Consider the following 141,756-nt stretch of genomic DNA (forward strand, 5'->3'; position numbering starts at 1 on the left):
TAAGTTATGTTATTTCGCAAATACATATGTACTAGTCATCCCAATATTTATATAGATAGTTTCATTATAAAGGTATAAAGAACATTCTAATATATTCGTAAGTACTAGAGTACTTCCATCTATACTACTTCAGACATAATTGACGTGTTGTCGAAAGTATTTCTAATTTTGTAAGGGCCAAAGTAATACAATCCAAATACACTTTTTAAGTTATAAGCATATGCAAATACATATGTACAAACTATCCTAATAGTTATGTACATATTTTCATTCTAAAGTTATAGGAAACATCCCAATAAATTTGTAAGTCAATTTTGAAGCCCAAAGTAATAGAATCCAAATACACCTTTTAAGTTATGTTATTTTGCAAATATATATGTACTCCCGATATTTATATAAGTAGTTTCATTCTAAAGTTATATTACCATTGCATACATTATAAATTGTGAACCACATAAAACAAAACGTACTACACCATACTTCCCGATAAGGAAGTTCACTTACTTTTTTCTACGGCTCCTAAGCGGTGGAATTTGGAAGTCATCATCCCTAAAGTTATAGAGGGTTAAAGTTGTTGAATATGAGTCACCCATTTTTCCACTTGGTATGATTTCGTATTTATTTTACAAGTTGATATAACTTAGGGTTATAACTTGTTGTATATCATAGATTATCCCATTGTATTTGATTTTTATATGTATTGTGGATTGCTTTCAATGTATTCCAATCATAGCTCACTCTTGAAATATAGACGTTAGGAAGCATGATCCATTGAGTACGGTTTATATTATTCATGCAAAGACCAATGAGACTATAGGGTATACATATACTTATTTCTTACGAGTAACTTGTTTACTCCCCCTAATTGTTTAGGATATTTTTCTGGTAAGGAGACCTTGTTTTGTGATGCACAACATTCCTAGGTTGGTTTGGTTGTATTAGCGTCCTTTTATGTAATCGGCGATCGATCGCCGAATTCGAGACTCTGAATCTTCTTATGCAAATACATTTGTACATGCCAAACAATTTCGTACATTTGTTTAGGTTAGCTTGGTTGTATTGACATCCCTGTTCTCACAGTTTTGTTAATTTTTTTGTAAAACTTCGAGATTTCATATCTTCTTCATCTAGATTCCGAATCAAGTGATTCTTGAGTCTAACTTTGTTAATTTTTCGTTGTCTTTCCAATGGTGTGCACAGTAGTACCCACTTCTATTTTGAAAAGACCATTTTACCCCTAGGGTTGTACTTACCCATTTTCAAAACTTAGCTACTTTTGTGTATAAGTTATATATATCATCATAATATATTCATACTGAAGAGAATGTATGAATTCACTACTTCTGATTTAATTAAAGTCCTATTTATAGTGTTTTCAATTTTTTAGAGGCAAAAGAATATATTTCACATATAACTTTTAACTCATAAACTTATGTAAATACATTTGTACAAACCATCACTACTTTTATTTAATTACTTTCATGTCTAAGTTATATATAACATTACAATATATTCATATTGAAGAGCGTGTTTGATTCTAATTTAATTAAAGTATTATCTATAGTGTTTCTAATTTTTAAGGGGTAAAATTATGTATTTCAAATATAACTTTTAACTCGTAGGTTTATGCAAATACATTTATACAAATCATTATGACCTTTATTTAATTATTTTCGGGCCTAAGTTATATATAACATCACAATATATTTGTATTGAAGAGAGTGTCTAAATCCACACTACTTCTAATTTAATTAAAATTTTGTTACCAATTATTTTGGAGCAAAAGAATATATTTCAAATATAATTTTTAACTCATAAGCTTATGCAAATACATTTGTATAAATCATCATGACCTTTATTAAATTACTTTCATGTATAAGTTATATATAACATCACAATATATTCGTATTGAAGAGAGTGTGTACTTCTAATTTAATTAAAGTATTATCTATATTGTTTCTAATTTTGAGGGGTAAAATTATATATTTCATAAATAACTTTTAACTCATAGATTTTTGCTTATACATTTATACAAAATAATCACGACATTTATTTAAGTACTTTCGGGCCTAAGTTATATATAACATCATAATATATTTGTATTGAAGAGAGTGTCTGAATCCTCGCTACTTCTAATTTAATTAAATTCTTATCTATAGTGTTTCCAATTTTTGAGAGGCATTTAGGAAAAAAAAAAAATGTTGAGGGGCAGAATAATATATTTCAAACATAACTTTTAACTCATAAACTTATGCAAATACATTTGTACAAATTATCACGACCTTTATTTAATTACTTTCGTGCCTAAATTATATATAACCTTCCAATAAATGTAATTTGTGTCAATTAATGGTCATACAATAAATTCCATGAATAATTGTAACTAAATCACTATTTATTTTTCCTTCAAAAAATCATCTTTGATTTTTTAATTTGAACACATTTAATTATTCATCATGAAAAATATGTATTCCATAATATATATATATATATATATATATATATATATATATATAATATGTGTCAAATTATAGTTAATATAATCCCAATGATAACCTAAAATGAATCATCTTTTATTTCACATCAACACAAGAATATCATGGAGATATATACATCCCAAATTAAATGTAATATGTGACAATCAAATATTATACAATAAATCCCAACAAAATTGTAGAAAGAATCACCCCTTATTTCACTTGAACACGGTTTACAGTCTTCATAGATAAAACACACATCCCAAATAAAAATCACATTTGATTACATTTTAAGAAGACAAATTAAATCAATCTTAATAGAAAACATACATCCCAAATTAAAACTGAAGTGTGTGAAATTGTAATTATTCATTAAATTCCCAACATAAACCAAGAATGAATGATCTTCACTAGAACACATTAATATGGATAGAATACATCCCAAGTTAAATGTAACGTGTTTCAAAATTATTTGTTCTCTATATCATAACATAATTGTATAATAAAAATTTCAATTATACGTAAAATAATAATAATAATAATAAATAAATAAATATACATGGCATTTATGCGAACTTGTACATGAATAATTTCCTATTGTAACTCAACTCCATTTGTACGCAAGAATGCCAACCATCTAGTGTCATAGACAATCCAATCTACCTGTAATCACAACAATTTAATTTGCAGTTTAAATTTAGAAATTATAAATTTTTAGAACTCTTAATATAAGCTTAAATTCTTAGTTACCGTACCACCCGTTATAAACATTGCATCATGATTCCTAGACTCAAAACAATGTTGGAGGTACATATGCCTGTCTCCGATTAAATTTTTTAGCCACTCAAGTCCAAGTATTTGCTCTATTGCACCGTAACATTCCCATATCGTCGTCCATTTAAATTCTAAAATGGTTAGCTATCAAGACTAATATCCATGAATATGACACACACACACACACACGAGACTGAGCATATAAAGATCCTTTTGTTGGTAACTAACAACAAATGATACGCCTGAAACTAACGTGGTCTATGTTAATAGAAAGTTTTAAAAGGGATAGACATTGATCATAAAAATACCTAATATTTAACATTATTTGCACAAAAAAATACAAGATAAAAGAATATTGATTGGAGACAATTGAACATAGTATAGCAAAAAAATCATGATTATAAACTGTACATAAGATAAAGGAAAGAGTAGTACCGGTCAGCTAAAACTCAATATTTTCAATTTATAGTACTGGAAATTCAAATACCAAAGTTTTTAATACATCGAGATATAAATAAAATATGGTATGAGAGACATGTAACAAAAATCATCATAGATGGAATCAAACACTAACATAAATAAATAAAAAACATGATATGTAAACCTAAGAAATCAAACCTATGCAAAAGAAATCAAAATATGAAATACAAATTCATGCACACAATAGAAATTAGAGGCCGCATGAAAGGAACATAAAGTTAATATTACGTTCACCAATTAACTAATTTTGTTGTTTCATAAGAATGCGTACAAGAATGAACACATTAATTTTAGAAAAAAAAAAAAAAGTGAAAAAATAAAATAAATGGTAACTAATATAGAGTTAATATTACATTAAGCAATTAACTAATAAAAATTTGCATAAAAATGCAAACAAGAATGAACACTTAATTTTAAATGGTAACTAATACAGAGAATGCGTACAAGAATGAACACATTAATTTTAGAAAAAAAAAAAAAAAGTGAAAAAAGAAAATATGTGGTAACTAATACAGAGTTAATATTACATTAAGCAATTAACTAATAAAAATTTGCATAAAAATGCAAACAAGAATGAACACTTAATTTTAAAATTGAAAAAAAAAAAAAAAAAAAAGGAAAACTATTTCTTTGGTCTTTTTTTTTTACTGACTTAGATTTTTGCAAAAGAACTATCTTAAAAATATATATATATATATTAAATAAGGAAACTTGTTTACCTGTGTGGATAACATATATATACTCTCCAATTCTATATACATGAAGCCACTGATATAACATTTACCAAATAAATTAAAATAATGATAGTAATAGTAATAATAAAAATAATAATGCCACCATCAATCTTATTATAAATCAAATAATAAAACTTTAAACAAATAAAGTAACAAATTTGTTATCCAGAGTAAAGTAAAAAATTTTGGTGCATAAATTAGTCTTGCTCTAAACGCTTAAAAAAGAAATGATTGAAGAATTGAAACAATATATATATACATTTGATACTAGCAGTGCCTGTAGGATATAGGCCCTAAAATTAAATTCTATGTGAATTAGCTCTCAAACTTAAAATCAACTCATTGAACAAAACTAATGCAATGTAACCAGTATACAAAAAATTAAATAATAAAAATAGAAGGAAGTTGGAAATATAAATACAATCATAATTGGATTACAACATATAGTCAAACAAGTTATTCAATACATATTTTTCTAATGAAATTAATTCCATGAGTAATTGAATGATAACACTTTTATCCTTCCTTGATAGTTGAGAAAGCTTACCCAAAGAAATCAAACAACAGTACTAGCTTACTGATTTATTTTTCCTTTCGCTGGAAAACCAAAGAATTAGGAATTGAACGAATTTAGATTTCTTTTTTGTAATCTTTCTATTGGTTTCTCAGTAACCAAATGAAATTCCTAACTAAATATAAGATTGAAAAAGAAAGATAAAAATATAATGTGAAAAAAAAACAGAAGTTTAGCCTTTAAATTGCCACTAAAGGGTGACAAGGCCGCTTGTATACGCCAAAATAATGTAGTGAATGTGCGGTTCAAGAAAAGGCTTTTAGGTCAAGTTTAAATTTACAAAAACCACTACTACTAACGTAGCAAGAGTGAGTAGGGATCGTTTCCAAGGGATTATACGTGTTGGAATATAACTTCGACTCTAATGGATCACGAGATTGCAAAGGAGAGATTGGTTGATTAAACTAAGATGCAAAGAAATTAAAACGCAATTAAAATAAACTAAGCTGAGATAGGCATTTAAGAGATGAGAAGTGAGGTCTTGGGGTGTATTGGAATCGCCACCAAGCTCGTTCACCAAACCACACACTTTCAACTAATTTGGGAAAAACCTTTTCGTAAACAAAATGCGACTACCAATTGCAATATTAAGCATGGACCATCAAATTTATGTATAAATCGTCTACCTAACCGACAAATAAACTAAGTGTAGCACAACCCATCAATTTTTAAGCATGACCTATCAAATTAGTCACAATTGTAGCACACATCAATTTAGAGAATCATGGAATTTGCAATAATAAGCCATGGAATATTAAATCAAGTAAAGATTGCCTACCTGCCTACAAGCATGAATTAAATTGTAAAACAACCATCAAGCATAAGTATAATCCATCAAATTAATTGACAAACCCATCTAATAAAAACCATGTCTAGCCGTCACTAGATCCTTAATTAATCACGCATAGACATGCAACCAACATAGAAAAATTAGTGTAGAGACTAATTCCCAAATAATCACACATAAGACAACATGTAATCATAAAGAGAATCAATAGGATGAATTAAACCATATGAATCATGTAAGACATAATTCCCAATTTAATCACACATAGACATGTAAATAAACTAGAGAATTAATAGAAAAAATTAAACCATAGAAATATACTAAGATTTATTACATTCACAAGGCTAGAACACTAATCACAAGATATTAATCCCCAAAAAGTATGAAAAAGATAGAGGTTTAGATTACAAACTTGGGGCTCATCCAAGCCCCAAGGAGAAGTCTAGCCAATCATGGAGGAGGTGGATGTGGTCATGAAACCCTCAAGGGCAATCTCCAAACATGGCTCCATCTTCTTCTTCTTCTTTGCAGCTCTAGAGAGAGTGTGTGTATGGATCTAAAGATGGGTTCTTAAGATGTGCCTCCACTTCCCTTTTTTCTTCTAACCCTAATATCTAACTTTCTAGAGAGAGAAAGCTACAACAATATCGAAATTACAATGTAAAAATATAGATCTCCCTGCAAAAATGGTTCAATCCCTCTTCTATACAAGGCTTTGAGAGCCCAAAAATGTGAGAACTTGGCCCTAGGATCTCCCCTTTCAAGCACAACACAAGTTGGTTTGAAATGAGCTTTAGATCTGCTTTTTAATAACTTTTGTGAATAGTTCGATCGATCCAACTTTTCTTCGATCGATCCAACTTTTCTTCGATCGATCAGAGTTGGTTCGATCGATTAGACTTGGCAAATTTTTAGCATCAGCCTCATTTTGCTCTAGATCAGCCTCCTTTTGCTCCGGATTCTCACCAAGACTTAGTTTGACTCCAAAAAGGCCGTAAGAAACCATTTTTAGCCCGTTTTAACATTATTAACCTAAAATCGACAAAAATATGAAATTAGACTAAAACAAAAAAATAAGATAGAATAAGGTCCTAGAATACTCAAGTTTAAGGGGTTTAAATGCGCACTTTTCAACGCTCGTCGCACCCCTAAACTTAAATATTGCTAGTCCCCTAGTAATTAACTACAAAGTAAATGAATGAAATGAACAACTAAATAACTATGAACTAGAAAGCAATAAATGGATAACGCCACTTTCATAGGGAACACAATTGCATTTAGCACATGCAACAAGCCTTTTAAACCCTTAGGTTACCCCTAGTGGATGAGTGAAGTCTCGTGAGGGTTTGCAAAAATAATAGCCACAAACATTAAGCTCATTCTCACAAAAGAGGCACCAATATTGCAAACAAGCATTGGGAGAAAACTACCTCAAGTATGCAATTTTTCAACCATTTCCAAGCAATCTCCCAAAATCTCAACATCAAGCAAGCAAGCAAGTATGGTCCTCCACACATCAAGAAAATGATCATGCAAATCAAAACAACTCTAGAATCCTTTTTAAGTGAACTGGCATCAAATATGTTGATATCTAAGCCAATTAAAGAAATGATCACATCCTTACCCTCAAACTAGCACACAAATCTAGTATCGATCATTAAGACAAAGAGTGAACCTTTTATTAAAACTTATTCAACTAGGTATGCTTATTCTTTTCACTTGATTTTTTTTTTTTTTTTCCCTTCTAATCCTAAGGATCAAAGATGGAAGTATAGTGCAATGTGTTGATCTATTAAGCTTTCTAGCGATCCATGAGGTCGAGCGTTAGGTCAATGACTACCAAACCAGACGGCTTTAGGGCATTAGGTGTTTAAACACCCCTAATGACTTACAAGCTCAAATCAACTAGGTTACAAATCAAAACAACCTCCATATAATCATTTCCCACTTCTCACCTTTTGGGAAAAGTCCTCACTTTTTTATTACTTTTGTAACTTTATTTCTTTTCTTTTCTTTTTTTTCTTTTTTTTAATCAAGTTATTAACCTAGAGTTTGGACCCTCCACCTTTCGACGCGAGAAAGTCAGTGCTTGATGAGGCTAGAATCCCAACTACTCAATGAAAATGGTTTGTTATCCACCTTTATTAAGAATGAAAGCTTTTAATGCACTACTAGCTCAATTGAGATATAACCAAATCAATAATCAACAAAAGTATGTACCCCACAAATGAATGTTAGTGTGCGTCTGTGTTAGTGTAAAATCCTAGAGTGAATCTCAAAACAATCACAAAATCAGGATGATGTAGACCACAAATGCAAGCAATATATCAATCTTTCGAAAAATTTACTCCTAAATGGCATCCACAAGGCATACAAGGAGTATTGGACTCTCAAGTAGAGTAATTTTTAAATTTTAAGCAATATAATGCTCAAAAGATCAAAACTATAGCTAACATTGATTTCAAATCTCAATCATGCATTTAAAACTCAACTTTTAGTAGAATGCAACAAAGACACCTTACCCCCAAACTTAAACCATACATTGTCCTCAATGTACAATGAGAACAATGAAAAAAATGGAAAAAGTATACCGTGGTAGCAAAAACATGAAGCCCGGCAATGATCTAATATGAAAAGGGTCTCCCCCAAATTTGGAATCAACAACCTATTTGAATAACCACACTAGCAAACTCACATCAAATATCAAATAGGATAAGAATAATCAAATCATGCATTCTAAGGTAATATAACACAAGATGGAAGAGAGATATGGGATCAAGCTCTAGCTAAACACATGAAAGTAGCATGACAACACAAAAGGGCATAATGGTGATTTTTTTTTTTTTTTTTTTTTTCAAAGTATGTACAATGAAACAAAATGCAAGAAAAATAAAGAAATAAAAATGAAAATGAATATGTATGATACAAGAGATAAAAGACACATTGTATCATGTGGGTGCTAAGTTTAATGTCTCTAGCAAGGTGGAATACTACTTTGAAAGATTTTATTATTATTATTTTTTAGAGAAACACAAATATGTACACAAGCAAAGTTAAAAAGGCAAGTAAATAAAAATGCAAGAAGTAAAAATGCAATGAAATCAAGAATGCAAAGAAATAATATATATATATATATATATATATATATATATATATATATATATATATATATATATTTTCACAAGAGAAAAGTAAGTAAATAAAATAAAAGAAAATAACAAAAGTAAAAGAAAATGAAAAATAAAATAAAATAAAAATAGAAAGAAGAAAAAGTCAAAGGGGCAAAACTGTGATTGATCTAAGGATGATCGATCAAAACAAGATTCATCCAAGATGTGAAAACCTACAGACAACTTCAAACGATACACAGAGATCTGAAATATACAGAGATTCAAAAATTTTCTAAGTATAGAACTGAGATCGATCGAAGAAATAACTGGATCGATCGAGAAATAATTGGATCGATATGGAATAAAGTTCGCACGATACACAGAGAGCTGATTTCTGCAGAGAATTGATTGTAGAGATTTCGATCAATCGAAGGGACACTTGTGATCGATCGAACTGGCACCAAATGCCTCATTTTGAGATGAAAGTGCAGAAAATCATATGCTAGGCCCCAATAATGGTAACAAAAATAGAGATTGAAAAATGGATAGAAGAATGTACACAAAAACGAAAAATAAAAAGAAATGAGGGAGGAATAGAGTTTTGAAACTCTACGAATACTAGTGTTTAACGTTTCTAGTAAGATGTTAGTTCGACTCACTAGTCGAACGTATCAAAAATCGGATATGAAACATCCTCGTTGATCCTCTTGTCAATTTTCCCAAGTGGATCCTCTCTCATAGCAATGTAAATACCTCCTAAAAGAATGACTTGAAAAGAAATTATGAAAGATGCAATTTGTTTCCTTTCATCCACGGTCTTGAAAATGAAATCAATGATGGGCGGCCTTGCACTTGGCAAGTCAAAGTCTTTCAAAGACTTAATTAGAATATCAAGAAACACCTTCTCTTCATCCTTTTTCTCTTCCTCAAAAATCACCATCTCCTCACCTTTCAAGTTAGCTAAGGAGTCCATTAGAGAGTTTATTTCATTTTTGGAGCTTTCAAGGTCAAAACCATAATTTTTATACATTTCAAAAAGACATGTCTCAAGAAGGTCATTGGAGATAATAGAATGAAGGCTCCCTTTAACAAGTTCCACCTCCTCCTCTCTTACCTCTATAATGGTCAACATCCCCTCACTCTCTAAAGTATCAACGGCCAAGATAAAATCATGATCAAAACAAGGAAAGTCCTCATTAATCATGTTGTGCTCTATTGGATTAGCCATTGGTGGACTCATTAATTCCTCAAATTACTCACTTGCTACTTCTTCCTCTTCACTCTCATCATCCTCATCTATATAAATTGAAGTTTTTGCCATTTTTTTTATTTGCCTCTTCCTTATCGTCTTGACGAGAAAGAGTACTTACAATTTGCTCAACTTGAGCTTCAAGCTTGGCTAAGATTTGAGAATGAGAATTAATATCTTAAGTTTGTAAATTAAGCCCATTAAGTAAAGCTAACACTTTTTCTTAAAACTCGGGTGAATAAGGTGATGGAGGTGGTTCTTCATAAAATGGTGGGAGAGGGCAATAGTCATAAGGAGGATTAAAAGAGTGATGCATATTGAGCATTGGACTCAATCTCATAAAGATTAAAATATGATGGAAGGGTATAAGGTGAAGGGAAGAAATTCTCCCCCAAACATGGATCAAACAATTTCTCTATTCACAATTAAAAGTCCAATGCAAGAAAAAATTTTGGCCTCCACACGAGCCGATGCTTGGACAAAAAAAATTAAGCAAAGAAATTAGCTAGCGAGGGTGAGCAGGGATCGTCCCAAGGGATTGTGGGTGCACTAGCAATGGAAACAATATATAGGTTAGTAGGTCGGGCGATCAAAAATGGATTGTTTGGTTGATTAGACTTTAAACTAAACTAAACAAGTTCAATGTAAAATAAGCAATTTAAATGAAATTTAGAGAAAACAAGAAAGTGAGGTCTTGGGGTCTAGAGGTCACCACTAAACATCACCATTCTAGACATTCAATATACAATTAATAAGGGGAAACATATGTTGCAATTTGAAAATGTGTGATTGATTATTTTAACAAGCATGGATGACCAATTAAGCATATATTGCCTAAGCAACCTAGTGAATAGCACAATACATCAAACTAAGCTATTAATCATTTCCTTTAAGCTTATAATCCAAACACATCACATGGTTAGAGAATAATACTACTTGCATTTATAAGCATGGAACATCAAATAACAAGCATGGATTGTCCTCCTATCCAACAACTAAAGTAACTACACTACAACTAAGATAAGGGCATGAAAATTAAACTAAATAAACTAAAAGTGAGGCACAATCCATCAAGACATGAGTATGAACCATCAAATAAACCACAATATTACTCTATTAAACACTATGCCTTGACAATCTCTAGATCCATAGCATCAACACACATAGACATGCATCAATAACACAAAAACTAAAGATAAATACATGAACATCTATTCTAGTATACATAGATATATGGATAAAATGAAATGATCAATTGAAAGTATTAAACCACAAAAATCATTGAATAAACAAGATTCATATATAAAATAAGTGTCAAGACAATATTACAACACAAATCCCCTCAAAATACAAAGCATTAGAGTCTAGAAGGTATGCTTAGGGCTAACTCTAGCCCCAAGAAGATGTTTAGCCACTCATTGAAGTAGCCATCCAACCCTCAAGGGCTACCTCCATGGTAGGAATGACCTCCTTCTTGATGGAAACCCTAGAAGAATGGAAGAACTCCCATGAATGTATCTCTAGCCTCTTCTCCTCTCTTTTCTTCCTCTCCAAGAATGTTTCTAAGTATATCTCTTTTTATATATGTAAAAAGTAGCTCAAATCTTTATATAGGTAGCTCAAGTGTCACACCCAATAGTCTGGACTCGTGCATAAGGGCTCTTCCAATGATTGCACCATGAGACAACTTTTAATGAGCTGGCACTTATTTTTTTCCGGACTTGAGGAGGTTTGATCGATCGAACTGTGGTAAGATCGATCGAACTTAGGTAAGATCGATCGAAATTAGGTGAGATCCATCGAATGGTGCAGAGATCGATCATACTTGGCAGCGCCTTTTTGAATAAAGACAAATCTCTAAGATATTTTGAGATATTTTAGGAAAGAGACAAAAGTGGTAGGTGGGGTGGTAGGTGTGGATAAGATCGAATATTTTCGATCGATCGAATAATGGTTGGATTGATTGAACATGGTGGAATCTTTTGGATAAGGACAAAGGCTTGGATCTATCTTGAAGTGTCCATATCGATCTTTCTCTAATCGATCGAATGAATGTTGAGATCGATCAAACTTGCTGATTTTCACACTTTGCTTCATTTTGCTTCCACTTTGCTCAGTTCTTCCATCCAGCTTGAGTTAGCTTCTTTAATGCTCTTATTTGGCTAAATTAGCTTATTTTTGGGATAAGTACCTAAAAGGGCAATAACATGAAATTAGTCTAAGACGGGAAAGTAAGATAAATAAAGGTGCTAGAATATCTAAGCATAAGGGGTTTAAATGCGCACTTTTCAGCACTCATCACACCCCCAAACTTAAATATTGCTAGTCCCTAACAATGAACTACGAAGTAAAGGAATGAAATGAATAACTATACAACTATGAATCTAGAAAACAATAAATAGATAACGCCACTTTCGTAGGGAACACGATTGTATTTAGCGCATACAACAAGTCTTTTAAACCCCTAGGTTACCCCTAGTGGACGAGTGAAGTCTCGTGAGGATTTCCATAAATGATACCCACAAACATTAAGCTCATTCTCACAAAAGAGGCACCAATATTGCAAACAAGTATTGGGAGAAAACTACCTCAAGTATGCAATTTTTCAACCATTTCTAAGCAATCTCCCAAAATCTCAACACCAAGCAAGCAATTATGGTCCTCCACACGTCAAGAAAATAATCATGTAAATCAAAGCAACTCTAGAATCCTTTTTGAGTAGACCGGCATCAAATATGTTGCTATCTAAGCCAACTAAAGAAATGATAATATCCTTATCCTCAAACTAGCACACAAATCTAGTACCGATGAATAAGATAAAGAGTGGACCTTTTATTAAAGCTTTATTGATCTAGGTGCGTCTTTTTTTTTCTTTTTTTTTTTTCTAATCCTAAGGATCAAAGATGGAAGCATAGTGCAATTTGTTAATCTATTAAACTTTCTAGCGATCCATGAAGTCGAGCATTAGGTCAATGACTCCCAAACCAGACAGCTTTAAGGCACTAGGTGTTCAAACACCCTTAAGGACTTACAAGCTCAAATCAATTAGGCAACAAATCAAAACAACCTCCATCTAATCATTTCCCACTTCTCACCTTTTTGGAGAAGTCCTCACTTTTTTATTGTTTTTACAACTTTCCTTTATTTATATTTTTTTTTTTTTGAATTATTAACCTAGAGTTTGGGCCTTCCACCTTTTGGCGCGAGAAATTCAGTGTTTGATGAGGCTAGAATCCCAGCTACTTAATGAAAAGGGTTTATTATTGACCTTTATCAAAATGAAAGCTTTCAATGCACTACTAGCCCAATTGGGATATAACCAATTCAATAATGAACAAAGCATGTACCTCACAAATGAATGCTAGTGTGCGCCTGTGCTAGTGTAGAATCCTAGAGTGAATCTCAAAGTAATCACAAAATCAGGATGATGTGGACCACAAGTACAAGCAAGATATCAATCTTTCGAAAAATTTACTCAAAATGGCATTCACAAGGCATACTAGGAGTATTAGACTCTCAAGTCAAGCAATTTTTTAAATTCTAAGCAATATAGTCCTCAAGAGATCAAAATCATAGCTAGTTATGGACCAATCATAGAAAATCCCTCAAATACACAAGTCATGCTTAAAATTTAGAGTTGAAAGTAAACACTGCAATTAACACCATTACCCCCAAACTTAAACGACATAATGTCCTCAATGTGCAAAGAGAGCAAAGGAAATAGTATACCAGTGTAACTATGGCAAAGAATGGCTGGGACACAAGTATCCAAAGTGGGTGGTATAACCCCCTCAAACTCGGGTTTAACTGTGATCCTGAAAAGATGGCACTTGGATAAAACTCATCAGATAACAAAAGGAATAATAATAGTGCATAGTGGACATGCAAGTGTAAATGGGATAATAAATAAACTAAGGAGAGAGGAAACTGGGATGCACCTAATAAATGGAGTCAATCACAGACAGATATATCAATATAAAGATATAACATCCAAAAGATAACATGTAGAGAAAGAAAAATAATGTACATCACAGTGACTGGGCCAACAGACTGGCCGCAAAAATATCATAATAGTATAAATAGAACAGTCAAATATCACAGATATATAAAAATGATGAGAGTAAAGAGATAGAGAGATTAGGCAGAGGAGGTCGGGCAAACGGGGCATGATTCCCGGATATCTCTAGATATATCTCACAGCCCAGCCATGACATCTGAGCGGAGAGATGCCACATCAGTACTGAGGGAGGCCACATTGGACCGAAGAGAGACAACGACGTCCTCTAAGGTCTGTATACGTTCTCCTAGGTTGGGCATCGGAACTGGAGCATCAGGTACGACTGGATCAAAAGAATGACGCTCATCCTGACTAGGCTCCGGGACATGTAATGGCGACCCTGCCTAAGAGTGATGTGGTGACTCCTGTATTGGCTCTCGCTCTAGATCAATATCTATATGCATGTTTGTAGCCACCGGTGGGTCTGCTAGATCATGCTCTGCTAGCACTACTGCTGCTGCTGCCTTTATCTCTGCAAGCTCTGCCTCCTCAGCTGCCAATACAGCATCCTGCTCTAGGCTATTAATAAGAGCATTGTAGTTCTTGTTCCAGTCCTTCTTGAGAAAGCTGCAGGCCCTTATCTCAGGATACTCCTATGGATGAAAAGGGTAACGCTGGTCTCGTAGGATCTGAGTAATAAGATGAGCAAATAGAAGGTACTTAGCCCATTTGGGCTTCGCTTTCCTAATGTAATCTGTGTAAAGCTTCATCATGACACTCCAGTAGAGTGCCTGGATAGATACCCAGTGCCTGGTGTAGAAAGCATAGAGAGTGGCTAGAAAATTAGAACGCCTCTGGATCTCATGCCCCGCCATAAACACATTTCGGTACAAGACTGAATCGAAAAACCATAGGTCGTCGGCTAGATAAGTCCAAGTGGTGAATGTCTCACCAGCTGCGTAGAGGCCTGTCAGTGCAATGGCCATGTCTGCGCCAGAAGGCCTCTGCAAAATAGGATAATGAAGTTCAGGAGGGGTAGACATGCAGGCACCGAGAAAATATGGCTAATGTATCAACTGTAATCCGGTTGGGGTAGCCATCGATAGTGGTCTGCAGCTCTGATAGATTACCCGGGGTCGGCCGGAGGTTCTGGAAGAACATCCGAACTAGCCGCGGGAAGACAGGATAAGTAACGGGTGCCAGAATGGCTGAAATACCACATCGTTCGATGTTGTCAAAAGCTGCCCGAGTTAAGACTGACTGGGAGAAGAAATCAATATCAAAAACTAACTTATACGCCACTGAAAGGCGTGAGTATCTCGGGAGAGGCTGGTCTCTAATCTGGCCTGGCTGTGCCGGTGGTAGAGACGGAGAAGGTGTATGCTCAGCCTCATCAGAATGAGACGAGAAAGAGGTAGAGGCAGAAGAGACAGAGCGGTCAGACTGAGCCAGAGCTGGCTCCTCATACTGCTCTAAATGCTCGGGCTACTCAGCTTGCTCAACATGCTCTGGAGATGGATCTGGAGCATGTGAAGGTCCTACCTCCTCATCTAAACGGGGTCTCACCCTCTGCTCATACTGTCGACGGGTAACTGTCTTAACCCGTGCCATAGCCTGTAAAAGAACGAAACACTTGTAAAGTTAGCAAAAGATAATAGAGATTTGAAGCACACATATAGAAACATGTATATCAAATAAGATAGACAATTCATAGTAATAATCATGAATCTACGCAAGTGATCATGCAGCCAAGTAAACAGTGACTAAGTGAAGCATGCTCAATAATGTAAGTATAGAATTCATCTAATGTGGAAAACACAGGCATTGGGCATCAATAAACTAGCATGAACACTATAGATGGTGTGTGAAGTGTACATATGCAAATCTGTGAAGTTCGATCGATCAGGATAATATGAGATCGATCTCTCTCAGATCGATCAGGACAAAGTTAGATCGATCTTTCTTAGATCGATCTGAGAAATATTCGATCGATCGAACTACTGTGAGAAATTTGAAAAGTCACAGATCTGTGACGTGAATGACACGAAGGGTACCCAAGTAAGCTTGTGGGTCCCCCTTCACTTCAACAACACAAGAATGGTCACTTATTTTGGCACATGACCTCCAAAATCAAATCAAAATAAAAAATATGCAAAAATATATATACACATGCTTCAAAGATCAAAAATGGCAACAAATCTATTATAGAAGCTTAGATCAAGCATGGAAAGCACGAAAACATAAAGATTGAAACTCAAAAATAGAGTTAAATCTTAGAACTCACCAAATTGGGAGAGAAGTGGAAACGAAGGAGATAAGATGAGATCTAGAGGTGGAGATGAGATTTCGAAGCTCGGGAAACTCGCCGGAGGCTTCGTTGGAGGTTAGGAAGGTGGGTTGCAGCAGTGGGAGGTGACAAGGGTTGAGATCGATGGCCAAATCAATCAAATGACCCTAGGGTTTCTATTTTAAAAACGATCTCCGCCCTATTCGATTGATCTAGAAAGATCTTCGATCGATCGAATATAGATTGATCTGTAAAGGACTCAGATTGATCTAACCTTGAAAACCATATTTTATTATTATTATTATTTATATTTTTTTTAGATTTTTGGAAAAATGAAAATAAAAGTAAAGATTAAAATAAAAATCTTTTTGAGGTTTTTTTTTTTTTTTGAAAATAAAATAAAATAAAATCAAAATCAAAATCAAAATACAGTCAAAGTCAACAAAGGAACACAAATCGATCAATCCAAGATCAATCTGGAAGATGCTTTGATCGATCGAATAGGTAAAAACCTGCAAACAAGTTCGAACGATCAAACAGAGAGTTGTTTTATGCAGGGTTCAAAAATTTTCTAAGTGTTGGAACTGAAGATCGATCCAAGAAGAATTTGGATCAATCTTGGAATTTCAGATCGATCACAAAACATTTCGCACGATGGGACAAAGAGGTGAAATATGCAAGTTTGATGCAGGAATGAAGTTCGATCGATCAAACCTCTTTTGAGATCGATCGAACTGGCACAAGATGCCTATTTTAGAACTGAAAGTGCAAGTATTTTCAACCAAAATCCCCAACAACGTGTATAAACCCAGAATATATCTAGACATCACAAGAAAAGAAAGATAGAAATGAGGAAGGAATAGGGTTGTAAACCCTACGAAGCATTGCTAGTCTTTAACGTCTCTAGTAAGACATTGGGCTCTTTTAGCCCGAATTAAATATCTTGTTATGCATCCCCTCCTTGGCGAGGTGAAAAACACTTTGAATCCCATCCAACAAATGGTTCTTTAAGGAACTTGTTGGATTTGGATCAAAACGAATTGACGGTCTTTCATTAAGGCATTTCTTAGGCTTCCATACCCTTTCAACACAAGGTTTTGAAACAATTTTCTTTGAATTCAAGTTTGAAGATAGACTATTGGAAATTCCACTTCTAAGCAAGGACTCAACTTTATCACATTCATTGTCAATGCATTTTTTAACAACACATACTTCTTCATGCTTGTCTATGGAATTCAGGGTTGAATTAAAGATGTTAAACTTCACTTTCATATGCCCAAATGAGATTTTCATTATCCCCGTCCTACAATTTATGTTGGCATTTGCGGTTGCCAAGAAAGGACGACTAAGGATAACAGGAATTTGGCTATTGGGGCTCGGAACCGGTTCCGTGTCTATGACAACGAAATCAACAAGGAAGAAGAACTTATCAATCTTAATCAAAACATCCTCTATGATACCCTGGGGCTTTTTGATGGATCGGTTAGCAGGTTGTAAAACCACCGACGTCGGTTTCAAGTCTCCTAAGCCCAATTTGAATCTACCGAGTAGGGAAGAAGTTTGACGCTTACTCCTAGGTTTAGAAGAGCCCGATTAATGACATGGTCACCAATGATGCAAGAAATGGTAGGTGAACTGAGGTCCTTAAACTTTGGGAGAGTGTTATGTTGTAAAATGGAGCTCACTTGCTCAGTCAAGACCGCTTTCCTTGGTGCTTGGTTTTTATTCTTCCTCTTTTGGGTGAAAAGATCTTTTAAGAACTTGGCGTAAGCCGGAATTTGCTTAATTGCATCCAAAAGTGGAAGATTGATCTTCACTTGCCTAAACACATCAATGATTTCATTAGCCTTGGTATTTTGTTTTTCAAGAGAAATGGACCCTTTCAAGGCATCCGGAAATGGAGCTTTAGGCTCAAAAGCTTTTTCAAAATCTTTCTTTGAAGAATCTTCAACACAAGAGTTTTTCAAACTGTCACAAGAATTTTTCAAATCATCTTTTAAATCTTTGTTTAAATTATTTTCCATTACTTTTTCAACAAAGGGGTCATGCATATGTAATGAAGGAGGAATGGGATGTGAAACGAAACGGGTGTCAACTTTTAGTTGCACTGGTTCACTCTCTTCATTGGACATACTCACTTGGTTGTCCACAATTCTCCCACTTCTCAAGGTTGTCACTGCATTGACATGTTCGATTGTGTGACCTTCCGATGAGGAATGAGTCTCCATAACACATTATTGCTTTAGTGGTGCATTCAACGACATCTTCCCTTTCTCTCTAGCATTTAAGGTACTATCTATTTGCCTGACTTGGGTTTCTAGCTTAGCAATGGATTGAGAATGAGAATGAAGCAATTGAATATTCGCCTCTAGAGTACCTAGAGCAGTCAACACTTTCTCCTCAAAAGCGAGACTCCTAGAATTTCCTTGAGAATATGATGATTGGTTAGGAAAATGAAAATTAGAAAATTAATTGCCATGTGATTGAAATGATGATGATCTAAAACCTTAGAAATCTTGGCCTTGTATTGGAGGTGGAACATACTTGTTTTGAAAACCACCTTGGGGAGGGTTTGAGCCTTCCCCTTGGCTTTTCCAAGAGAAGTTTGGATGGTTCCTCCAACTTAAATTGTAATGAGTGCCATAGGGATTATTCCCTTGGTTGACAAATGTAGCATTGACTTGCTCATGGTTTTCACTAGACACATGTCCAGGGGGACAATTGGAAGTAGAATGTAAAACACTTGAACAAGTCATGTAAGATTCATTAGATGCACGATAATGAACATGATTAGGGGAGGAAGACATTTGATTCGCCGAAGTTTGGTTGATCAAGAATTAATCAAATCTTTGAGATAAGGATTTCATTTCGGCCGCTACATCATTGGAATTGTCAACTTGATATAAGCCGACATTCTTCCTTCCACCCAAGTTTCTACCATTTTAAGAAGATAAGGATCTATGCATTGAATTCTCACTCATACTTTCATACAATTACCACACATCATTTTCAATGCATCAACCATACCCTTGTGATTATCCGGTAAACTTTCAAAGAAATATTGAACTGGTTGCCACTTAGGTATGTCATGATGTGGGCATTTCCTAAGCAAATTATTAAACCTTTCCCATGCCTCATGAAACATTTCCCCATCCCCTTGAGAAAATTCACGAATGAAAGTCCTCATGGCATTGGTCTTAGAAACCGGGTAGTACTTCTTCAAGAACTCTTGTTGTATTTCTGCCCAAGAAGTTATCGAAAAAGGCCTAAGATTGTTGAACCAATATTTTACCTTGTCTTTAAGGGTGAAAGGAAAAAGTTTAAGTCTTAAAACCTCTTCCGGCATGTCCGTGTATTTTACGGTGGAACACACTTCAAGAAACTCATCCAAATGCTTGTAAGGTTCTTCACTTGGAAGTCCATGATAGTTAGGAGCATTTGAATGGTTTGCAGTTTAATCTCATAGTGATGTGTTCTAAATGGGGGCAATTGAATGCAAGTGGGTTCATTGTATTCATTAGGCACATAATGGTCTCTTAAAGCAATGAGAGGATTCACAATTGGTGGTGCTAAACGAATACCTTGATTAGCTTGAACCATGGGAGGTTGTGGAGCAAAAATTGGCCGAGGCATTCCCAATGGAACTTAGCCTTGTTGTTGTGGTGGCATGAATGGTCTAGGCATGCCTAATGGTATTTGAATGTTTTCATGATGCACATTAAGGTGGAAGATGCCTTGTTGGTCTATATGACCAAGGTCCTCCACATGGTCGTCATTTAGTTCCTCCATTGGTGAAATGGAGTGATGAGAACTACCTCTTCCCCTAAGATTACGAACAACCGATTCAAGATGCAAATTAGGAGGGACAAGAGTAGGATTTAATGACCTACGGCCATGCATACACTAGCTAAACAAACAACAAGCAAATAACAATCACTTCGCCCCCATAACAAATCAATCAACAAACATTCTCCACATACATTGATCCCATACTCCCATGCTTAAACAATTTGCAAAGAAAATTAAATTACCCCCACGCTGGCTCACGATTTATCTAAGAATTGAAAAACTTGCCACCACGTTGGCCGATGATTTAACTAAAGATTGAGTTAGAAATACCTCACAGAGGGTCTTTAAGCAACTTCAGTTCATTTTCAAATTTCAAGCCTTGCTATGTTTTGCAATTTTTTTAGATTTTAGCCCTTTTCGCTTTTGTTTAGCTTCACTTGGCTTCCTTGCTTTTAATTCTCCTTTACTCAATTCACCTAGCCAAATAAGAACAAACACAATAAATAACTAAAAATGAAGTAAAGAAAAGACACGATCAAAAGAGTACTAATTCCTAATTGTTTTCAAAACACGGCGTTGCCAATTCAATCCCCGGCAACGGCGCCAAAAACTTGGTGTGCGTTGTCGATGTACAACCAAATTTGTGCAAAATAGTGTGGCTAAGTTTTAAATTTATAAATGCCACTACTACCTCTAACTAAAAATATAGTTAGGGTGAGTAGAGATCATCCCAAGGGATTGTGGGTGCACTAGCAATGGAAACAATATATAGGTTAGTAGGTCGAGTGATCAAAAGTGGATTGTTTGGTTGATTAGACTTTAAACTAAACTAAACAAGTTCAATGTAAAATAAGAAATTTAAATAAAATTTAGAGAAAACAAGAGAGTGAGGCCTTGGGGTCTAGAAGTCACCACTAAACATCACCATTCTAGACATTCAATGTATAATTAATGAGGGAAAACATGTGTTGCAATTTGAGAGTGTGTGATTGATTGTTTCAACAAGTATGGATGACCAATTAAGCATATATTGTCTAAGCAACCTAGTGAATAGCACAATACATCAAACTAAGCCATTAATCCTTCCTTTAAGCTCACAATCCAAACACATCACATGGTTAGAGAATAATACTACTTGCATTTATAAGTATAGAACATCAAACAACAAGCATGGATTGTCCTCCTATCCAACAACTAAAGTAACTACACTACAACTAAGCTAAGGGCATGAAAATCAAACTAAATAAACTAAGGGAGAGACACAATCCATCAAGACATGAGTATGAACCATCAAATAAACCACAATATTACTCTATTAAGCACTATGCCTTGACAATCTCTAGATCCATAGCATCAATACACATAAGCATGCATCAATAACACAAAAACTAGAGATAAACACATGAACATCTATTCTATCATACATAGACATATGGATAGAATGAAATAATCAATTGGAAGTATTAAACCACAAAAATCATTAAATAAACAAGATTCATATATAAAATAAGTGTCAAGACAAGATTACAACACAAATCCCCTCAAAATACAAAGCATTAGAGTCTAGAAGGCATGCTTAGAGCTAACTCTAGCCCCAAGAAGATGTTTAGCCACTCATTGAGTAGCCATCCAACCCTCAAGGGCTATCTCCATGGTAGGAATGACCTCATTCTTGATGGAAACCCTAGAAGAATGGAAGAACTTCCAAGAATGTATCTCTAACCTCTCCTCCTCTCTTTTCTTCCTCTCCAAGAATGTTTCTAAGTATATCTCTTTGTATATATGTAAAAAGTAGCTCAAATCTTTATATAGTAGCTCAAGTGTCACACCCAATGGTCTAGACTCGTATACAAGGGCTCTTCCAATGATTGCACCATGAGACAACTTTTAATGAGCTGGAACTTATTTTTTTTCGGACTTGAGAAGGTTTGATCGATTGAACTGTGGTGAGATCGATCGAACTTAGGTGAGATCCATCGAATACTGCAGAGATCGATCATCCTTGGCAGCGCCTTTTTGAATAAAGACAAATTTCTGAGATATTTTGGGATATTTTGGGAAAGAGACAAAAGTGGTAGGTGGGGTGGTAGGTGTGGATAAGATCGAATATTTTCGATTGATCGAATAATGGTTGGATCGATCAAACATGGTGGAATCTTTTGAATAAAGACAAAGGCTTGGATCCATCTTGAAGTGTCCAGATCGATCTTTCTCTGATCGATCGAATAAATGTTGAGATCGATCGAACTTGCTGATTTTCACACTTTACTTCATTTTGCTTCCACTTTGCTCCTTTCTTCCATTCAGCTTGAGTTAGTTTCTTTAATGCTCTTATTTGGCTGAATTAGCTTATTTTTGGTATAAGTACCTTAAAAGGGCAATAACATGAAATTAGTCTAAGACGGGAAAGTAAGATAGATAAAGGTCCTAGAATACCTAAACTTAAGCGGTTTAAATGCGCACTTTTCAGCGCTCATCAAGCTCCAATGATTGCTTCAAGTTCCAAAGTTTGCCTTTCTTATAGTCAAGTACCTAATTGACAAATAATAATGAAAACAAGAGAAAAGAATATACAATGGAAAATAAAATAAAAATAGAAGCAATCAAATGAACACTATTATCTAATTTAATTCCAACGAAACAGTTAATCCCCGGCAACGTCGCCAAAATTTAACGAGGCCGCTTGTATACGCCAAAATAATGTAGTGAATGTGCGGTTCAAGAAAATCCTTTTAGGTCAAGTTTAAATTTATAAAAACCACTACTACTACTACTATTAACATAGCAAGAGTGAGTAAGAATCGTCCCAAGGGATTATATGTGTTGGAATTTAACTTTGACTCTAGTGGATCACGAGATTGCAAAGGAGAGATTAGTTGATTAAACTAAGATGCAAAGAAATTAAAATGCAATTAAAATAAACTAAGTTAAGATAGGGATTTAAGAGATGAGAAGTGAGGTCTTAGGGTGCATTGGAATCGCCACCAAGCTCGTTCACCAAACCACACACTTTCAACTAATTTGGGGAAAACCTTCTTGTAAACAAAATGCGACTACCAATTGCAATATTAAGCATGGACCATAAAATATATGTATGAATCGTCTACCTAACCAACAAATAAACTAAGTGTAGCACAACCCATCAATTCTAAGCATGACCCATCAAACTAGTCACAATTATAGCACACATCAATCTAGAGAATCATGGAATTTGCAATAATAAGCCATGGAATATCAAATCAAGTAAAGATTGTTTACCTACCTACAAGCGTGAATTAAATTGTAGAACAACCAATCAAGCATAAGTATAATCCATCAAATTAATTGACAAACCCATCTAATAAAAACCATGTCTAGCCATCACTAGATCCTTAATTAATCACGCATAGACATGCAACCAGCATAGAAAAACTAGTGTAGAGATCAATTCCCAAATAATCACACATAAGACAACATGTAATCACAAAGAGAATCAATAGGAAGAATTAAACCATATGAATCATGTAAAACATAATTCCCAATTTAATCACACATAGACATGTAAATAAACTAGAGAATTAATAGGAATAATTAAACCATAGAAATAATATAAATATACCAAGATTCATTAGATTCACAAGGCTAGAACACTAATCACAAGAAATTATTTCCCAAAAAGTATGAAAAAGATAAAGGTTTAGATTACAAACTTGGGACTCATCCACGCCCCAAGGAGAAGTCTAGCCAATCATGGAGGAGGAGGATGTGGTCATGAAACCCTCAAGCGCAAGCTCCAAACATGGCTCCATCTTCTTCTTCTTCTTTGAAGCTCTAGAGAGAGAGTATGTATAGATCTAGAGATGGGTTCTTGAGATGTGCCTCTACTTCCCTCTTTTCTTCTAACCCTAATCTCTAAATTTCTAGAGAGAGAAAGGTACGACAATATAGAAATTACAATGTAAAAATATGGATCTCCCTACAAAAATGGTTCAATCCCTTTTATCTACAAGGCTTTAAGAGCCCAAAAATGTGAGAACTCGACCTTAGGATCTCCATTTCAAGCACAACCCGAGTTGGTTTGAAATGAGCCTTAGATCTGCTTTTTAATAACTTTTGCGAACAGTTCGATCGATCCAACTTTTCTTCGATCGATCAGAGTTGATTCGATCGATCAGACTTTTCTTCGATCGATTAGACTTGGCAGATTTTCAGCATTAGCCTCCTTTTGCTCCAGATCAGCCTCCTTTTGCTCCGGATTCTCAGCAAGACTTAGTTTGACTCCAAAAAGGCCGTAAGAAACCATTTTTAGCCCGATTTAACATTATTGACCTGAAATAGACAAAAACATGAAATTAGACTAAAACGAAAAAATAAGATAGAATAAGGTCATAGAATACTCAAGCTTAAGGGGTTTAAATGCGCACTTTTCAGCACTCATCAAAGGGCTGAGTTGCTGTCGTCATATCTTACTGCAAACCACTGAACCAAATGATCAAATAATGATATGATTGCAAATGTTGAATGTTATAATATTGAATTTTTAATTATTAAATTAAGGAACAAGACTTAGTGAGAAACTACAACTGAAATAAGGCTAAACATGGATAATTTAAACCCCACAATGAAAATTAAGGTTCTCTTCAAAAAAAGGCTATATATACCAACCATGTGCCATGATTTCCAAGCACCTAAAAATCTCTTCGAACATTCAACCTTACCATAAGTGAAAATCATGAGTCTCTAATCGACTTGCTAAAATTATTATTAGAATAGTATTCTTAAGGCACTTTCTATCATTATGAACATTAGACTAGTTTTTCCATTTAAGCAATATAAACAACAAACCAACACTACTAACCTATGATTTCAATTTATGTGATAGAACTAAAGAAAGTCGAAGAGTGATCGTTTTTCTACCTTGGAGCTAGATTTATTTCCATTGTGACTTGAAACTGATGTTTTTGCTCGTTTCTTCGTTGCCCCTGTCATAATTTCAAAAATTGTTGGAAGATCGTTTTATAATATTGAAGAGACGTTTCCTGCATCAAAAACAGCAAAATGTCAATGGAGGGATGAAACCATAGAATACCACAACCTATGGGAAAAAAGCAAGAAACAATTTGGCCATAGTTGGCAAAACTTCAGAAACCCAAATGCAAGACTTTTGTGCTTATTTTTTTGATGCCTCAATTTTAGTTGAAGATCAACCAACATTTTCTTTTTTTTTTTTTTTCGGCCTTTTACCCCAATGAAAGGCAATTGTTATTGTTCATTTGTACAACACAATCCGAATTTAAGTAAAAAATGTGGGGAGCTTATTAATGTTTCCTTGGATCATTCAATATTTCTTTTTAAATTTTTTTTTTTTTAGTCCCATTTACCCAATATAAATCAAGAATTTACCTGGTGACACACACAACAACATAATTTGGGGTTTTAAACTCCATCTAACACATTTCCCATAGTTTAGCTCTTTCTAGCTTCATATTCGAGTTAACTTAAATAAAAAATTTAAAACTTGTGATACATACCCTTCACAAAGAAATTATGCTGAGAATCCGTGGAAGTCATCGAAGGAAACTGAGTTTCGTGTCTATTGAACCATCTACTGCGACTTTAAACCCGAACTCAGCATCTTCGTCGAAAACAGAATCATCAAATTCACATCCTTCTCACACAAGCCACCAAAATCACATTAACCCTACTTTTCGTTAATACCAAACGATGCAAAGCAATTGAATTTCTAGCCTAGGCCTTCAATTCTCCATAGAAACTATCAACCAGGGTGGAGCTCAAAATCACAAAATTCCAGACCGAAGAATGACAGACATGGGAGAAAAATCGTCTCCTATGTAGGTGCTGGTTGCCTTTGATGGCTGGCCACCATCTGAAGATAAGAGAGAGAATTAGCTTAGTTGTTTAAAATTAACTAAGCTATTAATTGGGTTGATATTTAATATTGCATATTGCATAATTATTTTACACATTGTAATAACTTAGCTGTTTAAAATTTACATATAAATTATACTGTCACGGTTTTAATATTTCCAAATCATATCATATCATATCAATAAAAATAGGGATTAATAGTAAACCATCAATTTCATTTCATTTCATAACATAATATGTTTGAAGTAAAAAATGCAGTTGCTCAATATGAACCTAAATGTGAATGTGAATATGAATGTGAATGTATACTTACTTAAACATAAGGTAGACTCCTCCTGCACGACGCAGAACTTTAGCATTGCTATTTCATAATGTCGTAGTGTTTGCCTCAGGATCATCCCCTACACCTAACTCAGGATCATAATCGCCATCACCTGGACCAACATCATAATCGTCGTCACCTAACTCACTATCAAAATCCTCTACAACTGACTGAGGAACATAATCCTCATCAGATGACTTACTATCAAAATCCTCTACATTTTTTCTTTTACCCTTCACCTGCTTCTTCAAAGATTGGAAAGTTAGCGAAGGAGGAGGATCACCGATATTCTTCTTACTTCGGAGAGGTAAAACAATTTTTTCCCCTTTCCTTTATTCTTTCGAGCTATCATTTTTTTAGCCATTTAAAACCCTAAAACACCACAACATCACAACAAACTTCTGCGATTTACACCAAATTTAACCAAAAAAGTAGAGTCAAGGTTACCAAACAAACAAGGCTTTCAATCGAGAGAAGAAGATTGTTGTGTATTTAAAAGGACACAAAATTCGAGTGCTTCAATATGTACCGACCACCTCTACAGCAATAAACCAACAATAATTTATATGAACACCCAAAAGGATCACCAAATTATCTGGAAATAAACTACCAGAATTGAAAGCATAGAACATAAGATTAAAAATTGAAACAATTTATACGACCAAACCTCTAATATGCACCAACAACCTCTGCATCAATTATTAACAAAATTTTAAGTATAAACACCAAAAACGAATACAAAATTTAACTGGAAATAAACTACAATACCTTTGCACCAACCACCTCCGCAACAATCAAATAAATCAAATTAACTACAACAATTGAAAGGATATAAAAGAAGAACAAAAACAGAAACAAATAATACGACCAGTCCTCTAATATGCACCAACAACCTCTGCATCAATTATCAATAAAATTTGAAGTATAAACACAAAAAACGAACAAAAAATTAACTGGAAATAAACTACAACAAGCGAAATAATATCAGATAAGAAGAAGAAGGAGACCAATTTTATCTGATTTTGGGGAGTGACGATCTGACCAGATGAACACCCAAATAAAGACGAAGTTGATTTGATCAACCTAAAATTTTCAGTATAAACACCAAATCAAACGAATGAAGACCAAGTTCACAACAAATCATCCAACTACAATAGGCAACTACCAAAGATTCAGTTCTTTTCTCTTCTGATTCTCCTGCCTTCCCACTTCCATGTCCAGATTTTTCACCTGCCTTCCCCACTTCCACTTCCACTTCCACTTTCACGACCTAAAAAATTTGGGAAGGAAAATGATAAGGGCATTTTAGACTTTTTGAAAAATAAAATAAGGATATTTTGGTAAAATTCTTTATTCAGATAATTATGAAGTATTTCAGAAAATACATTAAATATATACACACACTATTATCTCATACGCGGTTAAACTTTTGCTACTTTGTAAAATAGTGTTTTTTTTTAATTAACGTGGCTCAATCTGGGCAACACATCCGAACTGGGGGAACAGGCACTGGAGACGATATATTTATACCCAATCACTTTTTCATTAACATCCGATGCAGAACGAATGACCTTGTTTCACTTAATGCACCGGGTAATCATTGACTTTGACCATTGGCTTTTCTTTGCTATGTATTCAAAGTGATCCTATTCACCTCATCATCTTCTGTACTTAGTTGAGTTCTCTTTTTATAAAACAACCGCATTCAAGAGGGAAATCCAAAATAATAATAATAAACATAAATTGTAAAAGAAAAGATCAAGAGTCAGATTCTTGAAACGAAAGTGCCAAAAATTTTATTTACATTAGAAGCAAAGCTAATTTAAGTCGTAGCCTAGGGTACTTCTTTGCATTTAAAAGTAAAAGATTGGCGGTTTAAGTCTCCAGGGCAAAGAAAGTTTGTGTATTTTTTTTTTTGACAAGGTTAAAATAATAAACCTTTCAAAAAAAAAAAAAAAAAAGGTTAAAATAATAATAATATTTAAAAAATGAAATGAAATAAAATTAGCTTTCTATTTCTCAGATGTATACAAGCATAAATACATGGCTATTGAGTATCTTCTTATCAGTTCACATTTTGTAATTTGCTTAACTAGATACGGCAATATTCTTGATTATATAGTCAGAATCCATTACATTGGTTACACATTTTCCATTGCATTGTTCTTAATTGTTGATTTGATTATCATTCTACCACATTTTTAACCAATTCAACTCAAAATTTTGCATCTCCATGGATTACAGATTTATGGGAACGTCCTCTGTTTTCTTTTCACCACTTTCTACTACTATGTTCTTTTTCTTTTTAGACTTGTATCTACAATAAAAAAAAATGAACCCCCTTTTCATAGCTTTGTTGTTTATTGTGTCGCCTTGCTAAGGGTCCGTTTGACATGTGCTTTATTTTAGGCGTTTTATTTTTTTCTAAAACAGAAACAGTATTTTTGTTGTAGGAGTGTTTTGGAAAAAAATCAGAAACACGTTTGGAAACGATGTTTTAGAAAAAATTCGGAAGTCCATGTTGCGCTATTGTTATGATTTTGAGTAATGAACAGTTATCAAAATAAGAAAAACAACTTTTAGATTGTGCTATAAAGTGATTCCGCTAATTCTTTAAATATCCCTTATTTCTGTGTTATGTTGGCGTATGAGCACATCCTAGAATAGGAATTAAAGAAAATTTAATTCAAATTTTGAATTAAATTATTTCAAATTCTAATCTTAAGATGTTGATTCGATGCTACCAAATATGATTTTAGTATAAAGTTCTGGCTCTTGTTTGTAATTTAACGTTCTTCACTCAACTCTTTTTTACTTCTGTTAAAGATTCAACAATTGGTGAAGCGTTAGTTCTTTGAAAAGCAATTTATACAGGTTCAGGGATTTTGATAAAGTCATTTTAGAGGGGGATGCTGAAGTTGTGGTCAAAGCTGTAAACCCGCAAGTTGTTCCTCCAATATTATTACTTGCTCCTCCAATATTAATAGGATCTATTATTACAGATATTCAGGAATTTTTAGATGGGAATTAAGGTTTTTTAATTTTCTCAATGTCTGTGAAGCTAATGGTGCTACTGACCATTTAGTTAGGTGGGCTTTAAGGAGTAAACTAGAAAAGTTTTATGCTTTGAAGATTCCTGTGTATGCAAAGCTGTATTGTTTTTTTTGTTTTTTTATTTTATACGAAGCTGTATTGACTCGTCTATAAGATGTTAACGTTCTTCTTCTCTTTCCTGTTTTATCATTGAAATTCTTGCCTTTTTGTAAAAAAATAAATAAATAAAAAAAGAAAAATAATTTTGGAGTGGAAGCCAGAAGGCCCCATGGGTCCCACTGCATTAAATAAGACCACTGTCGGCAACCAAATTTCATGCAGTTGAAACTCCTCTGCTTGTATCCACTGAATGTATATGTTCGAACTTCTAGCTTTCCTGTAAAAGCCAAGCCTTTCTAAAAAAATTTTTGTTTTTCACCAAAAGCTTGTTCCTCAATTGGATTTTGAGGTGCAAATTCACATAGTTCCAACTTCAAATAGCATAAAACGCGATAAATGACATTTATGTCCTCCTTATGTATGTCTATAGATATATATATTGTATATTATTTTAAGGTAATACATGAAAGTTTATAATATTTTGGAGTACCATGCTTTAGAGATTTTGTAACACCATACTTTAGAGATTCTCAATCTTTAAATGTGTTGTGGGACTTACCTAGAAAATGATTCAACAATTAAAAAAAAACATGAGTACCAGATATTGTAGACTTTTTTCGATAATACATCACAAACTTACAATTAATACTTTTTTAAAAAATAATAAGAAAAATATTTCAAAATTACCATCTGTATTATATAAGATATGATAGCGATTAGTTCATTCCTTGACTTTTTCTTATCTTCTGTCAATTTGTTTGTGGGGGAGTAAACGTGAAACAGCTAGATGGGCCCCACAAAAATTTGCTTGTGGGCGGCACATGAAACACGAGATTGGCCCCACTGCAATTGTGGTGTTGTGGGACCCACACAAATTTGTGTCATGTTCCGGAATCCGACTTAAAAAGGAAAAAAAAAATTATCCTAATTTTTATTTTATTGAGTAATTTGACTTGACCCATATTTCTTGGTCGGTGAAATTATTGTCATAATTATCTACTTTAAGAAATGAGTCTTAATTTATTGAGTAATTTAATTTGACTTATTGATCTGTACGTTTTGGTAGGTTGAATTGAGGGTAGATTCAAATTATATTTTGACATATGTTGTATATATAGTGGACATAGAGAGACGAAGAGAGATGTATTTTTGTCCATGAAAATAAGACTTCTGTGTTTTTTTTACTTGTAGTTAATGAATATTTTGATCATTGCAACTAAATTTTCCTGTAACGACCCAGCTCCTCATGGATCCGGATCATTAAACGGGTCCTAACTCGACCTAAAAACATTCAAGGGTGAAACGGTAATTTCACGTTAAATTAAAATGTTAAATTCCAAAAAGGGCAAGATGGTAATTTGCCATATTTCAATAAATTAAGACCTAAAGGACGTCATAGTCATTTACGTGTATCACACAATAATTCAAATGAGGTCTAGGGTAAAATAGTCCTTTTGGGGCAAAAATATAATTATAGCATTTAATTAGGTCATAAAAATAATTAATTTCAATTTCAAATGATGCCAAAGTGTAATTTTAAGAACTTAAATTGGTAATTACATAAAAAGACAGAACCGGTCGACGTATACTCCTTATACGTCGATTGGTTTGGGATATGAACAGTGGGAAAATCCACTGCCATGATACCGGTCGACTGGTTTGGGATACCAGTCGACTGGTTCTGAACATAAGTTACGGATACCGGTCGACTGGTCGACCGGTTTGGGTTATACGTCGATCGGTTCTAGAAAATCTTTACTCACACTTTCCATTGTCTTGTGTAACCCCTATACACCAACTTTTGATCATTCAACCACTCACGTCACAACACTTAGGTGCAAAATTAATACATTTCAATAATAAATTCGAGTACAACAACCACGTTATTAACGTAATTTACCACACGTCACTAAAATACACTAGAGGATTTAGTGTAATTAAAAGTTAATTACATTTTAACATCAAATAAAACTACAATAACCATCAACAACATGAATCAGCACATGTTACTTAAATACACAAAAGGCTTATGTTTGAATAAAACTTAATTACATTATCCAATGGCCAACATTTGCAAACTTATTTACATTCTCCAAAAACTATGATTATACATGAAATGACCGAATACAAAATAACAAAAATCATCTTCTAACAACTTTCAATTTTGAGGTGGATTGGCATCCACCGGTTCTTTTCTAAGACCTGAAAAAAATAATATATAGTAGGGTGAGCTATATGCTCAGTAGGTGACACTTAAGACACATATCTTGTGTCCTTGTGAATCCAATCAAAGCATAGGCCAATGGGAAATGGGGATCATGCAATGTAGGTATAAAGTTTTTGACTTTATCTATATATATATATTTAGGTTAAAAGAAATTTTTTATTTAGCTGTGGGACCCACTTTATTTTATGTTATCATGTGCCAAATGGGATTAGAGACCCATTGTTTCTGTTCCTCTTCTCTCTCCCCGCTGCCTTTCTTCCTCTCTGTATTTCTTTTTTTCTTTTTCTTTTGCAACTTCCACTCTTGATTTCTTCCTTAATCCTTGGTAGATTTGAGAGCCGTTTAAGGCAAAACGAAGCCCACAACGAGCTCTACGCGCTAGTGTAAGCAATTTCAGATTTGGTCTTCCTAGGGACTTCGAATTTAGAGACTCATTTTAAGGGTTTTGGCTCGCTTTTGAGGTAGGGACACCTTAATCCACTACTTTCTTGTTCCATTGTGAGTTATACTCATTTGTTGTGCCAAGCATGCTTAATTAGAAGTTAATTGTATCAATGATTATTTTAAATGAATGTTGTCTAGAGAAATTAATTTGTATGAATGTGAGTTGTTTTATGTGTAAAGCATGCTTAAATGTATTTTGTTGTATCTTAATGTGTTAATAATTACTTGGGAGATGTTGAACATGTTCAATGTTTAATTTTATGGTGTAGAATTTTAAATGCCATGGCATTGCATGTATGAAACATATATACATGCACATACCATTGGGTTTGCATGAAATGGGAGAAATTGTTCTTGAAATAAATATGGGGAATTTCAAGGAAGTATTTTTGATGAAATGGTTTTATGTGAAACCCGGTCGCTGCGGGGTTACCAACGGGCCGGAGGTTAATATAGCCTCGAGGGGACTAGGGAGTCGCCCTAGCGTGGTTGAGCTAGCTGGGCCCCATAATGACGCCGCGGGGTTACCAAGGGTCAGGGACACTAGCCAATCTTCCTCTCATGTCGCGGCGGGGCTACCAAAGGGCGGGCTGTATTAACAGTTTGGAAACGATGTTTTGGATTATGAAAATGGGGAGCGACACTAGCATGCATTGCATCTCATACCATTGCATTGGATATACTTGAGATTGAATCGTTATGCTGTATTATTTCCCGACATTGTATGATCCCCATTTCCCATTGGCCTATGCTTTATTTGGATTCACAAGGACACAAGATGTGTGTCTTAAGTGTCATCTGCTGAGCTTTATGCTCACCCTACTATTTATATTATTTTTTTCAGGTCTTGGAAATGAACTGGTGGACGACAATCCACCTCAAGCTTGAAAGTTGTTAGAAGGTTGTTTGTTATTTTGTATTTTGGCCGTTTTATGTATATTCGTAGTTGTGGAAATGTAATTAAGTTAGTATTTATGGCCTTGTAACTTAAGAACGAACTTATCTTTTGCTTGATGTAAATGAAACTAATGGAATTATGGTATATGTTTCCATGCAATTGTATCATGTAACGTTGTAAGACAGAGACTTTAAATCTTAACCATGTATTTTGGGACTGTAATTATGATAATTTAGATTAATTGGTGTGTGGATGTTCCACCATGAGAGGAACTATGTTGAGGTATAATGAACGGATGAATGGGATGCTGGATGATATTATGTGTTTTGTGTATTGGGACAGGTTGTTGAAGGCCCATTTTTAGGGGAGGTTATGCCGAATTTTTTTTAAAATTTTGACATCAGCTAGGGTCGTTACAAATTTGGTATCAAAGCAATGGTTCGAATACCATTAGGACGACGGGTAGAAGCTTACCTAGGGTTGTCTGGGAAGTCATTTGCATTGTTATTTCCTTGTTTGGAAAAGTGTTTTGCTATGTGAAAAAGCATGCTTAACTGCTTACTTGCTTACGTGCTTATGTGCTTATATGCCTATATTAATGTGTTCATTGCATAGTATTACATGCTAAATGTTTGTACAGTATCTTTTTGCGTTGGGTTATTCACGGTTGGACCTTAGTGTTATCGTTATTGAATTGTTTCCTTTGTTTTATAGAACGATGTCACAGCGTGAGGAAATCAGGGAAGTTGGCCCTAGACCGACTAGGGGTAATGTTGGCGAGAGCTCTAGCTCCAATCCGGAGGAGCTAAATGATGAGGACACACTTCTTAGGGACTTGATTCCCCCGAGAGTTGTCCCCACAAGGAGGGATAATGTTGAAGCACCCGTCGAAGTGGGTGAAGGTTCTGTGGCACTGGAGTTGAATCGTTTGTTGCAAAATGTCGTGAGGGCAACGAATGCTGCTCAGTCGCAGTTGGCACCACAACCCACAGTTCAAGTTGAGGAGATGCCAACTCAGAAGCGTCTCAAGATTATTAAGGGGTTTTCTCAGCTGATACCGGTTATGTTTGAGGGCGGTGCAGATCCAGTGATAGCAGATGACTACATGGAGCAAGTTGAAACTCAATTGACTTCTATGGATGTGACGGAGGGTCATTTGAAGATCATCCTAGCTACTTATAAGTTTGCTAAGGATGCCAAATTATAGTGGAAGTCGGTTACGAGCCGGTACAAGGTAGAAAAGATGAGTTGGGACAAGTTTAAGGAATTATTTTATGAAAAGTACTTTCCGCTTTCCAAAAGATGGGAGTTACAAGACCAGTTTCATAACCTTATCCAAGGGAGCATGTCAGTGGCGGAATATGAAAACAAGTTCACTTTACTTTCTCGTTTTGCTCTAGAAATGGTGAGAGATGAAGTTAACAAGACTCGGAAGTTTGTTTCTGGTCTTAATGATCGGATGAGGCCGTTGATCACGGCACAGTTCATCAAGGTATATTCTGAAGCAGTGGAAAGGGCTTTGATGTTGAAGGCTGATAATAAAGAGAAGGATGTAAGAAGAGAGCAGTTGAAGCAAAAGAGGGGTGCAGGGCCATCTTTAGAAGGATCTTCTTGGAAAAGGAACAGGGGCGGTCCATCTCAGTTTCAAGGACAGCAGTTTGCACGATCTGCTCCTACCACTCCGTTGCCAGCTGGGTCTGATAGGAATGCAGTTGTTTGCTTTCAGTGTCAACAGCCTGGGCATTACAAGTCCAGTTGTCCTATGAGATCATCTTCAGTTTCTTCAGCTCCGAAGGCTTGTTATGGGTGTGGTCAGTAGGGCCATTTGATTCGGGACTGTCCGAGTCTGGGAGCAGGCACCACTAGTGGCAGAGGGTCACGGTAGAGGCCGTTACAGTCGGCTATGGTTCAATCAGGTTTCAGACCACCGCTGCCACCACCACAGCCTGCCTTGTCTTCTCAGGGTTCATGACCAGCTAGGAGGGATACTCCTACTGTGTCAGCACAATAGTCTGGTGTTCAGATTAGTAGTTCACAGGCACAGGCACCGCAGGGGCGTGTCTTTGCCCTTGCACCGACTGATGCATCTCCTGGATCTTCAGTTCTCCGAGGTATATTTCCAGTGTTTGGTTCTTGGGCCCGTGTTTTGTTTGACTCTGGTGCATCTCATTCTTTCATTTCATCATCATTTGCACTTGTATCGGGGTTAAAGGTCAGTTTTATGGATCGGGCGTTGTGTGTTGATACGCTAGTTGGAGTTTCAGTGTTTTTGAGCCGAGTCGTGAGGGACTGTTCCATTGTAATAGCCGGGCGGACTTTTGTGTTTGACCTTATCCTTCTAGAGATGACTAGCTTTGATGTCATTATCGGGATCGATTGGTTAGTTTCCTTTCATGCCACGATCGACTGTTACAGAGGAAGGGTTACAGTTTGTATTCCCGAGGGAGACTGTTTCTTTTTTGTGGGAGATCAGAGTGATTCCCACATTTCATCGTTTTATGGAATTTATAAACAGAGTCGTGGTGATTACTTTTTGGCTAGCCTTATAGCCGAAGAGGATGATGTTGTGGAAGAATATTATCCTGCAGTTGTTCGTGATTTTCTGGATGTGTTTCCAGAGGATTTGACAGAGTTGCCTCCACACCGAGAAGTGGAGTTTACTATTGACTTGATGCCCGGTACCACGCCGATTTCTATGGCACCGTATCGTATGGCACCAGTTGAATTGGAGGAATTAAAAATACAGCTTGATGATTTGAGGATGAAAAGTTTCATTCGACCGAGTGTGTCACCATGGGGCGCACCGGTCTTGTTTGCTAAGAAGAAAGATGGTTCTTTGAGGTTGTGCATCAATTATCGGAAGTTGAATCGTGCCACCATCAAGAACAAGTATCATTTGCCAATGATAGATGATTTATTTGATCAGTTGAGGGGAGCCAGTTGTTTCTCCAAGATTGACTTGAGGTCTGGCTATTATCAGTTGCGGGTTAGGGATGAGGATATCCCGAAGACAGCATTCCGTACACGGTATGGACACTATGAGTTCCTTGTTATGCCTTTTCGCTTGACTAATGCTCCAGCGGCATTCATGGACTTAATGAACCACGTCTTTCACGATTACTTGGACCAGTTTGTGGTAGTTTTCGTGGATGACATTCTTGTGTATTCACGATCTCGGGAGCAGCACGAGATCCATTTAAGTATTGTTTTACAGATTTTGCGGGAGCACCGGTTGTATGCCAAATATGAGAAATGTGAGTTTTGGCTACAAGATGTGAAGTTTTTGGGACATGTTCTTTCAGAAGGCGGAGTGTCAGTTGATCCATTAAAGATTGAAGCTGTTTTGAATTGGGAGCAACCCAAGAATGTGTTTGAGATCCGTAGTTTTCTTGGTCTAGCGGGTTACTACCGGAGATTTGTGAAAGATTTCTCCCGTTTAGCAACGTCTATGACCCGTTTAACCCAGAAAGGGATTAAGTTTGCATGGAATGAAGCCTATGAGTCATCTTTCCAGGAATTGAAGACAAGATTGACTACGGCTCCAGTGTTGGTGATACCTGAGCGTGGCTTGGGTTATGTGATCTATTGTGATGCTTCACGTGATGGTTTATGGTGTGTATTGATGCAGGATGGGAGAGTAGTAGCTTATGGGTCTCGGCAGTTAAAGACTCACGAGTATAACTACCCTACTCATGATCTGAAGTTGGCGGTAGTTGTGTTTGCTTTGAAGTGTTGGAGACACTACTTGTATGGTGAAAGATTCAAGGTGTACTCGGATCATAAAAGTCTCAAGTACCTTTTCTCCCAAAAAGACTTGAACAATAGACAGAGAAGATGGGTTGAATTCTTGGAAGATTATAATTTTGACTTGCAGTATCATCCGGGCAAGGCAAATGTGGTAGCAGATGCCTTAAGCCGAAAATCTCGTGGAACTTTGGTCTGTCTGGCTATTCGGAAGTGGAAGATGCTTAAGGATTTGGCAGAGATGGGATTGTATTGTATTGATGACGATGTTGACAGTGAGCCAGCATTCTTGTTTAGTCTTGTGGCTCAGCCTACTCTTGTTGTACGAGTCATTGAGTCACAGAGACAGGACCCGAATTTAGATGTCATTCACACTTTGATCTCCAGTTGTGAGACAGTGAAAGATTGGGCCTTGTATGCAGATGGGGGTCTACGGTTCAGGGGTTTGTTGGTGGTTCCTACGGTTTGTCTTGAGGACATCCTACGGGATTTTCACACTTCCCGCTTTGCAGTTCATCCAGGTGGTACCAAGATGTATCACAATTTGAGATGTCAGTATTAGTGGAACGGGATGAAGAAAGATGTTGCACCGCTTGTGGCTAGATGCCTTACCTGTCAGTAGGTGAAGGCCGACCATCAGAGACCAGCTGGTTTGTTGCAACCATTACCTGTAGCGCAATGAAAATGGGAGCATATTGCTATGGATTTTGTGACAGGTCTTCCAAGGTCACGAAGGGGCAATGAGTCCGTATGGGTCATCATTGACAGATTGACATTAAGGCAACAGATGCTGCAGAGAAGCTTGGTGTTCTTTATGTGAAGGAGATTGTAAGGTTGCATGGAGTTCCAGTAACCATTGTTTCAGATAGGCATGCCAAGTTCACTTCGAAGTTCTGGGAAGGACTTCAAGCAGCGTTTGGCTTAGCGTTGCATCTGAGTACGACATTCCATCCACAGACTGACGGTCAGTCAGAGCGTACTATCCAGATTTTGGAGGATATGCTTCGAGCATGTGTGCTTGACTTGGGTGGTAGTTGGGAGGATCACCTTCCACTTATTGAATTTGCCTACAACAACAGTTATCAGGCGAGCATTCAGATGGCTCCATTTGAGGTGTTGTATGGTAGACCTTGTAGGTCTTCTGTTTGTTGGACTGAGGTAGGCGAGACAGCCGCCTTAAGACCTGACATTGTACTCGAAACTACTGAGAAGATTAAGTTGATAAGATAGAGGTTACTTACAGCTCAGAGCCGACAGAAGAGTTATGCGGATAAGCGGAGACGGTCGTTATCCTTTGAGGTAGGAGACCATGTTTTTCTGTTTCTCCACGGAAAGGATTGATGAGATTCGGGAAAAGTGGCAAGTTGTCGCCACGATTCATCGGACCGTTTGAGATTTTGGACGGTGTAGGAGAGGTTGCCTACAGACTTGCTTTGCCACCACAATTGGATAGGGTCCACAATGTTTTCCATGTATCGATGTTACGGAAGTACGAGCCAGATCCATCTCACATTTTAAGTTGGGTTGATATAGACAATGATGAGGATGTTTCCTACGAGGAAGGACCAGTTCAGATTCTTGACACACAACAGAAGGTGTTGAGGAATAAGATGATACTAATGGTGAAAGTCCTTTGGAGATACCATGGAGTCGAGGAGGCTACTTGAGAGCTCGAACAGGAGGTTCGCTCCAAGTATCACAAAAAGTGAGCCGTCTTGGTCAATCTATCAATGATGACCCATACGGCCTCATTGCCTCTCCGTGACTTTGGAAGACCTGTCACAAAATCCATCGCAATCTGTTCCTATTTCCATTGTGCTACAGGCAATGGTTACAACAACTCTGCCGGTCTCTGATGTTCGGCCTTCACCTGTTGACAGGTAAGGCACTTAGCCACAAACTGCGCAACGTCCTTCTTCATCCCATTCCACCAATACTGACGTCTCAAATTGTGATACATTTTTGTACCACCTGGATGAACTGCAAAGCAGGAAGTGTGAAACTCCCGAAGAACATCTTCACGACAAACCGTGGAGACAACTAACAAATCTTTAAACCGTAGACCCCCATCTACATGTAAGGTCCAATCCCTCACTGTCTCACCACTGGAGATCAAAGCATGAATGGCATCCAAATTTGGATCCCGTCTCTGTGACTCAATCACTCGTCCGATAAGAGTAGGCTGAGCCACAAGACTAAACAAGAATGCCGACCCATTGCAATATCCTCATCTAAACAACACAATCCCATCTCCGCCAAACTTTCAAGCATATTCCACTTCCGAATAGCCAAACCGGCCAAAGTGCCTCGAGATTTTTGGCTTAAGGCATCAGCTACAACATTTGGCTTGCCCGGATGATATTGCAAATCAAAGTTGTAATCTTCCAAGTATTCGACCCATCGTCTCTGTCTATTGTTCAAGTCCTTTTGGGAGAAAAGGTACTTGAGGCTCTTGTGATCCGAGAACACCTTGAATCGTTCACCATACAAGTAGTGTCTCCAACACTTCAAAGCAAACACCACTGCCGCCAACTCTAAATCATGAGTAGGGTAGTTGTACTCATGAGTCTTTAACTGCTGAGACCCATAAGCCACTATTCTACCATCTTGCATCAACACACATCCCAAGCCATCGCGTGAAGCATCACAATAAATCACATAACCCAAGCCACGCTCAGGTATCACCAACACTGGAGCTGTAGTCAATCTTATCTTCAACTCCTGAAAAGATGACTCACAAGCTTCATTCCACGTAAAGTTGACCCCTTTCCGGGTCGAACGGGTCATAGACGCTGCCAAACGGGAGAAATCTTTCACAAATCTCCGGTAGTAACCCGCTAGACCAAGAAAACTGCGGATCTCAAACACATTCTTGGGTTGCTCCCAAGTCAAAACTGCTTCAATCTTCGATGGATCAACGGACACTCCGCCTTCTGAAACAACGTGCCCCAAGAACTTCACCTCTTGTAGCCAAAACTCATACTTCTCATATTTGGTATACAATCGGTGCTCCCGCAAAATCTGCAAAACAATACTCAAATGGACCTTGTGCTCTTCCCGAGTTCGTGAATACACAAGAATGTCATCCACGAAGACTACCACAAACTGGTCCAAGTAATCGTGAAAAACGCGGTTCATCAAGTCCATGAATGTCGCTGGCGCATTAGTCAAGCCAAGTGGCATAACAAGGAACTCATAGTGTCCATACCGTATACGGAACGCTGTCTTTGGGATATCTTCATCCCTAACCCTCAACTGATAGTAGCCAGATCTTAAATCAATCTTCGAGAAACAACTGGCTCCTTTCAACTGATCAAACAAATCGTCTATCCTTGGCAAAGGATACTTGTTCTTGATGGTAGCATGATTCAACTTCCGGTAATCAATGCACAACCTCAAAGAACCATTTGTCTTCTTAGCAAACAAGACCGGTGCGCCCTAGGTGACACACTAGGTCGGATGAAACCTTTCATCTTCAAATCATCAAGCTGCCTCTTCAATTCTTCTAATTCGACTGGGACCATACGATACGGTGCCATAGAAATCGGCGCGGTACCTGGCATCAAATCAATAGTGAACTCCACTTCCCGGTGTGGAGGCAACTCTATCAAATCCTCCGGAAACACATCCAAAAAATCAAGAACAACTACAGGATAATCTTTTTCCACAACATCCTCCTCTTCGGCTAGAAAACTAGCCAAGAAGTAATCACCACGACTCCGTCCACGAATTCCATACAATGATGAAGGCTGGGAATCACTCCGATCTCCCATGAAAAAGAAACAATCTCCCTCAGGAGTGCAAACCGTGACTCTTCCTCTGAAACAATCGATCGTGGCATGAAAGGAAGCTAACCAATCCATCCCGAGAATGGCGTCAAAGCTAGTCATCTCCAGGAGGATAAGGTCAAACACGAAAGTTTGCCCAACTATCACAATAGGACAATCCCGCACAACTCGACTCAAAGACACGGAAACCCCAACCGGCGTATCAACACCCAACGCCCGATCCAAGAAACTAACCTCTGACCCCGATGCAAGTGCAAATAATGATGAAATGTAAGAGTGAGATGCACCAGAGTCAAACAAAATACGGGCCCAAGAACCAAACACTGGAAATATACCTCGGAGAACTGACGGTCCAGGAGATGGATCAGTCGGTGCAAGTGCAAAGACACGTCCCTGCTGTGCCTGTACTTGAAAACCACCAATCTGAACACCAGACTGTTGTGCCGACACAGTAGGAGTATCCCTCCTAGCTGGATGAGAACCCTGAGAAGACATGGCAGGCTGAGGTGGTGGCGGTGGTCTGAAACCTGACTGAACTGTAGCTGACTGTGACGGCCTCTGTCGTGACCCTCTGCCACTACCAGTACCTTCTCCCTGACTAGGACAGTCCCGAATCAAATAACCTTGCTGGCCACACCCATAACAAGTCCTTGGAACTGAAGAAACTGAAGATGATCTCACGGGACAACTAGACTTGTAGTGCCCAGGTTGCTGACATTGATAACAAACAACTCCACTCCTGTCAGATCCAGCTGGCATAGGATTGGTAGGAGCATATCGTGCAGACTGTTGCCCCTGAAACTGAAATGAACCACTCTTGCTCCTTTTCCAAGGAGATCCCTCCGATGATGGCCCTACACCTTTCTTTTGCTTCAACTGCTCTCTTCTTGCATCATTCTCTTTATTATCGGCCTCCAACATTAATGCCCTTTCTACTGCTTCCGAGTAAACCTTAATGAACTACGTCGTGATCAACGGCCTCATCCGACCATTAAGACCAGAAACAAACTTCCGAGTCTTGCAAGCTTCATCTCTCACCATTTTTGGAGCAAAACGGGAGAGTGAAGTAAACTTGTTCTCATATTCTGCCACTGACATGCTCCCTTGAATAAGGTTATGAAATTGGTCTTGTAACTCCCATCTTTTGGAAAGCGGAAAATACTTTTCATAGAACAGTTCCTTGAACCTGTCCCAACTCATCTCCTCCACCTTATACTGGTTGGTGACTGACTTCCACCAAACCTTGGCATCTTTAGCAAACTTGTAAGTAGCTAAGATGATCTTCAAATGATCCTCTGTCACATCCATTGAGGTCAACTGAGTCTCAACCTGATCCAGGTAGTCATCTGCTACCATTGGATCCACACCGCCCTCGAACATAACTAGCATCAACTGAGAAAAACCTTTAATGATCTTGAGACGCTTCTAAGCTGGCGTCTCCTCAACTTGAACTGCAGGTTGTGGTGCCAATTACGACTAAGCAGCAATCGTTGCCCTCACGACATTTTGCAACAAACGATTCAACTCATGTGCCACAGAACCTTCATCCACTTCGACGGGTGCTTCAACATTATCCCTCCTTGTGGGGACAACTCTTTGGGGAATCAAGTCCCTAAGAAGCGTGTCCTCATCATTTAGCTCCGCCGGATTGGAGCTAGAGCTCTCGCCAACGTCACCCCTTGTTGGCCTAGAGCCAACTTCCCTTAACTCTTCACGTCATGACATCGTGCTATAAAACGAGAGAACGGTTCAAAAACATGATGCTAAAGTCCACCGTGGACGACTCAACATAAAATGATGATGTACCAACACTTAGCATGCACAACTACATAAGAAACACTTTAACGTAACATTTAGGCACATAAGCACATAGACAATTAAACATACTTGTTCAAATAAATAAACACGTAGCAAGGAATCACGTAAACAATGTAAACAACACCCCACGCAACTCTATGTAGGCCTCTACCTGTCATCCCAAAGGTTTTCGAAGCCTTGCTCTGATACCATTCTGTAACGACCCCGCTCCTCAAGGATCCGGAGAATTAAATGGGTCCTAACTCGACCTAAAAACAACCAAGGGTGAAACAGTAATTTCACGTTAAATTAAAATGTTGAGTTCCAAAAAGGGCAAGATGGTAATTTGCCATATTTTAATAAATTAAGACCCAAAGGACGTCATAGTCATTTACGTGCATCACACAATAATTCAAATGAGGTCCGGGGTAAAATAGTCCTTTTGGGGCAAAAATATAATTATGGCATTTAATTGGGTCATAAAAATAATTAATTTCAACTTCAAATGATGCCAAAGTGTAATTTTAAGAACTTAAATTGGCAATTACATAAAAAGACAGAACCGGACGACGTATACTCCTTATACGTCGACTGGTTTGGGATATGAACAGTGGGAAAACCCACTGCCATGATACCAGTCAACTGGTTTGAGATACCAGTCGACTAGTTCTGAACATAAGTTACAATGGATACCGGTCGACTGGTTTGGGATACCGGTCGACTGGTTTGGGACGTGAAATGCTCAAACATACTGTGAAGATACCGCTCGACCGGTTTGGGTTATACGTCGACCGATTCTAAAAAATCTTCACTCCCACTTTCCACTGTCCTGTGTAACCCCTATACACCAACTTTTGATTGTTCAACCACCCACGTCACAACACTTACGTGCAAAATTAATATATTTCAACAATAAATTCGAGTACAACAACCACGTTATTAACGTAATTTACCACACGTCACTAAAATACACTAGAGGATTTAGTGTAATTAAAAGTTAATTACATTTTAACATCAAATAAAACTACAACAACCATCAACAACATGAATCACCACACGTTACTTAACTACACAAAAGGCTTATGTTTGAATAAAACTTAATTACATTATCCAATGGCCAACATTTGCAAACTTATTTACATTTTCCAAAAACTATGATTATACATGAAATGGCCAAATACAAAATAGCAAAAATCATCTTCTAACAACTTTCAATTTTGAGGTGGATTGGCATCCGCCGATTCTTTTCTAAGACCTGAAAAAAATAATATATAGTAGGGTGAGCTATATGCTCAGTAGGTGACACTTAAGACACACATCTTGTGTCCTTGTGAATCCAATCAAAGCATAGGCCAATGGGAAATGGGGATCATGCAATGTAGGGTTAAAACAACTTCAATGTCAATTCCAAGTGTAAACAATGCAATGCATGATATGTCACTCCCCATTTTCATTTCTCAAAACCATACTTTCCAACTGTTAATACAGCCCGCCCTTTGGTAACCCCGCCGAGACACGAGAGAAGGATTGGCTAGTGTCCCTGACCCTTGGTAACCCCGCGGCGTCATTATGGGGCCCAGCTAGCTCAACCACGCTAGGGCAACTCCTTAGTCCCCTCTAGGCTATATTAACCTCCGGCCCGTTGGTAACCCCACAGCGACCGGGTTTATCAAAATCATTTCACAAAAACTCTTCTCCCAAAATTTCCGTTTTCATTTCAAAAACTGATTTCTCCCATTTCATGCAACCCAATGGCATGTACATGTATATGTGTCTCAAGCCTACAATATTATGGCATGTAGAAGTTTTACATTTCATAATTACTTCACAACTAAGTATATATCATATTCAACATCATCAATTGAGTCATCAACACATTAAATACAACAAAACTATCACCACAACATGTTTTTCACATTGAACAAATCGTAATCAAAATCATGAATTTCTCTAGACATCAATTACACAACATTGAAACAATTAACTCTCAAATTAAGCATGTTTATCACACAAAGGAGATATAACTCACAATGGAACAAGAAGGAAGTGGATTAAGGGCCCCTACCTCGAAAATGGACAAAACCCTTGAAATGGGTCCTCAAATTCGAACTCCAAGGAAGGCACCAAATCTGGAATTTCAGGTATGGATGCGTAGAGCTCGATGTGCTCGACGTTTTGCCTCAAACGGCTCTCAATTTCACTAAGAAGTGAAGAAGTTATGAAGATTCAAAGATTTGAAGCCAAAAATGAAAAGAAAAGCTAGGAGCAAGAAGGAGGGAGAGAACTTACGGGAGAATGAAAAATGAGAGAGCAAAAATATGGTCTCAAGACCACATTTGAGGTAGTGGTGGGTCCCGCCTTAATTTTCTTTTCTTTTCTCTTTTACTTTTACTTCAATTCATACACCACACACACAAGTGCACCACATGCAAATACTACTTAATCCACATAATTTAAAATGTACATAATGCAAATGGACCCAACCACAATCCCGAACACATGTGAAAAGACAGAAATACCCCTGTCTCCACGAATTATTGGAAAAATGAAAATGCTGAAAAAACAGAAACATCACAATCTCCCCAACTTAAAAGGATTTCGTCCCCGAAATCAAGCCGTACTTGGGGAAGAGAACAACTCTGGATACTTGGAGCGAACCTGTTGTTCAAGCTCCCAAGTAGCCTCCTCGACTCCGTGGTGCCTCCAAAGAACTTTCACTAACTGCATCGTTTTACCCCTTAACACCTTCTGCCGTGTGTCAAGAATCTGCACTAGTCCCTCTTGATAGGAGATATCTTCATCAATGTCCACATCGACCCAATCCAAAATGTGAGATGGATCCGGTTCATACTTCTGTAGCATCGACACATGAAAAACATTATGAACCTTGTCCATCTACGGTGGTAAAGCGAGTCTGTAAGCAACCTCTCCTACACGGTCCAAGATCTCAAATGGTCCAATGAATCGTGGCGACAACTTGCCACTTTTCCTAAACCTCATCAAACCCTTCCATGGAGTAACCCTCAGAAAAAAATGGTCTCCCACTTCAAAAGCTAGCGGTCGTCTCCGCTTGTCTGCATAGTTCTTCTGTCGACTCTGAGCTGTGAGCAACCTCTGTCTGATCAATTTGATCTTCTCGGTAGTCTCGAGTATAATGTCGGGTCCTAAGGCAGCTGTCTCACCTACCTCAGTCCAACAAACTGGAGACCTACAAGGTTTGCCATACAACGCCTCAAATAGAGCCATCTCTATGCTCGCCTGATAACTGTTGTTGTAGGCAAACTCAATGAGCGGTAGATGATCTTCCCAACTGCCACCCAAGTCAAGCACACATGCCCGGAGCATATCCTCCAAGATCTGGATAGTACACTCCGACTGGCCGTCTGTCTGTGGATGGAATGCCATGCTAAGATTTAACGCTGAACCAAACGCTGTTTGAAGTCCTTCCCAGAACTTCGAAGTAAACTTAGCATCCCTATCCGAAACAATGGTTATTGAAACTCCATGTAACCTTACACTTTCCTGCACGTAAAGAACGCCAAGTGTCTCTGCATCATCTGTTGCCTTAATAGGCAAAAAGTAAGCCATCTTGGTCAATCTATCAATGATGACCCATACGGCCTCGTTGCCTCTCTGTGACCTTGGAAGACCTGTCACAAAATCCATCGCAATCTGTTCCCATTTCCATTGTGCAACAGGCAATGGTTACAACAACCCTGCCGGTCTCTGATGCTCGGCCTTCACCTGTTGACAGGTAAGGCACTTAGCCACAAACTGCACAACGTCCTTCTTCATCCCATTCCACCAATACTGACGTCTCAAATTGTGATACATTTTTGTACCACCTGGATGAACTACAAAGCGGGAAGTGTGAAACTCCCGAAGAACATCTTCACGACAAACCGTGGGAACAACCAACAAATCTTTAAACCGTAGACCCCCATCTGCATGTAAGGTCCAATCCTTCACTGTCTCACCACTGGAGATCAAAGCGTGAATGGCATCCAAATTTAGATCCCGTCTCTGTGACTCAATCACTCGTCCGATAAGAGTAGGCTGAGCCACAAGACTAAACAAGAATGCCGTCTATCTCCCAGGATACAACGGTCTACATCCACCAGTAGCAGCACTACAAACTCGTGGATACGGCGAACCTTCTCTGTGTAATACTCTCTCTAACTCAAAAATGCATCTATACTATATAAATGCTAAATTGGATGCAATCCGAACCACATGGTTCGGACCAATCTTAATATGGCTCGATGAAATTGGATTAGAGTCTAAGTGGTTCGGACCACTTTACCTATGGTTTGAACCCACTTGGGTTGGGTTCAAGTCTAGAGAGAGGGAGATAGAAGAAAATGAAAAATGAATCACTTGCAAATGATCCAAAGGGGGGTATTTATAGAAACAGAAATGCCTTTTCGGATTGGGTGTATCTCTTCATTATTGGAATAGGTTGCAATGGTTCACATGGTGTCTATTCACCACTAGACACATCTATTCCAATAGGTTGCAATGGTTCACATGGTGTCTGTTCACCACTAGACACATCTATTCCAATAGGTTGCAATGGTTCACATGGTGTCTATTCACCAATAGACACATCCATTCCAATAGGTTGCAATGTGCTTTTTCGAATGGGTGCAACCATAGGTTATGATGGTTCAAAAAAAGGTGTAACCCTTTAAAAAAAAACTAAAAAGTGGTTTTTTAATTTAAAAGGTCCCTTTAGAAAAACTAAAATATGGTTTTTTAATTTAAAAGGTGTAACCTTTTAGAAAAACTAAAAAGTAGTTTTTTAATTCAAAAAACCAACCACCCAAAAAAACCCCACACATTTGTGAAACCCATTTAAATAAGCCCAGCCCAAAATTAGGCCCAATCCAAAATTCCAAAAAAGAATAATCTGGACTTTACAATTAGGCCCAAGCCCAAGCCCAAATCCTAAACTCAGCTTATTTAAATTTTAATTTTTTTCAACATTTTTTCCATATGGGACAAACACTTCCCACATTTTGCATACCCATTTAGGCTTATCAAAACACTATACTTTAGAGCTAATTTCTCATTCACCCGGAAACGGATTTAAGAAAGTAAATATATCACGTTCATCTCCTTGCGGAGAGAAACACGCTCGTCTAGAGATCCGCAAAAAATTCTTAGCGGAATCTATTCCAAATCTCATCCAAAGTTTATATTTTTAATGCCCCCGTTTCTAACAATCCCCCACATGAATGGAAATTTGCGTTAAATGCAACAGATGATCATGCAGACACTAGAGAGAGTATAGTCAAAAATTTACTGCATTAGGATAGGTAGTTTTTGGCTTTGAACCTTCCCTAGTGTATTGCTATCGGATTTACTAGCTAACCAGTGAACGCGATGTCTTGAACTGTTCAGCCGTTTGTGTAAACCAAGACAATAACAAACACACAGTACCTTTCCTCACAAAGTTGGTTCTCATTGTTGTGTTCATTTTGGCCCTGAACAAGTCCTGGTATTCAATGAGTGCTCCAGAAAACTTAGCCTTTATAGTTCTCATAGAAGCGGCCCCACTTCACACTCATATAGGTGACTTCTTATTAAGAGTATCATACCATACGCCACTTGAATTTTCAAGGTATAAGAGTCATTAAAAGCGTAACTTATCCTAATCCTCGCTGTAGGTAGCACTGTCTCATCATAGAAATGGGCAGAAGATTTATATCTTCCCAGTGCTTCTGGTGAGTCACTCAGAATTTTTGTTGTCCCTTTGAACTTAGATCACTAGGTTGGGTTTCCATTAAGGTGACTCGTTAGCTTTCGGCTTTTAATCCCATTCCCCTCGATGATCTGTACAATTTCTCTCTAGTACAACCTTCAATTTTATATGTGGCCACAAGGTTGTGTTTAAAAATATTACACTCTGTAGAGATTTCTCCAAGTGAGAGCAACTATATACTTTGTGCCCTAAAATTGCTTATTGTTAGCAATATCATTTTCTTTAGTGGCATAGGTGTAGAGTTACTTTGAATTGTCCTCTAGGTGAAGTCTATTGACTTCCCTATTTGATTTATTCAAAGTTTCTAACTTTGAGTTATATTAAGAACATAGAACTACACCTTTAATATAAGAGACATATCCACTATTGGATTTGAAGTCTTTAATATCCCATATCCAGATTGCATCACTGTTACACCTCCAATTTAGTTAGATACATTGATCTATGCAATATTGGATTTAGGGTGTATCTCAACTACCCAATTTGTTGTTTTTCAGTGATCCGATCCTGGATTGAAAATGTGCAATTAAACACAGTTATTAAGATGCCTTGCAATCTCAACCAATAATATACTTTGGCTAGTATTTATATTTGAGATTTACATCTACAAAAGTTAGCTAGGCTTTTGTTATCATAACTAGTATTATCTCAATCTCACTCTATTGAGAATATACTATGTTATTAGATGTTAAATCTTTCATATCAAATATACTAATTAGTATATCATTAATTTTTTGAAGGCATACAATGACTTATACATCACATTTATGTCATTGTCTTGGTACTAGCTTTAATCCACTCAAGAACTTATAAGCTTTCACATTTTACTCTTCAACTAGAACAAATAACTCAGCTCTTCCGCTGGAAAAAGAACTTTTCTAGTTGTTTCATAATATTTTCCTCATAGGAAACAACGTGCACTATTGTTATAATATTATAAATAATTTTTGGTTCTATCCAAAATTTCTTAGGATTAAGAACCCTACATTTATAAGTATTTCTTATTTGGTGAGGTAACTCATAGCAAATTTTATCTATGGACAATATCCCCCACAACTTTGGAATAATCCTGAAATTTTATATATGATATATTTCTTATGATTTTCCAACTCTTGAAATACCATATATTAAATATTTCATCTCATCTACCTTTTCAAGGTTCTATATTCATTTTTCAACAAGCATGTCTAACTTATTTTTATAATATGTCACTGACGTTACTATGAATTAATGCTAGAGATATGGGCTTTAATTAATATTTGCTTCTATATCTCTTATATTTATGAATTGAGTTATTCATGTTAAGTTAGTCATATTAACATGTCATAACCTTTCATATGTCACACATCACATAACTCAATCATTTAAACAAATAATTATCTTATTATTTAAGTTTTGGATACAATCACCACAGAGTAAGCACTCACTTCTCAACTATCATTACTAGTTAAGAGTGAGTTTTTAAGCTCTCATTACTAGCTTAGATTAAGCACACTCTTCTCATTAATTACTACTAGTTTATAATGAGCACCCATTTCTCTGCTATTACCACTAGCTTGAAGTTAAGTTTACTCAGTTATTAATTCTAGTAGCTCTTAACTTTAGTACACACTTAACTAAGTAGTTTACCTTGGTAGTAAAGTAATTTGTTTTGAAAAATATTCTTCAAAAACTATTACTTTACAAGTAGTATTATTCATTCCTACATGAGCAAATATGATGTATAGCTCAAATAGATTATGGCTAAAATGGCTACTCATCACCCTCGTGTTTTTTACTACCAAGTAGAGAGCAAGAACCAACTAATAGATTTTCATCTTCCTCTTAGGTTCTGTGCACCTCATTAATCATTTTAACTTATGGCTAAGCTAACTAGTTTGCAACTCAGTAACATTTTAGCTTTTAGCTAAATTGTGCATTATAACTAACTAGCTTGATTTAGCTTGTCTCGGTGTACTTGCTTACTGTATCCATAACATTTTTTATTAAACACTTTAAAGTTATCGGAAAATCTTATCTTATTCAACCTATTCACAGCTATACGTGTCTTTAAACACTAGTATAGATCTTTTTCCGTTGACTATCGGGAGAATTGACATAGCTAGACTAGTCAATTTTTGTCTATTGTATTAAATACACAAACCAGTCACTCATACAAAATTAAAAACATCACATTAAATCAACTATATTGTAAAATTAAATTACTATGCACATTAAGTAATATTATAATCTCAATTAAAAGTAAGCACTTATATAAATAATATTGAACTCCCATAAATAGTATTATACCACATGATTAATTATATCACATAACTAATCTAAGAAATAATAATATTCAGGAGAAGACTTTGCTTTCTCAAAACTTTGTGCCTCATTCTCCAATAAACATGCTAGAAAATCAGGACCAAAAGATGTAGACGTTCTAGCCCACAAGAAAATGATATGCACTGATGTTATGAGCATAACCTATAAAAGGTTTTATGTAACGATCCACTCCACCACATAGTATGATATTGTCTGCTTTGGGATCGAGCCCGTACGATTTTGTTATTGGGTTTTATCTCAAAAGACCTCATACCAATTGGAGATAACACCACTACATAAAATCACATACCATGTTCTGAATAAATATCAACAAATGATAATTCATATTCTCGAACTCTATCATTTCTTAACACCTTGTCAAGTTGATTTTCAACCTCATTTTTGTAATGTTTAAACATTTCTAAGGCTTTATCTTTGCTTCGTAACAGATATAGATAACATCATCTTGTGCAATCATTGATAAAAAAAATGAAATACCTTTTCCTAACTCTAGTGGGCACAAATTTAAAATAATATAATATACTACATAATATTATATTACAAAATTAAAATAATTCAATCAATACTGAATTATATAAATAATTCAATAATTTACTAATATAACATGCTTCAATTTCACATAATATTGAACACATCAATATTTAGCATATTATCATATAATAATATACATAACATTATTTTATTATATCTCATTTATTGTATAATATCTACTTGTTTATATCTTAAATAAAAGCATATAATAAAACATACGCAATGAGTGAGTCTGTCTTAAGATTGTTGGTAAATATATGTTTCATGTGACATTTAAGATATAACAACCCTTATACTAATATGCTATGAGATAATTAACAATATGCTAAGAAATGATTAATTAAATATAAATATGTAAAATAAAATAATAAAATAATAAATAATAAATAAAGAACTTGGACCGAGGCTAGTATTGGATACTATATCCTTAAGACAGATTCGCCCCGCTATGGTACTAACGGACTCAGTGGCGTCTATCTCCCAGGATACAACGGTCTACATCCACCAGTAGCAGCATTACAAACTCGTGGATACGGCGAACCTTCTCTGTGTAATACTCTCTCTGACTCAAAAATGCATCTATACTATATAAATGCTAAATTGGATGCAATCCAAACCAAATGGTTCGGACCAATCTTAATATGGCTCGATGAAATTGGATTAGAGTCTAAGTGGTTCAAACCACTTAACCTATGGTTTGAACCCACTTGGGTTGGGTTCAAGTCTAGAGAGGGAAATAAAAGAAAATGAAAAATGAATCACTTGCAAATAATCCAAAGGGGGGTATTTATAGAAACAGAAATGCCTTTTTGGATTGGGTGTATCTCTTTATTATTGGAATAGGTTGCAATGGTTCACATGGTGTCTGTTCACCACTAGACACATCTATTCCAATAGGTTGCAATGGTTCACATGGTGTCTATTCACCAATAGACACATTCATTCCAATAGGTTGCAATGTGCTTTAACGAGTGGGTGCAACCATGAGTTATGACGGTTCGAAAAAAGGTGTAACCCTTTAAAAAAAAAAACTAAAAAGTGATTTTTTAATTTAAAAGATATAACCCTTTAGAAAAACTAAAATATGTCTTTTTTAATTTAAAAGGTGTAACCTTTTAGAAAAATTAAAAAGTAGTTTTTTAATTCAAAAAACCCCACTCATTTGTGAAACGCATTTAAATAAGCCCAGCCCAAAATTAGGCCCAATCCAAAATTTCAAAAAAGAATAATCTGGACTTTACAATTAAGCCCAAGCCCAAGCCCAAATCCTAAACTCAGCTTATTTAAATTTTAATTTGTTTCAACATTTTTTCTATGTGGGACAAACACTTCTCACATTTTGCATACCCATTTAGGCTTATCAAAACACCATACTTTGGAGCTAATTTCTCATTCACCCGGAAATGGATTTAAGAAAGTAAATATACCACGTTCATCTCCTTGCGGAGAGAAACACGCTCGTCTAGAGATCCGCAAAAAATTCTTAGCGGAATCTATTCCAAATCTCATCCAAAGTTTATGTTTTTAATGCCCCCGTTTCCAACAAGTGTGTCATCTCCAATTGGTGTGAGACATTTTGAGGTAAAACCCAAGAGCAAAACCATGCGGGCTCAGGCCCAAAGCGGACAATATCATACCATGTGGTGGAGTGGGTCGTTACAAATAATATCATAGCCTAACCCAGCCGGAAGTGGGCCGACGGGGACATCGGGCCTCCAAATGAGGTGGATTGTGATGACCCTGTGGACGGGTGCGTCATGGGCGGGTGAGAGAGATACTGTCAGGCTACTACACTGGCGAGTTACGGGTGTACAATCTCACATCGCCTAGGAAAGGGAAAGGTGAAGTGTTTATATGTAAGTGTATCATCTTCAATTGGTACGAGGCCTTTTAAGGTGAAACCCAAAAGCAAAACCGTACGGGCTCAGGCCTAAAACGAACAATATCATATCATGTGGTGGAGTGGGTCGTTACAGAAATAATCAAGTTTATAAATAAAAAAAATAATAATAATAAAAATGAAAACAATACTCTCAAACTAACAGACCAAAAAAAAAAAAAAGGGACTAATCATAATTTATCAAGGGAAAGAGAAAAGAAGAATCCACGAATACAGAGGGAAAAAGCACACAGAAAGGAAGACCGAGAGGAAAAATACGACGTATTAATTTGAGTTCACACACCTGTAAAGGCGACATTGAAAGCAACTCTTTAAGATCAGATTAGAAGGAAAGGGAATTTTTGGACCAATTTTATATGCAGTGTGATAAAAAATAAAAATAAAAATAAAAATAAAATCTTATTTAAACCTTCAAATAGTATGAGAGTGAGCTCTGTGAGAGGCAAATGCTAACAAAGACTTGTAGGTCCTACCATGTCTCGAACAACCCTTCTGGTTTTTTTTTTTGGGTTTTGTTTCGTTCTATACGGAACCTTGCCTTCATAGCATCATTTCACAGTCCAATATGTTCTTTAATCCGATTAGCCCAACTTATCCGGATTAAACAAAAGGATAAAATTTTTAGACCTAATGGTCTAATTGAGAAGGTTAAGAAAGAAATTTCTATCTTGAATGCATTGAATAAAAAATTCTCGACTGCCTCTTATTAGATAAAGGTGGAGTCATGAATTCAACATCAGTAAACAGTTTAAACTAATGTAATGGTGGCATTCTCGGCACCATCATGGCAAACAAACTCCAGCACACCAAATTATTTGTGACACTTTTTTCAGTCCAATAAGTTTTTACTATTACTCAATACGTACTTCAAAAAACAAAAAACAAAAAGATGAAAAAACAAAAACTAACAGAGTTAAAGAACAGGAATAATCATAATAATCACAGAAAAGAAAAAGGAAGAAACCTGGAAGCTCCCAACGAGAGGGAAAATACAGTGTATTAATTTCAGTTCACACACCTGTAAAAACTTTACAACATTGAAATCAACTTTTTAAGGGAAGCTTAGCAGGAAAAGGAATTTTGGGACCCAATTTTTGATGACTTGAGGTTGACTTGACTTCAACTTTATTGATTCTAAAATATCCACCAAAGAAGCAAAACAGAGCTCATACTTACTCATCCTTCAGAAAAAAATGGCAGAGTTTGTTGTTTCCTTTGTTTTGGAGAGGCTTCAGGGCTTGGCAAGTGAAGAAGCAAGCTTGTTACATGGAGTAAGCTCTCAAGTTGAGCAACTCCGAGTCGAGTTCCAGAGAATGCAATGCTTCCTAAAAGATGCAGATGCAAGAGAAAGCGAAAGCAAGACAATCCACAACTGGGTTGTGGAGATCAAAGAAATTGCTTACGATTCTGAAGATATTATCGAAACCTATGTAATCAGAGTTGCTTCAAGGAGTATGCAAAGCTTTCTCAAAAGATGTGTTTGTATCTTGAATGAAGGTAAAGCCCTTCACAAGGTTGGATCGGAGATACAGAGTATCAAAACCAGAATTTCTCAACTCACCACGAGTTTACAAACTTATGGTATTAGAGCCATAACAGAAGGGGAAGGATCATCAAGTTCTGCATACGGGAGGCAACAGCGCGTGCTAAGGCGGTCTTATTCCCATGTTGTGGAAAAGGATTTCGTGGGATTGGAGGAAGATGTAGAGGAATTGGTGGGGCTTTTGGTGAGTGAAGATAAAGAGAATTACTATCGAACTTTGTCAATTTGTGGTATGGGTGGTTTGGGGAAGACCACTATTGCTCAGAAGGTTTACAATGACCAGAATGTTAAGCGTCATTTCGATGGCTTTGCTTGGGTTTGTGTATCTCAGCAATGGCAAACCAAAGATATTTTGCAAGGGATACTTACGAAGCTTATCCCACATGAAAGGGATCGAATTGTGTTTATGAGAGAGGAAGATTTTGTGAGGATGCTAGTTCAAGTCCACCAGAGTAGGAAGTGTTTGGTGGTTCTTGATGACATTTGGTCAGAGGCTGCTTGGGACTGCATAAGGCATGCCTTTCCTACTGGAGGAGATATGGGTGGCAAAATATTGATCACTACGCGTAATCAAGAAGTGGCCTTGCATGTGGATCCACATGTTTACCTCCATGAGCCACGATTGTTGACTGAAGATGAAAGTTGGGAACTACTTCAGAAGAAAGCATTCACAAAACCAGATGGCGCAGGTAGTTTATTATGATTTTAGTTTCTCACCCTTGGTCTGATGTTTAGTGTGGTTCTAACCAAGATATATCTCCCTGTCCTTAACTAACTCATTGCCAACTCAATTTAATATACCATTACTTGAAATCTATTACATGAATCCTGATTTTTCATTTTATCCTAATGTAATAATCTTTAATTTTAGATAAATAACTTGTCAATCTATAATAACCTTACAGTAACATTCTAATGTGATTGGGTTAATAAGGTCTTGTGGAGATTGTTGGACAATCTCTTGTGGAGATAAGTTTATATATTGTTTTGGTGGTGGTTGCATGTGGTTTTTGATGACAAGCTTGTTTTTAGCCATATTGACGTCCTCAAAGGTTCATATCCTGCTCCATAAAGGAGGTTTTGGGTTCATCATAAAAGCATTGAAGGATCATATTGACTATAGTAGCAAGCTAGTTCTTACAGTCTGATTGTTCTTATTCTAGTTATTAAATGAAGTTGCATATTTTTAAGTTCTGTTAATTTAGGCACTTTTGACCAAGAAATCCAAATTATCGCACTAAAAGACGTAATCCATCTTCTGAACTATAGCACATTCACTCTATTTTTGTTTATTGATTGCTAATCTTGTTTGTTTTCCCTTTGTTGTTGGCCTTCTTAGGCTTTGAATGTTTGTTCAAATCCATCATACTGAAGAAATGTTTCCTTTTTCTTTGCTCTACAGAGCCTAGAGATGACAAAAACATGGAGGATTTGGGGAGGGAAATGGTTAAACATTGTGGAGGTCTGCCATTGGCTGTAATTGTGCTTGGCGGAATTTTGGTAACAAAACAGACATTAAGGGACTGGGAGATGGTGCATCGCAATATTAGTTCATATATAAGGAAGGGAAAAGGCATGAGGCAACAACATGGAGTATCACAGGTGTTAGCTTTAAGTTACAGTGACTTACCATATCAGTTGAAGTCGTGTTTTCTATATCTAGGCAATTTCCCAGAGGATTCTGAAATTGAAGCCGATAAATTATATCCATTGTGGATTGCTGAAGGTCTGGTATCATTGGATGACCAAGCAGAAGGAGAAACAATGATGGATGTTGCAGAGCGCTGTCTAGTTGAACTAGCATACAGATACATGGTTCAGGTGGAAGTAGATGAGTTCAGTGGAAGGTTTAAATCTTGCAGCCTTCATGACCTGATGAGGGATCTGTGCTTGTTAAAGGGAAAAGAACAAAATTTCTTAATGGTCGTTGATTTTCGGCATGGAAGCGAGAAGCTTGTGGATTATTCCTCTTACTACTCTTCATTGGACAGTAAAGTACGCAGACTAGCCATCCATTTGGGTGAAGATGGTTTCCCCAAGATTAGAACAGCTCAGCACCTTCGGTCCCTTTCATTCTTTGTTCCATCCAAATATATTTGCATACCTATGCCGAAGAATTTCCATTTCAAAGGCTTCAAAGTGTTGAGAGTTCTAGATCTTGGCGGAATCCAGTTCTCTAAGAAGTTAGCCAGAGCAGTTGGAAAGCTAATTCATCTCAGGTACTTGAGTTTAAGAAATTCTGGGTTCAGAAAGTTGCCTTCATCTATAGGCAACTTAGGGTTCTTGCAAACCTTAGATTTAAGGTTGCATGAACAATTAGGAGTATCTGGAACAATACCAAATGTCCTGTGGAAGATGAAAAGCTTGAGACATCTATATCTTAATGATCTTGTAAAAACAAAAGAAATATTGAGATTGGATGGTTTGAGCAAGCTGGAGTTACTGGAAACCTTCACTACACATCTGTTTGATCTTAAAGACCTCTTCATGCTTACCAACCTTTGGAAACTAAATGCACGTGTCCAGGTAGAAGTACTTGAAGACTTGGTGGCCATCATCAACTACCTAAACATCAGGGCAAACCGACTCCAGCACTCGTCATTTTACATTGGATACAACTTTTGTTCCGAAGAAGAGGTAAATCTTTTGAGACAATTGCTAGAGTGCCGTCGCCTTAATGCATTGCATATAGGAGGTGTTATAGGTAAGTTACCCGAACACCATCATTTCTCTCCAAACCTCACTATGTTAGAATTCAGTAGATCTGAGCTCAAGGAGGACCCAATGGCAACACTGGAGAAGCTTCCTAACTTAAGAAGGCTTGCCTTGGGTTCTAATGCCTTCGTGGGAGTGAAAATGGTTTGCTCTAAGTTGGGTTTCCCTCAACTCAAATTTCTAAAACTCAAAGAACTATCCAACTTGGAGGAATGGATGGTGGATGAAGGATCAATGCCCAATCTTTCTTCTTTAGAAATTGGTTGTGAGAGATTGAAGATGGTTCCAGATGGATTGAGATTCATATCTACCCTTCAGGAATTGAAGATTTCGATCTCGTCAGAAGATTTTCAAAGACGACTTCGAGTGGTACATGGGGAAGAAGGAGCTGATCTCTACAAAGTTCAACATGTCCCTTCCATCATATTTAATCCATATCATTCTTCCACAAGCATTTCAATGGAAGAAGTATTCAGGTACTTTTTTACAGGGAAAAATTAATTTGATTGATATATTGAGAATTTGGCATATTATCCTAGTTTTCCTTGAATAAATTTGCCAAAATCTTTCTTGTATGCGGTACAAACTCTTTTGTAAAATTACAGATTTCTTGCCTTTTGTAGTTCATATTTTCTTTTCTCTCATTTTCAGACATATATCGAATAAAATTGGAAGAAAATTAAAATCTGTTTATATTCTGTTTTTAATGCATGACCTTGGTACTGATTTACAATACAGTAGTGATTTACTCTATAATTCTCAAGTTACTTGGAACTTGATGTGTTATTTCATGTCCCTATAAATCAAAGTTTCTTTGTATATTTCAATTTTGAAAATTTACATTGACAATAATGGTAAATGCTAGTCCTTATGTGCTGTTATAGTGACAGTAAACTCTGGAGGTACCGTTAACAGAGGAGATCTTGTTAAATTCTGTCGCATGCATGCCTACATGTCTGTTTGCAATTTCTAATAAAGCAAGAGATATATTCTTGTCTCATTTTGATTATCAATGTTTATTTATTTATTTTTTCTAGATTAATATACGGAGGAAGAAGGTCTATCACATCCAGCCAACACGCTTAATAGGAATGTGATCAAGAACACCACCACCACCACCATGTTTTTATGACGTAGAACATGGCTAACACAAGCTGAGGTGAAATTCCAAAATTTGATGTCGTGAACCACTGCCTGGATCTCCACTGGAGCTGGATCAGACCCCACCACTGCTGGACAGAGAATCAGTGAATCACTTTCCAACCAAATCTGCTCGAATGGGAAGGAGGCGACCCAAAAAATCGTTTTGTGAAGGCAATAGGCCTCAGCTGAAAGAGCACTTGAAGCAGGAAGTGGCTTAAAAATCACGACTTTGACAATGTCACCTCTGCAATCCCGAAAAACAGTGCCACCACCCCCTGTGGAAGTGTAAAGAATGTTGTTGGCCCAACCTCTGGGAGTGTAAAACTTCCCAAAAAGTTCAGCACTTCCTTTGGAGATGTGGTTATAATGCGTTTTCAATGCCCCAAGCCCTTAAATGGCATCGTTTTGTTGATAGTGCAATATGTTTTCGTTGTGGTCTGGAGGAGGAATTTGTGATTCATCTGTTTTTTGGATGTCCTTACTCTATTCTTGTTTCGAAATTGTCTCCACTTCGTCTTGATTTCTCTTTTTCTCGGGTGACATCCTTTCCAAGAGTGGTGGATGATGTGTGTATTATCAATGATAAAATCACTCTCAATAGAATAAATCTTTGTAGGATAGAGCTATGTTGAGGGTGTCAAATCTCAAGGATTGCGACAATTATGCTGTCAAGATATTAAGATTATTTCTAATTTAATTCGAAATAGAAAATTTTAATTTTAATTTAACTAATTATTTAAATATAACTTAAACTAAGTAATTGGGGAGATCACGAGATAAAGAGTCTAAGGTATTGACTTTACCACTAATCCGCCCTCCAATGGTCAATTAGACATATTATTAGGATATTTTGTATGATCAGGATGTATGGCAACAAGCACATAACATAATTTATAAAGAAAAACTCATATGTCTAGGGATAAGCATAACCCATCTTCGGTTAGCATGTACAACCCATCTACACTTAGCATGACCTATCAAACCACTAAACATATGATCATTGAGCACCATTGCATGATAAACCTACCCTATAATCACAGAAAATAGAGAGGTCGAGATCAATTATAAATCCTTCTCCCTAATACAAGGTAAGATATCAAATATAATTGAATTTAAGCATTAAATCCCAAAATCAAAGTATAACCATTGTTTTGCCCTTAATTATGCAATCATCATATAATAAATAATCCCAATAAAATAAATAAATAAACCATTGGAGTTAAGATTAGGGTTACATCAATCCTTTAGAAAGAGTTTAGCCGCTCATGGAGAAGAAAGAAGACTTCATGGATGTGGAGACCTCTATCTTCATCTTCTCTTTCTAACTCTGAAAAAAATCTCTAAATTATACTGTCTGTAATGACCCGAATCCGAGGGTTCGAATCGCTAACCGGGTCCTTACCTGAACCCGAGGTCGTCTAAGAGCACTATGGTCAATTCCAATGTCGATACATGATAAACGTGCCATCTCAAGGCTTATACAAAAAAAAAAAAAAAAAAATGAGATCACAAATACAAAAGATGTCGAAACAGTCCACTAACCCATTTAAACTTGTGGAGGAACGTCGTCCACCACTTCCTTCCCGTGACCTAAAAAATGTAATAATATGATAGAGTGAGCTAGCCGCTTAGTAGGAAGTGTCTAAGACACAACTCTTATGACCCCATGAATCCACATAAAGCATAGAGTACAAGTAACGTGATCATGCTATTGGGGAACATTTTCACAACAACAACTAGAATAAGTGTCTACACCGGCCATCCGACCATAATTACACAATGCATGCCAATGAGATGCAATGTCGTGCCAACGTCGCTCCCCATTGCCGAAACAATTCCGTTAACCTTTTCAAACTGTTAGTGCAATCCGACCTATGGCAATTCCATGGCGTCATGAGACGAAGATTGGCTAGCTATCCCTGAACACATGGCAACTCCAAGGCATCGCAGGCTTAGGTAGCTCAACCTCGCTTAAGTCTCTCCCTAACCTCTTTAGACCACACTAACGCCACAGACCACTAAGCAACTCCTAGGCGCTCAGGTTTTCGCAAACCATTTCAAAACATTTTCCCAAAAATAATTTTCATTTGCTTTTCAAACATTCCACTTTTCCTTCCCAATGAAACGCATGAATGTTTCATACTTCTCAAATTGCCACAATCTCATACAATTTAACTTTAACAATATTCCATACCAATTAAGAAAAATTCTCACAAAATTATAGCATTCTTATTATTCACGAATTTTCAGCAACTAAGCATTTAAAACAAGATTTCAATCACTTAAGCATGCTTCTCATATCAAATCAACAACTAATATGCACACATATTGTGATAACCTGGATTTTTAAGATTTTAATTTAATTTATTCCATGATTTTTAGTTGCTAAGATTGAGTATTTAATTTTTATTGGAGATTTTTTTTAGAATTGCTTTGGTTTTGTACTTATATATTTATAATATCAGTTTCATATGGTGAAGGAAAATGGGCACTTGGACGAAATTCAGAGAGAGAAAGAGAAAGAGAAAGAAAAGGAAGATAAGTTTGAAATGGTAATGAATTTTGTGGGGTCCATTAGTAGATTTTTAGTGGGAATGGATTTGTTTTATGCAATTGAATTATATATATATTATATATAATATGCATTGCTTTTGTTAAGAGGTTAGCCGCATGTGGGAAGAATGGGTTTTGATGTTTTCAATTTGTGGGGTCCACTAAGAAGCTTGATGTGGTTTTGTAAGCATTTATATATATATATATATATATATATATATATATATTGCATCTGCCTTGAGATAAGAAGAACGTGTGCTGCCAGTCGGAAATTTAGAGAAAAAGAAAGAGAAGAAAAAGGGAAAAAGAAGAAAGAAAGGAAAAAGTAATGATTAGTGGGGCCCACGAAATTGTTTTTGTGGCTATAAATTCTTTGAACCTAGTCCTTCACGTGGGTTTTATTGGCTGACATTTTGTTTGCGTGGTGAGCGTTTTTGTTGGGTGTCAGTGGAATTGTCTTTATAAAGAAACTGTTTTGCAACTTTGGTAATGATACAAGGAGAAAGAAAAATAGAGGAAAACAAAATGAGCCGAGAGAGACACAGAGAGACGAGAGTTTGCAGAGAGAAGCCGCGAGGTTGCAGAGGAGGCCGGGAGCTTGAGACTTTGATGATCTAGTGAGGAAAATTCCTTTTCCAAGGTAGAGGTGTTCTAATACATAAATTCTTGTACTTTTGTGAGTTTTCTTGTTTAATTTAATGTTAAGCATGCTCAATTTGTATAATCTCTTGCAAAACTAGTTTAAATGTTGGTTATGGAACACATGATTACTTGTTACTTTTTGTGTAGTGATTATATATACCTATGTGAAATTAAATTCATGTTTTTAAATGCTTAACATGTTAAATTGATGTTGATTGAAAGAATGAGTTATGTGTTTTAGAAAATTATGTTGGATAGTATGTGTGAAAAATTTATTGTTGAATTGATGATTTGAATCATGGAGCATTCTTGCATCCATTGGTTTTGGTATCTTTTTGGGTCGCTACACATATCACTTAAACATGAAAGTCACATGGAGATAAAATTCATATATATAACATCATGACAATTTTTCAAGAAATAATCACAACTAAACATATCATACTTCAATTATAGGGGAATGAATCACAAAAATCAAAGAGATTGTAGATTAGAACACCCCTATCCAATCTAAACAAAAAGCCCCAAATCAGCCCAAGAATTCGAAATCCCAAATGATGGCCAAACAACACTTTGCTCCAATCAAAACGAAGATCTCAACGCGTTCATTAACTTTGCCTTAAGTGGCAAAATCAAATTCCAAATGGAAGATTATAAAATCAAGCTTTATAATTTGTGATTTAGTTAGAGAAAAATGGGTTTCATGTAGGAGAGAGAAAGAGGCTGCGTGAAAAATGAGAAAAATGAGAGTCTACTAATGGACTTTAGGCTATATACAATGATATACCATAATGGTGGGTCTCATGACTTAAAAAAATATCTCCACTAACATTAACTTATATACATACACAAATCAAAATACAACCACTAAATTAAACATACTACCATGTAAAAATGTATCAATTAATAATGGATGAATTGCAATGAACCCAAATTAAAATCCTCGTGCTCAACGACTCCGGTAACGGGTCCCATCTAGGTCCTCCCAGCCTGAAAAACGAAAAAATGCCAAAATAGTAACCAATGCATTTTCAAGAGTCCTAAACTCAAGGAAATGCCCCAACCAACTCTCAAACACACCCGGCGTCCAGCACGCAAACGAGACAAGATGAAAAACATTCCGAAAAATCAAAAAATCACAGAAAACGAAGAATAGAAAAAATTGAGATCATTACAATTTACCCTCCTTAAAAAGATTTCGTCCTCGAAATCTACCTTCTTTAAAGAAAGAGGCCCACAACCACAGACTTTCCCAATAAGCACCTCATACGACCACAAGACTATGAGCTCACCAACCTTATTGCCTTTGACACTGGATGTCAATAGGCAATCACACACCACTGCCACTAAAACACAATGCTCACCACCCTATGAGGATACTCATCACTCATAACATTAAAATACAAAACCAACTAGACTCTACACCCGACTCAAAACGGACATCGGTCCACTCTACACTGCCACGCAAAGCATTTGGAGCCCGAAAGAAGAACGGGCATGATCCTTGAACATGAAAGCATCCGATCTCAGTTTATCCTTTAAAAGACACATAAAACCCCATACAAGGAACCCTGTCCATCTCACAATTAATCTCAACTCAAAACTACACATCCCTATCGGACCAAGCACTCGCAATCTAAGGCATAGCTATACCGTCACATATCGGTACAAGCGACAACCAACTGCACCATTTGACAATCATTACACTTAACAACCTCAAGATAACTAAACAACGAATATCCCAATGACTATATAATCATGAGTCACCAAAATAATAAAATGTACTATCCTATACCATGGACACAAATCCTCAAAACAAGATCTTCAATAATCAATGATCATATCGCAAACCCTTTATTGGGCACTTGGTCTTACCTAACACACCTTGTCAACATAGATAAACCACCTGAATCTACACTGTCACACTGACATAATGAACAGTATAATGCTCTCACTGTCCCTAACAAAATGAAACAATCATTGACCTTTGACCAAACATCATGTTAAAGAGGGACTGATTCAGGGGAAATAGTTGGCCAAGCAATTCTCATCATCGATCCGACCTCAACACAGACGTCGTTTCTGTCCTCAGGTCTAAACCTCAAACACAATCTTACATAGTCCACAAGACAACCATGAGATCCATTCACTATCAATCCATTACGGTACATAATCCTTAACAACTATACAGTCACATACCTTGATCGGTTTAAGACTCGATCTATAATAAATCAACCCTTTGCAATAGCACAAATCATTGTAAAATAGGGCTACTGCACGGGTAAGTCGAACCACTGGGACTGCTAGTTTATGGCAACCAAGGTCTTTAAATTCACTTTTAGTTTGATGAAAGGGGTATAAAGTTTTGATTGGTTTGTCACATAGAATTTAGGAATTAAAGATTGCATAAAACAATATTTGCAAGGTAATTAAGAGAAAAGAAATTCTAGGTAGAGAGGACTAGAGAAGTGAATCCACTACCTATCCTATTAACATGCTAGTTGAGATTAACTTGGGGAAACAACATAAATATGTGACCATGGAATGCTACAACACAAAGATTGCTACATTCCTTCAAGAAATTCATGAAATCAATGGTAAGAATAATCTATCAAAGTTGCACATGCTTAAACTACCTAAATTAGTGTGTAGCCTTGGACATGCTTACTAAGCTAGAGATTATCAAGCCTTCAGTCACATAATAGGAGCACATGAAGTCAAGAGTCAAGAATAGTCCATCAAAGGGGGTCCTAAGCTATGGAATATCAAGATTCTCATACAATATGCCAAGAAACCCATTTCACAAACTCATTTCCATTGTCACTATGAAAATATAAGCCATACAATCATGAGAAAATATGATCTAAGACAAGATAATACATTCATCATAATCATTTATAAGAAATTAGATTCATTACATCAAGTGTAACATCTAGATTGCGAAGTAATCACATATATGCATCATTTTCCCTAAAATAAACTAAGACTAGAACATGCTTACTAGAGAGGGCTTCATCACCTCCCTAGATAGGGAGTTAATTGCCCATGGATGCACTAGAGGAAGGAGAAAGGATGAAGAGTCCCTCCATTTTCATGCTTAGAGCTTCAAGAAACAAAAATCCTCTCTTTTACAATTTTTCTCTCTCTAGAAGCTTGCCAATATGTGAGATCCCCCCATTCTAAGCCTCAAGCCCCTTATTAACACAAAATAATCTCCCTCTCCTCTATTTTCGTGCCCCAACAACCCTAGGAGAAATCAGGACCACAGAAAAGGGTCAAGGGGACAACTTTCAGCACAAATTCAGGGGCAGTTGATCTGCTATCTACAGATCGGCGGGTGCCCGCTGGTGTATGACATCCGAGGATGGCCACTGGAATGTTTAGCGGGCACTCGCAGATCTACGACGGGCGCCCGCGGTGCTTGCTGGCAGGGGCCCGCGAGACACAACGGGGCCCCGCGGTTGAAGGAATGCTCCTGGAGTGTTTGGCGGGCACCCGCGAATCTGCGGCGGGTACCCGCCGTGCTTCACCTCAAACCCTTCCCTCCTTTCTTGAGCCACTTTGGATCGGTCCGTTTGACGCGGTCTTGATCCTAAGCACTATGCCGCAAAACTCACACACTTGATTGAATCAAGCAACTTGACCAAAATGATGGTCCCCAACAATGACATGCTTTGATTCTTCAAGAGTTTGTCAAGACCGCTCTTTTAACCATTTTCGGGGGAACCAACCTAAAAGAAGACGGAAATAAATAGATAAAGCTAAACTATACATTATAATTAACTAATATACTTAACTAATGCAAATAAGGGCACTTGAATATGCAATATTCGGCGCTTATCATACCTCCAAACTTACATTTTGCTAGTCCCATAGCAAAACCAAAATACAGAACCTAACAAAAATGACAACATTTGAAATGCTATCAACATGCATCAATCATGGAGCAAGAAAATACCTACAAAGCTCAAATGTAACTTGGAACAACAGAAAATTGGAGACAGACTCATTAAGCAGACTACCTTGCATATATAAAGCCTTGATATAACAAAATGGCTAAACATGCTTCAACTCTCATGCATCAGCATTATAGTCTATATAAATACTTCAATTGTCATTTCTTAAATAGAAATGAACTCTACCTTCATTGAAAGTGAACCGGATTCCCAATATGTGGCTTTTACCCTCTTTTTCCAATCTCAAGAACACAAGCCCTCAATTCATTGAATTACCTTTTGAATGAGGTTTCTAAGGCATGACTTTATTCACAATACAACTTTTGTTGCTTGCTAAAAATTTATTTATTTATTTATTTTATTTTATTTTATTTTTATTTTTATTATTTTTTTAACATGATACGTATTATGGTCGTGCAATGCCGAAGTCCCTTAAACTTTCTAACCAACCCATGTAGTAAGCGTTAGGCCAGTAACTCCCAAACCAGACGACTTTAGGGTGCTAAGTGAGAGACACTCCTAGGACTTAATAACTTGAGTTGGCAAGGCTACAAACTCCAACGAACCATATTTATTTATTTTTTTAATTTTTGTGAATGACCGTGCAATGTCTAAATCCCTTAAGCTTTCTAACCAACCCATGTAGCAAGTGTTAGGCCAGCAACTCCCAAACCGGACGGTGACGAAGCGGGCCGCTCCTATATACAGTGAATGTGCGATTCAAGAAAAGCCTTTTAGGTCAAGTTTAAATTTATAAAAACCACTACCAACACTACTACTAAAGTAGCAAGAGTGAGTAGGGATCGTCCCAAGGGATTATGGGGAATGACCAATGTCGTGGAATCACAATTAGGGCTAGTAGGTCGAGTGATCAAACAATTGGTTGGTTGGTTGATAAAAGAGCAACTAAATTAAACTAAGTAATGGCAAAAGAGTGCAATTAAGAGTAAGAGAGAGAGAGAGAGATCTTGCAATTTAGAGATCACCACCAAGCAATGCATTTCTATATCATTGACAAGTGATTAATGAGGGCAAATAGTGAGTTGCAATATTGGTGTGTGTGTATTTGGTTGATTCTACAAGTAAGGATGACTAGTTAAGCATGTATTGTCTAAACATCATGTGAAAGGCACAATATATCTAAGCAATGAAGCATATATTGTCTAAACAACATGTGAAAGGCACAATAAATCAAAACAAGTCATTAATCCTTTCATTAAGCTCACAATCCAAATACATCACAAGGATAGAGACATATGCTAATTGCATTCAAAAGCGTGGATCATCAAATAACAATCATAGATTGTCCTCCCATTTAACACTACACTACAACTACACTATATCTACAATACTAGCATGAAAATAAACTAGGGAAGAGGCACAATCCATCAAGAGATAAGTATGAACCATCAAGAGAATCACAAAAGCATTCTTTTAAGCATAATGTTTTGACAATCTCCAAATCTATAGCATCAATACACATAGACATGCATCAATAACACAAAATCTAGAGATAAGCACATGAACATCTATTTTAGCATACATAGACATATGGATATAATGAAATGACCAATTGGAAGCATTAAACCACATAAATCATTGGATAAACAAGATCTATATATATATCGAAGTGTCAAAACATCAATTACAACACTAATCCCTCAATAATACACAAGATTAAGATATAAAAAACATGTTTAGGGCTAACTCTAGCCCCAAGAGGATGTCAAGCCACTCATGGTGATGATGCTCCAACCCTCAAGGGCTAATTCCATGGTTAAAATCTGCTCCTTGTTGATGAAAAGTCTCCAATGGTGTCTCTAGCCTCCTCCTCCTCTAAGCTTCCTCTCCAAAAGATGATATGAAAATAATCTTGGCTCCCTCTTGTAAAAGCAATCATTATCCTTAAATAGGTAGGTTAAAATGACACCCAAAATGAGCTGGGGTCGTGCACACAATATTCCCTAATGATTGGATAAAGGACAATTTTCAATGAGATGGAATTTTAACTTTTTCACACTGGAGGAAGTTCGATCGATCGAACCTTGAACTTGGATCGATCGAACTTAGGCTGGATCGATCCAACTAGCTGAGCTTTTTGGAAAAAGACAAATCCAAGATATTTATGTGAAAAGGACAAAAGTGGTTAATGGGTGGTACAGCTATGGATAGGATCAATCATTTGAATAAGGACAAAAGTGTTCAATCGATCGAAGGATGGTATTGGATCGATCGAACTTTTGGAAATTTATGCTTTTGGGCCAAGGCTTGGATCTATCTTGAAGTGCTGAGATCGATCATTGTTCGATCGATCGAACCTTGAACTTGGATCGATCGAACTTAGCTGCTTGCCACTTTTGGCTTCATTTGCTTCCTTCTTTCTCCACTTTGCTCCTTTCTTTGATTAATCCCAGAATTGCTTCAATTAAGTGCCTGAAAATGGTAAAGTAAGATAGATAAAGATACTAGAATGCCTAAGCTTAAGGGGTTTAAATATGCACTTTTTAGTACTCATTAGACGGCTTTAGGGTGCTAAGTGTAAAAACACTCCTAGGGCTTAATAACTTGAGTTGGCAAGGCTACGAACTCAAACTGGTCATTATCATTATTTATTTCATTACAAAATAGCCCCTTTTTTCTTTCTTTTTTTTTTTCTTTTTTTTTTTTAACATATCAAAGGTATCCATTCATTAGGGTCATCAATTCACATCAACTGTGTCAAGGTCAAGGTCAATTAGGTTACATACCTCACAATTAGGTTTCTGATGTGCATCTATGCAGTGTGAAGCATAAAAGAGTAAGAAATTTGACGAAAATCTAATTGAAGCATTTATACAAACCATCGTGAATTAACATGATCATTTCAGATTTTTCTTTTATTTTCAAAACTAACTTGGCTTCTACACACAAAGTATTAAACACATGTTCAATTTACAATGAGTTCCATGATTACACTATCATTACTTCCAATAAAATGATTTTATTAACTTACATGAATCAAGTTAAGGTCATGCGAGCAAAAATGTAATATCCAAAAATGTAATATCAAAAATGCTTACAATGCACCTCCAAACTTAAATGTCATATTGTCCTCAATGTGAGAAGAAAAAGAAGGAAAAGGAATAGAAAAGAGGGTACATAGAATAATAATACCAAGTGAAGGAGGAAATTCAGTGGCGGTGCAAAAAGAAACCACTTTGTGAATTCCAGAAGCATGCCCCCAAACTTGATTTCAGAAACCTGTCAAAAGACATCTATACACGGCAAACATCATATGAATCCAGACAAAAATGAGTAGAAATAACTGCAATTTATTTATCTTGAAACAAAAATCCATGGAAAGTAGCAAAAGATTTGCAGTTATAAGTTCAAAATAGGAACTGGAAAATAAATGCCAAAAACGGCCCCAAAATAAATCAAAAAAGTACTACTGAAAAGGGAAATAGATACTAAAATTATAAAATCACTCCATCATCGGAGTGGAGGATGATCCACCAGGTGCACCGGGAGCACGGTCAAGCAATGTCTGGAGCATGCCTTTCAGAACTTGCTGACTCTTCTGAGTCGCCTTAACAGTGCTCTCTATGCTTTCGAGGCGCATGTAAAATGCATCAAAGCAAGCACTAAGATTATAATAATGAGCTTGGGTCATGATAGGCGGTGGTGGCGCAACCGGGGCAGCCGGAGCAGCGGGGGCATCATGAATAGGGGAAGCAAGAGCCATAAGGGGAGCCGGCGCACCCCAATCCAATGCATTCCCATTGCGGGCCTGACTGGACATTTTAAGCTGGACAGTGCTTGACTTCCAGACCCCAAGGTTGAAATCAAACACGTCCTTCTTTTTCTCCTCATGGCGCGAGGGCCTGAACCCTGCATTTTTGAGCAGCCGGGTGACAAGATATGGAAATGGAAATGCCCAAGTGATGGTGCTGCTCGACCTGACCAAAATTAATTCATTGTAAATCTTGAGGATTTGGTCCCAGATAAGCTATGGGACACAAAACCAATGCTCCTTTTCAGCGGGATAGAGGGTTTGCAGAAAAATCCCCTTACGCTCGGAATGGCCCGGCACAAAAAGGACGTTTTTGGCCAGGACCGAGTCCAGAAACCACAGTCGGTATGACAAGAATGATTTATTGGTGCTTGTGGTTCGATTGCAGGTGTGTTGATTGTGGCAAATCTCCCTCACAATGTCCGACAATGACAGCTGAGCTGGAGCTTCAACATGTAGGGGTAGGCCCGTATCATCCACCGGCGATGCCAGTGGGCAAGCTAAAGCCGCAGCAAGATCATCGAGAGTAAATTCGAAAGCCTCGCCATCAATGGTGGTCTTGATGATCTTCGACTCCACATAGGAATGGAATAAGTTTGAGAAAAACAGGCGGACCACACGCGAATAGTATACATTAGCACGTGGCTTAAAAAGAGATTTGAGGCCACGCTCCCTCAATTCACAGACTGCCCATGCCATCTCTGGATTATTTTTGAAACCATTTTCGATGTCGAATTTGGCTTCGGTTTTGACTGGCCAATCAGCCCAATTTGGCATGGGAGGCACATTGGAAGGCCCCTCGGATGAGCGAGCACACTTTGAAGATGGTTTGGGCGCCATTTGAGTTTAAAAACTGGTTTAGGAATTTTGTCTAACACCTGGTGTGCACAAAAAATTAGGAAGAGAGACAAAAGTGGGTTAGAGATAGAAAAACCAATAATTTTGGACCTGCAATCAACAATATACAATCCCAAACAATTGCAAATTTTTTACAATATCAATCCCATCCTCCATTGATCCAAAATTAGAAAGAAAGAAAGAAAGAAAAGAGACTTACCCAACAATGAAATACCCCTTTGTTTGGTGGGGAATAATGGAATGAGGAAGAGGAAGGTTGATGAAGGATGAAGATGGATGAAGATGAATGAAGAGATTGAAATGAGAGTGAGATGGGAAGGGAGAGATGTGGGGGTCGTAGGTTGAGAGGGAGAGAAGGAAGGATTATAAGAGGCAAAATGGGCTTGTAAGCCCATTTTAGAATAAGTAGTGACGGGCGGCAGGCGCCCACGGGAGCTGATGAACCTACTGCCCTAAATGGCGGGCGCCCGCGAAATTCTGGCCGGCGCCCGCAGGAATGCCGAGCCACTGCCTGCTTTGGCGGGTGCCCGTAGGCCTATGTAAAAGCTGCTTTTTGCAGTAAATCCTGGCCTACCAAGGCCGGGTTGGGATCGAAGGCGACTTAACATGAATTTTAAAGCTCTAGGGGGTCTTAGTAATCATGCGGAACCTTCGGAACTGGAGTCGGTGCTCAAGTGCACAAACGAGAGCCAAGAGATCCGAATGTCATTTGAATTTTGGATTAGACGAAACAAATGCCTGAATGAGCTTGAATAATTCCAGAAGTGGTACAGGGACCTGAAAATGATGAAGAAAACCAAATGTGACCGCAGGAATGATAAATGAGATAATTCCGGAAAAGTGCACATTTTGGTTAAACTTAGCAAATTCTCGGAAAAATTCTTTTTTATATTGGCACTTGGAAGAGGGAAGCTCAGAAGATGGAAGAATTACTTCCCATGAGTGCTAAATTTAACGTCGATAGCTAGACGAACCAAGATTGCGCATTAGTCCTCGTAAATTGGGTCCGTTAATAGGACTTTATCTACTTTGTGGATAGGGACTATGCTGTCAACATAAGGCTTAAGCCGTTGACCATTAACCTTAGAGAGAGATCCATCGGTAGGATCTTGAAGTTCTATTGCACCATGAGGAAAGACGGAAGTGATGATATATAGACCATCCTACCATGAACGGAGTTTACCGGGAAAGAGTCTCAAGCGAGAATTGAAAAGCCAAACTTTTTATCCAAGGGCAAAAGACTTATTGACAATGTGCTTGGCATGAAAAGCTTTAGTCCTTGCCTTATAGATTTTGGCATTTTCATACGCATCATTCCGAATTTCCTTAAGCTCATTGAGCTGCAATTTACGAGTAGAGCCGGCTTGTTTGAGATCAAAGTTGAGCCTTTTTATGGCCCAATAAACACGGTGCTCTAGTTCAACTGGGAGATGACAAGCTTTACCAAAGACAAGTCGATATGGTGACATGCCAATGGGCATCTTATACGCTGTCCAGGAGGCCCAAATCGCATCGTTCAGTCTTAAGGACCAATCTTTGTGGTCCGGTCGAACTGTTTTTTCCAAAATATGCTTGATTTTTTGATTAGAAACTTTCACTTGACCACTCGTTTGAGGGTGGTAAGGTGTGGCAACCTTATGAATGATAAAGTATTTAGCAAGGATGGATTTGAGATAACGATTTTGAAAGTACGATCCGCCGTCACTGATGAATGCCCGGGGTGTACCAAATGACTAAAAATGTTGGATTGAATGAATTTGATCACGACTTTATGATCATTGGTTTTGGTAGCCTCGGCCTCAACCCATTTGGACACATAATCCGCCGCTACAAGGATACACTCATAGCCATAAGAAGATGGAAATGGCCCCATGAAGTCGATCCCCCACACATCAAAAATTTCAACAATTAGGATGGGAGTAACGGGCATCATGTCTTTCCTGGACATGGATCAGAGCCTTTGACATTGCTCACATGACTTACAGAAGTTGTAAGCATCCCGAAACAAGGATGGCCAATAAAATCCGCTTTGAAGGACTTTGTCAGCGGTCTTGTTGGCACTGAAGTGTCCTCCACAAGCAAGAGTGTGGCATAAATTTAGGACACTTGTGGTTTTGGTTTCAGGGATGCATCGCCGGATGATTTGGTCCCGGCAATACTTGAACAACTCTGAATCTTCCCAAAAGAAATGCTTGACTTGGGAAAAGAACCGGTCTTTCTCTTGTTTGAACCAATTGGACGAAATATTTCCTACCGCTAGATAGTTGACAATATTCACAAACCAAGGGAGACTTGAATGGGAAATCTGAAATAGTTACTCATCCGGCAAGGAATCACGAACCGTGGCAAATTCAGACGATTTCTCAATGAGTAAGCGAGAGAGATGGTCTGCGGCAACATTGTCTGTCCCTTTTTTATCCCGGATCTCAATGTCAAACTCTTGGAGTAAGAGTATCCATCAAATTAGGCAGGGTTTGGTCTCTTTTTTGGCGAGCAAATGCCTAAGAGCGGCATGATCCGAAAAGACAATAACCTTGGATCCAAGAAAGTAAGAACGGAATTTATCCAAGGTATACGCCACAGCTAGCAATTCTTTTTCAGTGGTGGTGTAATTTAACTGAGCATTAGAGAGAGTTTTGCTAGCGTAATAGATAGCATGCGGAAGCTTGTCCACACACTGGCCCAAAATCGCACCCAATGCATAATCGGATGCATCACACATGATCTCAAATGGAAGAGACCAATTGGGTGGTTTCATGATTGGGGCAGATGGGAGAAGAGAACAGAGCTTCTTAAAAGCTTCCAAACAGGTTTCATCAAAATTGAACAGAACACCCTTGGCAAGAAGAATGCACAAGGGCCTAGAGATTTTGCTAAAATCTTTAATGAAGCGGTGGTAGAAGCCGGCATGTTCAAGGAAGGAACGGATTTGACTGTTGGAATTGGGAGGAGGAAGGTTCGAGATTAACTCAACTTTAGCCTTGTCGACCTTAATTCCCCTCTTTGAAATGATATGTCCTAAGAGAATGCCTTCTTGGACCATAAAATGGCTCTTTTCCCAACTTAGAATCAAATTTGTCTCCTTACATCTTTGAAGCACAAGGGATAGATTTTAGAGACAGGAGTCAAAGGAAGATCCAAAGACAGAAAAATTATCCATGAACACTTCCAAGATTTTTTCAACCATATCGGAAAATATGGACATGATGCACCTTTGGAAAGTTGCCGGTACATTGCATATCCCAAAGGGCATGCGCCTATAGGCAAATGTTCCAAAGGGACATATAAATGTGGTCTTCTCTTGATCGTGCGGATCAATTGCCACTTGGTTATAGCCGGAATAACCATCAAGTGAGCAATAATAGCTTTGGCCAGCTAACCTCTCTAGGATTTGATCAATGAATGGGAGTGGGAAATGATCTTTCCTGGTGGTAGAGTTAAGTTTTCGGTAATCAATGCACACATGCCACCCAGTGGTGGTGCGTTGTGGCACAAGCTCGCCCGCTAAATTTTCAACAACGGTGAGACCAGATTTCTTGGGAACAACTTGAGTGGGACTTACCCATTTACTATCAGAGATGGGGTAGATGATTCCCGCATCTAGTAGTTTGATCACTTTTTCATGACCACTTCCTTCACGTTAGGATTCAACCGGCGCTGCACCTTTCTAGAAGGTTTGGCGTCATCCTCCAAATGAATGCGGTGCATACAAATAGAAGGGTCAATTCCTTTCAGATCAACCACTGCCCAACCAATAGCTTCTTTGTGCACTTGTAGCATTGCTAAAAGGCTATTTTCTTGATCTTTTAAAAGGTCCGAAGCAATGATGACCGGAAGAGTTTAACTTACACCAAGAAACACATATTTGAGGTGGGTCAGGGGCGGCTTTAACTCAAGTTGTGGTGGAGATTTCAAGGAAGGGGCCGGAAGAGTAGTGAAAAGCTGAGGAAGTGGTTCTTTTGTCACTTTCCAAGGAGGACAATTGATGATAGCATTAATGTCAAACAAAGAGTTTACTTCTTAGATGGATTGGTTAATATCAAAGTTGGAGAAGTCAAAGTGTAACATGCAAGTTTCCAAAGGATCTTTGCTTAGAATGAAAGGAAAAGATTCTTCGACCACTTCATCTACCACATCAATAAGAAAACAATCATCCTCTTCCGAAGGATGTTGAGTGGCATGGAAAATGTGGAGCTTGAATTACAGATTTCCAAAGGCGATGTCTGTCACCCCGGTTTGGCAATTAATTGAAGCGTTAGCCATAGCTAAGAATGGCCTACCGAGGATTACGGGAATATACTTCTTTGGGTCATGGACCGGTTCGGTGTCAAGAACCACAAAGTCTACCAGAAAGTAAAATTTGTCCACTTTGATGATGACATCTTCACAAATGCCCCGTCGATGCTTGACTGATCTGTCGGCAAGCTGTAAGACCACAGAGGTTGGCTTTAGATCTCCTAACCCAAGTTATAAATAAACTGAATATGGAATCAAATTTACACTAGCTCCCAAGTCAAGGAAGGCCCTCTCTATCTTGCTGTCGCCAATGACACACGAGATAGTCTGGGCGCCTGGATCCTTATACTTTGGAGGAGCACTATGTTGAATGATTGCACTCACATTTTCAGTTAATCTTACCTTCTTTGGCAAATAATTTTTGGAAGTGCGCTTTTGAGTGCACAAATCCTTGAGAAATTTTGCATAGGGAGGGATTTGCTTTATAGCATCCAAGAGAGGTAAGTTGATTTTTACTTGCTTGAAGACTTCCCACATGTCTTGAATTTTACAATTTTTGTTTCCAAAATGTGTCGACTCTTGGAGACGTTGAGGAAACGGAACCTTAGGCTCATAAGACGTCTTCACATTTAGGTTGACAAGCTTGGAATTCTCAGCATTAGACTTTGGATTTTTAGGAGTGAGATTTAGATTACAAGAGCAGAGATTTGGGTTTTTGGAAGGAACGATTGTTTCTTTCCCTCCATCAACCTTGTTGTCCACAACTTGGCCACTCCTAAGGGTGGTGAGTGCTTGGACTTGTTCATGAGTAGACCCACTCGAATGAGGGGTTTCGTCAATCACATGCATCCCTCTAGGATTCTCAAATGGTTGAGCGGGAAGCTTCCCCTTATCTCTTTAAAGAAGTTGGTTCATTAAAGTAGTTATTTGTCCTGCTTGATTTTCAAGTTTTGCAATGGACTGAGTATGAGAATGAACCATTTGGAGAGTGGGCTACAATGATGTCAACAGTTTCTTGTTGGATTCTATCATTTGCTCGTTTAGAGATTCCATCATTTGCTTGTTTGCAGCGAGAATTTCATCAGTTGGAAATGCAAGAGGTTGATTGGAGACATTAGGATTATAAGGGGGACGGTAGCTTGAAGAGGCCTGAAATGGCCTATTTTGAAATTGAGAAAAGGGCTGGTTTTGTTGCCCTTGATTTTGAAATTGTGAATTTTGTGGGACTTGTTGCCTCCACGAGAAATTTGGATGATCTCTGCATCCTGGATTATAGGTATTTGAATAAGGGTTGTTTTTGGGCCTGGAAAACATCGCATTTGCTTGCTCTTGAATGGGATTAGGAAATTGCTTCGGTGTGGGGCAATCTTCCGAGAGATGGAAAGGACTCGTGCATGATACACATACCGCACTTGCCGAATTTTGAGACAATGAAGGAGAGATGTGTGGTGCCATCAATTGATAGAATTTATGAGCTATGGCATCCACTTGAGAGGATTCTTCTCGCATTGTTTTTGGTTGACAAGAGTTGGTGTTCTTGATATTGGTTGAGGTCGGAGCACTACGAGAATTATGTTGCAGTGAGTTTTCACTCAAGTTCTTAAGTAGTGTCCATGCCTCAGCCGCACTTTTGGACATGAACATCCCTCCACATGATAAGTCAACCATGAATCTATGGGTATCAGTTAAACCAGCATAGAAAGCTTGCACCAATTGCCATTTTAAAATTAGGTGGTTCAGGCATTTCTAAGGAGGTCTTGAAGTCTTTCCCAAGTCTCATGGAGTTGTTCCCCCTCGCTTTGTGAAAAGCTAAGAATGGAACACCTCATTAGATTGGTTTTGCTCACTGGATAATATTTTTTAAAGAATTCTTGTTGCAATTGAACCCATATAGTGATGGAATTTGCAGCAAGGAAGTTCAACCAATATTTTGCCCTTTCTTTTATGGAGAATGGGAAGAGATGCAAATGGAGAGCATTGTCAGGGAAGCCCCTCAGCTTGATGGTAGAACATATTTCAAGGAATTCATCAAGGTGCTTACAGGGGTCCTCATTTTCAAAGCCATGAAAAGATGGAAGCATTTAGATGATGCTAGATTTGATCTCATATTGGGCTGCCTCAATGTTTGGCATCGCTATGCAAGAGGGAGAGGCATAAGTTGTAAGGATGAAATGGTCTCTTAGAGTCATAGGAGCATTTAGAACTTCAGCCCTATCATTATGGATCCCCTCATTCCCGACATTTCCCTCATTGTTGGCCATTGTATTAATTTCAAGATCAAGTCCTCTTAAATTTTTTAATTCCCTAAGGTTTCTTCTAAGAGTTCTTTCAAGTGAATTTATATCAATTGGCACTTTAAGAGTAGGCAGGGATAGTAACCTACGACCCAACATCAACTACACAATTCACAACAAACATGATATCCCTTCACCATCACATCCACATACGATGTTCCCGTTCTCCTCAATTATCAATCAGGACAGAAAAGTAAATGGCCACGACAAGGACCGATGCTTTGTAATATAGACAAACACTAAAATAGCCTCGACAAGGGCTCCACAAGCTAAGTATCTCTAAATTATACACATGCAAGATATTCACAACTTTGAAAGTAGAACTTCGAAAACTTACCCGAAGTTGTCTAGACTTACAAATTTGCTAGCCTTCGCTCAGTAAGCCTTGAGTACCTAGAATCTCACTAGAATACATGAAACACAAATTAGTCGAAACCAACAAGAAAATATCCACAAGAACACAATATTCACAATCAAACCAAAGTTAATCCTAAAGCCTCGATTACAAAACCGTTTGCAGTCCCCGGCAACGGTGCCAAAAACTGATCGATTTAAGACTCGATCTATAATAAATCAACCCTTTGCAATAGCACAAATCATTGTAAAATAAGGCTACTGAATGGGTAAGTCAAACCACTGGGACTGCTAGTTTATGGCAACCAAGGTCATTAAATTCACTTTTAGTTTAATGAAAGGGGTATAGAGTTTTGATTGGTTTGTCACTTAGAATTTAGGAATTGATTGCATAAAACAATATTTGCAAGGTAATTAAGAGAAAAGAAATTCTAGGTAGAGAGGACTAGGGAAGTGAATTCACTACCTACCCTATTAACATGCTAGTTGAGATTAACTTGGGGAAACAACATAAATATGTGACCATGGAATGCTACAACACAAAGATTGCTACATTCCTTCAAGAAATTCATGAAATTAATGGTAAGAATAATCTATCAAAGTTAAATAATGCAAATAAGGGTGCTTGAACATACAATATTCGGCGCTTATCATACCTACTTTAAAAATCCCAATCATGTCTTAATCCTACAACCCATAACAAGCTAAAAGCAATATAACATTAAATATTACAATCATCAACCAACCTAAAAGCCCTTCGATCACCTCATAACACCCATACCAGGTAAAGAACTATATAACATCATTCGATTCAATTCTCACCTCATCAAAACACGCAATATGAATATCTCCTACCTGAAACCTCAAAACCAAAATCAATCATTCCCATTATTCCTCAACAGAATCACATATTCACTTCTTTAGTTACTTAATCCCCAAACAACACCAATACTCATCCTTAAGACACTACTCAAATCAGATATCTATAAAAACATCCGACTACATGACTCACATCATATCGCTTAACCATCCTCAAACTTACAATTTACGACACACCTCTAGCCATCACTGCTAGTACCAAACACTAAAAATGCACAATCCTTATTCGGCAACTCGTGCCTCACATACCACTGGTCGAAACCACTCTCAAAATAAGCACCACCAAGACTAAAGACCCCACCTCCCTCCGTGGGAGTGAGTCGACCCAAACAACCAAACCTTTATAGGTGAACTCTAACAACGTAACAAACCACACATAGGTCCGTCCATCCGCAGACGCGTACAACTCCTAAATGGAGAATAAGACTTACGATAAACAACGTCCTTGTCAATACTAGAACAAATAGAAAGGGTAACGAATCCCGCTCTCACAAGAGACTAACGACTCGTACTTGAATGCACTCAACACCCTGTCACACACTACTCACCAATCGTCTAACCGTGGACACCCAATCTTACCTGAGATGAAATGAACTCCTTACACACAAGGAAAAGAACTAACCGGATATCCATATAGAACTACAAACACCAATCTAGGCAATTTCGCCACTAACGGACCGTCATACACAATCAACACCGGAACCTCGCATACGCTACCCCACAACACCCATGCTAACCAAAACCAATCAGATAGAGCACCAATTGCTTACAACGTATTAACACTAGGAACAATCACAGTACGTTAGACACCACATCCCATTCTATCTAGAATTTGTCACTCCCAAGTGACAACTTCTAAGCCATAAAAAGACACTTTACCACCCATTCCATCTCTTCCTTCCCAGGCAATATTGCTTCGATTACCTTACACACAAGACCCGTGACCTCAATCACAACAACCTACTGACTCGTCAAAAGAAAAAGGTGCCTATCTGGCAACATCATCCTCATTGGCTCTAAAGACTAAACCGTCCACAATCGCCTCAACTGGTGCATAATCCCATCATCTACCTGGTGCATAATCCCATCATCTACCTGAAAACACACAATAAATAACTCATACTCTCTAATCCACCCTCGGATCATACCTTAAACCATTCTGCTCATCAATACTAAGACATCACGTCATAACGCCTCTACTACCATCATCCTCAAATTACAACTCGAACTCAGGTCCCACCGACTCAACAGGCTACTGCCAAGCGATCTCCATACAAGCATCCCTAGGATAACACCATCACAACAAGAAAATATGCCTTACTTTCGATACTCCCTTCAGTAACCATTATATACTGCCAGAAAAGAACCTCCATACGGCAATGCCATGCCGACAAATCCTAAAGGAAAAATGAACACAAAAACTAGAATGCTCAACATCCAAATGTCTCATTAAACCACCTACAACACAATCAGTCATTAACACTTAATCGGCTACTCCGACCATTCTTCCCAAGACAATCTACTTGCCTAAGCAAGAAAACTTCACACCCTTGGTTCAACATCATTACCTCCCTTCTTCACCATTCCTCAGAACACGTTTTGCCTCGATAAAGTCAAATGGGACTACCAGCTAAGCCTACGGGATCACCCTCGTCCTAATCATTTCAAATCGACAGTCTATCTCTTTGATCCTCAAACACCCAGCACTATTAACTGATACTCCAAACATACCTAGAATACAATTCCATCCTACAACTTCTAATTTCCAAAACACAATCTATTTGGTACACAATACCTATCATCTATCACTCCATTCGCAAACGACCAAGCACTTCCTTACTACCTACCTTATCGTACAATCCTGCACTACACAGCTAAAACTGACCACTATACACCACCTCGAGACTCTCTCAATAACCGTGCCAACCCATAACCCGGCTCATCGACTGAGCCAAGCAATCGTCTCACTGAGAGTCAATCACTCGCAACACACTCCCATAGCTCTATGGAATGGGAATCATTCTTTGATAAACTAGTCTCTAAAACAGACTCTAACAAGATCACAAAATGAACCACCTCTAACCGTCGGTCACCAGCACTGGCATGACTTCAGTCAATGCCTGCGCTACCCTAGATTTACAGAGTCCAACAAATCCCCTCAACAATTAAAACCAACACGCACCAGTGCACTCAAAATGTACATCCATGATCCCTAAACCAAGCTCAAAACTTTACCAATCCCTATCGCATCTCTCACAAACCAGTTCGAAAAGAACCTTCATACCAAACTGTAACGTAAGCCACGAACACTAGCCTCTAAAAGTTATACATGCCTCATGAAAACCTCACATCGTACATCTGACCCCCACAATCACAGGAACCCACGCACTAACACATGAAACTCATACGTCTCACCCTGGACGTCACACTATGCCATACGCAATCATTCAAAAGTCGTGCCCCAAGCACTACACCCTAAAAACAATGAGAAAACTAAAGCAACCATGCACTGAATAGCTCAATCCAAGAGCTAAAAATCCTAGCCATTCGTTCGATAAGAACTGGAACCCAAACAACCCTGGAGCAACCGAGCTCCTCGCCTGCTCAGGTCAAAACTCACACAACCATCAATGCCACAACAAGCACCCTACCGTACAAGCAACCATCCCGTACCTAGCCGTGTGTACACACGTAAACACACATACATAATAACCATACTCTATACCATGATACAACCATGTCCCATCATTTTAAAAAAAAAAAATTTAAACACCCTATTTTTCATTTTTTAAAAAAAAATACTCGCATAACCTTGCCTAATAACCGTCACAATACCACACGAGATATGCTTGCACCTACTGTGCTCACTACTTGCCAATACCACCTAAATAACACTTGTCATCATATCATAATTAATATGTTTTTAATTATTTATACATTTCATCTTTATGGCCATATAACACACATTTTAACAATTAAACACATAAACATGTGAACACTTAGCAAATAAGTATGTCTTTTAAAACCGTGAACATATAAACAATTAAGTAAGTAAGTATGTTTCTTAAACAGTTAAGCAGGGTACGAATCGCTAACCAGGTCCTTACCTGAACCTGATGTCGTCTAAGGGCACTATGGTTAATTCCAACGTCAATACACGATATACGTGCCATCTCAAGGCTTATACAAAAAAAATGAGATCACAAATACAAAAGATGTCGAAACAGTTCACTAACCCATTCAAACTTGTGGAGGAGCGTTGTCCGCCACTTCCTTCCCGTGACCTAAAAAATGTAATAATATGATGGGGTGAACCAGCCACTCAATAGGAAGTGTCTAAGACACACCTCTTTCGACCCCGTGAATCCACATAAGGTATAGAGTACAAGTAACGCGATCATGCTATTAGGGAACATTTCCACAATAACAACTAGAATAAGTGTATACACCTGCCATCCGACCACAATTACAGAATGTATGCAATGAGATGCAATATCATGCCAATGTCGCTCCCTATTTTCGAAACAATTCTGTTTCACCTTTTTAAATTGTTAGTGCAGTCCAACCCATGGCAACTCCGTGGCATCACGAGACAAGGATTGGCTAGCTATCCCTAACCACATAGTAACTTCAAGGCATCGCGGGCCTAGGTAGCTCAACCTCGCTAGGGTCTCTCCCTAACCTCTCTAGACCATATTAATGCCACGGACCACTAGGCAACTCCTAGGCGCTCGAGTTTTCGTAAACCATTTCAAAACATTTTCCTAAAAATAATTTTCATTTGCTTTTCAAACATTTTTTCCTTTTCCTTCCCAATGGAATGCATGAATGCTTCATGCTTCTCAAATTGCCATAATCTCATACAATTTAACCTTAACAATATTCCATACCAATTAAGGAAAATTCTCACAAAATTATAGCATGCTTATTATTCACGAATTTTCAGCTACTAAGCATTTAAAACATTAACTCAATCACTTAAGCATGCTTGTCATATCAAATCAACAACTAATACACACACGTATCACTTAAACATGAAAGTCACATGGAGATAAAATTCATATATATAACATCATGACAATTTTTTAAGAAATAATCATAACTAAAAATATCATACTTCAATTATAGGGGAATGAATCACAAAAATCAAAGAGATTGTAGATTGGAACACCCCTACCTCAATTTAAAGAAAAAGTCCCAAATCAGCCCAAGAATTTGAAATCCCAAATAATGGCCCAATAGCACTTTGCTTAGATCAAAACGAAGATCTCGATGTGCTCATTAACTTTGCCTTAAGTGGCAAAATCAAATTCCAAACGGAAGATTAAGAAATCAAGCTTTATAATTTGTGATGTAGTGAGAGAAAAATGGGTTTCATGTAGGAGAGAGAAAGAGGTTGCATGAAGAATGAGAAAAATGAGAGTCTGCTAATGGACTTTAGGCCATATACAATGATATATCATAATGGTGGGTCCCATGCCTTAAGAAAATATCTTCATTAACATTAACTTATATATATACACAAATCAAATTACAACCACTAAATTAAACATGCTACCACATAAAAATGCATCAATTAAAAATGGATGAATTGCAATAAACCCGAATTAAAATCCTCGTGCTCAACAAATCCAATAATGGGTCCCACCTAGAATCTCCCAGCCCAAAAAATGGAAAGATGCCAAAATAGCAACCAATACATTTCCAAGAGTCCTGAACTCACGAAAATACCCCAACCAACTCTCAAACACACCCGGAACACCCCATGGTGTCCATTAAACTATTAATGAATCGCAGAAAATTGAAAATAGAAAAATTCAAGATCATTAAACTATCAATGCCCCTCTTCTTCTCCTCTAGTAGTGAATAAAATCCTATTTTTATAGCCCTTGAAACCACCCCAAAATATAATAGGAAATAGGAAATCTTCCAAACTCAGACTCTAAAATTCGTGTCGTCTTACATCCCAGTTTTGACATAGTAAACTTCCTTTCCACGAAATTTTTATAAAATACGAAATTGTAAAGTTTCGAATTTCCTTTCAGCCACGCGGAATCTAACAATCTTGCTTAACTTGAACGCCTACTCCATGTAACAAGCTTGTTTCTTCACTTGCCAAGCTCTGAAGCTTTTCCAAAGCGAAGGAAACAACAAACTCTGCCATTATTTTTCTTAAGGATAAGCAAGTATGAGCTCTGTTTTGCTTCTTTGGTTGAGATTTTAGAAACAATAAAGTTGACATCAGGTCAACCTTAAGTCATTTAGGTCGTGTAGTGGTGACTGGTGGGTGGGGGCAATAACAAGTTGCAATTAATTCTTTTTCTGTAGGTATATTTGATTAAGTTTTTTTTAGAAAGTTCTCCTATCTTAGAAGGAAGAAATCATACTATTTAACGGTGAAAATGATTTTTACATCGAGTAATTGCTTTAATTGGTCAACTATACAAGAAATAAGAGAGTGAAAACCTCCACTTGTTTGTATTTCGTATGAATAATCAATTAAAAACATAATTCATTGCAACTCTTCTGCCTCACTACTCTTTGATGGTTTAAGATGCCTTTTACCCCCATAAATAAGAACAAGTCTTTTTTTTCACATTACATATAAAGTTTGGTCCAAAAATTCATTTTCCTTCTAATATGTTCTTAAAGAGTTGCTTTCAATGGTGCCTCTACAAGTGTGTGAACTCAAATTAATACATTGTGTTTTTTTCCTCTTAGTGGGACATTCCCGGTTTCTTCCTTTTTCTTTTCTGTGATTGTTGTGCTTTTTCCCTCTCATTCGGATATTCTTGGTTTCTTCTTTTCACTTTCCCTTGATAATTAAGATTAGTCTTTTTTTTTTTTTTTTTTTTTTTTTAACTCTGTTAGTTTGTGAGTACTTTTTCATCTTTTGTTTTTCTTTTTTGAGTAATAGTAAATACTTATTCTAGTGATAGTGAGTTCGTTGCTCTACCTTATTTTTTATTAAAAAACCATTTTGCAGTATGAAAAGAGATGAGTGAAGCCAAGACCCAACAAAGAAAAAGGTTGTTTGCAACTTGGTAGGAGTACTCTCAAAATGGATGACTCTTATGGGACGTTATTTTGCTATGCTCTTCCCTCTTTTTTATTTTATATTATATATCCCGGTAAACGAGGGGAGGGGGGACTTAAACATGGCACACGGTAAATTAGAGGGACTTAAAACATGGCACACTCGTTCGGAGAGTTGGACATTCTACTAACTAATTGAAATGAGTGATCGTTTTGCCTATTTACCCAAAAGTTCAAACTGTTGAGTAGTGCTGCATACCCATCCATTTATACCCAATCACTTTCCTATCTAGATCCGATGTAGGACAAATGACCTTTATTACATTTTCCCCTACCCAAACCCATGCAACGCCCTTGTTATAGTCGGACCACACTACCTATCTGGGGTGAATACCCAGACGCCCTCTGGGTCGGGCGCTTGGCGTGGCACTGGATCAAGGATTGGGTCTGGCTTTAATACCAACTGAAACAAGTGGTTGCTTGCCCATTTATCCAATAACTCAATCTGTTAGGTAGTGTTACATACCTATCTATTTGGACTGAAATCCTCTCCTGTCAAACAGGAGATCGATTCCCGTCTGTTCATACTGTAGCAGTAGTAAAAAATAAAAAAATAGTGTTCTAGTAAAAATAGGTATTATGAAAATATACAATATTAAATATATATATACACATATATACGAAATCAGAGTCCTTCACTGTTCAATTTCAACACCAATTTGCAAATTCAATTTGAACATCCCAAATTTCAACGTCATTCTTCTTTCTTCTTCTCTCCCAAAATATAGAAAATATATATATTTCCTTCAAAGAAAGTCAGAGCTCTCCATCCCTTTCCTAACTTTTCTTCTTTCCAAATTTACAGGGTTCTTTCCAAAGGTTTTCTTACAGGGTTCTCTCCAAAGGTTCTCTCCATCTCTTTCCAAACTCAGAGGTTTAATATGATTGAATCGTATTAAATTCTATTTCATTAGTTTTGTTTGGTAATTTACAAGTTCTTTCCAAAGGTTTGAGAAGAGGTTCTTAAAGGGTTCTTTTGAAATGTTCTCTCCATCCCTTTCCAAACTCAGAGATTTAATATTATTGAATCGTATTAAATTATGTTTAATATTATTGAATCATAATAATTTACAGGGTTCTTTCCAATTCGTAATGGTTGTTGACAATTATGATCGGTAATTATAAATAAGTTAACATGGTTATAGTTTTAAACTTCCAATCTAAGATCTTAGAATAATTTTTTCATTATATTCCTGTAAGGTAATGTTGTATACAATTTGTAATGGTAATCGATAATTATGATTAGTAATTATAAATAACTTAACATGTTTGTAGTTTTAAACTTCCAATTTAAGATCTTAGATATGTCAATAAACCTATGAGGAGATATTGTAAATAAATGATTTAAAAAGATAGTATCTTTTATAATTGTTCCTCCCATTGATTTGCGTTAAATATGTTCTAGCTTGTTAGCTATATACTCCTTTTGTTGTTAAGGAACTTTCATTATCTCAATTTTGGGGTAAGTTATCATCTATGGTCAGTTGGAGGAAATTCTTTAACTCTTGCAACCGTTGGAGTTTTCTAAAATTCTATTTTAAAATTTATTTAGTTCTTGCTTGGAAACAAAATTTTTACCATACATTCCCTTCTCTGCCTAAAGTCTCCCTGTAAAATTTGATAATTTTTGAACAGGTGGATATTTCTATAAAAATCATTGATTATCTGCTGCCCAGTTTTTTTTATCACAGTTTGGGGACTGATTTTAAGAAAATGATTTGACTAACTTCCTAACATCGTTAAATTATGAAACTTTCCAATTTTGTTAGTTCTTGTTTCTAATTTCTAGAAACAAAGGTCGCTTTATCGGCTCCATAAACGACCAAGCAAGCCAAAGTTCGACACTTGGTGGGATTTCAGTACAAGCTATGAAAACTTTCTTCCTTCTAAAAACTATTTTCATTGGTGTATTTCCAGTATCCGGGAATGGCTCAGTCACATTTTACTCTAAGTCTAGCTTCTAAAGAATTTAGTTTTCCTCGTTCCTATAAAAATTGAATTTTCTATCATTTTTTGTATAACCACTGAGCAAAATTTTTCTTTAGTTGAGCACTGCTATTCCAATTTTTGCTTTTAACCTTATTAATCGCATCCTATGGTCTTGGGGCGTGATAGGTTTGGTTCTCATCTTCCAACATGTCTCATTTACTTGTCGATTTTTATTTAGATTGTTTAGAATAAATATTTCCTATATACCTTTGTTTCATTTTCTACATTGAAATTTTCTATGTTCCATATCTCTTTCACAGTGGAAATAACATGTTACTAATGTATTTTATAACTATATAAATTTTTTTTTTTTTTGGTATATGAAATCCAAAATTTAATAGGTTAAGAGCTCAAACTCTTTTGTATAGGAATCAAAGGAAGGTACAGGAGTTAATATATCAAACATCACTATGACTTTCCATGCTGAAGTATATGGACTCTTCTAAAGGTATTGACCCTTTACTAGTGTAATATTTATTCATTTTTTTTTTTATTTTTCCAATGTGATAGTCACATATATGACGTATGTTCATGATTATTATATTCTTTCTTTTAATTTTCCTAAGCATTACTACTGAACCACAATTTTTTTTTTTTTTTTTCTACTCTACTCTCTTTCATCATCACCGCTTTCTATCCTATCCCTCTGTGAGCACTACTACCTTGCATTACTTTACACAGTAAAATGAATAGTTTGTTTTGGTTGCTTATTCTTCTATTATACTAAGATTGAGAGGTGTTATTAAACTGAATAATACTTCATCATTCATAAATTTTTGTTTAGAGTAACAAAGCAGTAACAATAGGAAATTTGTTCAAACAAAAAATGTTTTAAGTTTAGCCGATTCCTACAATTCCATTGCCAAATGATAACCAACCCACATTTTTTAAACACAATTATAGTCTCCAAAGATTATGCTTGATATGGATCTAGGTCATCACTAATTATTTGAAATTTTTCAATGGTAATAGGGAGACAAATTGGTCTCTAGACCTTTTATACATGTAGACTATTTAGAATTTTGAAATAGATCTGGGTCCTCATTAATTGTAGGATGATAATAGAATGATCGACATGAATTCAAATAGACATCTTATACATTATAACTTAAACAGATTGATGTGTCATTGAAATTCTGGAATGCCCCAGTCTAGAAGAAATGTTCCAAAAAGTAATTTTACTTCCATTGACTCATTTATTTTTCCTACACTTATAGTTCTCTCATTTGTTTTCTGATTTATAGTATGGAAATGCAAGAGCTTCACCTCAAGTCACTCCTAATATTCAACCAATAGAAAATTTAGAAGGATCAAAATGTGAATTATTACATTGGAGTGAACCAAATGTAGTTGTTATTGAAGTTATCGATTCTACGAACAAAAAATCATGTGTGGATGGTATTCCTATTAGAACCGAATGTTGGAAAATCTGGGTCAAGGTTGTATTTGATACTGATGTGACCTTATATAGGGCGTGCAAATATTACTTGTACCTTCTACAAGCTAAGGGAGAATAGTTTCATGGCCCGCCAAGTTGGTTAGAAGAACTTAGTTTCAAAGGTAATGGTTTTATATTAAATATAAATGTGTTGATTTATACATTTATAAATGCATATAATTATATTTTTTATGTATAAGAGTTTGAACCTTTGTCCCCATTTTCATCTTCCTCTCTTTCGCCTTTTCCTTTTCGCCTACTTCTTCAAGGCATTAATGTGACAATTTAATGTAATAACTTGTCTTCTTTCTTCCATTTTTTTTTTTTTTTTTTTTTTGGCAGAGTGTGATTGTAGGATCAATTTTTGCCATATATGTTATGTTCTTATATATGGTAATGTAACATAATGTGAGGATTCTTTTTTCACATTGGAGACATGTATAATTTGTGATATTGAACCATTGAACACACGTGCAAGACAGACATTGTTGTTTTCATTATAGAGAAAATGATTTTTTTTTTCTTCCAATTTTTTTTTTTTGTTTTTTTTTTTTTTTTTGTTTTTTTTTTTGGCAGAGTGTGATTGTAGGATCAGTTTTTGTTATATATATTATGTTTTTATATATGGTGATGTGACATAATGTGTGGATTCTTTTTTCACATTGGAGACATGTGGAGACATGTATAATTTAATATATTCAACCATTGAACACAGGTGCAAGACAGACATTGTTGTTTCCATTATAGAGAAAATGATTTTATAAAAAAAAAAATCGCTTTTGATGACATGCAGAGCATGCTGTCAAAAAGATGACTATGAACAACATGATATGGTATGCTATGTGTGGTTTAAAGTTTGACCATATCATCCCAATAAATTCATAACTAACTTTTTGCAGTGCCAAAGTAATAGAATCCAAATACACCTCAAGTTATTTGCTTTTGCAAATACATATGTACCAATCATCCTAATACATTTGTACAAAGTTTCATTCCAAAATTATAAAGAACATCCCAAGAAATTCGTAAGTACCAGAGTAGTTGCATCCACACTACTTTATACATAATTCACGTGTTGTCTAAAGTATTTCCAATTTTTATAGGACCAAATTAATACAATCCAAATACACCTTTTAAGTTATACGATTATGCAAATACATATGTACAAATCATCCCAATATCTATGTAATCGTTTCGTTATAAATTTATAGAGAATAACCCAATAAATTCATAAGTACCAGAGTACTTTTATTCACACTACTTCACACATAATACTAGTTCCAATATTTTTGGACAAACTTTCGTTTCAAAGTTATAGAGAACATCCCGATAAATTTGTAAGTACCTTTGCAAAAGCTTATAACTTAAAAGGTGTCTTTGGATTCTTTTACTTTAGCCCTTCGTAAGTAGCAGATTATTTACATCCATACTACTTCAGACATAATTGACGTGTTGTCTAAAGTATTTCTAATTTTTTCAGGCTAAAGTAATATAATACAAATAAACTTTTTAAGTTATAATCTTATGCAAATACATATATACAAACTACCCCAATAGTTATGAACATATTTTCATTCTAAAGTTATTGGGAACATCCCAATAAATTCGTAAGTCAATTTTGAAGGCCCAAAGTAATAGAATCCAAATACACCTTTTAAGTTATGTTATTTCGCAAATACATATGTACTAGTCATCCCAATATTTATATAGATAGTTTCATTATAAAGGTATAAAGAACATTCTAATATATTCGTAAGTACTAGAGTACTTCCATCTATACTACTTCAGACATAATTGACGTGTTGTCTAAAGTATTTCCAATTTTGTAAGGGCCAAAGTAATACAATCCAAATACACTTTTTAAGTTATAAGCATATGCAAATACATATGTACAAACTATCCTAATAGTTATGTACATATTTTCATTCTAAAGTTATAGGAAACATCCCAATAAATTTGTAAGTCAATTTTGAAGCCCAAAGTAATAGAATCCAAATACACCTTTTAAGTTATGTTATTTTGCAAATATATATGTACTCCCGATATTTATATAAGTAGTTTCATTCTAAAGTTATATTACCATTGCATACATTATAAATTGTGAACCACATAAAACAAAACGTACTACACCATACTTCCCGATAAGGAAGTTCACTTACTTTTTTCTACGGCTCCTAAGCGGTGGAATTTGGAAGTCATCATCCCTAAAGTTATAGAGGGTTAAAGTTGTTGAATATGAGTCACCCATTTTTCCACTTGGTATGATTTCGTATTTATTTTACAAGTTGATATAACTTAGGGTTATAACTTGTTGTATATCATAGATTATCCCATTGTATTTGATTTTTATATGTATTGTGGATTGCTTTCAATGTATTCCAATCATAGCTCACCCTTGAAATATAGACGTTAGGAAGCATGATCCATTGAGTACGGTTTATATTATTCATGCAAAGACCAATGAGACTATAGGGTATACATATACTTATTTCTTACGAGTAACTTGTTTACTCCCCCTAATTGTTTAGGATATTTTTCTGGTAAGGAGACCTTGTTTTGTGATGCACAACATTCCTAGGTTGGTTTGGTTGTATTAGCGTCCTTTTATGTAATCGGCGATCGATCGCCGAATTCGAGACTCTGAATCTTCTTATGCAAATACATTTGTACATGCCAAACAATTTCGTACATTTGTTTAGGTTAGCTTGGTTGTATTGACATCCCTGTTCTCACAGTTTTGTTAATTTTTTTGTAAAACTTCGAGATTTCATATCTTCTTCATCTAGATTCCGAATCAAGTGATTCTTGAGTCTAACTTTGTTAATTTTTCGTTGTCTTTCCAATGGTGTGCACAGTAGTACCCACTTCTATTTTGAAAAGACCATTTTACCCCTAGGGTTGTACTTACCCATTTTCAAAACTTAGCTACTTTTGTGTATAAGTTATATATATCATCATAATATATTCATACTGAAGAGAATGTATGAATTCACTACTTCTGATTTAATTAAAGTCCTATTTATAGTGTTTTCAATTTTTTAGAGGCAAAAGAATATATTTCACATATAACTTTTAACTCATAAACTTATGTAAATACATTTGTACAAACCATCACTACTTTTATTTAATTACTTTCATGTCTAAGTTATATATAACATTACAATATATTCATATTGAAGAGCGTGTTTGATTCTAATTTAATTAAAGTATTATCTATAGTGTTTCTAATTTTTAAGGGGTAAAATTATGTATTTCAAATATAACTTTTAACTCGTAGGTTTATGCAAATACATTTATACAAATCATTATGACCTTTATTTAATTATTTTCGGGCCTAAGTTATATATAACATCACAATATATTTGTATTGAAGAGAGTGTCTAAATCCACACTACTTCTAATTTAATTAAAATTTTGTTACCAATTATTTTGGAGCAAAAGAATATATTTCAAATATAATTTTTAACTCATAAGCTTATGCAAATACATTTGTATAAATCATCATGACCTTTATTAAATTACTTTCATGTATAAGTTATATATAACATCACAATATATTCGTATTGAAGAGAGTGTGTACTTCTAATTTAATTAAAGTATTATCTACATTGTTTCTAATTTTGAGGGGTAAAATTATATATTTCATAAATAACTTTTAACTCATAGATTTTTGCTTATACATTTATACAAAATAATCACGACATTTATTTAAGTACTTTCGGGCCTAAGTTATATATAACATCATAATATATTTGTATTGAAGAGAGTGTCTGAATCCTCGCTACTTCTAATTTAATTAAATTCTTATCTATAGTGTTTCCAATTTTTGAGAGGCATTTAGGAAAAAAAAAAAATGTTGAGGGGCAGAATAATATATTTCAAACATAACTTTTAACTCATAAGCTTATGCAAATACATTTGTACAAATTATCACGACCTTTATTTAATTACTTTCGTGCCTAAATTATATATAACCTTCCAATAAATGTAATTTGTGTCAATTAATGGTCATACAATAAATTCCATGAATAATTGTAACTAAATCACTATTTATTTTTCCTTCAAAAAATCATCTTTGATTTTTTAATTTGAACACATTTAATTATTCATCATGAAAAATATGTATTCCATAATATATATATATATATATATATATATATATATATATATATATATATATATAATATGTGTCAAATTATAGTTAATATAATCCCAATGATAACCTAAAATGAATCATCTTTTATTTCACATCAACACAAGAATATCATGGAGATATATACATCCCAAATTAAATGTAATATGTGACAATCAAATATTATACAATAAATCCCAACAAAATTGTAGAAAGAATCACCCCTTATTTCACTTGAACACGGTTTACAGTCTTCATAGATAAAACACACATCCCAAATAAAAATCACATTTGATTACATTTTAAGAAGACAAATTAAATCAATCTTAATAGAAAACATACATCCCAAATTAAAACTGAAGTGTGTGAAATTGTAATTATTCATTAAATTCCCAACATAAACCAAGAATGAATGATCTTCACTAGAACACATTAATATGGATAGAATACATCCCAAGTTAAATGTAACGTGTTTCAAAATTATTTGTTCTCTATATCATAACATAATTGTATAATAAAAATTTCAATTATACGTAAAATAATAATAATAATAAATAAATAAATAAATATACATGGCATTTATGCGAACTTGTACATGAATAATTTCCTATTGTAACTCAACTCCATTTGTACGCAAGAATGCCAACCATCTAGTGTCATAGACAATCCAATCTACCTGTAATCACAACAATTTAATTTGCAGTTTAAATTTAGAAATTATAAATTTTTAGAACTCTTAATATAAGCTTAAATTCTTAGTTACCGTACCACCCGTTATAAACATTGCATCATGATTCCTAGACTCAAAACAATGTTGGAGGTACATATGCCTATCTCCGATTAAATTTTTTAGCCCCTCAAGTCCAAGTATTTGCTCTATTGCACCGTAACATTCCCATATCGTCGTCCATTTAAATTCTAAAATGGTTAGCTATCAAGACTAATATCCATGAATATGACACACACACACACACACACACGAGACTGAGCATATAAAGATCCTTTTGTTGGTAACTAACAACAAATGATACGCCTGAAACTAACGTGGTCTATGTTAATAGAAAGTTTTAAAAGGGATAGACATTGATCATAAAAATACCTAATATTTAACATTATTTGCACAAAAAAATACAAGATAAAAGAATATTGATTGGAGACAATTGAACATAGTATAGCAAAAAAATCATGATTATAAACTGTACATAAGATAAAGGAAAGAGTAGTACCGGTCAGCTAAAACTCAATATTTTCAATTTATAGTACTGGAAATTCAAATACCAAAGTTTTTAATACATCGAGATATAAATAAAATATGGTATGAGAGACATGTAACAAAAATCATCATAGATGGAATCAAACACTAACATAAATAAATAAAAAACATGATATGTAAACCTAAGAAATCAAACCTATGCAAAAGAAATCAAAATATGAAATACAAATTCATGCACACAATAGAAATTAGAGGCCGCATGAAAGGAACATAAAGTTAATATTACGTTCACCAATTAACTAATTTTGTTGTTTCATAAGAATGCGTACAAGAATGAACACATTAATTTTAGAAAAAAAAAAAAAAGTGAAAAAATAAAATAAATGGTAACTAATATAGAGTTAATATTACATTAAGTAATTAACTAATAAAAATTTGCATAAAAATGCAAACAAGAATGAACACTTAATTTTAAATGGTAACTAATACAGAGAATGCGTACAAGAATGAACACATTAATTTTAGAAAAAAAAAAAAAAAAAAAAAAAGTGAAAAAAGAAAATAAGTGGTAACTAATACAGAGTTAATATTACATTAAGCAATTAACTAATAAAAATTTGCATAAAAATGCAAACAAGAATGAACACTTAATTTTAAAATTGAAAAAAAAAAAAAAAAAAAAAAAAAAAAAAAAAAGGAAAACTATTTCTTTGGTCTTTTTTTTTTACTGACTTAGATTTTTGCAAAAGAACTATCTTAAAAATATATATATATTAAATAAGGAAACTTGTTTACCTGTGTGGATAACATATATATACTCTCCAATTCTATATACATGAAGCCACTGATATAACATTTACCAAATAAATTAAAATAATGATAGTAATAGTAATAATAAAAATAATAATGCCACCATCAATCTTATTATAAATCAAATAATAAAACTTTAAACAAATAAAGTAACAAATTTGTTATCCAGAGTAAAGTAAAAAATTTTGGTGCATAAATTAGTCTTGCTCTAAACGCTTAAAAAAGAAATGATTGAAGAATTGAAACAATATATATATACATTTGATACTAGCAGTGCCTGTAGGATATAGGCCCTAAAATTAAATTCTATGTGAATTAGCTCTCAAACTTAAAATCAACTCATTGAACAAAACTAATGCAATGTAACCAGTATACAAAAAATTAAATAATAAAAATAGAAGGAAGTTGGAAATATAAATACAATCATAATTGGTTTACAACATATAGTCAAACAAGTTATTCAATACATATTTTTCTAATGAAATTAATTCCATGAGTAATTGAATGATAACACTTTTATCCTTCCTTGATAGTTGAGAAAGCTTACCCAAAGAAATCAAACAACAGTACTAGCTTACTGATTTATTTTTCCTTTCGCTGGAAAACCAAAGAATTAGGAATTGAACGAATTTAGATTTCTTTTTTGTAATCTTTCTATTGGTTTCTCAGTAACCAAATGAAATTCCTAACTAAATATAAGATTGAAAAAGAAAGATAAAAATATAATGTGAAAAAAAAAACAGAAGTTTAGCCTTTAAATTGCCACTAAAGGGTGACAAGGCCGCTTGTATACGCCAAAATAATGTAGTGAATGTGCGGTTCAAGAAAAGGCTTTTAGGTCAAGTTTAAATTTACAAAAACCACTACTACTAACGTAGCAAGAGTGAGTAGGGATCGTTTCCAAGGGATTATACGTGTTGGAATATAACTTCGACTCTAATGGATCACGAGATTGCAAAGGAGAGATTGGTTGATTAAACTAAGATGCAAAGAAATTAAAACGCAATTAAAATAAACTAAGCTGAGATAGGCATTTAAGAGATGAGAAGTGAGGTCTTGGGGTGTATTGGAATCGCCACCAAGCTCGTTCACCAAACCACACACTTTCAACTAATTTGGGAAAAACCTTTTCGTAAACAAAATGCGACTACCAATTGCAATATTAAGCATGGACCATCAAATTTATGTATAAATCGTCTACCTAACCGACAAATAAACTAAATGTAGCACAACCCATCAATTTTTAAGCATGACCTATCAAATTAGTCACAATTGTAGCACACATCAATTTAGAGAATCATGGAATTTGCAATAATAAGCCATGGAATATTAAATCAAGTAAAGATTGCCTACCTGCCTACAAGCATGAATTAAATTGTAAAACAACCATCAAGCATAAGTATAATCCATCAAATTAATTGACAAACCCATCTAATAAAAACCATGTCTAGCCGTCACTAGATCCTTAATTAATCACGCATAGACATGCAACCAACATAGAAAAATTAGTGTAGAGACTAATTCCCAAATAATCACACATAAGACAACATGTAATCATAAAGAGAATCAATAGGATGAATTAAACCATATGAATCATGTAAGACATAATTCCCAATTTAATCACACATAGACATGTAAATAAACTAGAGAATTAATAGAAAAAATTAAACCATAAAAATATACCAAGATTTATTACATTCACAAGGCTAGAACACTAATCACAAGATATTAATCCCCAAAAAGTATGAAAAAGATAGAGGTTTAGATTACAAACTTGGGGCTCATCCAAGCCCCAAGGAGAAGTCTAGCCAATCATGGAGGAGGTGGATGTGGTCATGAAACCCTCAAGGGCAATCTCCAAACATGGCTCCATCTTCTTCTTCTTCTTTGCAGCTCTAGAGAGAGTGTGTGTATGGATCTAAAGATGGGTTCTTAAGATGTGCCTCCACTTCCCTTTTTTCTTCTAACCCTAATATCTAACTTTCTAGAGAGAGAAAGCTACAACAATATAGAAATTACAATGTAAAAATATAGATCTCCCTGCAAAAATGGTTCAATCCCTCTTCTATACAAGGCTTTGAGAGCCCAAAAATGTGAGAACTTGGCCCTAGGATCTCCCCTTTCAAGCACAACACAAGTTGGTTTGAAATGAGCTTTAGATCTGCTTTTTAATAACTTTTGTGAATAGTTCGATCGATCCAACTTTTCTTCGATCGATCCAACTTTTCTTCGATCGATCAGAGTTGGTTTGATCGATTAGACTTGGCAAATTTTTAGCATCAGCCTCATTTTGCTCTAGATCAGCCTCCTTTTGCTCCGGATTCTCACCAAGACTTAGTTTGACTCCAAAAAGGCCGTAAGAAACCATTTTTAGCCCGTTTTAACATTATTGACCTAAAATCGATAAAAATATGAAATTAGACTAAAACAAAAAAATAAGATAGAATAAGGTCCTAGAATACTCAAGTTTAAGGGGTTTAAATGCGCACTTTTCAACGCTCGTCGCACCCCTAAACTTAAATATTGCTAGTCCCCTAGTAATTAACTACAAAGTAAATGAATGAAATGAACAACTAAATAACTATGAACTAGAAAGCAATAAATGGATAACGCCACTTTCATAGGGAACACAATTGCATTTAGCACATGCAACAAGCCTTTTAAACCCTTAGGTTACCCCTAGTGGACGAGTGAAGTCTCGTGAGGGTTTGCAAAAATAATAGCCACAAACATTAAGCTCATTCTCACAAAAGATGCACCAATATTGCAAACAAGCATTGGGAGAAAACTACCTCAAGTATGCAATTTTTCAACCATTTCCAAGCAATCTCCCAAAATCTCAACATCAAGCAAGCAAGCAAGCATGGTCCTCCACACATCAAGAAAATGATCATGCAAATCAAAACAACTCTAGAATCCTTTTTAAGTGAACTGGCATCAAATATGTTGATATCTAAGCCAATTAAAGAAATGATCACATCCTTACCCTCAAACTAGCACACAAATCTAGTATCGATCATTAAGACAAAGAGTGAACCTTTTATTAAAACTTATTCAACTAGGTATGCTTATTCTTTTCACTTGATTTTTTTTTTTTTTTTTCCCTTCTAATCCTAAGGATCAAAGATGGAAGTATAGTGCAATGTGTTGATCTATTAAGCTTTCTAGCGATCCATGAGGTCGAGCGTTAGGTCAATGACTACCAAACCAGACGGCTTTAGGGCATTAGGTGTTTAAACACCCCTAATGACTTACAAGCTCAAATCAACTAGGTTACAAATCAAAACAACCTCCATATAATCATTTCCCACTTCTCACCTTTTGGGAAAAGTCCTCACTTTTTTATTACTTTTGTAACTTTATTTCTTTTCTTTTTTTTTTTTCTTTTTTTTAATCAAGTTATTAACCTAGAGTTTGGACCCTCCACCTTTCGACGCGAGAAAGTCAGTGCTTGATGAGGCTAGAATCCCAACTACTCAATGAAAATGGTTTGTTATCCACCTTTATTAAGAATGAAAGCTTTTAATGCACTACTAGGTCAATTGAGATATAACCAAATCAATAATCAACAAAAGTATGTACCCCACAAATGAATGTTAGTGTGCGTCTGTGTTAGTGTAGAATCCTAGAGTGAATCTCAAAACAATCACAAAATCAGGATGATATAGACCACAAATGCAAGCAATATATCAATCTTTCGAAAAATTTACTCCTAAATGGCATCCACAAGGCATACAAGGAGTATTGGACTCTCAAGTAGAGTAATTTTTAAATTTTAAGCAATATAGTGCTCAAAAGATCAAAACTATAGCTAACATTGATTTCAAATCTCAATCATGCATTTAAAACTCAACTTTTAGTAGAATGCAACAAAGACACCTTACCCCCAAACTTAAACCATACATTGTCCTCAATGTACAATGAGAACAATGAAAAAAATGGAAAAAGTATACCGTGGTAGCAAAAACATGAAGCCCGGCAATGATCTAATATGAAAAGGGTCTCCCCCAAATTTGGAATCAACAACCTATTTGAATAACCACACTAGCAAACTCACATCAAATATCAAATAGGATAAGAATAATCAAATCATGCATTCTAAGGTAATATAACACAAGATGGAAGAGAGATATGGGATCAAGCTCTAGCTAAACACATGAAAGTAGCATGACAACACAAAAGGGCATAATGGTGATTTTTTTTTTTTTTTTTTTTTTTCAAAGTATGTACAATGAAACAAAATGCAAGAAAAATAAAGAAATAAAAATGAAAATGAATATGTATGATACAAGAGATAAAAGACACATTGTATCATGTGGGTGCTAAGTTTAATGTCTCTAGTAAGGTGGAATACTACTTTGAAAGATTTTATTATATTATGTACACAAGCAAAGTTAAAAAGGCAAGTAAATAAAAATGCAAGAAGTAAAAATGCAATGAAATCAAGAATGCAAAGAAATAATATATATATATATATATATATATATATATATATATATATATATATATATATTCACAAGAGAAAAGTAAGTAAATAAAATAAAAGAAAATAACAAAAGTAAAAGAAAATGAAAAATAAAATAAAATAAAAATAGAAAGAAGAAAAAGTCAAAGGGGCAAAACTGTGATTGATCTAAGGATGATCGATCAAAACAAGATTCATCCAAGATGTGAAAACCTACAGACAACTTCAAACGATACACAGAGATCTGAAATATACAGAGATTCAAAAATTTTCTAAGTATAGAACTGAGATCGATCGAAGAAATAACTGGATCGATCGAGAAATAATTGGATCGATATGGAATAAAGTTCGCACGATACACAGAGAGCTGATTTCTGCAGAGAATTGATTGTAGAGATTTCGATCAATCGAAGGGACACTTGTGATCGATCGAACTGGCACCAAATGCCTCATTTTGAGATGAAAGTGCAGAAAATCATATGCTAGGCCCCAATAATGGTAACAAAAATAGAGATTGAAAAATGGATAGAAGAATGTACACAAAAACGAAAAATAAAAAGAAATGAGGGAGGAATAGAGTTTTGAAACTCTACGAATACTAGTGTTTAACGTTTCTAGTAAGATGTTAGTTCGACTCACTAGTCGAACGTATCAAAAATCGGATATGAAACATCCTCGTTGATCCTCTTGTCAATTTTCCCAAGTGGATCCTCTCTCATAGCAATGTAAATACCTCCCAAAAGAATGACTTGAAAAGAAATTATGAAAGATGCAATTTGTTTCCTTTCATCCACGGTCTTGAAAATGAAATCAATGATGGGCGGCCTTGCACTTGGCAAGTCAAAGTCTTTCAAAGACTTAATTAGAATATCAAGAAACACCTTCTCTTCATCCTTTTTCTCTTCCTCAAAAATCACCATCTCCTCACCTTTCAAGTTAGCTAAGGAGTCCATTAGAGAGTTTATTTCATTTTTGGAGCTTTCAAGGTCAAAACCATAAGTTTTATACATTTCAAAAAGACATGTCTCAAGAAGGTCATTGGAGATAATAGAATGAAGGCTCCCTTTAACAAGTTCCACCTCCTCCTCTCTTACCTCTATAATGGTCAACATCCCCTCACTCTCTAAAGTATCAACGGCCAAGATAAAATCATGATCAAAACAAGGAAAGTCCTCATTAATCATGTTTTGCTCTATTGGATTAGCCATTGGTGGACTCATTAATTCCTCAAATTACTCACTTGTTACTTCTTCCTCTTCACTCTCATCATCCTTATCTATATAAATTGAAGTTTTTGCCATTTTCTTTATTTGCCTCTTCCTTATCGTCTTGACGAGAAAGAGTACTTACAATTTGCTCAACTTGAGCTTCAAGCTTGGCTAAGATTTGAGAATGAGAATTAATATCTTAAGTTTGTAAATTAAGCCCATTAAGTAAAGCTAACACTTTTTCTTAAAACTCGGGTGAATAAGGTGATGGAGGTGGTTCTTCATAAAATGGTGGGAGAGGGCAATAGTCATAAGGAGGATTAAAAGAGTGATGCATATTGAGCATTGGACTCAATCTCATAAAGATTAAAATATGATGGAAGGGTATAAGGTGAAGGGAAGAAATTCTCCCCCAAACATGGATCAAACAATTTCTCCATTCACAATTAAAAGTCCAATGCAAGAAAAAATTTTGGCCTCCACACGAGCCGATGCTTGGACAAAAAAAATTAAGCAAAGAAATTAGCTAGCGAGGGTGAGCAGGGATCGTCCCAAGGGATTGTGGGTGCACTAGCAATGGAAACAATATATAGGTTAGTAGGTCGGGTGATCAAAAATGGATTGTTTGGTTGATTAGACTTTAAACTAAACTAAACAAGTTCAATGTAAAATAAGCAATTTAAATGAAATTTAGAGAAAACAAGAAAGTGAGGTCTTGGGGTCTAAAGGTCACCACTAAACATCACCATTCTAGACATTCAATATACAATTAATAAGGGGAAACATATGTTGCAATTTGAAAATGTGTGATTGATTATTTCAACAAGCATGGATGACCAATTAAGCATATATTGCCTAAGCAACCTAGTGAATAGCACAATACATCAAACTAAGCTATTAATCATTTCCTTTAAGCTTATAATCCAAACACATCACATGGTTAGAGAATAATACTACTTGCATTTATAAGCATGGAACATCAAATAACAAGCATGGATTGTCCTCCTATCCAACAACTAAAGTAACTACACTACAACTAAGATAAGGGCATGAAAATTAAACTAAATAAACTAAAAGTGAGGCACAATCCACCAAGACATGAGTATGAACCATCAAATAAACCACAATATTACTCTATTAAACATTATGCCTTGACAATCTCTAGATCCATAGCATCAACACACATAGACATGCATCAATAACACAAAAACTAAAGATAAATACATGAACATCTATTCTAGTATACATAGATATATGGATAAAATGAAATGATCAATTGAAAGTATTAAACCACAAAAATCATTGAATAAACAAGATTCATATATAAAATAAGTGTCAAGACAATATTACAACACAAATCCCCTCAAAATACAAAGCATTAGAGTCTAGAAGGTATGCTTAGGGCTAACTCTAGCCCCAAGAAGATGTTTAGCCACTCATTGAAGTAGCCATCCAACCCTCAAGGGCTACCTCCATGGTAGGAATGACCTCCTTCTTGATGGAAACCCTAGAAGAATGGAAGAACTCCCATGAATGTATCTCTAGCCTCTCCTCCTCTCTTTTCTTCCTCTCCAAGAATGTTTCTAAGTATATCTCTTTTTATATATGTAAAAAGTAGCTCAAATCTTTATATAGGTAGCTCAAGTGTCACACCCAATAGTCTGGACTCGTGCATAAGGGCTCTTCCAATGATTGCACCATGAGACAACTTTTAATGAGCTGGCACTTATTTTTTTCCGGACTTGAGGAGGTTTGATCGATCGAACTGTGGTAAGATCGATCGAACTTAGGTAAGATCGATCGAAATTAGGTGAGATCCATCGAATGGTGCAGAGATCGATCATCCTTGGCAGCGCCTTTTTGAATAAAGACAAATCTCTAAGATATTTTGAGATATTTTAGGAAAGAGACAAAAGTGGTAGGTGGGGTGGTAGGTGTGGATAAGATCGAATATTTTCGATCGATCGAATAATGGTTGGATTGATTGAACATGGTTGAATCTTTTGGATAAGGACAAAGGCTTGGATCTATCTTGAAGTGTCCATATCGATCTTTCTCTAATCGATCGAATGAATGTTGAGATCGATCAAACTTGCTGATTTTCACACTTTGCTTCATTTTGCTTCCACTTTGCTCATTTCTTCCATCCAGCTTGAGTTAGCTTCTTTAATGCTCTTATTTGGCTAAATTAGCTTATTTTTGGGATAAGTACCTAAAAGGGCAATAACATGAAATTAGTCTAAGACGGGAAAGTAAGATAAATAAAGGTGCTAGAATATCTAAGCATAAGGGGTTTAAATGCGCACTTTTCAGCACTCATCACACCCCCAAACTTAAATATTGCTAGTCCCTAACAATGAACTACGAAGTAAAGGAATGAAATGAATAACTATACAACTATGAATCTAGAAAACAATAAATAGATAACGCCACTTTCGTAGGGAACACGATTGTATTTAGCGCATACAACAAGTCTTTTAAACCCCTAGGTTATCCCTAGTGGACGAGTGAAGTCTCGTGAGGATTTCCATAAATGATACCCACAAACATTAAGCTCATTCTCACAAAAGAGGCACCAATATTGCAAACAAGTATTGGGAGAAAACTACCTCAAGTATGCAATTTTTCAACCATTTCTAAGCAATCTCCCAAAATCTCAACACCAAGCAAGCAATTATGGTCCTCCACACGTCAAGAAAATAATCATGTAAATCAAAGCAACTCTAGAATCCTTTTTTAGTAGACCGGCATCAAATATGTTGCTATCTAAGCCAACTAAAGAAATGATAATATCCTTATCCTCAAACTAGCACACAAATCTAGTACCGACGAATAAGATAAAGAGTGGACCTTTTATTAAAGCTTTATTGATCTAGGTGCGTCTTTTTTTTTTTTTTTTTTTTTCTAATCCTAAGGATCAAAGATGGAAGCATAGTGCAATTTGTTAATCTATTAAACTTTCTAGCGATCCATGAAGTCGAGCATTAGGTCAATGACTCCCAAACCAGACAGCTTTAAGGCACTAGGTGTTCAAACACCCTTAAGGACTTACAAGCTCAAATCAATTAGGCAACAAATCAAAACAACCTCCATCTAATCATTTCCCACTTCTCACCTTTTTGGAGAAGTCCTCACTTTTTTATTGTTTTTACAACTTTCCTTTATTTATTTATTTTTTTTTTTTTGAATTATTAACCTAGAGTTTGGGCCTTCCACCTTTTGGCGCGAGAAATTCAGTGTTTGATGAGGCTAGAATCCCAGCTACTTAATGAAAAGGGTTTATTATTGACCTTTATCAAAATGAAAGCTTTCAATGCACTACTAGCCCAATTGGGATATAACCAATTCAATAATGAATAAAGCATGTACCTCACAAATGAATGCTAGTGTGTGCCTGTGCTAGTGTAGAATCCTAGAGTGAATCTCAAAGTAATCACAAAATCAGGATGATGTGGACCACAAGTACAAGCAAGATATCAATCTTTCAAAAAATTTACTCAAAGTGGCATTCACAAGGCATACTAGGAGTATTGGACTCTCAAGTCAAGCAATTTTTTAAATTCTAAGCAATATAGTCCTCAAGAGATCAAAATCATAGCTAGTTATGGACCAATCATAGAAAATCCCTCAAATACACAAGTCATGCTTAAAATTTAGAGTTGAAAGTAAACACTGCAATTAACACCATTACCCCCAAACTTAAACGACATAATGTCCTCAATGTGCAAAGAGAGCAAAGGAAAGAGTATACCAGTGTAACTATGGCAAAGAATGGCTGGGACACAAGTATCCAAAGTGGGTGGTATAACCCCCTCAAACTCGGGTTTAACTGTGATCCTGAAAAGATGGCACTTGGATAAAACTCATCAGATAACAAAAGGGATAATAATAGTGCATAGTGGACATGCAAGTGTAAATGGGATAATAAATAAACTAAGGAGAGAGGAAACTGGGATGCACCTAATAAATGGAGTCAATCACAGACAGATATATCAATATAAAGATATAACATCCAAAAGATAACATGTAGAGAAAGAAAAATAATGTACATCACAGTGACTGGGCCAACAGACTGGCCGCAAAAATATCATAATAGTATAAATAGAACAGTCAAATATCACAGATATATAAAAATGATGAGAGTAAAGAGATAGAGAGATTAGGCAGAGGAGGTCGGGCAAACGGGGCATGATTCCCGGATATCTCTAGATATATCTCACAGCCCAGCCATGACATCTGAGCGGAGAGATGCCATATCAGTACTGAGGGAGGCCACATTGGACCGAAGAGAGACAACGACGTCCTCTAAGGTCTGTATACGTTCTCCTAGGTTGGGCATCGGAACTGGAGCATCAGGTACGACTGGATCAAAAGAATGACGCTCATCCTGACTAGGCTCCGGGACATGTAATGGCGACCCTGCCTAAGAGTGATGTGGTGACTCCTGTATTGGCTCTCGCTCTAGATCAATATCTATATGCATGTTTGTAGCCACCGGTGGGTCTGCTAGATCATGCTCTGCTAGCACTACTGCTGCTGCTGCCTTTATCTTTGCAAGCTCTGCCTCCTCAGCTGCCAATACAGCATCCTGCTCTAGGCTATTAATAAGAGCATTGTAGTTCTTGTTCCAGTCCTTCTTGAGAAAGCTGCAGGCCCTTATCTCAGGATACTCCTATGGATGGAAAGGGTAACGCTGGTCCCGTAGGATCTGAGTAATAAGATGAGCAAATAGAAGGTACTTAGCCCATTTGGGCTTCGCTTTCCTGATGTAATCTGTGTAAAGCTTCATCATGACACTCCAGTAGAGTGCCTGGATAGATACCCAGTGCCTGGTGTAGAAAGCATAGAGAGTGGCTAGAAAATTAGAACGCCTCTGGATCTCATGCCTCGCCATAAACACATTTCGGTACAAGACTGAATCGAAAAACCATAGGTCGTCGGCTAGATAAGTCCAAGTGGTGAATGTCTCACCAGCTGCGTAGAGGCCTGTCAGTGCAATGGCCATGTCTGCGCCAGAAGGCCTCTGCAAAATAGGATAATGAAGTTCAGGAGGGGTAGACATGCAGGCACCGAGAAAATATGGCTAATGTATCAACTGTAATCCGGTTGGGGTAGCCATCGATAGTGGTCTGCAGCTCTGATAGATTACCCGGGGTCGGCCGGAGGTTCTGGAAGAACATCCGAACTAGCCGCGGGAAGACAGGATAAGTAACGGGTGCCAGAATGGCTGAAATACCACATCGTTCGATGTTGTCAAAAGCTGCCCGAGTTAAGACTAACTGGGAGAAGAAATCAATATCAAAAACTAACTTATACGCCACTGAAAGGCGTGAGTATCTCGGGAGAGGCTGGTCTCTAATCTGGCCTGGCTGTGCCGGTGGTAGAGACGGAGAAGGTGTATGCTCAGCCTCATCAGAATGAGACGAGAAAGAGGTAGAGGCAGAAGAGACAGAGCGGTCAGACTGAGCCAGAGCTGGCTCCTCATACTGCTCTAAATGCTCGGGCTACTCAACTTGCTCAACATGCTCTGGAGATGGATCTGGAGCATGTAAAGGTCCTACCTCCTCATCTAAACGGGGTCTCACCCTCTGCTCATACTGTCGACGGGTAACTGTCTTAACCCGTGCCATAGCCTGTAAAAGAACGAAACACTTGTAAAGTTAGCAAAAGATAATAGAGATTTGAAGCACACATATAGAAACATGTATATCAAATAAGATAGACAATTCATAATAATAATCATGAATCTACGCAAGTGATCATGCAGCCAAGTAAACAGTGACTAAGTGAAGCATGCTCAATAATGTAAGTATATAATTCATCTAATGTGGAAAACACAGGCATTGGGCATCAATAAACTAGCATGAACACTATAGATGGTGTGTGAAGTGTACATATGCAAATCTGTGAAGTTCGATCGATCAGGATAATATGATATCGATCTCTCTCAGATCGATCAGGACAAAGTTAGATCGATCTTTCTTAGATCGATCTGAGAAATATTCGATCGATCGAACTACTGTGAGAAATTTGAAAAGTCACAGATCTGTGACGTGAATGACACGAAGGGTACCCAAGTAAGCTTGTGGGTCCCCCTTCACTTCAACAACACAAGAATGGTCACTTATTTTGGCACATGACCTCCAAAATCAAATCAAAATAAAAAATATGCAAAAATATATATACACATGCTTCAAAGATCAAAAATGGCAACAAATCTATTATAGAAGCTTAGATCAAGCATGGAAAGCACGAAAACATAAAGATTGAAACTCAAAAATAGAGTTAAATCTTAGAACTCACCAAATTGGGAGAGAAGTGGAAACGAAGGAGATAAGATGAGATCTAGAGGTGGAGATGAGATTTCGAAGCTCGGGAAACTCGCCGGAGGCTTCGTTGGAGGTTAGGAAGGTGGGTTGCAGCAGTGGGAGGTGACAAGGGTTGAGATCGATGGCCAAATCAATCAAATGACCCTAGGGTTTCTATTTTAAAAACGATCTCCGCCCTATTCGATTGATCTAGAAAGATCTTCGATCGATCGAATATAGATTGATCTGTAAAGGACTCAGATTGATCTAACCTTGAAAACCATATTTTATTATTATTATTATTTATATTTTTTTTAGATTTTTGGAAAAATGAAAATAAAAGTAAAGATTAAAATAAAAATCTTTTTGAGGTTTTTTTTTTTTTTTTGAAAATAAAATAAAATAAAATCAAAATTAAAATCAAAATACAGTCAAAGTCAACAAAGGAACACAAATCGATCAATCCAAGATCAATCTGGAAGATGCTTTGATCGATCGAATAGGTAAAAACCTGCAAACAAGTTCGAACGATCAAACAGAGAGTTGTTTTATGCAGGGTTCAAAAATTTTCTAAGTGTTGGAACTGAAGATCGATCCAAGAAGAATTTGGATCAATCTTGGAATTTCAGATCGATCACAAAACATTTCGCACGATGGGACAAAGAGGTGAAACATGCAAGTTTGATGCAGGAATGAAGTTCGATCGATCAAACCTCTTTTGAGATCGATCGAACTGGCACAAGATGCCTATTTTAGAACTGAAAGTGCAAGTATTTTCAACCAAAATCCCCAACAACGTGTATAAACCCAGAATATATCTAGACATCACAAGAAAAGAAAGATAGAAATGAGGAAGGAATAGGGTTGTAAACCCTACGAAGCATTGCTAGTCTTTAACGTCTCTAGTAAGACATTGGGCTCTTTTAGCCCGAATTAAATATCTTGTTATGCATCCCCTCCTTGGCGAGGTGAAAAACACTTTGAATCCCATCCAACAAATGGTTCTTTAAGGAACTTGTTGGATTTGGATCAAAACGAATTGACGGTCTTTCATTAAGGCATTTCTTAGGCTTCCAGACCCTTTCAACACAAGGTTTTGAAACAATTTTCTTTGAATTCAAGTTTGAAGATAGACTATTGGAAATTCCACTTCTAAGCAAGGACTCAACTTTATCACATTCATTGTCAATGCATTTTTTAACAACACATACTTCTTCATGCTTGTCTATGGAATTCAGGGTTGAATTAAAGATGTTAAACTTCACTTTCATATGCCCAAATGAGATTTTCATTATCCCTGTCCTACAATTTATGTTGGCATTTGCGGTTGCCAAGAAAGGACGACTAAGGATAACAGGAATTTGGCTATTGGGGCTCGGAACCGGTTCCGTGTCTATGACAACAAAATCAACAAGGAAGAAGAACTTATCAATCTTAATCAAAACATCCTCTATGATACCCTGGGGCTTTTTGATGGATCGGTTAGCAGGTTGTAAAACCACCGACGTCGGTTTCAAGTCTCCTAAGCCCAATTTGAATCTACCGAGTAGGGAAGAAGTTTGACGCTTACTCCTAGGTTTAGAAGAGCCCGATTAATGACATGGTCACCAATGATGCAAGAAATGGTAGGTGAACTGAGGTCCTTAAACTTTGGGAGAGTGTTATGTTGTAAAATGGAGCTCACTTGCTCAGTCAAGACCGCTTTCCTTGGTGCTTGGTTTTTATTCTTCCTCTTTTGGGTGAAAAGATCTTTTAAGAACTTGGCGTAAGCCGGAATTTGCTTAATTGCATCCAAAAGTGGAAGATTGATCTTCACTTGCCTAAACACATCAATGATTTCATTAGCCTTGGTATTTTGTTTTTCAAGAGAAATGGACCCTTTCAAGGCATCCGGAAATGGAGCTTTAGGCTCAAAAGCTTTTTCAAAATCTTTCTTTGAAGAATCTTCAACACAAGAGTTTTTCAAACTGTCACAAGAATTTTTCAAATCATCTTTTAAATCTTTGTTTAAATTATTTTCCATTACTTTTTCAACAAAGGGGTCATGCATATGTAATGAAGGAGGAATGGGATGTGAAACGAAACGGGTGTCAACTTTTAGTTGCACTGGTTCACTCTCTTCATTGGACATACTCACTTGGTTGTCCACAATTCTCCCACTTCTCAAGGTTGTCACTGCATTGACATGTTCGATTGTGTGACCTTCCGATGAGGAATGAGTCTCCATAACACATTATTGCTTTAGTGGTGCATTCAACGACATCTTCCCTTTCTCTCTAGCATTTAAGGTACTATCTATTTGCCTGACTTGGGTTTCTAGCTTAGCAATGGATTGAGAATGAGAATGAAGCAATTGAATATTCGCCTCTAGAGTACCTAGAGCAGTCAACACTTTCTCCTCAAAAGCGAGACTCCTAGAATTTCCTTGAGAATATGATGATTGGTTAGGAAAATGAAAATTAGAAAATTAATTGCCATGTGATTGAAATGATGATGATCTAAAACCTTAGAAATCTTGGCCTTGTATTGGAGGTGGAACATACTTGTTTTGAAAACCACCTTGGGGAGGGTTTGAGCCTTCCCCTTGGCTTTTCCAAGAGAAGTTTGGATGGTTCCTCCAACTTAAATTGTAATGAGTGCCATAGGGATTATTCCCTTGGTTGACAAATGTAGCATTGACTTGCTCATGGTTTTCACTAGACACATGTCCAGGGGGACAATTGGAAGTAGAATGTAAAACACTTGAACAAGTCATGTAAGATTCATTAGATGCACGATAATGAACATGATTAGGGGAGGAAGACATTTGATTCGCCGAAGTTTGGTTGATCAAGAATTAATCAAATCTTTGAGATAAGGATTTCATTTCGGCCGCTACATCATTGGAATTGTCAACTTGATATAAGCCGACATTCTTCCTTCCACCCAAGTTTCTACCATTTTAAGAAGATAAGGATCTATGCATTGAATTCTCACTCATACTTTCATACAATTACCACACATCATTTTCAATGCATCAACCATACCCTTGTGATTATCCGGTAAACTTTCAAAGAAATATTGAACTGGTTGCCACTTAGGTATGTCATGATGTGGGCATTTCCTAAGCAAATTATTAAACCTTTCCCATGCCTCATGAAACATTTCCCCATCCCCTTGAGAAAATTCACGAATGAAAGTCCTCATGGCATTGGTCTTAGAAACCGGGTAGTACTTCTTCAAGAATTCTTGTTGTATTTCTGCCCAAGAAGTTATCGAAAAAGGCCTAAGATTGTTGAACCAATATTTTACCTTGTCTTTAAGGGTGAAAGGAAAAAGTTTAAGTCTTAAAACCTCTTCCGGCATGTCCGTGTATTTTACGGTGGAACACACTTCAAGAAACTCATCCAAATGCTTGTAAGGTTCTTCACTTGGAAGTCCATGATAGTTAGGAGCATTTGAATGGTTTGCAGTTTAATCTCATAGTGATGTGTTCTAAATGGGGGCAATTGAATGCAAGTGGGTTCATTGTATTCATTAGGCACATAATGGTCTCTTAAAGCAATGAGAGGATTCACAATTGGTGGTGCTAAACGAATACCTTGATTAGCTTGAACCATGGGAGGTTGTGGAGCAAAAATTGGCCGAGGCATTCCCAATGGAACTTAGCCTTGTTGTTGTGGTGGCATGAATGGTCTAGGCATGCCTAATGGTATTTGAATGTTTTCATGATGCACATTAAGGTGGAGGATGCCTTGTTGGTCTATATGACCAAGGTCCTCCACATGGTCGTCATTTAGTTCCTCCATTGGTGAAATGGAGTGATGAGAACTACCTCTTCCCCTAAGATTACGAACAACCGATTCAAGATGCAAATTAGGAGGGACAAGAGTAGGATTTAATGACCTACGGCCATGCATACACTAGCTAAACAAACAACAAGCAAATAACAATCACTTCGCCCCCATAACAAATCAATCAACAAACATTCTCCACATACATTGATCCCATACTCCCATGCTTAAACAATTTGCAAAGAAAATTAAATTACCCCCACGCTGGCTCACGATTTATCTAAGAATTGAAAAACTTGCCACCACGTTGGCCGATGATTTAACTAAAGATTGAGTTAGAAATATCTCACAGAGGGTCTTTAAGCAACTTCAGTTCATTTTCAAATTTCAAGCCTTGCTATGTTTTGCAATTTTTTTAGATTTTAGCCCTTTTCGCTTTTGTTTAGCTTCACTTGGCTTCCTTGCTTTTAATTCTCCTTTGCTCAATTCACCTAGCCAAATAAGAACAAACACAATAAATAACTAAAAATGAAGTAAAGAAAAGACACGATCAAAAGAGTACTAATTCCTAATTTTTTCCAAAACACGGCGTTGCCAATTCAATCCCCGGCAACGGCGCCAAAAACTTGGTGTGCGTTGTCGATGTACAACCAAATTTGTGCAAAATAGTGTGGCTAAGTTTTAAATTTATAAATGCCACTACTACCTCTAACTAAAAAAATAGTTAGGGTGAGTAGAGATCATCCCAAGGGATTGTGGGTGCACTAGCAATGGAAACAATATATAGGTTAGTAGGTCGAGTGATCAAAAGTGGATTGTTTGGTTGATTAGACTTTAAACTAAACTAAACAAGTTCAATGTAAAATAAGAAATTTAAATAAAATTTACAGAAAACAAGAGAGTGAGGCCTTGGGGTCTAGAAGTCACCACTAAACATCACCATTCTAGACATTCAATGTATAATTAATGAGGGAAAACATGTGTTGCAATTTGAGAGTGTGTGATTGATTGTTTCAACAAGTATGGATGACCAATTAAGCATATATTGTCTAAGCAACCTAGTGAATAGCACAATACATCAAACTAAGCCATTAATCCTTCCTTTAAGCTCACAATCCAAACACATCACATGGTTAGAGAATAATACTACTTGCATTTATAAGTATAGAACATCAAACAACAAGCATGGATTGTCCTCCTATCCAACAACTAAAGTAACTACACTACAACTAAGCTAAGGGCATGAAAATCAAACTAAATAAACTAAGGGAGAGACACAATCCATCAAGACATGAGTATGAACCATCAAATAAACCACAATATTACTCTATTAAGCACTATGCCTTGACAATCTCTAGATCCATAGCATCAATACACATAAGCATGCATCAATAACACAAAAACTAGAGATAAACACATGAACATCTATTCTATCATACATAGACATATGGATAGAATGAAATAATCAATTAGAAGTATTAAACCACAAAAATCATTAAATAAACAAGATTCATATATAAAATAAGTGTCAAGACAAGATTACAACACAAATCCCCTCAAAATACAAAGCATTAGAGTCTAGAAGGCATGCTTAGAGCTAACTCTAGCCCCAAGAAGATGTTTAGCCACTCATTGAGTAGCCATCCAACCCTCAAGGGCTATCTCCATGGTAGGAATGACCTCATTCTTGATGGAAACCCTAGAAGAATGGAAGAACTTCCAAGAATGTATCTCTAACCTCTCCTCCTCTCTTTTCTTCCTCTCCAAGAATGTTTCTAAGTATATCTCTTTGTATATATGTAAAAAGTAGCTCAAATCTTTATATAGTAGCTCAAGTGTCACACCCAATGGTCTAGACTCGTATACAAGGGCTCTTCCAATGATTGCACCATGAGACAACTTTTAATGAGCTGGAACTTATTTTTTTTCGGACTTGAGAAGGTTTGATCGATTGAACTGTGGTGAGATCGATCGAACTTATGTGAGATCCATCGAATACTGCAGAGATCGATCATCCTTGGCAGCGCCTTTTTGAATAAAGACAAATTTCTGAGATATTTTGGGATATTTTGGGAAAGAGACAAAAGTGGTAGGTGGGGTGGTAGGTGTGGATAAGATCGAATATTTTCGATTGATCGAATAATGGTTGGATCGATCAAACATGGTGGAATCTTTTGAATAAAGACAAAGGCTTGGATCCATCTTGAAGTGTCCAGATCGATCTTTCTCTGATCGATCGAATAAATGTTGAGATCGATCGAACTTGCTGATTTTCACACTTTACTTCATTTTGCTTCCACTTTGCTCCTTTCTTCCATCCAGCTTGAGTTAGTTTCTTTAATGCTCTTATTTGGCTGAATTAGCTTATTTTTGGTATAAGTACCTTAAAAGGGCAATAATATGAAATTAGTCTAAGACGGGAAAGTAAGATAGATAAAGGTCCTAGAATACCTAAACTTAAGCGGTTTAAATGCGCACTTTTCAGCGCTCATCAAGCTCCAATGATTGCTTCAAGTTCCAAAGTTTGCCTTTCTTATAGTCAAGTACCTAATTGACAAATAATAATGAAAACAAGAGAAAAGAATATACAATGGAAAATAAAATAAAAATAGAAGCAATCAAATGAACACTATTATCTAATTTAATTCCAACGAAACAGTTAATCCCCGGCAACGTCGCCAAAATTTAACGAGGCCGCTTGTATACGCCAAAATAATGTAGTGAATGTGCGGTTCAAGAAAATCCTTTTAGGTCAAGTTTAAATTTATAAAAACCACTACTACTACTATTATTAACATAGCAAGAGTGAGTAAGAATCGTCCCAAGGGATTATATGTGTTGGAATTTAACTTTGACTCTAGTGGATCACGAGATTGCAAAGGAGAGATTAGTTGATTAAACTAAGATGCAAAGAAATTAAAATGCAATTAAAATAAACTAAGTTAAGATAGGGATTTAAGAGATGAGAAGTGAGGTCTTAGGGTGCATTGGAATCGCCACCAAGCTCGTTCACCAAACCACACACTTTCAACTAATTTGGGGAAAACCTTCTTGTAAACAAAATGCGACTACCAATTGCAATATTAAGCATGGACCATAAAATATATGTATGAATCGTCTACCTAACCAACAAATAAACTAAGTGTAGCACAACCCATCAATTCTAAGCATGACCCATCAAACTAGTCACAATTATAGCACACATCAATCTAGAGAATCATGGAATTTGCAATAATAAGCCATGGAATATCAAATCAAGTAAAGATTGTTTACCTACCTACAAGCGTGAATTAAATTGTAGAACAACCAATCAAGCATAAGTATAATCCATCAAATTAATTGACAAACCCATCTAATAAAAACCATGTCTAGCCATCACTAGATCCTTAATTAATCACGCATAGACATGCAACCAGCATAGAAAAACTAGTGTAGAGATCAATTCCCAAATAATCACACATAAGACAACATGTAATCACAAAGAGAATCAATAGGAAGAATTAAACCATATGAATCATGTAAAACATAATTCCCAATTTAATCACACATAGACATGTAAATAAACTAGAGAATTAATAGGAATAATTAAACCATAGAAATAATATAAATATACCAAGATTCATTAGATTCACAAGGCTAGAACACTAATCACAAGAAATTATTTCCCAAAAAGTATGAAAAAGATAAAGGTTTAGATTACAAACTTGGGACTCATCCACGCCCCAAGGAGAAGTCTAGCCAATCATGGAGGAGGAGGATGTGGTCATGAAACCCTCAAGCGCAAGCTCCAAACATGGCTCCATCTTCTTCTTCTTCTTTGAAGCTCTAGAGAGAGAGTATGTATAGATCTAGAGATGGGTTCTTGAGATGTGCCTCTACTTCCCTCTTTTCTTCTAACCCTAATCTCTAAATTTCTAGAGAGAGAAAGGTACGACAATATAGAAATTACAATGTAAAAATATGGATCTCCCTACAAAAATGGTTCAATCCCTTTTATCTACAAGGCTTTAAGAGCCAAAAAATGTGAGAACTCGACCTTAGGATCTCCCATTTCAAGCACAACCCGAGTTGGTTTGAAATGAGCCTTAGATCTGCTTTTTAATAACTTTTGCGAACAGTTCGATCGATCCAACTTTTCTTCGATCGATCAGAGTTGATTCGATCGATCAGACTTTTCTTCGATCGATTAGACTTGGCAGATTTTCAGCATTAGCCTCCTTTTGCTCCAGATCAGCCTCCTTTTGCTCCGGATTCTCAGCAAGACTTAGTTTGACTCCAAAAAGGCCGTAAGAAACCATTTTTAGCCCGATTTAACATTATTGACCTGAAATAGACAAAAACATGAAATTAGACTAAAACGAAAAAATAAGATAGAATAAGGTCATAGAATACTCAAGCTTAAGGGGTTTAAATGCGCACTTTTCAGCGCTCATCAAAGGGCTGAGTTGCTGTCGTCATATCTTACTGCAAACCACTGAACCAAATGATCAAATAATGATATGATTGCAAATGTTGAATGTTATAATATTGAATTTTTAATTATTAAATTAAGGAACAAGACTTAGTGAGAAACTACAACTGAAATAAGGCTAAACATGGATAATTTAAACCCCACAATGAAAATTAAGGTTCTCTTCAAAAAAAGGCTATATATGCCTACCATGTGCCATGATTTCCAAGCACCTAAAAATCTCTTCGAACATTCAACCTTACCATAAGTGAAAATCATGAGTCTCTAATCGACTTGCTAAAATTATTATTAGAATAGTATTCTTAAGGCACTTTCTATCATTATGAACATTAGACTAGTTTTTCCATTTAAGCAATATAAACAACAAACCAACACTACTAACCTATGATTTCAATTTATGTGATAGAACTAAAGAAAGTCGAAGAGTGATCGTTTTTCTACCTTGGAGCTAGATTTATTTCCATTGTGACTTGAAACTGATGTTTTTGCTCGTTTCTTCGTTGCCCCTGTCATAATTTCAAAAATTGTTGGAAGATCGTTTTATAATATTGAAGAGACGTTTCCTGCATCAAAAACAGCAAAATGTCAATGGATGGATGAAACCATAGAATACCACAACCTATGGGAAAAAAGCAAGAAACAATTTGGCCATAGTTGGCAAAACTTCAGAAACCCAAATGCAAGACTTTTGTGCTTATTTTTTTGATGCCTCAATTTTAGTTGAAGATCAACCAACATTTTCTTTTTTTTTTTTTTTCGGCCTTTTACCCCAATGAAAGGCAATTGTTATTGTTCATTTGTACAACACAATCCGAATTTAAGTAAAAAATGTGGGGAGCTTATTAATGTTTCCTTGGATCATTCAATATTTCTTTTTAAATTTTTTTTTTTTTAGTCCCATTTACCCAATATAAATCAAGAATTTACCTGGTGACACACACAACAACATAATTTGGGGTTTTAAACTCCATCTAACACATTTCCCATAGTTTAGCTCTTTCTAGCTTCATATTCGAGTTAACTTAAATAAAAAATTTAAAACTTGTGATACATACCCTTCACAAAGAAATTATGCTGAGAATCCGTGGAAGTCATCGAAGGAAACTGAGTTTCGTGTCTATTGAACCATCTACTGCGACTTTAAACCCGAACTCAGCATCTTCGTCGAAAACAGAATCATCAAATTCACATCCTTCTCACACAAGCCACCAAAATCACATTAACCCTACTTTTCGTTAATACCAAACGATGCAAAGCAATTGAATTTCTAGCCTAGGCCTTCAATTCTCCATAGAAACTATCAACCAGGGTGGAGCTCAAAATCACAAAATTCCAGACCGAAGAATGACAGACATGGGAGAAAAATCGTCTCCTATGTAGGTGCTGGTTGCCTTTGATGGCTGGCCACCATCTGAAGATAAGAGAGAGAATTAGCTTAGTTGTTTAAAATTAACTAAGCTATTAATTGGGTTGATATTTAATATTGCATATTGCATAATTATTTTACACATTGTAATAACTTAGCTGTTTAAAATTTACATATAAATTATACTGTCACGGTTTTAATATTTCCAAATCATATCATATCATATCAATAAAAATAGGGATTAATAGTAAACCATCAATTTCATTTCATTTCATAACATAATATGTTTGAAGTAAAAAATGCAGTTGCTCAATATGAACCTAAATGTGAATGTGAATATGAATGTGAATGTATACTTACTTAAACATAAGGTAGACTCCTCCTGCACGACGCAGAACTTTAGCATTGCTATTTCATAATGTCGTAGTGTTTGCCTCAGGATCATCCCCTACACCTAACTCAGGATCATAATCGCCATCACCTGGACCAACATCATAATCGTCGTCACCTAACTCACTATCAAAATCCTCTACAACTGACTGAGGAACATAATCCTCATCAGATGACTTACTATCAAAATCCTCTACATTTTTTCTTTTACCCTTCACCTGCTTCTTCAAAGATTGGAAAGTTAGCGAAGGAGGAGGATCACCGATATTCTTCTTACTTCGGAGAGGTAAAACAATTTTTTCCCCTTTCCTTTATTCTTTCGAGCTATCATTTTTTTAGCCATTTAAAACCCTAAAACACCACAACATCACAACAAACTTCTGCGATTTACACCAAATTTAACCAAAAAAGTAGAGTCAAGGTTACCAAACAAACAAGGCTTTCAATCGAGAGAAGAAGATTGTTGTGTATTTAAAAGGACACAAAATTCGAGTGCTTCAATATGTACCGACCACCTCTACAGCAATAAACCAACAATAATTTATATGAACACCCAAAAGGATCACCAAATTATCTGGAAATAAACTACCAGAATTGAAAGCATAGAACATAAGATTAAAAATTGAAACAATTTATACGACCAAACCTCTAATATGCACCAACAACCTCTGCATCAATTATTAACAAAATTTTAAGTATAAACACCAAAAACGAATACAAAATTTAACTGGAAATAAACTACAATACCTTTGCACCAACCACCTCCGCAACAATCAAATAAATCAAATTAACTACAACAATTGAAAGGATATAAAAGAAGAACAAAAACAGAAACAAATAATACGACCAGTCCTCTAATATGCACCAACAACCTCTGCATCAATTATCAATAAAATTTGAAGTATAAACACAAAAAACGAACAAAAAATTAACTGGAAATAAACTACAACAAGCGAAATAATATCAGATAAGAAGAAGAAGGAGACCAATTTTATCTGATTTTGGGGAGTGACGATCTGACCAGATGAACACCCAAATAAAGACGAAGTTGATTTGATCAACCTAAAATTTTCAGTATAAACACCAAATCAAACGAATGAAGACCAAGTTCACAACAAATCATCCAACTACAATAGGCAACTACCAAAGATTCAGTTCTTTTCTCTTCTGATTCTCCTGCCTTCCCACTTCCATGTCCAGATTTTTCACCTGCCTTCCCCACTTCCACTTCCACTTCCACTTTCACGACCTAAAAAATTTGGGAAGGAAAATGATAAGGCCATTTTAGACTTTTTGAAAAATAAAATAAGGATATTTTGGTAAAATTCTTTATTCAGATAATTATGAAGTATTTCAGAAAATACATTAAATATATACACACACTATTATCTCATACGCGGTTAAACTTTTGCTACTTTGTAAAATAGTGTTTTTTTTTTAATTAACGTGGCTTAATTTGGGCAACACATCCGAACTGGGGGGAACAGGCACTGGAGACGATATATTTATACCCAACCACTTTTTCATTAACATCCGATGCAGAACGAATGACCTTGTTTCACTTAATGCACCGGGTAATCATTGACTTTGACCATTGGCTTTTCTTTGCTATGTATTCAAAGTGATCCTATTCACCTCATCATCTTCTGTACTTAGTTGAGTTCTCTTTTTATAAAACAACCGCATTCAAGAGGGAAATCCAAAATAATAATAATAAAAATAAATTGTAAAAGAAAAGATCAAGAGTCAGATTCTTGAAACGAAAGTGCCAAAAATTTTATTTACATTAGAAGCAAAGCTAATTTAAGTCGTAGCCTAGGGTACTTCTTTGCATTTAAAAGTAAAAGATTGGCGGTTTAAGTCTCCAGGGCAAAGAAAGTTTGTGTATTTTTTTTTTTTGACAAGGTTAAAATAATAAACCTTTCAAAAAAAAAAAAAAAAAAGGTTAAAATAATAATAATATTTAAAAAATGAAATGAAATAAAATTAGCTTTCTATTTCTCAGATGTATACAAGCATAAATACATGGCTATTGAGTATCTTCTTATCAGTTCACATTTTGTAATTTGCTTAACTAGATACGGCAATATTCTTGATTATATAGTCAGAATCCATTACATTGGTTACACATTTTCCATTGCATTGTTCTTAATTGTTGATTTGATTATCATTCTACCACATTTTTAACCAATTCAACTCAAAATTTTGCATCTCCATGGATTACAGATTTATGGGAACGTCCTCTGTTTTCTTTTCACCACTTTCTACTACTATGTTCTTTTTCTACTACTTTGTTGTTTATTGTGTCGCCTTGCTAAGGGTCCGTTTGACATGCGCTTTATTTTAGGCGCTTTATTTTTTTCTAAAACAGAAACAGTATTTTTGTTGTAGGAGTGTTTTGGAAAAAAATCAGAAACACGTTTGGAAACGATGTTTTAGAAAAAATTCGGAAGTCCATGTTGCGCTATTGTTATGATTTTGAGTAATGAACAGTTATCAAAACAAGAAAAACAACTTTTAGATTGTGCTATAAAGTGATTCCGCTAATTCTTTAAATATCCCTTATTTCTGTGTTATGTTGGCGTATGAGCACATCCTAGAATAGGAATTAAAGAAAATTTAATTCAAATTTTGAATTAAATTATTTCAAATTCTAATCTTAAGATGTTGATTCGATGCTACCAAATATGATTTTAGTATAAAGTTCTGGCTCTTGTTTGTAATTTAACGTTCTTCACTCAACTCTTTTTTACTTCTGTTAAAGATTCAACAATTGGTGAAGCGTTAGTTCTTTGAAAAGCAATTTATACAGGTTCAGGGATTTTGATAAAGTCATTTTAGAGGGGGATGCTGAAGTTGTGGTCAAAGCTGTAAACCCGCAAGTTGTTCCTCCAATATTATTACTTGCTCCTCCAATATTAATAGGATCTATTATTACAGATATTCAGGAATTTTTAGATGGGAATTAAGGTTTTTTAATTTTCTCAATGTCTGTGAAGCTAATGGTGCTACTGACCATTTAGTTAGGTGGGCTTTAAGGAGTAAACTAGAAAAGTTTTATGCTTTGAAGATTCCTGTGTATGCAAAGCTGTATTGTTTTTTTGTTTTTTTATTTTATACGAAGCTGTATTGACTCGTCTATAAGATGTTAACGTTCTTCTTCTCTTTCCTGTTTTATCATTGAAATTCTTGCCTTTTTGTAAAAAAATAAATAAATAAAAAAAGAAAAATAATTTTGGAGTGGAAGCCAGAAGGCCCCATGGGTCCCACTGCATTAAATAAGACCACTGTCGGCAACCAAATTTCATGCAGTTGAAACTCCTCTGCTTGTATCCACTGAATGTATATGTTCGAACTTTTAGCTTTCCTGTAAAAGCCAAGCCTTTCTAAAAATTTTTTTGTTTTTCACCAAAAGCTTGTTCCTCAATTGGATTTTGAGGTGCAAATTCACATAGTTCCAACTTCAAATAGCATAAAACGCGATAAATGACATTTATGTCCTCCTTATGTATGTCTATAGATATATATATTGTATATTATTTTAAGGTAATACATGAAAGTTTATAATATTTTGGAGTACCATGCTTTAGAGATTTTGTAACACCATACTTTAGAGATTCTCAATCTTTAAATGTGTTGTGGGACTTACCTAGAAAATGATTCAACAATTAAAAAAAAACATGAGTACCAGATATTGTAGACTTTTTTCGATAATACATCACAAACTTACAATTAATACTTTTTAAAAAAATAATAAGAAAAATATTTCAAAATTACCATCTGTATTATATAAGATATGATAGCGATTAGTTCATTCCTTGACTTTTTCTTATCTTCTGTCAATTTGTTTGTGGGGGAGTAAACGTGAAACAGCTAGATGGGCCCCACAAAAATTTGCTTGTGGGCGGCACATGAAACACGAGATTGGCCCCACTGCAATTGTGGTGTTGTGGGACCCACACAAATTTGTGTCATGTTCCGGAATCCGACTTAAAAAGGAAAAAAAAAATTATCCTAATTTTTATTTTATTGAGTAATTTGACTTGACCCATATTTCTTGGTCGGTGAAATTATTGTCATAATTATCTACTTTAAGAAATGAGTCTTAATTTATTGAGTAATTTAATTTGACTTATTGACCTGTACGTTTTGGTAGGTTGAATTGAGGGTAGATTCAAATTATATTTTGACATATGTTGTATATATAGTGGACATAGAGAGACGAAGAGAGATGTATTTTTGTCCATGAAAATAAGACTTCTGTGTTTTTTTTACTTGTAGTTAATGAATATTTTGATCATTGCAACTAAATTTTCCTGTAACGACCCAGCTCCTCATGGATCCGGATCATTAAACGGGTCCTAGCTCGACCTAAAAACATCCAAGGGTGAAACGGTAATTTCACGTTAAATTAAAATGTTAAATTCCAAAAAGGGCAAGATGGTAATTTGCCATATTTCAATAAATTAAGACCTAAAGGACGTCATAGTCATTTACGTGCATCACACAATAATTCAAATGAGGTCTAGGGTAAAATAGTCCTTTTGGGGCAAAAATATAATTATAGCATTTAATTAGGTCATAAAAATAATTAATTTCAATTTCAAATGATGCCAAAGTGTAATTTTAAGAACTTAAATTGGTAATTACATAAAAAGACAGAACCGGTCGACGCATACTCCTTATACGTCGATTGGTTTGGGATATGAACAGTGGGAAAACCCACTGCCATGATACCGGTCGACTGGTTTGGGATACCAGTCGACTGGTTCTGAACATAAGTTACGGATACCGGTCGACTGGTCGACCGGTTTGGGTTATACGTCGATCGGTTCTAGAAAATCTTTACTCACACTTTCCATTGTCTTGTGTAACCCCTATACACCAACTTTTGATCATTCAACCACTCACGTCACAACACTTAGGTGCAAAATTAATACATTTCAATAATAAATCCGAGTACAACAACCACGTTATTAACGTAATTTACCACACGTCACTAAAATACACTAGAGGATTTAGTGTAATTAAAAGTTAATTACATTTTAACATCAAATAAAACTACAATAACCATCAACAACATGAATCAGCACATGTTACTTAAATACACAAAAGGCTTATGTTTGAATAAAACTTAATTACATTATCCAATGGCCAACATTTGCAAACTTATTTACATTCTCCAAAAACTATGATTATACATGAAATGACCGAATACAAAATAACAAAAATCATCTTCTAACAACTTTCAATTTTGAGGTGGATTGGCATCCACCGGTTCTTTTCTAAGACCTGAAAAAAATAATATATAGTAGGGTGAGCTATATGCTCAGTAGGTGACACTTAAGACACATATCTTGTGTCCTTGTGAATCCAATCAAAGCATAGGCCAATGGGAAATGGGGATCATGCAATGTAGGTATAAAGTTTTTGACTTTATCTATATATATATATTTAGGTTAAAAGAAATTTTTTATTTAGCTGTGGGACCCACTTTATTTTATGTTATCATGTGCCAAATGGGATTAGAGACCCATTGTTTCTGTTCCTCTTCTCTCTCCCCGCTGCCTTTCTTCCTCTCTGTATTTCTTTTTTTCTTTTTCTTTTGCAACTTCCACTCTTGATTTCTTCCTTAATCCTTGGTAGATTTGAGAGCCATTTAAGGCAAAACGAAGCCCACAACGAGCTCTACGCGCTAGTGTAAGCAATTTCAGATTTGGTCTTCCTAGGGACTTCGAATTTAGAGACTCATTTTAAGGGTTTTGGCTCGCTTTTGAGGTAAGGACACCTTAATCCACTACTTTCTTGTTCCATTGTGAGTTATACTCATTTGTTGTGCCAAGCATGCTTAATTAGAAGTTAATTGTATCAATGATTATTTTAAATGAATGTTGTCTAGAGAAATTAATTTGTATGAATGTGAGTTGTTTTATGTGTAAAGCATGCTTAAATGTATTTTGTTGTATCTTAATGTGTTAATAATTACTTGGGAGATGTTGAACATGTTCAATGTTTAATTTTATGGTGTAGAATTTTAAATGCCATGGCATTGCATGTATGAAACATATATACATGCACATACCATTGGGTTTGCATGAAATGGGAGAAATTGTTCTTGAAATAAATATGGGGAATTTCAGGGAAGTATTTTTGATGAAATGGTTTTATGTGAAACCCGGTCGCTGCGGGGTTACCAACGGGCCGGAGGTTAATATAGCCTCGAGGGGACTAGGGAGTCGCCCTAGCGTGGTTGAGCTAGCTGGGCCCCATAATGACGCCGCGGGGTTACCAAGGGTCAGGGACACTAGCTAATCTTCCTCTCATGTCGCGGCGGGGCTACCAAAGGGCGGGCTGTATTAACAGTTTGGAAACGATGTTTTGGATTATGAAAATGGGGAGCGACACTAGCATGCATTGCATCTCATACCATTGCATTGGATATACTTGAGATTGAATCGTTATGCTGTATTATTTCCCGACATTGTATGATCCCCATTTCCCATTGGCCTATGCTTTATTTGGATTCACAAGGACACAAGATGTGTGTCTTAAGTGTCATCTGCTGAGCTTTATGCTCACCCTACTATTTATATTATTTTTTTCAGGTCTTGGAAATGAACTGGTGGACGACAATCCACCTCAAGCTTGAAAGTTGTTAGAAGGTTGTTTGCTATTTTGTATTTTGGCCGTTTTATGTATATTCGTAGTTGTGGAAATGTAATTAAGTTAGTATTTATGGCCTTGTAACTTAAGAACGAACTTATCTTTTGCTTGATGTAAATGAAACTAATGGAATTATGGTATATGTTTCCATGCAATTGTATCATGTAACGTTGTAAGACAGAGACTTTAAATCTTAACCATGTATTTTGGGACTGTAATTATGATAATTTAGATTAATTGGTGTGTGGATGTTCCACCATGAGAGGAACTATGTTGAGGTATAATGAACGGATGAATGGGATGCTGGATGATATTATGTGTTTTGTGTATTGGGACAGGTTGTTGAAGGCCCATTTTTAGGGGAGGTTATGCCGAATTTTTTTTAAAATTTTGGCATCAGCTAGGGTCGTTACAAATTTGGTATCAAAGCAATGGTTCGAATACCATTAGGACGACGGGTAGAAGCTTACCTAGGGTTGTCTGGGAAGTCATTTGCATTGTTATTTCCTTGTTTGGAAAAGTGTTTTGCTATGTGAAAAAGCATGCTTAACTGCTTACTTGCTTACGTGCTTATGTGCTTATATGCCTATATTAATGTGTTCATTGCATAGTATTACATGCTAAATGTTTGTACAGTATCTTTTTGCGTTGGGTTGTTCACGGTTGGACCTTAGTGTTATCGTTATTGAATTGTTTCCTTTGTTTTATAGAACGATGTCACAGCGTGAGGAAATCAGGGAAGTTGGCCCTAGACCGACTAGGGGTAATGTTGGCGAGAGCTCTAGCTCCAATCCGGAGGAGCTAAATGATGAGGACACACTTCTTAGGGACTTGATTCCCCCGAGAGTTGTCCCCACAAGGAGGGATAATGTTGAAGCACCCGTCGAAGTGGGTGAAGGTTCTGTGGCACTGGAGTTGAATCGTTTGTTGCAAAATGTCGTGAGGGCAACGAATGCTGCTCAGTCGCAGTTGGCACCACAACCCACAGTTCAAGTTGAGGAGATGCCAACTCAGAAGCGTCTCAAGATTATTAAGGGGTTTTCTCAGCTGATACCGGTTATGTTTGAGGGCGGTGCAGATCCAGTGATAGCAGATGACTACATGGAGCAAGTTGAAACTCAATTGACTTCTATGGATGTGACGGAGGGTCATTTGAAGATCATCCTAGCTACTTATAAGTTTGCTAAGGATGCCAAATTATAGTGGAAGTCGGTTACGAGCCGGTACAAGGTAGAAAAGATGAGTTGGGACAAGTTTAAGGAATTATTTTATGAAAAGTACTTTCCGCTTTCCAAAAGATGGGAGTTACAAGACCAGTTTCATAACCTTATCCAAGGGAGCATGTCAGTGGCAGAATATGAAAACAAGTTCACTTTACTTTCTCGTTTTGCTCTAGAAATGGTGAGAGATGAAGTTAACAAGACTCGGAAGTTTGTTTCTGGTCTTAATGATCGGATGAGGCCGTTGATCACGGCACAGTTCATCAAGGTATATTCTGAAGCAGTGGAAAGGGCTTTGATGTTGAAGGCTGATAATAAAGAGAAGGATGTAAGAAGAGAGCAGTTGAAGCAAAAGAGGGGTGCAGGGCCATCTTTAGAAGGATCTTCTTGGAAAAGGAACAGGGGCGGTCCATCTCAGTTTCAAGGACAGCAGTTTGCACGATCTGCTCCTACCACTCCGTTGCCAGCTGGGTCTGATAGGAATGCAGTTGTTTGCTTTCAGTGTCAACAGCCTGGGCATTACAAGTCCAGTTGTCCTATGAGATCATCTTTAGTTTCTTCAGCTCCGAAGGCTTGTTATGGGTGTGGTCAGTAGGGCCATTTGATTCGGGACTGTCCGAGTCTGGGAGCAGGCACCACTAGTGGCAGAGGGTCACGGTAGAGGCCGTTACAGTCGGCTATGGTTCAATCAGGTTTCAGACCACCGCTGCCACCACCACAGCTTGCCTTGTCTTCTCAGGGTTCATGACCAGCTAAGAGGGATACTCCTACTGTGTCAGCACAATAGTCTGGTGTTCAGATTAGTAGTTCACAGGCACAGGCACCGCAGGGGCGTGTCTTTGCCCTTGCACCGACTGATGCATCTCCTGGATCTTCAGTTCTCCGAGGTATATTTCCAGTGTTTGGTTCTTGGGCCCGTGTTTTGTTTGACTCTGGTGCATCTCATTCTTTCATTTCATCATCATTTGCACTTGTATCGGGGTTAAAGGTCAGTTTTATGGATCGGGCGTTGTGTGTTGATACGCTAGTTGGAGTTTCAGTGTCTTTGAGCCGAGTCGTGAGGGACTGTTCCATTGTAATAGCCGGGCGGACTTTTGTGTTTGACCTTATCCTTCTAGAGATGACTAGCTTTGATGTCATTATCGGGATCGATTGGTTAGTTTCCTTTCATGCCACGATCGACTGTTACAGAGGAAGGGTTACAGTTTGTATTCCCGAGGGAGACTGTTTCTTTTTTGTGGGAGATCAGAGTGATTCCCACATTTCATCGTTTTATGGAATTTATAAACAGAGTCGTGGTGATTACTTTTTGGCTAGCCTTATAGCCGAAGAGGATGATGTTGTGGAAGAATATTATCCTGCAGTTGTTCGTGATTTTCTGGATGTGTTTCCAGAGGATTTGACAGAGTTGCCTCCACACCGAGAAGTGGAGTTTACTATTGACTTGATGCCCGGTACCACGCCGATTTCTATGGCACCGTATCGTATGGCACCAGTTGAATTGGAGGAATTAAAAATACAGCTTGATGATTTGAGGATGAAAGGTTTCATTCGACCGAGTGTGTCACCATGGGGCGCACCGGTCTTGTTTGCTAAGAAGAAAGATGGTTCTTTGAGGTTGTGCATCAATTATCGGAAGTTGAATCGTGCCACCATCAAGAACAAGTATCATTTGCCAATGATAGATGATTTATTTGATCAGTTGAGGGGAGCCAGTTGTTTCTCCAAGATTGACTTGAGGTCTGGCTATTATCAGTTGCGGGTTAGGGATGAGGATATCCCGAAGACAGCATTCCGTACACGGTATGGACACTATGAGTTCCTTGTTATGCCTTTTCGCTTGACTAATGCTCCAGCGGCATTCATGGACTTAATGAACCACGTCTTTCACGATTACTTGGACCAGTTTGTGGTAGTTTTCGTGGATGACATTCTTGTGTATTCACGATCTCGGGAGCAGCACGAGATCCATTTAAGTATTGTTTTACAGATTTTGCGGGAGCACCGGTTGTATGCCAAATATGAGAAATGTGAGTTTTGGCTACAAGATGTGAAGTTTTTGGGACATGTTCTTTCAGAAGGCGGAGTGTCAGTTGATCCATTAAAGATTGAAGCTGTTTTGAATTGGGAGCAACCCAAGAATGTGTTTGAGATCCGTAGTTTTCTTGGTCTAGCGGGTTACTACCGGAGATTTGTGAAAGATTTCTCCCGTTTAGCAACGTCTATGACCCGTTTAACCCAGAAAGGGATTAAGTTTGCATGGAATGAAGCCTATGAGTCATCTTTCCAGGAATTGAAGACAAGATTGACTACAGCTCCAGTGTTGGTGATACCTGAGCGTGGCTTGGGTTATGTGATCTATTGTGATGCTTCACGTGATGGTTTATGGTGTGTGTTGATGCAGGATGGGAGAGTAGTAGCTTATGGGTCTCGGCAGTTGAAGACTCACGAGTATAACTACCCTACTCATGATCTGAAGTTGGCGGTAGTTGTGTTTGCTTTGAAGTGTTGGAGACACTACTTGTATGGTGAAAGATTCAAGGTGTACTCGGATCATAAAAGTCTCAAGTACCTTTTCTCCCAAAAAGACTTGAACAATAGACAGAGAAGATGGGTTGAATTCTTGGAAGATTATAATTTTGACTTGCAGTATCATCCGGGCAAGGCAAATGTGGTAGCAGATGCCTTAAGCCGAAAATCTCGTGGAACTTTGGTCTGTCTGGCTATTCGGAAGTGGAAGATGCTTAAGGATTTGGCAGAGATGGGATTGTATTGTATTGATGACGATGTTGACAGTGAGCCAGCATTCTTGTTTAGTCTTGTGGCTCAGCCTACTCTTGTTGTACGAGTGATTGAGTCACAGAGACAGGACCCGAATTTAGATGTCATTCACACTTTGATCTCCAGTTGTGAGACAGTGAAAGATTGGGCCTTATATGCAGATGGGGGTCTACGGTTCAGGGGTTTGTTGGTGGTTCCTACGGTTTGTCTTGAGGACATCCTACGGGATTTTCACACTTCCCGCTTTGCAGTTCATCCAGGTGGTACCAAGATGTATCACAATTTGAGATGTCAGTATTAGTGGAACGGGATGAAGAAAGATGTTGCACCGCTTGTGGCTAGATGCCTTACCTGTCAGTAGGTGAAGGCCGACCATCAGAGACCAGCTGGTTTGTTGCAACCATTACCTGTAGCGCAATGAAAATGGGAGCATATTGCTATGGATTTTGTGACAGGTCTTCCAAGGTCACGAAGGGGCAATGAGTCCGTATGGGTCATCATTGACAGATTGACATTAAGGCAACAGATGCTGCAGAGAAGCTTGGTGTTCTTTATGTGAAGGAGATTGTAAGGTTGCATGGAGTTCCAGTAACCATTGTTTCAGATAGGCATGCCAAGTTCACTTCGAAGTTCTGGGAAGGACTTCAAGCAGCGTTTGGCTTAGCGTTGCATCTGAGTACGACATTCCATCCACAGACTGACGGTCAGTCAGAGCGTACTATCCAGATTTTGGAGGATATGCTTCGAGCATGTGTGCTTGACTTGGGTGGTAGTTGGGAGGATCACCTTCCACTTATTGAATTTGCCTACAACAACAGTTATCAGGCGAGCATTCAGATGGCTCCATTTGAGGTGTTGTATGGTAGACCTTGTAGGTCTTCTGTTTGTTGGACTGAGGTAGGCGAGACAGCCGCCTTAAGACCTGACATTGTACTCGAAACTACTGAGAAGATTAAGTTGATAAGATAGAGGTTACTTACAGCTCAGAGCCGACAGAAGAGTTATGCGGATAAGCGGAGACGGTCGTTATCCTTTGAGGTAGGAGACCATGTTTTTCTGTTTCTCCACGGAAAGGATTGATGAGATTCGGGAAAAGTGGCAAGTTGTCGCCACGATTCATCGGACCGTTTGAGATTTTGGACGGTGCAGGAGAGGTTGCCTACAGACTTGCTTTGCCACCACAGTTGGATAGGGTCCACAATGTTTTCCATGTATCGATGTTACGGAAGTACGAGCCAGATCCATCTCACATTTTAAGTTGGGTTGATATAGACAATGATGAGGATGTTTCCTACGAGGAAGGACCAGTTCAGATTCTTGACACACAACAGAAGGTGTTGAGGAATAAGATGATACTAATGGTGAAAGTCCTTTGGAGATACTATGGAGTCGAGGAGGCTACTTGAGAGCTCGAACAGGAGGTTCGCTCCAAGTATCGCAAAAAGTGAGCCGTCTTAGTCAATCTATCAATGATGACCCATACGGCCTCATTGCCTCTCCGTGACTTTGGAAGACCTGTCACAAAATCCATCGCAATCTGTTCCTATTTCCATTGTGCTACAGGCAATGGTTACAACAACTCTGCCGGTCTCTGATGTTCGGCCTTCACCTGTTGACAGGTAAGGCACTTAGCCACAAACTGCGCAACGTCCTTCTTCATCCCATTCCACCAATACTGACGTCTCAAATTGTGATACATTTTTGTACCACCTGGATGAACTGCAAAGCAGGAAGTGTGAAACTCCCGAAGAACATCTTCACGACAAACCGTGGAGACAACTAACAAATCTTTAAACCGTAGACCCCCATCTACATGTAAGGTCCAATCCCTCACTGTCTCACCACTGGAGATCAAAGCATGAATGGCATCCAAATTTGGATCCCGTCTCTGTGACTCAATCACTCGTCCGATAAGAGTAGGCTGAGCCACAAGACTAAACAAGAATGCCGACCCATTGCAATATCCTCATCTAAACAACACAATCCCATCTCCGCCAAACTTTCAAGCATATTCCACTTCCGAATAGCCAAACCGGCCAAAGTGCCTTGAGATTTTTGGCTTAAGGCATCAGCTACAACATTTGGCTTGCCCGGATGATATTGCAAATCAAAGTTGTAATCTTCCAAGTATTCGACCCATCGTCTCTGTCTATTATTCAAGTCCTTTTGGGAGAAAAGGTACTTGAGGCTCTTGTGATCCGAGAACACCTTGAATCGTTCACCATACAAGTAGTGTCTCCAACACTTCAAAGCAAACACCACTGCCGCCAACTCTAAATCATGAGTAGGGTAGTTGTACTCATGAGTCTTTAACTGCTGAGACCCATAAGCCACTATTCTACCATCTTGCATCAACACACATCCCAAGCCATCGCGTGAAGCATCATAATAAATCACATAACCCAAGCCACGCTCAGGTATCACCAACACTGGAGCTGTAGTCAATCTTATCTTCAACTCCTGAAAAGATGACTCACAAGCTTCATTCCACGTAAAGTTGACCCCTTTCCGGGTCAAACGGGTCATAGACGCTGCCAAACGGGAGAAATCTTTCACAAATCTCCGGTAGTAACCCGCTAGACCAAGAAAACTGCGGATCTCAAACACATTCTTGGGTTGCTCCCAAGTCAAAACTGCTTCAATCTTCGATGGATCAACGGACACTCCGCCTTCTGAAACAACGTGCCCCAAGAACTTCACCTCTTGTAGCCAAAACTCACACTTCTCATATTTGGTATACAATCGGTGCTCCCGCAAAATCTGCAAAACAATACTTAAATGGACCTTGTGCTCTTCCCGAGTTCGTGAATACACAAGAATGTCATCCACGAAGACTACCACAAACTGGTCCAACTAATCGTGAAAAACGCGGTTCATCAAGTCCATGAATGTCGCTGGCGCATTAGTCAAGCCAAGTGGCATAACAAGGAACTCATAGTGTCTATACCGTATACGGAACGCTGTCTTTGGGATATCTTCATCCCTAACCCTCAACTGATAGTAGCCAGATCTTAAATCAATCTTCGAGAAACAACTGGCTCCTTTCAACTGATCAAACAAATCGTCTATCCTTGGCAAAGGATACTTGTTCTTGATGGTAGCATGATTCAACTTCCGGTAATCAATGCACAACCTCAAAGAACCATTTTTCTTCTTAGCAAACAAGACCGGTGCGCCCTAGGTGACACACTAGGTCGGATGAAACCTTTCATCTTCAAATCATCAAGCTGCCTCTTCAATTCTTCTAATTCGACTGGGACCATACGATACGGTGCCATAGAAATCGGCGCGGTACCTGGCATCAAATCAATAGTGAACTCCACTTCCCGGTGTGGAGGCAACTCTATCAAATCCTCCGGAAACACATCCAAAAAATCAAGAACAACTACAGGATAATCTTTTTCCACAACATCCTCCTCTTCGGCTAGAAAACTAGCCAAGAAGTAATCACCACGACTCCGTCCACGAATTCCATACAATGATGAAGGCTGGGAATCACTCCGATCTCCCATGAAAAAGAAACAATCTCCCTCAGGAGTGCAAACCGTGACTCTTCCTCTGAAACAATCGATCGTGGCATGAAAGGAAGCTAACCAATCCATCCCGAGAATGGCGTCAAAGCTAGTCATCTCCAGGAGGATAAGGTCAAACACGAAAGTCTGCCCAACTATCACAATAGGACAATCCCGCACAACTCGACTCAAAGACACGGAAACCCCAACCGGCGTATCAACACCCAACGCCCGATCCAAGAAACTAACCTCTGACCCCGATGCAAGTGCAAATAATGATGAAATGTAAGAGTGAGATGCACCAGAGTCAAACAAAATACGGGCCCAAGAACCAAACACTGGAAATATACCTCGGAGAACTGACGGTCCAGGAGATGGATCAGTCGGTGCAAGTGCAAAGACACGTCCCTGCTGTGCCTGTACTTGAGAACCACCAATCTGAACACCAGACTGTTGTGCCGACACAGTAGGAGTATCCCTCCTAGCTGGATGAGAACCCTGAGAAGACATGGCAGGCTGAGGTGGTGGCGGTGGTCTGAAACCTGACTGAACTGTAGCTGATTGTGACGGCCTCTGTCGTGACCCTCTGCCACTACCAGTACCTTCTCCCTGACTAGGACAGTCCCGAATCAAATAACCCTGCTGGCCACACCCATAACAAGTCCTTGGAACTGAAGAAACTGAAGATGATCTCACGGGACTTGTAGTGCCCAGGTTGCTGACATTGATAACAAACAACTCCACTCCTGTCAGATCCAACTGGCATAGGAGTGGTAGGAGCATATCGTGCAGACTGTTGCCCCTGAAACTGAAATGAACCACTCTTGCTCCTTTTCCAAGGAGATCCCTCCGATGATGGCCCTACACCTTTCTTTTGCTTCAACTGCTCTCTTCTTGCATCATTCTCTTTATTATCGGCCTCCAACATTAATGCCCTTTCTACTGCTTCCGAGTAAACCTTAATGAACTACGTCGTGATCAACGGCCTCATCCGACCATTAAGACCAGAAACAAACTTCCGAGTCTTGCAAGCTTCATCTCTCACCATTTTTGGAGCAAAACGGGAGAGTGAAGTAAACTTGTTCTCATATTCTGCCACTGACATGCTCCCTTGAATAAGGTTATGAAATTGGTCTTGTAACTCCCATCTTTTGGAAAGCGGAAAATACTTTTCATAGAACAGTTCCTTGAACCTGTCCCAACTCATCTCCTCCACCTTATACTGGTTGGTGACTGACTTCCACCAAACCTTGGCATCTTTAGCAAACTTGTAAGTAGCTAAGATGATCTTCAAATGATCCTCTGTCACATCCATTGAGGTCAACTGAGTCTCAACCTGATCCAGGTAGTCATCTGCTACCATTGGATCCACACCGCCCTCGAACATAACTAGCATCAACTGAGAAAAACCTTTAATGATCTTGAGACGCTTCTAAGCTGGCGTCTCCTCAACTTGAACTGCAGGTTGTGGTGCCAATTACGACTAAGCAGCAATCGTTGCCCTCACGACATTTTGCAACAAACGATTCAACTCATGTGCCACAGAACCTTCATCCACTTCGACGGGTGCTTCAACATTATCCCTCCTTGTGGGGACAACTCTTTGGGGAATCAAGTCCCTAAGAAGCGTGTCCTCATCATTTAGCTCTGCCGGATTGGAGCTAGAGCTCTCGCCAACGTCACCCCTTGTTGGCCTAGAGCCAACTTCCCTTAACTCTTCACGTCATGACATCGTGCTATAAAACGAGAGAACGGTTCAAAAACATGATGCTAAAGTCCACCGTGGACGACTCAACATAAAATGATGATGTACCAACACTTAGCATGCACAACTACATAAGAAACACTTTAACGTAACATTTAGGCACATAAGCACATAGACAATTAAACATACTTGTTCAAATAAATAAACACGTAGCAAGGAATCACGTAAACAATGTAAACAACACCCAATGTAACTCTATGTAGGCCTCTACCTGTCATCCCAAAGGTTTTCGAAGCCTTGCTCTGATACCATTCTGTAACGACCCAGCTCCTCAAGGATCCGGAGAATTAAATGGGTCCTAACTCGACCTAAAAACAACCAAGGGTGAAACAGTAATTTCACGTTAAATTAAAATGTTGAGTTCCAAAAAGGGCAAGATGGTAATTTGCCATATTTTAATAAATTAAGACCTAAAGGACGTCATAGTCATTTACGTGCATCACACAATAATTCAAATGAGGTCCGGGGTAAAATAGTCCTTTTGGGGCAAAAATATAATTATGGCATTTAATTGGGTCATAAAAATAATTAATTTCAACTTCAAATGATGCCAAAGTGTAATTTTAAGAACTTAAATTGGCAATTACATAAAAAGACATAACCGGACGACGTATACTCCTTATACGTCGACTGGTTTGGGATATGAACAGTGGGAAAACCCACTGCCATGATACCAGTCAACTGGTTTGAGATACCAGTCGACTAGTTCTGAACATAAGTTACAATGGATACCGGTCGACTGGTTTGGGATACCGGTCGACTGGTTTGGGACGTGAAATGCTCAAACATACTGTGAAGATACCGCTCGACCGGTTTGGGTTATACGTCGACCGATTCTAAAAAATCTTCACTCCCACTTTCCACTGTCCTGTGTAACCCCTATACACCAACTTTTGATTGTTCAACCACCCACGTCACAACACTTACGTGCAAAATTAATATATTTCAACAATAAATTCGAGTACAACAACCACGTTATTAACGTAATTTACCACACGTCACTAAAATACACTAGAGGATTTAGTGTAATTAAAAGTTAATTACATTTTAACATCAAATAAAACTACAACAACCATCAACAACATGAATCACCACACGTTACTTAACTACACAAAAGGCTTATGTTTGAATAAAACTTAATTACATTATCCAATGGCCAACATTTGCAAACTTATTTACATTCTCCAAAAACTATGATTATACATGAAATGGCCAAATACAAAATAGCAAAAATCATCTTCTAACAACTTTCAATTTTGAGGTGGATTGGCATCCGCCGATTCTTTTCTAAGACCTGAAAAAAATAATATATAGTAGGGTGAGCTATATGCTCAGTAGGTGACACTTAAGACACACATCTTGTGTCCTTGTGAATCCAATCAAAGCATAGGCCAATGGGAAATGGGGATCATGCAATGTAGGGTTAAAACAACTTCAATGTCAATTCCAAGTGTAAACAATGCAATGCATGATATGTCACTCCCCATTTTCATTTCTCAAAACCATACTTTCCAACTGTTAATACAGCCCGCCCTTTGGTAACCCCGCCGCGACACGAGAGAAGGATTGGCTAGTGTCCCTGACCCTTGGTAACCCCGCGGCGTCATTATGGGGCCCAGCTAGCTCAACCACGCTAGGGCAACTCCTTAGTCCCCTCTAGGCTATATTAACCTCCGGCCCGTTGGTAACCCCACAGCGACCGGGTTTATCAAAATCATTTCACAAAAACTCTTCTCCCAAAATTTCCGTTTTCATTTCAAAAACTGATTTCTCCCATTTCATGCAACCCAATGGCATGTACATGTATATGTGTCTCAAGCCTACAATATTATGGCATGTAGAAGTTTTACATTTCATAATTACTTCACAACTAAGTATATATCATATTCAACATCATCAATTGAGTCATCAACACATTAAATACAACAAAACTATCACCACAACATGTTTTTCACATAGAACAAATCATAATCAAAATCATGAATTTCTCTAGACATCAATTACACAACATTGAAACAATTAACTCTCAAATTAAGCATGTTTATCACACAAAGGAGATATAACTCACAATGGAACAAGAAGGAAGTGGATTAAGGGCCCCTACCTCGAAAATGGACAAAACCCTTGAAATGGGTCCTCAAATTCGAACTCCAAGGAAGGCACCAAATCTGGAATTTCAGGTATGGATGCGTAGAGCTCGATGTGCTCGACGTTTTGCCTCAAACGGCTCTCAATTTCACTAAGAAGTGAAGAAGTTATGAAGATTCAAAGATTTGAAGCCAAAAATGAAAAGAAAAGCTAGGAGCAAGAAGGAGGGAGAGAACTTACGGGAGAATGAAAAATGAGAGAGCAAAAATATGGTCTCAAGACCACATTTGAGGTAGTGGTGGGTCCCGCCTTAATTTTCTTTTCTTTTCTCTTTTACTTTTACTTCAATTCATACACCACACACACAAGTGCACCACATGCAAATACTACTTAATACACATAATTTAAAATGTACATAATGCAAATGGACCCAACCACAATCCCGAACACATGTGAAAAGACAGAAATACCCCTGTCTCCACGAATTATTGGAAAAATGAAAATGCTGAAAAAACAGAAACATCACAATCTCCCCAACTTAAAAGGATTTCGTCCCCGAAATCAAGCCGTACCTGGGGAAGAGAACAACTCTGGATACTTGGAGCGAACCTGTTGTTCAAGCTCCCAAGTAGCCTCCTCGACTCCGTGGTGCCTCCAAAGAACTTTCACTAACTGCATCGTTTTACCCCTTAACACCTTCTGCCGTGTGTCAAGAATCTGCACTAGTCCCTCTTGATAGGAGATATCTTCATCAATGTCCACATCGACCCAATCCAAAATGTGAGATGGATCCGGTTCATACTTCTGTAGCATCGACACATGAAAAACATTATGAACCTTGTCCATCTACGGTGGTAAAGCGAGTCTGTAAGCAACCTCTCCTACACGGTCCAAGATCTCAAATGGTCCAATGAATCGTGGCGACAACTTGCCACTTTTCCCAAACCTCATCAAACCCTTCCATGGAGTAACCCTCAGAAAAAAATGGTCTCCCACTTCAAAAGCTAGCGGTCGTCTCCGCTTGTCTGCATAGTTCTTCTGTCGACTCTGAGCTGTGAGCAACCTCTGTTTGATCAATTTGATCTTCTCGGTAGTCTCGAGTATAATGTCGGGTCCTAAGGCAGCTGTCTCACCTACCTCAGTCCAACAAACTGGAGACCTACAAGGTTTGCCATACAACGCCTCAAATAGAGCCATCTCTATGCTCGCCTGATAACTGTTGTTGTAGGCAAACTCAATGAGCGGTAGATGATCTTCCCAACTGCCACCCAAGTCAAGCACACATGCCCGGAGCATATCCTCCAAGATCTGGATAGTACACTCCGACTGGCCGTCTGTCTGTGGATGGAATGCCATGCTAAGATTTAACGCTGAACCAAACGCTGTTTGAAGTCCTTCCCAGAACTTCGAAGTAAACTTAGCATCCCTATCCGAAACAATGGTTATTGAAACTCCATGTAACCTTACACTTTCCTGCACGTAAAGAACGCCAAGTGTCTCTGCATCATCTGTTGCCTTAATAGGCAAAAAGTAAGCCATCTTGGTCAATCTATCAATGATGACCCATACGGCCTCGTTGCCTCTCTGTGACCTTGGAAGACCTGTCACAAAATCCATCGCAATCTGTTCCCATTTCCATTGTGCAACAGGCAATGGTTACAACAACCCTGTCGGTCTCTGATGCTCGGCCTTCACCTGTTGACAGGTAAGGCACTTAGCCACAAACTGCACAACGTCCTTCTTCATCCCATTCCACCAATACTGACGTCTCAAATTGTGATACATTTTTGTACCACCTGGATGAACTACAAAGCGGGAAGTGTGAAACTCCCGAAGAACATCTTCACGACAAACCGTGGGAACAACCAACAAATCTTTAAACCGTAGACCCCCATCTGCATGTAAGGTCCAATCCTTCACTGTCTCACCACTGGAGATCAAAGCGTGAATGGCATCCAAATTTAGATCCCGTCTCTGTGACTCAATCACTCGTCCGATAAGAGTAGGCTGAGCCACAAGACTAAACAAGAATGCCGTCTATCTCCCAGGATACAACGGTCTACATCCACCAGTAGCAGCACTACAAACTCGTGGATACGGCGAACCTTCTCTGTGTAATACTCTCTCTAACTCAAAAATGCATCTATACTATATAAATGCTAACTTGGATGCAATCCGAACCAAATGGTTCGGACCAATCTTAATATGGCTCGATGAAATTGGATTAGAGTCTAAGTGGTTCGGACCACTTTACCTATGGTTTGAACCCACTTGGGTTGGGTTCAAGTCTAGAGAGAGGGAGATAGAAGAAAATGAAAAATGAATCACTTGCGAATGATCCAAAGGGGGGTATTTATAGAAACAGAAATGCCTTTTCGGATTGGGTGTATCTCTTCATTATTGGAATAGGTTGCAATGGTTCACATGGTGTCTGTTCACCACTAGACACATCTATTCCAATAGGTTGCAATGGTTCACATGGTGTCTGTTCACCACTAGACACATCTATTCCAATAGGTTGCAATGGTTCACATGGTGTCTATTCACCAATAGACACATCCATTCCAATAGGTTGCAATGTGCTTTTTCGAATGGGTGCAACCATAGGTTATGATGGTTCAAAAAAAGGTGTAACCCTTTAAAAAAAAACTAAAAAGTGGTTTTTTAATTTAAAAGGTCCCTTTAGAAAAACTAAAATATGGTTTTTTAATTTAAAAGGTGTAACCTTTTAGAAAAACTAAAAAGTAGTTTTTTAATTCAAAAAACCAACCACCCAAAAAAACCCCACACATTTGTGAAACCCATTTAAATAAGCCCAGCCCAAAATTAGGCCCAATCCAAAATTCCAAAAAAGAATAATCTGGACTTTACAATTAGGCCCAAGCCCAAGCCCAAATCCTAAACTCAGCTTATTTAAATTTTAATTTTTTTCAACATTTTTTCCATATGGGACAAACACTTCCCACATTTTGCATACCCATTTAGGCTTATCAAAACACCATACTTTAGAGCTAATTTCTCATTCACCCGGAAACGGATTTAAGAAAGTAAATATATCACGTTCATCTCCTTGCGGAGAGAAACACGCTCGTCTAGAGATCCGCAAAAAATTCTTAGCGGAATCTATTCCAAATCTCATCCAAAGTTTATATTTTTAATGCCCCCGTTTCTAACAATCCCCCACATGAATGGAAATTTGCGTTAAATGCAACAGATGATCATGCAGACACTAGAGAGAGTATAGTCAAAAATTTACTGCATTAGGATAGGTAGTTTTTGGCTTTGAACCTTCCCTAGTGTATTGCTATCGGATTTACTAGCTAACCAGTGAACGCGATGTCTTGAACTGTTCAGCCGTTTGTGTAAACCAAGACAATAACAAACACACAGTACCTTTCCTCACAAAGTTGGTTCTCATTGTTGTGTTCATTTTGGCCCTGAACAAGTCCTGGTATTCAATGAGTGCTCCAGAAAACTTAGCCTTTATAGTTCTCATAGAAGCGGCCCCACTTCACACTCATATAGGTGACTTCTTATTAAGAGTATCATACCATACCCCACTTGAATTTTCAAGGTATAAGAGTCATTAAAAGCGTAACTTATCCTAATCCTCGCTGTAGGTAGCACTGTCTCATCATAGAAATGGGCAGAAGATTTATATCTTCCCAGTGCTTCTGGTGAGTCACTCAGAATTTTTGTTGTCCCTTTGAACTTAGATCACTAGGTTGGGTTTCCATTAAGGTGACTCGTTAGCTTTCGGCTTTTAATCCCATTCCCCTCGATGATCTGTACAATTTCTCTCTAGTACAACCTTCAATTTTATATGTGGCCACAAGGTTGTGTTTAAAAATATTACACTCTGTAGAGATTTCTCCAAGTGAGAGCAACTATATACTTTGTGCCCTAAAATTGCTTATTGTTAGCAATATCATTTTCTTTAGTGGCATAGGTGTAGAGTTACTTTGAATTGTCCTCTAGGTGAAGTCTATTGACTTCCCTATTTGATTTATTCAAAGTTTCTAACTTTGAGTTATATTAAGAACATAGAACTACACCTTTAATATAAGAGACATATCCACTATTGGATTTGAAGTCTTTAATATCCCATATCCAGATTGCATCACTGTTACACCTCCAATTTAGTTAGATACATTGATCTATGCAATATTGGATTTAGGGTGTATCTCAACTACCCAATTTGTTGTTTTTCAGTGATCCGATCCTGGATTGAAAATGTGCAATTAAACACAGTTATTAAGATGCCTTGCAATCTCAACCAATAATATACTTTGGCTAGTATTTATATTTGAGATTTACATCTACAAAAGTTAGCTAGGCTTTTGTTATCATAACTAGTATTATCTCAATCTCACTCTATTGAGAATATACTATGTTATTAGATGTTAAATCTTTCATATCAAATATACTAATTAGTATATCATTAATTTTTTGAAGGCATATAATGACTTATACATCACATTTATGTCACTGTCTTGGTACTAGCTTTAATCCACTCAAGAACTTATAAGCTTTCACATTTTACTCTTCAACTAGAACAAATAACTCAGCTCTTCCGCTGGAAAAAGAACTTTTCTAGTTGTTTCATAATATTTTCCTCCTAGGAAACAACATGCACTATTGTTATAATATTATAAAGGGTTAAATGCAAAAAACCCCCCTGAACTATTGACAAAGTTGCAATTAACCCCCCTAAACTACAAAAGTTGCAACTAACCCCCTGAACTATTCAATTTTGTTTTAGATAACTCCATCCGGCAAAAATCCGGCAAGTTTTGGCCGTTAAAAATAATTTACTTATTTTAAAAGACCATACTGCCCTTATATGCATGAAAGGACTAAAATGCCCTTAATTTCCATAGACCCCATAGCATACCCAAACACGCCCTATAACTGTTCACCATCTTCAACAGCAGGCGTTCGTGGTTCAACACCGACAAGCCCATCTTCCACACCGAAAGCCGTTTAACCCAAATCACACTAAAATCCCACTGCCACCACCATTCGAAGCAATTGAACCACAATTTTAAAAAATTTAAATAATTCATAGTGAACCAGTCCAGCCACTGCCATCACCGCCGTAGCCACAAACGTTTCTCAAACAATTTCCCAATTGAATCAATTCAAATACAGTAATTCGTACTGAAACACCAAAGCTCAATCGATATATTTATATATATATAGATATACACACGAGTCGTCACTGGTAATCACCCCAAATTAATTGCACCATGAGTCGTCATTAGTGGTGGCTCCACTACCACCACCATCATCCGAAGGCAAGCTCGCTGTTGCCATCACACCGTGAAGCACCTCATTGCGGCTGAGTCCTCTCCACAACCCGTCGCCCACCGCTGCGAAAGCTCGCCGTCACCGTCTCGCCCCCATCCGAGCACTGCCGAAGTTCATCCACAACCCATCTTGCCCGCTGTTCTATCAATCACCGGCGCACAAAAGCCGTTGTCGCCAACGCCAGATCCGTCGCCGCTGTGCCATTCTCTGATTTGTGCCAGAATCGCGACTTCCCTAGTCGCTGTTCTACACCATCGAGCTCTCTACCAGCCGAAATATCCACAACCCACACCGCCGAGCTCTCTCTCACGCGCCGGCTGCCATCACCTTCACCCCTCTCTCTCTCTCGCTCGGCGGCTACGACGATGATCGATGCTCTGTTCCACATCCACGGTTGACGAATTGCAAAGAGATCTCCACCAGTGCTGCCGCCACTTCTTCCATTTCTGCAGTGTGTGTGGCTTCGGGTTTGGTTGTATTGAGTATATAACAAACTTGGAAGGGCAGTTTCGTCTTTTTACTTTTCCGGTGGCCTGAGTGGGCAAATTGCAACAAATTCATAGTTTAGGGGTTTTTTTTTAATTCAAGGGGGTTAGTTGCAAAACCCCCAATAGTTCAGGGGGGTTTTTTGCATTTAACCCTATTATAAATGATTTTTGGTTCTATCCAAAATTTCTTAGGATTAAGAACCCTACATTTATAAGTATTTCTTATTTGGTGAGGTAACTCATAGCAAATTTTATCTATGGACAATATCCCCCACAACTTTGGAATAATCCTGAAATTTTATATATGATATATTTCTTATGATTTTCCAACTCTTGAAATACCATATATTAAATATTTCATCTCATCTACCTTTTCAAGGTTCTATATTCATTTTTCAACAAGCATGTCTAACTTATTTTTATAATATGTCACTGACGTTACTGTGAATTAATGCTAGAGATATGGGCTTTAATTAATATTTGCTTCTATATCTCTTATATTTATGAATTGAGTTATTCATGTTAAGTTAGTCATATTAACATGTCATAACCTTTCATATGTCACACATCACATAACTCAATCATTTAAACAAATAATTATCTTATTATTTAAGTTTTGGATACAATCACCACAGAGTAAGCACTCACTTCTCAACTATCATTACTAGTTAAGAGTGAGTTTTTAAGCTCTCATTACTAGCTTAGATTAAGCACACTCTTCTCATTAATTACTACTAGTTTATAATGAGCACCCATTTCTCTGCTATTACCACTAGCTTGAAGTTAAGTTTACTCAGTTATTAATTCTAGTAGCTCTTAACTTTAGTACACACTTAACTAAGTAGTTTACCTGGTAGTAGAGTAATTTGTTTTGAAAAATATTCTTCAAAAACTATTACTTTACAAGTAGTATTATTCATTCCTACATGAGCAAATATGATGTATAGCTCAAATAAATTATGGCTAAAATGGCTACTCATCACCCTCGTGTTTTTTACTACCAAGTAGAGAGCAAGAACCAACTAATAGATTTTCATCTTCCTCTTAGGTTCTGTGCACCTCATTAATCATTTTAACTTATGGCTAAGCTAACTAGTTTGCAACTCAGTAACATTTTAGCTTTTAGCTAAATTGTGCATTATAACTAACTAGCTTGATTTAGCTTGTCTCGGTGTACTTGCTTACTGTATCCATAACATTTTTTATTAAACACTTTAAAGTTATCGGAAAATCTTATCTTATTCAACCTATTCACAGCTATACGTGTCTTTAAACACTAGTATAGATCTTTTTCCGTTGACTATCGGGAGAATTGACATAGCTAGACTAGTCAATTTTTGTCTATTGTATTAAATACACAAACCAGTCACTCATACAAAATTAAAAACATCACATTAAATCAACTATATTGTAAAATTAAATTACTATGCACATTAAGTAATATTATAATCTCAATTAAAAGTAAGCACTTATATAAATAATATTGAACTCCCATAAATAGTATTATACCACATGATTAATTATATCACATAACTAATCTAAGAAATAATAATATTCAGGAGAAGACTTTGCTTTCTCAAAACTTTGTGCCTCATTCTCCAATAAACATGCTAGAAAATCAGGACCAAAAGATGTAGACGTTCTAGCCCACAAGAAAATGATATGCACTTATGTTATGAGCATAACCTATAAAAGGTTTTATGTAACGATCCACTCCACCACATAGTATGATATTGTCTGCTTTGGGATCGAGCCCGTACGATTTTGTTATTGGGTTTTATCTCAAAAGACCTCATACCAATTGGAGATAACACCACTACATAAAATCACATACCATGTTCTGAATAAATATCAACAAATGATAATTCGTATTCACGAACTCTATCATTTCTTAACACCTTGTCAAGTTGATTTTCAACCTCATTTTTGTAATGTTTAAACATTTCTAAGGCTTTATCTTTGCTTCGTAACAGATATAGATAACATCATCTTGTGCAATCATTGATAAAAAAAAATGAAATACCTTTTCCTAACTCTAGTGGGCACAAATTTAAAATAATATAATATACTACATAATATTATATTACAAAATTAAAATAATTCAATCAATACTGAATTATATAAATAATTCAATAATTTACTAATATAACATGCTTCAATTTCACATAATATTGAACACATCAATATTTAGCATATTATCATATAATAATATACATAACATTATTTTATTATATCTCATTTATTGTATAATATCTACTTGTTTATATCTTAAATAAAAGCATATAATAAAACATACGCAATGAGTG

General features: G+C 36.8%; 1 protein-coding gene, 1 long non-coding RNA gene and 2 pseudogenes across 3 annotated transcripts; all 4 read left to right on the forward strand.

Moving 5' to 3' along the window:
• The first annotated feature begins 19,552 nt into the window (after nt 1–19,552).
• Nucleotides 19,553–19,650, forward strand: LOC132283652 (small nucleolar RNA R71; annotated as a pseudogene).
• Nucleotides 19,651–54,158: 34,508 nt separating this feature from the next.
• Nucleotides 54,159–59,038, forward strand: LOC132299195 (putative disease resistance protein At1g50180). Its single transcript, XM_059795685.1, has 3 exons — nt 54,159–55,251; nt 55,965–57,753; nt 58,315–59,038. The coding sequence occupies exons 1-3, from the start codon at nt 54,213–54,215 to the stop codon at nt 58,361–58,363; spliced, it is 2,877 nt and encodes a 958-aa protein (XP_059651668.1). The 5' UTR covers nt 54,159–54,212; the 3' UTR covers nt 58,364–59,038.
• A 2,099-nt stretch (nt 59,039–61,137) lies between these two features.
• LOC132299709 (uncharacterized) lies at nt 61,138–87,948 on the forward strand. Of its 2 annotated transcripts, none has more exons than XR_009480176.1 (3): nt 61,138–61,613; nt 86,418–86,497; nt 87,294–87,948. It is a non-coding gene; the product is annotated as an uncharacterized LOC132299709 (long non-coding RNA). The 2 variants fall into 2 exon arrangements; XR_009480170.1 differs by having other exon boundaries at nt 61,143–61,613; nt 87,521–87,948.
• Nucleotides 87,949–108,705: 20,757 nt separating this feature from the next.
• On the forward strand, nt 108,706–108,803 carry LOC132283658 (small nucleolar RNA R71; annotated as a pseudogene).
• The last annotated feature ends 32,953 nt before the right edge of the window (nt 108,804–141,756 follow it).

Source organism: Cornus florida, unplaced genomic scaffold (genome assembly GCF_030987335.1).
Source record: "Cornus florida cultivar Cherokee Brave unplaced genomic scaffold, ASM3098733v1 CherokeeBrave_3.0.0_Hap2_Chr01, whole genome shotgun sequence".
NCBI classification, from domain to species: Eukaryota; Viridiplantae; Streptophyta; class Magnoliopsida; order Cornales; family Cornaceae; genus Cornus; species Cornus florida.

Excerpts from the sequence above, each read along its gene's own strand:
- LOC132299195 (XM_059795685.1), top strand. The coding sequence starts at position 54,213 with ATGGCAGAGTTTGTTGTTTCCTTTGTTTTGGAGAGGCTTCAGGGCTTG. Across the intron at positions 55,252-55,964 it reads CACAAAACCAGATGGCGCAG|AGCCTAGAGATGACAAAAAC; the intron begins GTAGTTTATTAT and ends TTTGCTCTACAG. Across the intron at positions 57,754-58,314 it reads TCAATGGAAGAAGTATTCAG|ATTAATATACGGAGGAAGAA; the intron begins GTACTTTTTTAC and ends TATTTTTTCTAG.